Source organism: Paroedura picta, chromosome 8 (assembly GCF_049243985.1).
Source record: "Paroedura picta isolate Pp20150507F chromosome 8, Ppicta_v3.0, whole genome shotgun sequence".
Taxonomy (NCBI): Eukaryota; Metazoa; Chordata; class Lepidosauria; order Squamata; family Gekkonidae; genus Paroedura; species Paroedura picta.
Genome location: NC_135376.1, coordinates 4385340 through 4525321, shown reverse-complemented (window position 1 = coordinate 4525321; position 139982 = coordinate 4385340). Strand labels below are relative to the sequence as shown.

At 49.9% G+C, this 139982-nt stretch overlaps 3 protein-coding genes across 10 annotated transcripts; all 3 read right to left on the bottom strand.

The window, feature by feature from the left end:
- Positions 1–15321: 15321 nt before the first annotated feature.
- On the bottom strand, positions 15322–34086 carry LOC143842860 (matrix metalloproteinase-23-like). Of its 3 annotated transcripts, XM_077348139.1 has the most exons (9): positions 33910–34074; positions 33447–33749; positions 31953–32083; positions 28539–28675; positions 27390–27557; positions 26209–26373; positions 23985–24095; positions 17522–17654; positions 15322–16442 (listed from the first exon to the last, which is right to left on the bottom strand). In XM_077348139.1, the coding sequence occupies exons 2-9, from the start codon at positions 33564–33566 to the stop codon at positions 16214–16216; spliced, it is 1194 nt and encodes a 397-aa protein (XP_077204254.1). In that variant the 5' UTR covers positions 33567–33749; positions 33910–34074; the 3' UTR covers positions 15322–16213. The 3 variants fall into 3 exon arrangements, 2 of the variants coding, with proteins under 2 accessions (XP_077204254.1, XP_077204255.1); XR_013233379.1 differs by having other exon boundaries at positions 16307–16442; positions 23939–24095; positions 33447–34086; XM_077348140.1 differs by lacking the exons at positions 31953–32083; positions 33910–34074 and having other exon boundaries at positions 33447–33557.
- A 5065-nt stretch (positions 34087–39151) lies between these two features.
- AP2M1 (adaptor related protein complex 2 subunit mu 1) lies at positions 39152–76282 on the bottom strand. Its single transcript, XM_077348144.1, has 11 exons — positions 76131–76282; positions 62441–62558; positions 54824–55089; positions 52753–52835; positions 47098–47233; positions 46857–46998; positions 43854–43973; positions 43181–43316; positions 42412–42509; positions 42152–42263; positions 39152–40306 (listed from the first exon to the last, which is right to left on the bottom strand). Exons 2-11 carry the CDS (start codon positions 62512–62514, stop codon positions 40172–40174), a joined length of 1302 nt encoding a protein of 433 aa, XP_077204259.1. The 5' UTR covers positions 62515–62558; positions 76131–76282; the 3' UTR covers positions 39152–40171.
- Positions 76283–79500: 3218 nt separating this feature from the next.
- Positions 79501–138782, bottom strand: DVL3 (dishevelled segment polarity protein 3). Of its 6 annotated transcripts, none has more exons than XM_077348131.1 (17): positions 138491–138782; positions 103840–103909; positions 100252–100373; positions 99015–99121; positions 97907–98042; positions 97383–97476; positions 96578–96647; positions 95147–95286; positions 93915–93991; positions 93175–93242; positions 90476–90526; positions 90211–90360; positions 87774–87905; positions 85680–85847; positions 84833–85045; positions 83238–83630; positions 79501–82747 (listed from the first exon to the last, which is right to left on the bottom strand). In XM_077348131.1, the coding sequence occupies exons 1-17, from the start codon at positions 138661–138663 to the stop codon at positions 82716–82718; spliced, it is 2196 nt and encodes a 731-aa protein (XP_077204246.1). In that variant the 5' UTR covers positions 138664–138782; the 3' UTR covers positions 79501–82715. The 6 variants fall into 6 exon arrangements, with proteins under 6 accessions (XP_077204246.1, XP_077204249.1, XP_077204247.1 ...); XM_077348134.1 differs by having other exon boundaries at positions 90283–90360; XM_077348132.1 differs by lacking the exon at positions 90476–90526.
- Positions 138783–139982: the final 1200 nt, after the last annotated feature.

Genomic DNA, 139982 nt, shown 5'->3' with positions numbered 1-139982 from the left:
GTGGATGATCGGACAGAATAGGAGGGATATCCTCCAGATGTGTAATTAGCATATTTAGATAGGGAACTTCCTGGTCTTTTTTTTTTCATATCATCTCCTTTGTATTCTGATTGGTTCAGTGGGAGACTTCCTGCTCCTTTGAGCACACTTCCTCCCTGCTTGGCTCCCAAACAACAGTTAGTCAGTTCGACCTCTCTCTCTCTCTCTCTCTCTCTCTCTCTCCAAAACTATTTATCTTAATAAAACTATTCTGTTTTTTAGACAGACTTGTCTGCTTCTCTCTTGCACGTTTCAACTCTGCCAGCAAGTTGAGAGTATCAGAGAGGTTATAATTTGCAAAGGCCCGGAAAGCCACTGAGAGTCAGAATAGTCAATACTAACTGTGACAGAGGTCTGAGGCGGCATTAGGCAGCTTCATGCAGGGACTATATTAGTGGAAAGCAGGGCCAAATCACAGGCGGCTGACGGCTGCCCCCCACAAAGGGTTTCCAAGTCGGGTTGTGCGCTTTGGCATGGTTCAGCCAGCCTCGGCAATCACCAAAGCCCAAGGTGGCCAGGTGAGGCGTGGTGGCAGCACACCAGCCGGCAGCCGCACGCAGGCACAGAGCTCTGCATCTGCGTGTGGCTGCTGGCTGGCGCCCCGCCTCTCCTCACCACAGTGCTGGCTTCCTACGCGCCACTTCGGGCTTCAGAAGTTGCCGAGGCAGCCGAACATCACAACCCTATTTTCAAGGCAAGTAAGAAGCAGAGGTACCTGCCTCCTCATGCAAGTACCAATCCAGCTTCGTTCTTGAGATCTGACAAGGTCACACTATACTACACGCCAGCATGGCAGAGCCTCCTGGGGGCTGTAAGCCATGGACATCTGAAGAGCCACAGTTTGGCTACCCCTGCTATCTACAGTGAGGTTGCTTTGAATTTAGGAATCTTCCGTCCCCAGGGCAACCATGCTTGTTTCCCATTTGTTTGGCCCACCCCTCTGTGATTAAGTCGGATACCATAAGGACTTCACCCGCATCTCCTTGCAAATAAGGTGTCCCTGCAGAACGTTGCCCTTAAAAGTTCCCCTTTGCTTGAAAAGGAATGCTGATTCTGTCCTCTCTTTAAAAAAAACAAACCAACACATACAATCCTCTCCTAAGATTCCTTCGCTGTTTGGGGGACGATGACCAACAATGTTTATTTACTGTTCTACATACACCTTGAGCTCGGTAGTGTCACAAGCCAGCCCTCATTTGAAACACAAAGGATCTTCCCTTGTTGGTTGAGCCGTCATCCTCCAAAGCATAATTTCTTAATGGAAGATTAAAGTGTACACAGACCCAGCCTCTGATCACTCACAAGCAGTAACCGGGTCTTCGTAGTGACATAGGACAAGGGTGGCCATATTCTGGCTCACCACGAGCTCCTGCCAGCATGGACATATTATTATCATCATCATCACCATCATTATCATCATAATTATCATTGTTATTATTGTTATTATTTAAATGTACTTCCCACCACTCCTGAGACCGGCTCCTGGCAGGTTACAGATGGTCCCCACTAAGACCCCACTGAAACCCCATTAAAACAATACAAGGGACATAAAAGTGATACAATAGAAACCAAAAACGAAACAAAACATGGTGGTAATATTCCATTCTCCCACCCCAAATACACATGTAAACAGAGGGAAAGGGAAGAGGTGGCCATGACCCAATGCTGACTAGCACGGAGGGGGGGGGGGGATCCGATCTTCCTCACCACCCTGGCCTCAACCGTAGACCTGGTGGAAGAGCTCTGTTTTGCTGGCCCTGCGGTATACCAAAAGCTCCTGCAGTGTCCGCAGCTCGACCAGGAGCTCGTTCCACCAGGTAGGGGCCAGAACCAAGAAGGCCCTGCCTTGCTCAAGGCCAGGCGTGCTTTTCTGGAGCCCGGAACGACCAGCACGTTGGTGCCCGCAGAGTCACAGTTTGCCAACCCTTGGCATAGAACAGGGGTAGTCAAACTGCGGCCCTCCAGATGTCCATGGACTACAATTCCCAGGAGCCCCCTGCCAGCGAACGCTGGCAGGGGGCTCCTGGGAATTGTAGTCCATGGACATCTGGAGGGCCACAGTTTGACTACCCCTGGCATAGAAGAACACACACACACACACACACACTTTTGACTGACAACCTGGCATGCTCTCTGATTTTATCTGATCCCACACAGCAGCCCAGTGGCAAGATTAGACACCGGTTCTTTCCAGAGATCCTAGCCAACGCACAAACACAGAGAAAGAGCGATGTAAAACCATCCAGTGCTAAATTGTGCTTTTGAAAAACCCACAGAGCATTCACTGTCACTTCGAGAGGTCACCTAAACCAGCCTAGATTCCTAGCCGCTCTCTAAGTGGTTTTAATTACTTGCTGTACCAGGTCGCTCACATGCTCACCCGATGTCCCAGTCATGCGTCAGTCACAGCCACATGGTTCCTCGGGTTGCAGCAGGACTCTTCTGCCAAATATCACCTGCTGCCAATGCTCATAACAGGAAGAAACACATTCAGATCTCTGGGCCCTGCCGGTTCAGACAGGGTGACGCACGCGAGGAAGCCAATTCCACAGGCTTCTCTTCCATGACTTTTCCTTGCAAGCACCGACTTTTTCCTTGCAAGACCAGGTAGCCCACCACGCGGATCTGACTGTTCATGAGCTACAAAATCAATATCCTGCCTTTTGTTAGCAATTTGACATGCCTTTTTTTGCGGGCCGGGGCTAACCGAGGTACTTATTACACAAACCCAAGAGAGAAAACTGGAGTTGCTTCTGCAGAGAGGTTTTGGTCCAGTCTGGTATCCAAACCAAAGTCAGGTTTTGGAGCTTCTGTGTGTCATCATCCCCCTAATCACCTGTGTACTGAAGATATGGGAGAGGGTCTTCAGCCTCCCCCCCCCCCACGCCGCCTCCCAAGACGTTTTCCTGAGCCCCAACGGCCCGTGGAGAGTAATTTGTTCATATTTGTAACTGTGCATATATAGAATACTCTGCATGCAGCCCCAGATATGGGAGGAAGGAAGGAACTCAGAAGTTGAGCTGTACAATAAAACAATGTAAAAATGTTGATTGTTTATTACAGTGCACAATTAAAAACAAATTATGGCTCCAACCAATATATTATATAATTCTGTGCTGAGAGTGTATCTAATGTGCATCAGGAAAAAAAGCTAGTGAAGAGTGGTGAACCTAGGCATATGCCATAGGAGGGGGTCTCCAAAAAGTCTAAAATGTACATATATTGGTTGGAGACATAATTTACAGACCCCATTCAACCACTCAGCTGCACTTTATAATGAGTTTAGTATAAATATTTTATATAGAGTGTATTATCACAGTTCTGACCACTGAGGAAGACCCACTGGGGTCAAAACGCATTTGGTCTTATGTGCTGTTAGTTCTGTATAGTTTTTATGTAGCTTTCATTCTGTTTTTAATTGTGCACTATAATAAATAACCAACATTTTAATGTTATTTTATTGTACAGCTCAACTTCTGAGTTGCTACCTGTAAAAGTTGGGCTTGTTCCTTTTTTGGTTTTGGGTTTGCAGCCCCAGCAATGGACAAATGACCTAATCTGGCTCAAAAAAAAGAACAGAGCAGGAGGGAAGCCCAGAGTGGTAGGGAAGGGCGGTATAAAAAATCTAAATAAGTAAATAAATAAGATAGGAGCCCTTTCTCCCACCACCTTTCTCCCTGAAAAAAAGAGAGAGACTTTTCCGGCAGTTGCTGCATGAGTGTGGAAAACACAAGCTGAGTCACAGGAATTTTTTTTTTTAAATAGCGTGCGGTTTAGCCCTCCACAGCACGAATTGCAAGAGGAAAGCCGAACTGAGCTACAAAACGGAAAATGGTTTCAGAGCGCAGCCATGCCAGTCAGAAGAAGAAGAGCTTGTTTTTCGTACCCCACTTTATACTACCTGAAAGAGTCTCGAGGGAGCTTCCAATCGCCTTCCCTTCCTTTCCCCACAACAGACACGCTGTGAGGGAGGGGAGGCTGAGAGAGCTCTGAGAGAACTGGGACTGATCCAAGGCCACCCAGCTGGATGCATGTGGAGGAGCAGAGGAAATTAAACCCAGTTCTCCAGATTAGAGGCTGCCTCTTTTAAGCATTACACCAAGCACACTCTAGAACTGCTAGATTAAGGTGACCAGATTTTAACATTTGTAAAGCGGGACACCATTGACTGGGGGGGGGGGGGGGGTTCTTGATTAAAAAATTGTTTTTGAAACAAAAAGTTTCATAGAACACACAGAACGCAAAAAATAGTATATTATTAATATATTATTAATTATTAGCATATTATTAATTAATACATATTAATTTTAACATAAGCACATTTTGCCAGGTGCCCCCAGATGTCCCTCCAAAAAGTGGGACAATCTGCTCACCTTATGCTAGATAGCAGTCCAGTAGAAATCTTAGGCCAACAAGATTTTGGGGGTATACATGCTTGAGAGTCTTGAAAGTTCACGCCCCCCCAAACTTTGCTATTTTTATTTTTAAAAGGGGCACAATCACACAGAATATGGTTGGGAAGCGTAGCTGTGGACACGCCCACCTGGGGCCCCTCCCCTTCCCACGCCCACCTGGGGCTCCTCCCCTTCCCACCCTCTCCAGGTTCATCATCGGCCATTTTGGGAGGGGAGCGTGGGCTGACATGACCCTACATCAGGGGTAGTCAAACTGCGGCCCTCCAGATGTCCATGGACTACAATTCCCAGATTCCCCTGCCAGCAAATGCTGGCAGGGGCTTCTGGGAATTGTAGTCCATGGACATCTGGAGGGTCGCTGTTTGACTACCCGTGCCCTATATGGTCACATCACCTGGTACATGTTTAACAAATGTCTAAAAACATATAAAAATGAATTCACTCCTACTCCTTCGGGAAACCCTTCCGGAGCCCTCAGGATACCCCAGGGTTTCACAAAACCCTGCTTGAGAAAGCCTGGCCTAGGAAGACAAGGGGAGCTACACAGCCACAAGCCATGTGAAAACATCCTAATTGGATCTTGGAACCAAAGCAGGGTTGTCCTTGATTTGTAGTGGGAAACCACTTATTTATTTACTTTAATAAAATTACCCTAACCCTAAACATATGAGCCTCTTGTGGCGCAGAGTGGTAAGGCAGCGATATGCTGTCTGAAGCTGTCTGCCCATGAGGCTGGGAGTTCGATCCCAGCAGCCGGCTCAAGGTTGACTCAGCCTTCCATCCTTCCGAGGTTGGTAAAATGAGTACCCAGCTTACTTGCTGGGGGGTAAACGGTAATGACTGGGGAAGGCACTGGCAAACCACCCCGTATTGAGTCTGCCATGAAAACGCTAGAGGGCGTCACCCCAAGGGTCAGACATGACTCGGTGCTTGCACAGGGGATACCTTTACCTTTACCTTTAACCCTAAACATCTCTTGACTTGAAAGGCCTACAGTGTCACTGCAGTTCAGCAGAAACATGGCCGCACTCGCCATGTATAATGCGTTTTCATCAAGCGCAAGACAAGTAATTTCAAACGATAAAACTGAAGACGGCAAAGTTATGAGGAACACAGATTTTAAAATAGTTTATGGATCCTCTGAATATGTATCATTCTTTGGATATTTACGGGGCTGTTTTCCTTTTGTCGTTCTTGCTGGTTTTTTGAATCATTCATGTTGCAAGGTCAATTATGCTAGCCATATGTACGCCGGCGTTTGTGTTTAATTAATGTTTTGCAGGCTGGTTGATTATGTATTAGTACGTGAGAAATTATCAAAAAGAAAAAGCATAGGCCTGTTCAGGGTGCAGTGAATGTCCAAGAATCTATTTATGAGAAAGAGCCAATGTGCATTAATTTTTGCAAATGAAATGGAAACCAGTTTGTCGTTAGACGCAAGGTCTAGATCGCATATCCAGCTGAACGTGCAATGAATGTAATATGACAACTATTGAACACTTTTTAAAAAAAATCAAGCTTATGCTTTAGGCCAGGGTCTCCCCTGTGGTGCCCATGGGTACCATGCACCTGCCGTCACCTTTCCGGGTACCCACTGAGGTGTTTTTAAAAGTGGGTCATGCCAGGTGGGGGTTTTGCCAGCATGGCTTCTGATTAGCCATCGGAGATTTGATTGGCTGTGTGGTGATGTAAACATGTTGGGCAGCTCTGCCACCACAGATTAAGGATCTTCAGTGGTGCGATTGAAGGCAAACTATGGCAGCCATTTTGAGACTAGTCCACTTCCTGTAGCAGCCATTTTGTGGTTGAAACAATGCCCTGTGTTAGAATTCCAAAGAAGAAGAAGAAGAAGAAGAGTTGGTTCTTATGTGCCGCTTTTCTCTATCCAAAGGAGTCTCAAAGCGGCTTCCAATCACCTTCCCTTTCCTCTCCCCACAACAGACACCCTGTGAGGTGGGTGAGGCTGAGAGAGCCCTGATATCACTAGTCAGTCAGAACAGCTTTCTCAGTGCTTTGGCGAGCCCAAGGTCACCCAGCTGGCTGCATGTGGGGGAGTGCAGAATCGAACCCAGCTCACCAGATTAAAAGTCCACACTCCTAACCACCACACCGAACTGGCTCTCCAAAGGTAACTGCAGACTCAAAAGTTTTGAGAAGAAGAGGAGTTGGTTTTTACACCCTGCTTTTCCCTGTCTGAAGGAGTCTCAAAGCAATTTACAATCGCCTTTCCTTCCTTTTCCCTCTACCCTGTGAGGTAGGTGAGGCTGAGAGAGCTTCTGACAGAACTGCTCTGTGAGAACAGCTCTAACAGGACTGTGACAAGCCCAAGGTTACCCAGCTGGCTGCATGTGGGGGAGGAGCAGGGCATCAAGCCTGGACCGCCAAATTAGGAGCCACCGCTCTTAACCACGAGACCAAGCTGCCTCTCTGAGGACCCCAGCTCTATACAAACTGTACATATATTCATGGTAGCTTGTGTGCCAGGCTAAGATGCACCTTTGAGCTTTCCCTTCCCCTCCCACGGCCTCTACAGATGGTGCAACCTGAGTCTATGCATATTTCCTCCCACTGTGTTCAAGAGGGCTAATTAGCCCAGGCCTGCATTTGGTACCCCCTGCGGCGTTGGGGTCCTGGGCTTCCACTGGCACCACAGCCAGCCTGTGCTCCAAGGCAGAATCCTTCTCCCACCTCTTCAGCACCAGCCTTTGGGTGGCAGCGCATAGAAAGGGCTCGTTCAGGCATGAAGGGGTGGGAGGATGCCAGCTGGCACACTGGGCATATTTGGGATGCCAAAAGAGCTCGCTTTCCAGGGAAAACATGGGTGTGAGAGCATGGTACTAGCGGCGTGAGTCTCTTCCGGCTTTCTCAAAAGCAAGTCCGACTGATAATGGTAGAAGAAGAAGAGTTGGTGTTTATACCCCACTTGCCACTGCCCAAAGGGGTCTCAAAGCGGCTGAAAATCACCTTCCCTCCCTCTGAAGAAGGTAGGGCTGAGAGAGTTCAGAGAGAACTGCTCTGTGAGAACAGCTCTCTCAGTGCTGTGGCGAGCCCAAGGTCACCCAGCTGGCTGCACGGGGAGGAGCATGGAATCAAAGCCAGCTCACCAGATTAGAAGCCACTGCTCTTAACCACTGCACCAAGCTAGTTCTTGGTAAACAAGGATGCCTGGGGCTGCAGCTAGGATCTCCACCTAACTTTCCATTCTAGTAGCTTACAGCAAAGGGGAGGAGTAAAGGGGAAGAGCCAGGGCTATTCTTGGTGGTGAAGTGAATATCGACTCTTTGCCCTCTGGGATGAGAGCCGGTTGGGTTAGGTTATGCAGATTCCGCCGCCGTTTGGGTCTTGTGTTTGGGTTTTTAAGCTTCTGAACTATTTTGATGTATTAGGGGGACTTTTATTCGGGATTTTATACCTGCTATAACCTGCCACGAGCCTTATGGGAGTGGCGGGCTAGAAATCAAATAATAATGATAATGATAATGATAATAACAATAACAATAACAATAACAATAACAATACTGTATCGTCATAGTATGTTTTAAATAACCAAATCAACCAAATCTGAGGATTCTTAAACCCAGTGATTGGACCCATGAAAACACAAGATTTCCGCACCCTTTAAAAATAGTGAAAAACTTACCTTTTGTTGTCGTTATATTCCGGCCCCTCCATAAGACATCGCCAATATGCAGCATCTGGGCAGTAAGTGGCCAGCTACATCCTCCATACCTTTCCCGCACCTGGAATTCGGCCTGGCCAAGGGCTCATATGGTTGCAGGGCTAATTCCGCTTCTGGATGACATCCGTGACATTCCAGAGAGGTCCGAGGCCTGGCACACCACAGGCCGTCAATTCAGCTCAGGGCAAGTCCCGGCTGACAGCCTGCAGCGCACCTGGCCTTGGACCACCCTAAACCAAAGCAGAGCTAGGTTTATGCACTTCAGCCAGCAAAGCAGCCATTAATACCCGAAGTGGCCTGTAGAATTCAAGGGCCTGTAGAATTCACCCTCTTGGTCCAATTTGCTTGAAATCGGGGAGGTCTTTAGTGGACTGGCAGGACTCACTCTGCTGCCATCTTGGTGTCATTTGGTTCAATAGCAGGCCTGCTGCCTTCCCCCCAAATGCCCCCAAAAGTAATTGACAAAAGTTCAATTATGAAGGCTTCAGGGAAGCTTGCCCAGGGGACTGTAGAATTGACCTTCTTGGCTTAGTTTGCTTGAAAGTTGGGGGTGATTTAGAACAGGGGTAAGTCAACCTGTGGTCCTCCAGATGTCCATGGGTGCTGCCAGCGTTTGCTGGCAGGGGCTTATGGGAATTGCAGTCCATGGACATCTGGAGGACCACAGGTTGACTACCCGATTTAGAAAACAGGCAGCACCCACTCCACTACGATTTGGATCCAATTGGTACGTAAAACAGCAGCTCCAGTTTCCCTGACATCTCTTCATAGGAAATAAAAGCTGACTGATGGGAAGGACTGGGGGTAAGTTCTGCAAAGGAGGGGATGGCCTAAAACAAATAATAAGGGTGCTGATTGGGAGCAATGGGAGATGCTTGAATGTCCATAGCATACAACTAGGCCCCAAATGCCAATTGAGTTGCACAGGCTGCACTGGAATAGAGGAATGGAATCATAGAGTTGGAAGGGACCTCCGGGGTCATCACTCCAACCCCTGCAGAATGCAAGAAACTCACAACTACCTGCTATCTATAGTTACCCCCATTCCATGATCAGATAATGCCCCCCCCCCCAAATCCCTGGCCAGTCTGGCCTGGAAGAAATTTGCTTCCCAATGGCAGTCGGCATTTCCCTGGGCGTGCAAGAAAGGGCCACGAGAGCCAAGCACGGACACAGTCCCTTCTGCCCACCCACTCACCATCTGCTTCAGTTTATTATAAAGGACGCAAAAGTAGCAATGAAAATATGGAAATAGTTTAGAAGAAACTCCCCTGGGCCTGGAGTGAGAGCTTCCAGAGCGGAACGACTCTGTAATGCTGGAGGAGGAAATGGGGCCAACACCCTACAAGCTTGGCAGGGAATAGCTGAAACTGGCATTAAAGGCAGCCTTATTTAAAACACACTATGCCAGTGGGCATGGCACGATAAACAACTGCCTGGCAATAGGAACCACTTCTTGGCATTTAGTTATTCAGGGTAACAAAAGTGCCTGCTTGTTATAATTGCTCATTACAGCACAACCAGGCTGGCACATTGATTGTCAAAAACGCACCCTCGCCAGCTTTGTCAGCTGGCAGGATTTTAGGAAAGCGGTTTGCCTTCTGTTATTTTTGTACTTGCCATAGGAAAAGCACACCGGCGTGGGCCCAAGCAAGCAATGTCTCTGAGCTTATGAAGAGTGCCTTTTCCATTTGACAGCAGCATGTCACTTTGCCCGACTGGCACTGGAAACAGAGTAGGGAAGGATGTTTCAGGGCATGATAAAAGCACCACCTTTCCGACACAACCTGCTACTGGACCACCGGGGAGTGGTTGAAGTTCTCTTGGAACTGTGTAGGCTGTGCCTCTGAGCACACGCAGAATGTCTTTTTTTATACAACACCACGGAGAAAGCTTTCTCAACTTTTTTACCATTGAGAACCCTCTGAATTATTCTATAGGCTACGAGAAACCCCAGAAGTGGAGCAATTGTGCGGAATATGGTGGGGAAATATGGCCGTGGATGCGCCCACCTGGGACCCCTCCCCTTCCCACCCCCTCCAGGCCCATCATTGGCCATTTGGGTAGGGGGGGAAGTAGGTCAACATGACCATATACAGTCATATCACCCAATCCATATATATTATATATTATATATATATATTGCTAATTAACGTCCACCCATTTGAGAACCCCTTCCAAGGCAGTCACGCCAGGGCTTCACAAAACCCTGTCATAGAGTCTGTCATAGAGTTTTTGTCCAAAGATCAAAGCATCGCTGCCTCCCACACACTCCCACAATTCCCCCAACATGCCCATGTCCCTTCTCGATCTCCCAATAAGCACAACCCCCAGTGGCCTGTCCCAGAGACCTGGCAATCCTACCCAGATACCTCTCTGTCCTTCTTATTTGCCCCAGAACCTCGAGACTTAGTTGAAAGCAAGCTCTGCAATTCCAGAGGGTCTCCAAATTACAAAGACCAAATTCCCCTAGAACAGGGGTAGTCAACCTGTGGTCCTCCAGACGTTCATGGACTACAATTCCCATGAGCCCCTGCCAGCGTTTGCTGGCAGGGGCTCATGGGAATTGTAGTCCATGAACATCTGAAGGACCGCAGGTTGACTACCCCTGCCCTAGAAAACATCAGTGAGGATAAAGGGGCTACTTTGGAGAGTGGATTACTTTGCAGGCAGACTGTAGTCCCTCCCCGTCCCCTTCCCCAAACACCACTGTCTTGAGGCTCCACCCCCAAAATCTCCAGGGATTTCCCAAACTGGAGTTGGCAACCCAGGGTGATTGAGAGGATACGGGATGGTGCCTCAATTTAACAAATCAGGGCGTATTTCGTTGTCACGGATAACATGGTGGTTTAGCCTCTCAGGCACCGGGGAAATATGGAAAGCCCAATTTGTTCCAGTCACCACATCTGGAGATAACGAATTGGAGGGAGATCAAAGACTCTGCCAGAATGTTCTCAATTTCAGCTCTGCTCATGGGAAGAGGAGAAGGCTGAGATCAAGCCCGAATTTTGCGGCTGAGTCACGCCGCAAACAGAATTGAGGCTTGTTTGTGCTTGAAGACTGCCTGAATGTGAAGGGGCTTGCAAATTCATGCTCCTTTTCTACCCACCGTGTTCGGAAATCCCTGGAAATCTGGGGTTTATAGAAGGGAAGGACCTCGGCTGGGCACCATGGGGTAAAATCTACTTCCCAAAGTGTTCATTTTCTCCAGGGGAATTGATCTCTAGTCTGAAGGTCAGCTGAAATCCCAGCGGTTCTACAGGCTCCACCTGGAGATTGGCAACCTTAGCTCCTCCAAAAGGCTGGAGTTCATTGTGTTATATGGGCCAGGTCCATGTTTTCTTCCTTGATTTTCACTGTTCTCAATGCAAGTTTGCCTGGAATAAGTCCTGAAACGTGGGGGACACCAAGGCGCAGTCATCGAGAAGAAGAAGAGCTGGTTCTTAGATGCCACTTTTCTTTCCATGAAGTAGTCTCAAAGCGGCTTACAGTCGCCTTCCCTTTCCTCTCCCACAACAGACACCCTGTGAGTTGGGTGAGGCTGAGAGAGCCCTGATATCACTGCTCAGTCAGAACAGTTTTATCAGTGCTGTGGGGAGCCCAAGGTCACCCAGCTGGCTGCATGTGGGGGAGCGCAGAATCGAACCCGGTCGCCAGATTAGAAGACTACACACCACTACACCAAACTGGCTCTCCATAGGTAAGTGCAGACTCAAAAGTTTTGAGAAGAAGAGGAGTTGGTTTTTACACCCTGCTTTTCACTGTCCGAAGGAGTCTCAAAGCAATTTACAATCACCTTTCCTTCCTTTTCCCTCTACCCTGTGAGGTAGGTGAGGCTGAGAGAGCTTCTGACAGAACTGCTCTGTGAGAACAGCTCTAACAGGACTGTGACAAGCCCAAGGTTACCCAGCTGGCTGCATGTGGGGGAGGAGCGGGGCATCAAACCCGGCTCACCAGATTAAAAGTCCGCGCTCCTAACCACGACACCAAGAAGACCACGTTAGCCGGTTCCTTTCTGAGCCAACGACTTATGCGTTTCAACACGTGCTTATGCACTGAGCCAGGTAATGGTTGTTATTGCCGATTCCCTGCTAGTGATTAATGGGTGTGTGATCTTTCTTGAGCGATACACAGCTGATAAGGGGACATGAGTGAGGCCGCATGTAGAATGACCTAGAAGAAGATGAAGAAGACAAAGAAGAGCAGCTGTTGTTTCTTGTACCCCACTTTTTACTACCCGAAGGCGTCTCAAAGCAGCTTGCCCTCCCCAATCCGCCTCGTGACTCCATCAGAACTGCATAAGACCAATGAAATCAATAAATATGCAATAGAACTGCCCTTTCACCAGGCTCGGGAGGGTTCAGAGAAGACAGAAAAGAGAAGGCCAACCTGCTATTGACTTCCTGAATGACTCCCAAAGTAGTTTTCCTTCCTCTCCCCAGAACAGGCACCCTGAGTGGTAGGTGGGGCTGAGAGAGCTCTGAGAGAACTGTCCCCAGGTCACCCGGCAGGCCTCAAGTGTTTCAAAGCAACTTACAATCACCTTCCCTTCCTGTCCCCACAACAGACAGCCTGTGAGGTAAGTCCAGCTGAGAGAGCTCTGAGAGAAATGTGAGTGGCCCAAGGTCACCCCAGCCCGTTGCACATGGCGGAGTGGGGAATCAAACCTGGTTCCCCGGATTAGAGGCCACTGCTCTTAACGGCCATGCCAAGCTGGCGTCCTAGCACCCCGACTCTCCCATGGCACGCGGTTCATGTGTTCTTTGCAACGTGCTGTTCTTCCAGGAGGCATTAAAAGGATCGTATCTACAGTGCCGTATCTTATCTGATGGCGATTCATCCTCCGTACTCCTCGTCATGTTAATCCAATATCCTGCTGCCCATCGATTACCTAAACCAAGGGATGTATGGAATGAGGCAGGAGGTCAGGAGGTCTGCTGGGATTATGATTTATCTCCAGAGGTCTATTCCCCTGGGGCAAATGACAGCTTTTGGGGGGTTTTGGGGTGGCCTGTATGGTGTTACATACCTCACTGATGTCCCTCCCCTCCCCAGACTCTGCTCACCCTCCATCTCCATCCTTCAGGAATGTCTCAATCCAGAATTAGCAATATTGATGCCCGCATCCGGGTGGGACCTGGGCACCCCCCTGGAACTATAGCTCATCTCCAGAGGACAGAGATCAATTCCCCATGATTTGGAAGGTGGACTCCCTAGCATGATACTCCACTGAGTTCCCTCCCGGCCCCAATTCCCACCCACTCCTCACTGAAAAGTCACAGTGACTTTCCATGGTCGCAGCTCGAGGTCTTTCGGATCACCTGCTACCTTTTAAGCTGGAGATGTCAGGGACTGAACCTGGCACCTTCTGGCTACAGTGAAAAGCCAGACTCTTTCGCCTCCCCTTGGAGAAAAGGTGCTCTGTTCTTTCTTGGAATGGCCCTCTGCATGCCACCCAAGTTTCCTCTCCAGACAAAGAGCAGGGGTCAGAAAGCCCGACTTGCTGGTAGGCTTGGGTGGTGGTGCCAGTGCCAGGAAGCATTCATCAGCTTTGCTCCGCCGTTTGCTTAGAAGTGTGGTTTCTGGGCAGTTTGACGGCCACCCAGGAGGGTGTCGCACTCTTGGCAGGTGGCATCTTGCTCCACCAGTCAATTAACTTAAATTCAGAACATTTGGAATCTAATCTTCTGGGACCACTGCCAGTTCCGACATGGGCCTGGATGCCGTGAACGTAGATGGAGATGGATTCCTATTATCTTCGTTGACCCCCCGCTTTTCTCTCCAGCAGGACCCTGAAGCAGCTTATCTTGGTCTCATCTCCTCCATTTAATTTATATTTGTATGGCGGTTGTCCCACATGGTAGCCTTAGTCTGGCAAGGTGAAAGGCTAAGGGACGTAGTGTAGTGATTAGAGAGCAGTGGCCTCTCATCTGGAGAACTGGGTTTGATTTCCCATTCCTCCCCATGCAGCCAGCTGGGTGACCTTGGGATACTCACAGTTCTCTCAGAGCTCTCTCAGCCTCACCTACCTCACAGGGTGTCTGTTGTTAGTTCTACCCTGTTCTTAGCCTTCTAGAACAGCCTTTTCCAAGCCTTTGACTATGGAGGAGCCCCCAAAGTGATGTCAGCTGGCCATACTCACTGCCATGCCCCAGAAGTGACATAACTACCTGCACTCTTAGCCTCTGGGGTAAAAGAACATTTTCAAAACCCACCAGCATCCTTGGCCCCTGTACATCCCTTCTGGATACAGCCAGGAAGTGGCAATAGGTCACTCTAGGAATCACCAGGACCTGTATGGTCACCACAGTCTCCATCTTTATACAGCTGTCGCTGTATAAACATAAAAGGCTAAGTGGGCAAAGGGTGGGCGGGGCTGGTCTGAGGGTTTGTAAACCGCTTTGAGAGTCCTTTGGGTAGTAAACAGCAGGGTACAAAAATCCAGCTCTTCTTCTTCTAAGGAGCAACCATGAAAGAAGCATGTGGGCACATAACATTTTATCAACAGTGAAAAAATGGAGAAGAAGGAACAGGGTGGACACCTGTGTACTGTGACTACCCCATGTGTATTATGGCAGAGGGGCATTTCGGTGAATGTGGCCTAATTCACACAAGAAAGGAAATGACACAGAACTGGGAGGAATTGGTTGCCATGTAATCTTCCCCTAAGAAGAGTCTCTAGTCTGATTTTCCCTTCACATATCTGAGGACATGGCTCTGGAAAGCTCATCTGTAACCACTATGCCAAAATTCCCAAAGGTCAGTCCTCTCCCACACTCAACGAACCTTCCAAACCACAGGTTCTTGACATCCATATCTCCACACCCATGGCCTCATTTGCCACCATGCCACCACAACCTCCCACACAACACACACATTCAACCCCATGCCCTTACAGACTGGACAACTCCTCCCCTTCCTCTTCCCACTGCCAAGCTCTAGCGCCTATTGTATTTTTGGATACAACGGGCTTTGCCCCTAGTTCACACATAAACACCATGTCCATGCCCCTCAACCTTCCACCAGCCAAGCCTAGGAAGACCACCTCCTCTTTTATTCAGCCCCTGGTTTGATCTTTCTTATGCAGTATCTTTTTATCTCTTATTGCAAGCCATTTCCTACGATCAGGAGAAGCAGGAAATAATTTTTTTTAAATACCTTAGAAAAACAGAAGCATGGGAAAATGCAAGCATTTCCATCACATATATTTCTTCCACATGGCTTTCTTGTGATTCCCAAATGAAAGGCAGTGTTACATAATCGCCAGGGTTTCAGACTCGGAACAGGGAGAGCCAGGTTCGAACTCCCAACCGGCCATGAATTACACAAACATCTCTCCTCCCTTGCACAATGCCCAGGGCAAATCAAGGCAGCACACGCCCGCAAATTTGCCTTTTAGCCCAAATTGCAAGCATGCACTGCCTCAATTGGCCTCGGGCATTGGACGAGGAAGGGAATTCTAGGCCGTACCTATGCCATTGGGAAACCACTCACAGAAAAAGAGGTCACGGAAGAAAGACAAGGTTTTCATATTTATCGGCCTTTCAGGAGGATGTTGATTTGGAGCAAGGTCCACTATTAGCAGAAATAAGTCAATGCTGTCCATCCCGGATCCTCTCCTGTGGAGGGACTATCGTAGGATTTCTCTCCCCTGGTGAGGTTATTTATATCAGGTTGTCTCTCTCTCACAAGCATTAGGAGACAGGACCATCGAGGTCGGAAGACACGCAATGCAACATCTGACTGTAGACCCAAAATCTGTTCAGGTTGGCCACCTCAGCTCTGGACAAATTGCTGGATGTCGGGTGGGAGTTGAGGTGAGGATTTTGTCAAGGAGAACAAAACTCTGTGGTTGAGGAATCGGTCGTAATTCCAGGAGGACTCCAGGGCTCTGCCTTGAAGGACGCCAACCTCATGGGTCCCGAACCGGACCTTCTGTACTGAAGGTTTCTGGCTGCAGAAAGGACGAGCACGGAGGACCACAACGGCCGACCCCTCGAGCCACGACGGATCCAGGCGGCCAGCGCTTGCAGCGCTACCAGCTGGGATTCAGACTGTGTCTCCTCGAGAGTCGCTTCGCTCAGTGTGCACCCGCCGTGTCCTTCCGCAGCCCTGGCTTGGGGCGCAAGGAGGCCTTTGCTTTCAACTTCACCTGCCAGGAATTAACCCGGAGAGTCTGAGCACCGCGGCGGATCAAGCAGGCATAGCGCCCTTCGCTGGACTCCGTCGCCACAACACGCAGGTCCCGGTTGGGAAGCAGTTCGAAGCCCGGGAGGGAACGGAAGACCGGCTCCCCGTCTTTATACCAGCTGCAAAAAAGGTGAAAGCAAAGAGAATGGGAGGAGGAGGAGGAGGAGGAGGCTGATGGATCTAAGGCCCGCCCCACTTGCCCACTCCCGGTTTGGGAATTCCTGGAGATTTGGGGGTGGGATCTGGGGAAGGAGGGACCTCAGAAAGATACAATTGTCATAAGACGGAGCTCTTCCGCCAGGCGTTTGGTTGAGGCCAGGGCAAAGATTGACTGGAGTTACGATCTGGAGGTCCTGCCTTATTCTGTGTGTCCCATACTGAACGGGTGAGATCAGGACCAGCCACCATCCTATTCAGGTCTTGAGTTGGTCCTTGGTTGGGACCAGCTGAGTTGGATCGGGAGAAACTGGTTTGCACCACCATCTTTATGACTGCTGATTTTATGATGAATGCATTCTGTTTTAATCGGATTTTATGGGTTATACTTTGTCAAGGGAGGCGGGGTATGAATAAATAAATTAATTGATTAATTAATAAAATAAAAGCCGCCATGTTCCCCCCAGAGAAACAGACCTCTGCTTTCCAGAGAACAGCTGTAATTCTGTGAGGCCTCCAGGTTCCACCTGGAGGTTGGTGACCACATGTGTATACATTGTGGCTGTTCTTAGCATCTCCCTCTGTAGCTTTTTTCCACTGTACAGACTGGCAATGTCCCTAATGCCCACTCTCCAAAATTTGGCCTCATTCTTCTGCAAGCACAAGTATTAGGCTCCCATGAGTCCTCCTACTAGGTTTGCCAGGTCTGGGGGTGGAGACTGAGGAGGGGACGCATTTAAACGGGGCACAGACCAGCTTCTAAGACAGCCATTTTCTCCAGGGGAACTGATTTCTGTCATCTGGAGCTCCATTATAGTCCGGAGGAGAAGGAGAAGGAGGAGGAGGAGGAGAACTGATTCTTATATGCTGCTTTTCTCTACCAGGAGTCTCAAAGCGGAAGTAGCCAGCTGGGTGGACCTTGGGCTCGCCAGAGCACTGATAAAGTTGTTCTGGCCGAGCAGTAATATCAAGGCTCCTGCTTTGGAGCATCAGGCGATGTGTCTGCTCAAGACTGCAGCCTACGGTAGCCAAAGATTCTCACCTGACTTGCAAATTGGACACAGAGGCGTTCCGCCCACAACGGAAGGTGATGACTCTTCCCTTAGAGATGAATCTAAGCCGAACGAGAGAAGGCCGGGCAGGAGGCGAAGAGGACGTGGATGTAGAAGGGTGCTCTGTAAGAAGAGGAGAGAAATGCAAATGCAATGCAGTGCTTGGCAGCTGCTACAACAGCATGAGAGTTGCGAACGAAGCAAAGTCTGGAGGTTTCTGCTTGGGCTAGAAGATGCAAGGGATTTCAAGGAAGCCCTAATACTAATACTAATACTAATACTAATACTAATACTAATACTAATACTAATACTAATACTAATACTAATACTAATACTAATACTAATACTAAACTTCTTAGGAAATTTCTCAGGGGGATAAAGATAGATCTCTCTATTTTATTATTTATTTTTCCACTTGTATGCCACCCTTCCCCAAGGGGCTCAGGGCAGCTCACGACAGTCATAAATTATATGAAATCACTAATCAGTCTTAAAAATTACTAACATTAGTTTGGAATGCTGAAGATCTCTACAGTTTCCATTATTTTGAGGCTTCTTTCAGCTCTCCAGGCAAGCCCAGGGTCCATGTCTTCTGTCCCCAAACCTTAGTTAAGAGTTCTGACTGCTCTGATGGACTCAGCACAAAAACGCACTTTCTCCTTCCTCCCCCTAAGTTTTATCACCCCTCTTTTTCCTACCCACTGACCATCTCAGGCCGACTCAAAGAGGCTTTCCCTGGCTATCTCCAGTTCCTTCCTTTCTGAACTTTCTCTGAGTCTTAATTCCTCCCAGTCTTAATTCCCTGTTTAGGGAGGGGGACAGCTTGACCTTCCCATTGCTCAGACCTATTAGCATTTGAGAACAGTTGACTACAAAAGTCAATGATGTAAGCAAGGGATTTGACCTTTTCTTAAACACTAAAAAGGCAAAAAGTAATGACCACTGCAAAAACAGCACATGTCACAATAACAATTGATGGTGAAGAGACCGAATGTGTTCAAGAACTAATTTCCCTTGGATCACAACTGATGTGAGTGCCGACTGCGGCAAGGAAATAAAACGTAAAATTGCTCAGGGTTGCTCAGCAACGAGGAGCTTGAAGTGAACGCGGAAAAACAGGGACATAAACCTGACTACTAAATGTAGATTAGTTAGAGCGATCCAACTTGTGGTTGTGAAAGTTGGGTGATAAAAAAATCAGACAAGAGAAGAATCGATTCATTTGAACTCTGGCATTGGAGAAGACTTCTGCGGGCTCCACTAAGGGCAAAAGAAGAAGTAGAAGTAGAAGTAGAAGTAGAAGTAGAAGAAGTAGAAGAAGAAGAAGAAGAAGAAGAAGAAGAAGAAGAAGAAGAAGAAGAAGAAGAAGAAGAAGAAGAAGAAGAAGAAGAAGAAGAAGAAGAAGAAGAAGAAGAAGAAGAAGAAGAAGAAGAAGAAGAAGAAGAAGAAGAAGAGTTGGTTCTTATATGCTGCTTTTCCCTACCCGAAGGAGGCTCAAAGCGGCTTACAGTCGCCTTCCCATTCCTCTCCCCACAACAGACACCCTGTGGGGTGGGTGAGGCTGAGAGAGCCCTGATATTCCTGCTCGGTCAGAACAGTTTTATCAGAGCCTTGGGGAGCCCAAGGTCACCCAGCTGGCTGCATGTGGGCGAGTGCAGAATTGAACCCGTCATGCCAGATTAGAAGGCCGCACTCCTAACCACTACAAGTCTGATATATCACAGGTAGGCAACATCATGAAACTCCAGCTCACTTACATTGGCCATATCATGCGATCCAACTCAATGGAGAGAGCAATTCTGCTAGAATTGGTCAGTGGAAAAAGGAAGCCAGGCCGGCAAAGAATGCAGTGGTTGGATACGCATCTGGAATGCCACATACAGATCTGTTGGCCATAGCTGATATAGTTAGACCTTTCGTACAGTTGACCACTCCATTCTTGTACATTGGCTGGAAGGGTTGGAGAGGAATTACATTTTATTTATTTATTTGTTTGTTTATTTATTATTAACATTAAGTTAATGTTTGAGGACTGGCTGCTTGGCGGTTTCAGTCATTTTAACTGATCAGACCCAGAGTTTTCATAGAGGTACATCATGTTTCATTTTGTCATGCATGTCCCTCGGTAATTACAAGGCTACAATGCACTCATCCATAGTTGTGGGTGTTATTAACATGCAGAGGACACCCAGCTCTATATTTCATTACCCCAGCCTCCAGATGCATCCATCCTGGCCTTGAATCAGTGCCCTTATTTAATTTCTTCGTACTCTGCCTTTCTTCCCCATCAGGACCAAAACCAGCTTTACATCATTTTCACAACAACCCTGTGAGGTGGGTTAGGTTGAGAGGGTGACTGGCTCATGGTCATACTTCAAGCTTCCAGGGACAAGTGGGGGCTCAAACCCAGTGGTCCCAGATGAAGAAGAAGAAGAAGAAGAGTTGGTTCTTATATGCCGCTTTTCCCTACCCAAAGGAGGCTCAAAGCGGCTTACATTCACCTTCCCTTTCCTCTCCCCACATCAGACACCCTGTGGGGTGGGTGAGGCTGAGAGAGCCCTGATATTCCTGCTCGGTCAGAACAGTTTTATCATTGCCGTGGTGAGCCCAAGGTCACCCAGCTGGTTGCATGTGGGGGAGACTGCAGAATCGAACCTGGCATGCCAGATTAGAAGTCCGCACTCTTAACCACTACACCAAACTGGCTCTCCTAGTCATGACCTTCTTAACCACTATTATAATCGTTTAACCACTATTATATATGTGAATATAAACGTGAATATTCCAGGCGGGTCTTGAGGGTCTAAGACAGACCAAGCTGAAGCTGGATTCAGACAAGGCAGAAGAGAAACTGGTTGAGAAGCCAGATGCTTGGGGAGGGTGGTAGACAGAGTAGAGCTGGATCCATGGAGCTTTTAGGTGGAGGGGCTGGGGATTGAACCTGGGACCTTCTGTATGCTAGGCAAGTGCTCTAGCACTGAGCCACAATCCTTTCCCAATGTTTGCTTTTGCAGAGCAAAAGGCAAACCGATCCGGAGGGCTATGAACGTTCCAGAATTCTTCTTTATTGTTAAACTGTAAGAGAAAAACAGCAAGAGGCAGAACGAGGTCCCGATCCGGACCTCTTACAGTTTAATAACAAAGAAGAATTTTGAAACATTCATAGCTATCCGCATCAGCTTGCTTTTCAGTTTGGTGATACTAGTAGCTGACGGGTCTGCTTCATTTGCTTTGACATCTGCAGAGCAGCTTATGTATAGAAGTCGAAATATAAATAAATAAAATGAAGGTTTGGGGTACTCAAACTCAGCCTTGGTGTTTGAAAAACTGGCTGCCGGGATCCTTATGAGTGAGTACAAAGGAAAATACATGTAATGAAACTTGAGAAAATCCCATGAAAGGCAAACAATAAGACCAAATGCAGATTTTATTGTAGTTTATTCTGACGTCAGATTCCTTACAGAAATACTTCAAGTGTATTCAGGCTAGTAAATCCTTCCAAAATAAGCATTTAACAGCTACCAATTAAAGCTATTTTCAGGAAATGTTCCTTTCTTCAGAAAACATTTTATCGTGCCAGAAGAGCTGAACTTAGGGACAATGTTTCTCTTCCTTCTGGCTTTAATCGGTAGCTATTCAAAGCTTATTTTGGAAGATTTAATAATCTGAACATACTTGGTGGTACTTAAGTGTGGCAAAAACGTGGACCAAAGGTTTACATTTTACTAGAAGAAGAAGAAGAGTTGGTTCTTATATGCCGCTTTCCCCTACCCGAAGGAGGGTCAAAGCGGCTTACAGTCACCTTCCCTTTCCTCTCCCCACAACAGACACCCTGTGGGGTGGGTGAGGCTGAGAGAGCCCTGATATCACTGCCCGGTCAGAACAGTTTTATCAGTGCCGTGGCGAACCCAAGGTCACCCAGCTGGCTCCTGGGTGTGGGGGAGTGCAGAATCGAACCCGGCATGCCAGATTAGAAGTCCACACTCCTAACCACTACACCAAACTGGCTCTAGAAGTTACTATCTTAAAGCGAATTATAAGAAGTTATATTGTTGGTATATGACACCATATAAATAATCTAAAATGCAGAAAGGATTTTCCCATAGATGCTGGAAATGTGGAGAAGAAATACCACTTATGTACCACTTATGGTGGACATGCAAAAAAGTAAAGGAGTTTTGGCAGAAGATACATGCTGAGATCTTAAATATTTGCAAAAATACTATGCTATTGAAACCAGGATGTTATATTCCGGGTTTTCTGGACAGAGGTAAGGATAAAAAGAAAATTGGAGAAACATTTATATATTTGACTACGGCTGCATGAACTATTTGGGGGGCGGGGAATGGAGACACCTACCATTTTTCAAATGGCAATTTAAAGTGTTAGAAATGGCCCAGGTAGCAACATTGATAAAATATGTAAATGATAAACCAATTAAAGATTTTAAAATTGTACGGAAATGATGGGTTCATTCTATTAGTACAAAGACGCCAGCAGCGAGATGACTCAAGGTTATGATGACTAATGAGAAAAGACGAGCTACATATTGGTATCTGTGCCGGAGGGTCATTAAAACAATTAAGGAATCTTCCACGATAACCCCCGGAAGTACTTCTACCTAGTCTTTCTGCAATTGTATGTTGTCTGAAATGAAGTTGAAATCAATATATTTTTTTAAAGGGTCCTTTCTCTTATTTGCATCTGGTTCACCACAGTTTCCCCCACTCCCAGGGCACGGCTGGACAAGCCACAAGGAGACACATGACGCCATAGGCGGTTTGGGCCCAGTGTATCTGAGAGACCGCCTCCCTGCCTATACCCCCAAGAAGAGCCTTATTCTCCACCACCTCCAAATGGCTGCAGATCCCTGGCCCCAGAGAAGAAGAAGAAGAGTTGGTTCTTAGATGCCACTTTTCTCTACCCAAAGGAGGCTCAAAGCGGCTTACAGTCGCCTTCCCTTTCCTCTCCCCACAACAGACACCCTGTGGGGTGGGTGAGGCTGAGAGAGCCCCGATATTCCTGCTCGGTCAGAACAGCTTTATCAGTGCTGTGGTGAGCCCAAGGTCACCCAGCTGGTTGCATGTGGGGGAGTGCAGAATCGAACCTGGCTCGCCAGATTAGCAGTCCGCACTCCTAACCACTGCACCAAACTGGTTCTCAGATCTCAACAAGGGCCAGAGCCTTCTCGGCCCCCACCTGGTGGAACGAGCTCCCAGAGGAGATCAGAGCCCTGCTTGAGCTTCCACAGTTCTGCAGGGCCTGCAAAAGGGAGCTCCTCCACCAGGCATCTGCTTGAGGCCGACCGACTCGGAACATCTGCTGTTCCCCCCCTCAGACACCCTCCCATGGCTGAACAATTTGATCTCCCGAGGGGTACATCAGAGTTGTCATTTGTGTTGTGATTGTTACCTGATATATTGTTGTGATGTTCCATGATATTTGTGCAACACTATCGATTGTCATAAAGTTCTATGCAATTTTGTGCAACGTTCCATGTACACCTCCCAGAGCCGTAGGGAAGGGCGGTATAAAAATCCAAATAAATAAATAAAATAAATAAACGATCGTTTGAAGACCACTCAGAAATTGCAGTTGGTCCAGAGGGCAGCATCCTAATGGACGGCAGGGGCTGCCCGTTGAGGAGACACCCTGCCAACTTTACAATCACCTCGTTGGTTGCCATTTTATTTCTCAGTTCCAATTCCAAGTGCCGTTTATGGTCTTGGAAGCCCTTCATGGCTTAGGGCAGTGGTTCTCAACCTGGGGGTCAGGACCCCTTTGGGAGTCAAATGACCCTTTCACAGGGGTCGCAGCTTGGCTGGGGGGGGGTGCCACCTACACAACAGCCTTGTGGGGTAGATCGAGATAAGGCATTTGTCTGTCTGGAGCAGCGAAAAAGAGCGAGATCGGCATGGTGGGACAAGAGGCAGAACTGAACTGAGAAACCCCGGGGAAAAAAACAATCATGAACAATGGATCTTCACTCCATTGCTCAGTTTTGGTTTAATTTCTGTGAAAGAACCCTTGCGTAATTTTATGGTCGGAGCTCACCACAACAGGAGGAACTGCATTAAAGGGTCGCAGCATTAGGAAGGCTGAGAACCACCGGCCTAGGGCCTGCATATTGAGAGGACTGGTTCTCCTCATGTGTCGCTGTGTGCCAGTTCAGCCTGAAACCATTTGGTTGGCCCTTCATTACTTGGTGAGTCTGTTGTCGGTAGGGATGTCAGCTCCGGGTTGGGGGTGGAGCCATGAGTGGGTGGGATCTGGGGGGAGGAGGGGCTCAGTGGAGAAGACCGCTACGGAGCCCCCCCCCCCCGCTTCAAAGCAGCCATTTTTGCCAGGGGAACTGATCTCTTTGGTTTGGAGATGGGCTGTAATTCTGGGGCATCTGCAGGTCCCACCTGGAGACTGGAATCCCTAAGTTGTAGGATGGGGGCAGACTCTCACCGAAGCAGGCGTTACAGATCCTCGGGCAGTGCCGTTTCATGAAGTCCCGCCGGCGCCTACAGAACCCCTGCTGGGCCCATGCTGGGCACTGTCTCTTCTCATCCACGCAGCCTGCAAGGGAGAGGAAAGGGAGCAGGAGGGTGGGAACGTGGACCGTGCTGTCCTCTCCCCAGCTAGTTAAGAGGTGATGACAGGAACAAAAGATAGGATCAACCGTAAGGGTAGAGGAGATGCTGGTTTGACATCATCCAGTCCAGCCCCTGCTGGCTCAGCTTTCCCCAACAAACTTTTATAAACAAGCTTAGTAAGTGATATGGCTCCCAGGGCTCAGGTGGATGACAGGGGAGATGAGGCATCTTGTTTGGGCCCTAAACTGCAAATTCCTGTCTCATGCAGCCTCACGTTGCCTTGGGCCATGCCAGGATGAGAGTTTAACCCTTCCAACCCCACTCCGCTCTGCTGTTCAAAACTAGACTGCTTTGGGAGGACTTTAAAGGGGAAAATATGTGTTTTGGGACATGACTTCCTTTGAAATTCTAATAGGGAAGTGGGGAAGCTAATTTCAATAGTGAACCGAAAGGGAGGCTGAGAAATCAGCAGTAGCTGAATGTGCTCTAAGGCAATCTGGACATAATATCCGATTTGAAGAACTAATGGACACCAAAAGAGAGTCTGAAAACTAATAAATCCTGGTTACCAGTCCTAAAAAATACCAGAATAAAGAAACACGGGATTCTAAAAACATCTTGCAATAGTTTATCAGATGGGACAGGCAAGAGATTGACTAATGGACTTTCTAATGAACTCCACCCAGACAAGATGAGATCACATCCCAATGTACTTGCTAATGAACTCCACCCGGCAACTATTCACACACTTCACACTTTGACATGGAGAGATACCCATCTTTCCACATCCTACCTCTGCAGATTAGGAGCCTTAGAGGTTGAACAGTAAAAGAAAAGACTAAATATTAAGATACAAATATTTATTCCGCTCATGTGTACATTTTAAATTTTAAAAGCATCAACAGTAGTCAAATGCACAAATCCGGAGCATATCAACACATGGATAAATGACCCCAAATGCGTTTCGACCCCTCTTGAGGTCTCCCTCAGTTGTCCAGCATTTGTGTGATGCAGGACTGGGGACTATGAGGTGGCCAAAGAATCTTGCCATAGCCCTCTCTCAGTCGGAGTGTGTTTTCCTGTGCCTCATAGAATGTGTCACTTAGTCCCCAAAAAAGGGAGGGACACTGGGCATTTCAGCAATATGCCTACATGAATTCAACATTACTTCAACATGACCCAAAGGCAACAGCGGAACCCTGAATTGCTCCCCTATTACCCATTGAAGGAGACTCACTTTCTCAGTCCGTTTGGCCTGCAGGGTGGGATGCCACCCTCCAGGGGACGTCTGGAGATCTCCTGCTTTTACAACGAGCATCCAGACGACCAAGGAGAAGACGGCAGCTTTGGAGGATGGACGCTCTTGCGTTCTCCCCTGCCGAGGTCCCCCTTCTCTTCAAGGCCCACGTCCCCAGGCTCCGCCCCTCAAATCTCCAAGGACGTCCCAACCCAGAGTGCAGCGGGAGGAAACAAACTGCTAACTTCTTCACCTATGGTCGCCAACCTCCAGGTGGCGGCTGGAGATGTGACAGATGCGTTCCCCCTGGAGAGAAATGGCTGCTTCGGAAGGTGGAGTTTAAGGCATTCTACAGCAGGGGTAGTCAACCTGTGGTCCTCCAGATGTCCATGGACTACAATTCCCATGAGCCCCTGCCAGCAAATGCTGGCAGGGGCTCATGGGAATTGTAGTCCATGGACATCTGGAGGACCACAGGTTGACTACCCCTGTTCTACAGCACTGAAGCCCCTCCCCTCTCAACACTCCCCCCTCTCCAGGCTCCACCCCCTGAAATCTCCAGGTATTTTCATATCCAGAGCTGGCAACCCTGACTTTGAAGCTATGGGACGATCCCCACCAGGAAGAAATTGCATGGTAGGATTTTCCTTTCAGAAACACGCCTTTCCCAAGCTGTTAGCTGAATTGTGGTTGACAGTGTGGCTTAAAGCTCCCCCCCTCCCCCTGTCAGTGTGGCCTGCAGAAGGAGACGGGAGGGGAGGGGACTGCCAGTTTCTTTCCCCTCACAAGGAAAGCGGACACAGACTCCACGCTGACCAGCTTTGGAAAACCCCCTGCCAGGTGGGCTCCCCCTCCTCACCGTAGAGCCGCTGGATGGCCCAGACGTCGTCCTGGCCGATGCGCCACGTCCTGCTGTGCGTGGCGTTGGGATGCATGAGGGCCCGGATGTCCCGGGAGTGCCACAGGCCCAGCGCATGGCCGATCTCATGAGCCGCCACCTGCACCAAGTCGTTCAGCCAGACGCCTGCAAGAGGGAAGCAAAGCCGCAAGGAAGCTCTGGAGGGCCCTTCCGCCCGCCATCGTGTCCATCTGTCAAGTGAGGTTGCCAAACTCCATGTGGGGCCTGGAGATCTCCTGGTGGGGCAACTGACCTCCGGATTACAGAGATCGGTTTTGCTCAAGAGAACGGCTACTCTGGAAAGAAGACTGTATGACCCCATGCCCCACTGAGGTCCCGTCCTTTCCTAAACCCACCCACCCTAGATTCCTCCCTGAAATCTCCAGGAATATTCCAACCCAGAACTGGCAACCCTACCGTCAACTCTCTTACGTACAAGCCGCATCCGAAGAGACAATCCCACAGGGAAAGTTCCAGAAGGTTTTAAATCCCTCTAGAAGTAGCGTCTCAGTTGCCACCTGCCTTTAAGAGGTGTCTCAGTCCGGTTAGAGCTGTTCTCCCAGAGCAGTTCTGTCAGAACTCTCTCAGCTCCCCTTGCCTCACAGGGAGAGGAAGGGAAGGCAATTGTGAGTCGCTTTTAGACTCTTTCAGGGAGAGAAAAGTTGGATATAAAAACCAAATCTTCTTCTAGTTGCCTCTTTCTGCACTTTTTCCATTGCTATAACTTTTTTTTTTTGAGGTGCGGTGACCCAACCTGTACGCGGAACTGTATTGATACCACAGTAATGTTTTTTCACGAAGAAGAAGAAGAAGAAGAGTTGGCTTTTATACCCTGCTTTTGAGAGGAGTCTCAAAGCGGCTTACGATTGCCTTCCCCCTCCTCTCCCCTCAACAGACACCCTGTGAGGGAGGGAAGGCTGAGAGAGCCCTGAGAGAAACTGCTCTGTGAGAACAGCACTAACAGGACTGTGACCAGCCAAGCTGGCTGCATGTGGAGGAGCAGGGCATCAAACCCAGCTCTCCAGATCAGAAACCGCTGCTCCTAACCACCCCACCATGCTGGTGAAGAACTGCAGTGCCCCAAGCAAAATCAATCTGCCATTTGCCATTGACAAAAATCATCGCTTCCCCTTCCCGGGTACCTTGCTTCCAACTGAAGCGCGAGCGGCCCAGAATCCAGAACTCGTGGTTATCGAAGTGGATCTCCCCACTTGGCGGGAGGAAGGCGTGAGCGAGTTCCCCGTTGAGCCCGTCAAAGCAGGGGTGGAGAGAGGAGAACCAGCAGTCCGTGTGGTTGAAGGTGTAGAATCCTGCCGAGAAGAAGAAGAAGAAGAAGGGAGAAGAAGAAGAAGAAGAAGGAGGAGGAGGAGGAGAAGGGAGAAGAAGGAGGAGGAGGAGGAGAAGGAGAAGGGAGAAGAAGAAGGAGGGAGGAAGGAGGAAGGAGGAAGGAGAAGGAGAAGGAGAAGAAGGAGAAGGAGAAGGAGGAGGAGGAGGAGGAGGAGGAGGAGGAGGAGGAGAAGGAGAAGAAGAAGAAGAAGAAGAAGAAGAAGAAGAAGAAGAAGAAGAAGAAGAAGAAGAAGAAGAAGAAGAAACGTCATGGCCATACACCTTTGCCCAAAGTTGCCCTTCTGTTACTAGCCCTACACTAGGCTATGCTATAAATTAGTGATTCTCCACCTTCCTAGAGCCACGACCCTTTAATACAGTTCCTCATGTTGTGGTGAGCCCCAGTCATAAAATTATGCAAGAGTTCTTTCGCAGAACAAAGCAAGCAAAGCAAAGCAGCAATTCTCCTGGGTGGTGGTGATCTTTTTGATTTGGAGATCACTTGTGACTTTAGGAGATCTCCCTCCCATTCCTTTTTCATTGAGTGTGAACTCAACCTGGCCATCGCAGGCCACTTTTCCTTCCTGACTCTTCCCGGGTTAGTTAAAAGAAAATTAAAATATATATTTAAAAACATAAATAAATAACCTGGGACTCTGAGGTAACCCAGCGGTTACTAGTCACGCCGATTGAGAATGACAGCTTTAGCTGTGCAAAGCTAGCGATAGTCCTTGAGAGACTGTCGGGAACAGAAGCACCAGAATTTCAGCTCATCTTCAGATGTCAGAGAACAGTTCCCGGGAGAAAATGGCTGCTCTGGAGGGGGGACTCTGTGGCCTATACCCCCCCCAAATCCTACCCACTCCCAGCTCCACCCCCAAAGGCTCCAGGTATTTCCCGACCCAGACCTGGCCACCCTAGCCCACCCCCTGCCTCCCCCAATTTCCTGCCCCTAAAGCTCTCACCGATAGTGATGTCTGCCTGCTGGGTAGGAGGCAGGCGCCGGAAGGTGAGGGGCGAAACATCGCTCCACATGCGGAAGGCCCTGCCGATGGCTGTTTCGGTGTCCCCCTTGTTGAGAGTGCTGGGGAACTGCACGATCCTGCAACCATGGAACCAGCAAGCAAAGAAGCATCCGTCACAGGGGTCCCAGAGACAAGGCACCCTCACCCCCTACACGCACACACACCTCACAGATACCAGGGTGCCAACCCCAGGTTGAGAAATTCTGAAGCTATGGGCTAGGATGGGAGGGAGGCATTTCCTGCATTCTGTGGGATTCCTGCATTCTGTACGGGGTTGGACTAGATGACCCTGGTGGTCCCTTCCAACTCTAGAATTCAACAGAGTAGACTAGCACAGACTCTATCCTCTAACATTGCCATTGTGAGCCGTGACTCACAAAAGCTCCACCCCTGCAACAAATTTTGTTAATTTTTATTTGATTTTTTATTATGGGAAACTCAACCTGTTTCATTAAGGTGTGGCTACACTCTTGCTCTTTCTGCAGACAGACGGACATCTTGGCCTGTCTCAGCCTTTTTCAACTTTTTTTTGCCATTGAGAAACTCCAGAAACCTTTCCCAGGCTTCGAGAAACCCCAGAGGTGATGCGATCGTGCAGAATATGGTTGGGAAGCAGAGCTCTGGACACACCCACCTGAAGCCCCTCCCCTTCCCACCCACCGGTCCATCATCGGCTATTTTGGGAGGAGGAAGCCAGATCGACATGATCATATATGGTCATATCACCCAATTATGGTTTAACAAAAATGTAAATATATATATTTAAAATGAATTAAGTCCCACCCATTCAGGAAACCCGGATGGAGAAACCTTGATCTATCTAAGTGAGCCACGACTCACGGAAGCTCCTGGATCCCACCACCCCCTCTGAGGAGAAGGAGGGTGGTGGAAAGCAAAGAGCATTCTGATGGCCAGCTGTATGGCCATGGAGAGGTGTTGTGAGCCCAGATCCTCTTAGGGAGGACTCCTTGGAGGAAAAGCCTTGCCAGCAGCTCCCAGTTTCACCTGAGCCTCAGCTGGAGGGGAGCTTAGCCCAGCCAGATGTTCAACAGGCAGACAGCTCTGACCAGCATGAGGGAATGGAGCTGTGAACAAACCAGGGCTAAGATTCCAAAGTTGTTGCAGAAGCTCCTTATTCCTCTGCCCATCCTCCAGCTGCAGCTCTCTGCCTGGCTCACCTGAGCCAATTAAGCAATTCCAGCTGTGTGCTAGAAGAGAGCTCCAATCTAAAAGGCACTGCACCATGTTAGCAAGACAGCTGCTGACTGCAGAAAACTGGGAGTCATCACAGAGTGAGGACTGAGTAGCTGCTGACAGCCTATATTAACTTGAGGCTGGGAGGCCTGGGTTGTTGACACAACCTGTGACTTGCTCCTCCTGCTGATGACCTTATACTGCCTGAAGGAACCCTTGAGTCACTGGACTGAGTTAACACATTCATTGCATTCTGTCTGTCTTTTGGCATTCTGTTTTTGAAATACTGATTCTTTCTTCCTCCCTTGTAGCTCATCTGTGCTTCCTTCCAGCAGAGAACTGAAGCTTGAGACCAACACAAGAGGCAAAGGAAGCAGCTGACTTCCTTTCCTTGCCTGGGGGAGATGGAGGATGGGAAGAGAATGAGAATGGGACAATTTACCAGGAACAGAGCCTTTCAAAGAGGCCAGCACCTCTTCCACCCAGCAAGCAGCAGGAAGAGAAAGAAAAGGACAGATAAGCCCCACAATTAGACATCATTGGAAGAGTACTCTCTCCCTACTGGCAGCACACCCCCAGGAAGGCCCAATCAGGTAGGGAGTGCATTGTCTGCATGCAATCTAACTAACTGGCCCTCGTTAGCAGAGTGTTCTCTTCCTATTGGCTGCACACTCCCAGGAGGGCCAATCCAGTAGGGATTGAGTTGTCTGCACGCAGTTTGAACTGATTGGCCCTCATTGACAGAGTGACATTTGCTGGCAGGGGCTCATGAGAATTGTAGTCCATGAACCTCTGGAGGACCGCAGGTTGACTACCCCTGCTTTAGAGGATATTTTCAATTAGGGTTGCCAACCTCCAGGTGGGGCCTGGAGATCTCCCACAATTACAGCTGATCTCCAGACAACAGAGATAGGTTCCTCTGGAAGAAATGGCAGCTTTGGAGGGGGGGGGGCTCTGTGGCATTAGACCCCCCCCAACTTGAGGTCCCTCCACTGTCCAAACCCCTACCCTCTCTGAGCATCCCCCCCCCAAACCTCGAGGAATTTCCCAATCCAGTTTGGCAACCCTCCTTTTTACTTCGGTTTTACTTGTTTTTTTTTTTTGCTGTTATAATGCTTGTTTTAATGGTTAGCCTCCTTGTGGCTCCAGGGAGGGCAGAAAGGCAGCATTTATTTATATTTATTTATTTATATGCCTCTTGTGGCACAGAGTGGTAAGGCAGCCATCTGAAAGCTTTGCCCATGAGGCTGGGAGTTCGATCCCAGCAGCCGGCTCAAGGTCGACTCAGCCTTCCATCCTTCCGAGGTCGGTAAAATGAGTCCCCAGCTTGCTGGGGGGTAAACGGTAATGACTGGGGAAGGCACTGGCAAACCACCCCGTATTGAGTCTGCCAAGAAAACGCTAGAGGGCGTCACCCCAAGGGTCAGACATGACTCGGTGCTTGCACAGGGGAGACCTTTACCTTTACCTTTATTTATATGCTGCCACTCCCAGGCCTGCCATCTCTCAGCGGCTAACAACCAGAATCAAACATGCAATAAAAAGTTACACAATACAATCACAATACCTTTTCCCAGACCCCTAACCCCCCCACCCTAATCTGCCAGCATGGTGTGGGTTTCAAGTGACCGGCTGGGATGTGGGAGAACCAGGTTCGAATCCCTACTTTGCCATGGAAGCTTGCTGGGTGAGCCTAGTCTACCTCACAAGGTCGTTGCTAGGGCAAAAGGGGGGGGGAGGAGAGCAGTGTAAACAATTTGGGGTCCCTCACTTGGGAGCAAGGGGAGGTATGAATGAAATAAATTAATAAAATAAAATGAGGGAGGGTCCAGACTGTGCCAATCCAAGCACAGACCAATAAAGCACACAATAATGCTGTGGAAGGGCCGTGGCTCCATGGCAGAGCATCTGCTTGGCATGCAAAGGTCCCAGGTTTGATCCCCAGCATCCCCAGTTAAAAAAATCAGGCAGGAGGTGATGGGAAAGATTTCTGCTTGAGACCTTGGAGAGCAGCTGCCAGTCTGAGTAGGCAATACTAACCTTGATGGCCAGACTCAGTAGAAGGCAGCTTCGGGTGTTCATGTATTGGCTCTGGGAGCGTCTGTCTGATGGGCTATGTTCATCCCTAAGCTATGGCAAACTGGTGCACATAGCACTCACCTGTATGTCAAATTCACATGGTCCCACTTGTAGCCCTGAGGGCTGATGGCGTAGCGCTTACTCCTCGACAAGGCCTTGCCAGATCCCGGGATCCCAGGGGCCACCGCTACAGACGGGGCCAGTTCTCCACCCTGCAAAGCATGAAGGCCGCTGGTGATCAGAGCTGGCTGTTTGGTGGTGTGGCAAGCCATGGGTGGGAGAAAGCCACCAGGCATCCCGGGCAAACCTGAACGTTACAAATCCCCTTTGCAATGAAGAAGAAGAGCTGGTTCTTCTATGCCGCTTTTCTCTACCTGAAGGAGTCTCAAAGTGGCTTCCATTCGCCTTCCCTTTCCTCTCCCCACAACAGACACCCTGTGGGGTGGGTGAGGCTGAGAGAGCCCTGATATTCCTGCTCAGTCAGAACAGCTTTATCAGTGCTGTGTCGAGCCCAAGGTTACCCAGTTGGCTGCATGTGGGGGAGTGCAGAATCGAACCCGGCATGCCAGATTAGAAGTCTGCACTCCTAACCACTCCGCCAAACTGAATCAAAGCCCTCAGTGATCAGAGCTGGCAGTTTGGTGTTGTGGGAAGCCGTGGGTGAGAGAAAGCCACCTGAACGTTACTAATCCCCTTTGCAAAGCCCCACAACGGACATGCTGGAGCGGTCACCCGGGAGAGGGGCAGCAGAGACAGTCTGCAGGAGAACAACTAGAAAAAAGTCCAGGAGCAACTTAAGAGACCAAGAAGATTGCGCGGGGGGGGGGGGGTCTGATTCTCGAAAGCGGATACTAGAAAACCTTGTTAGTCTTGAAGAGGCTGCTGTCATGGTTAAGAGCAGCGGTCACTAATCTGGCGAGGTGGGTATGATTCCCCACACCTCCCTGTGCAGCCAGCTGGGTGGCCTTGGGCTAGTTACAGTTCCTGCTGAGCAGTTCTCTTAGAGCTCTCTCCATCCCACCTACCTCGCAGGGTGGCTGTTGAGGGGAAAGGTGTTTGGAAGCCACTTTGTGACGCCTTCAGATAGTGAAAAATGGAGTATTTAAAAAACAAAACAAAAAACAGCTGCTGCTTTTTTTGGAAGCTGAAATGCTGACTTAGAGGGACCTCTGAGAGCCAGGTGGTGACCTCTAACCTGGAGAACTGAGCTTGATCCCCCACTCCTCCACATGGAGCCAGCTGAGTGACCCTGGGAAACTCAGTTCTCTTAGATCTGTTTCACAGAGCAGTTCTCTTAGAGCTCCCTCAGCCCCACCTACCTCACTGGGTGCCCGTTGTGAGGGGAGAAAGGCAATGGGATTTGTAAACTGCTTTGGGACTCCCTTTAGGTAGTGAAAAGCGGAGGATAAACCCCCCCCCCCAGCTCCTCCTCCTTGTTGTCTTTGATCCTTTCAAGCACAACAAAAAACGTTTCCTCTTTGCAGGGTGCTTCTCCCCTCCGCTAATAAAAACACACCCAAATTCACCCCGAAACCTCCACCCTAAGAACCACATTTTCCCCAGGGCTTTGCTCACCTTAGAAGCACCGCTGTCATTTTGCAGAATCCAAGGGACCGCCGGCAACATCGAAAGCAAGAGCAGAGCCAGTGTGGCCCGGTGCCACCCGGGCATTTGGGGGCACGAAAGGGGCCCCATAGCTGACCCTTTCGCCCAGGGACCAAACGTGGCACGGCCAGTCCCCTCCCCGCGTTCCTCGAATTCACCGGCCGCCGCTTCTGCTGCTCCCCCACGGAGACAGAGCGTGCTGTGAAGGAGCCTGCCTGACTCTGCTCCGCAGCCGGCCCCCGTCCTGCCAGATTGGATCCATCTGTCCAAGATCTACAGGAACAAAGCAAGCCTCTGCTACAGCTTCCAGATGGAGACCCCCATCTCTTCCCTGCCATCCAGAGGTTCGCCGGCATGCCGCTAAAGAAGCCGCAGCCGCAGAGTCTGGCTCGTGGACGGCCTCCCCCGCAAGAGACGTAGCAAAAACCACCACCTGAGATGACTTTTTGAAAGTAGATTGTAGACGCGTTCATGGAAGGTCGCCAGCCAAAGATCTGATCAGCCTGGACAGCAAAGGAAACCTTCTGTGTCCTGGAACCAGCAAGTGGTTGAGCCCTGCTGGAGGGGGCCCGGAGAGAGGAGAGCCAGGTCACGTCGTGGTTAGGAGTCGCAGCCTCTAATCCAGAGAACCGGGTTTGAATCTTCCACTCCTGCATCCGTGGAGCTTGTTGGGTGATCTTGGACCAGCCCTGGTTCGTTCAGCCCCTCCTCCTCTCTCACACAAGGTGCATGTTGTAGGGAGGTGGGACGGCGATATTCTGGCCACTTTTGAGACTCCTTGTGGTAGAGAAAAGTGGGTTATAGATGTCGGCAGAGCTTAAATAAGCAAATGAGCAAATGTTGGATGCTTAAACAATAAATAGCTTTATTGAGCATTGAAGCAACTCGGTGAAGAGAGAAAGAGGACAGCTTGCCTTATAGCTTAATTTGCAAAGCTGCTCTCGGGATGGTCCCGGCTTTCACATTGAGGCATAACACGATTACCCAGACATCTCTGCACAGCCAGGAACGCTTCTTATGAAGCACCATTGGGCCAGGGTTTTGCCTTTTTCCGTACCTGTGTCAAAGGCCGCCTTTTACAACCTTTTGACTGTGGAGGAGCTCCTGGACTCAGTTTTCAGGCTTCAAGGAGCCCCGGAAGTGATGTCAGGTGGCCACACCTCCCTGCCACGCCCCTGGAAGTGCCATGTTGCTGGAAGGGACATCACCACTTGTCTTAACAGGCAGGCTCAAGAAGAACTGCCCCGTGTGTGTTCTGTGGCTCCATGGACTTCTACATGGCAAAGGTCCCTTTTAATTTTAATGCTAACCCTTCTGTGCTCCTTAGGAATGTGGTTAATGTTCTTAGTGCTCTAAGGCAGGGGTAGTCAACCTGTGGTCCTCCAGATGTCCATGCACTACAATTCCCATGAGCCCCTGCCAGCAAACGCACCCAATCCAAGCTTGTAGCATCTGGTCTGGGGTGACCAACCCCAACTTGGGAAATAGGCAGGAGTTTTGGGGGATTGAGCCTGTGCAGAGTAGGTTTGGAGAGGGAAGGGGCTCCCGTGGGGTCTAATGCTGCCGAGTCCCCCTTCCAAAGCAGCCCCTTTCTGCAGGAGATCAGTTGTAATTCCGGACCCACAGCTGCAACCATAACAGGTTCTTGTAGACAAGCCTCCATTCTGTAAGGAGGTCTCCAGTGAATGGGCAGTTCTGCTGGAACCCCGGGAGAACTCCAGGCCCCACTGCCGGTTCCAGCACTCAGGTCTTCCTATTGCCCGACCCCATCCCCATACAGCCACACCAGACACCACATCCCAACCACCCCAAAAAAGGTTGCTATTTGATCATTGTTTTTCCTCCCTCCATTGGATGAAAGCTTCCTGTTTTGTCTGGCATTGCCCCATTAGGATCAAAGAATCACAGCGTTGGAAGGAATTTCCAGGGTCATCTAGTTCCACCCCCTGGACAATGCAGGAACCCACAACTATCTGCCCACCCACAGTGAACCCGATTTCATGCCCCAGTGATTCTCCCCCTCCCCCCCAAGAAAAAACCTCTCCAGAATCTAGCCTGGCCCGGAGGAAATTCACTTACCATCCCACAGTGGCGACCAGCAATTCCCTGGGTATGCCAGGAAGGGCCACAAGAGACCAACCCTGGCATGTCCCTTCCTGCCCACCCACTCATAAAATTGGCATTTCCGTGAGGTGGCTCTCCAGCCTCTGCTTAGAAACTTCCAAGGAAGGAGAGCCCACCACCTCCCGAGGAAGCCTGTCCCACTGAGGAAACACTCTAGCTGTCAGGAACTTCTTCCGGAGGTTTAGCCCAAAATTCTTTTTAATTAATTTCAAGCCTTCCTTATGGAACGAAGTTTCACTCAAGGAGGAAGCTTTCATGCGCATGGTACAGTGCTTCAGATATTTGTGAAGCTGACACCTTGAATGAACATAGTTGGTCTTAATGGTGCCCTTGGACGCAAACTTTGTTCTCCTGACACAAGTGCTCTGTCTGCACAAAACTTCCCTGGGATCTTATATGATTCTGGAGTTAAAATGGTGCTAGGGAGGCATTCCCCTCCCTGCAACTCATCGAGGCCCCCTCCCCCAATTCCCTTCTCCTGGTTTGCCCGCCTCCTGCCCCTGTAGAAACAAGCTGCCAGGCCAGAATCAACACCACTACAAGCACAGATCTGTGCGACGCTGGCTGGCATGCAGGTGTGTCTGCCCCAAACCTGCACGGAAGCAACTGCTAGTCTTGGCAAGGCCCGAGGTCCTGCCTGCGTTGCTTCCCCCAGGGCAGAGGCCTCCCCCACCCCCTTGAATGAGCCACTAGCACAGTTCAGAGCAGCACCATTGAATTGCAAGTCATAACACATTTTTCAGGCTTCGAGAAGCCCCAAGAAGTGAGCTTGGGTGCTTCGGCTGCTATTCACGCCCGAAGCGGCTAGTGGCACAGTGCGGGAGGGAGGGGTGGCAGCGGTGCGCTAACTGGCGCGAGCACACAGGCACAGAGCTCTGCACCTGTATGCAGGCACTGGGTCATGCACCACCACCGGCACTCCCCACGGTGCAGCGCTAGCCACTTCAAGCGTGAATGGCTGCAGAAGCGGCCGAAGCGTGCCGAAGCGCATAAACCGATGCGGGACTGGCATGATTGTGCAGAATATGGCTGGGATGCATAGCTGGGTCCATGTTCACCTGGGGCCCCTCCCCTTCCCACCCCGTCCAGGCCCATCACTGGACGATTTAGGAGTGGGGGGCAGGTCAACATGTCCATATACGGCCACATCACCCGATAAAATATGTAACCAATTTTTTTAAATGTCTAAAAATTAATTCGCTCCCACCCGTTCGGGAAACCCAGGGCGGTCAAAGAAACCCCCCATTTCATGAAGCCCTGCTCTAGAGTTAGGGCTTACGCGCTCTCCCCTTTCAATGTGTGTCTCTGCTTCAAAAACAAAGCTACAGCCTTCACGTGGAGTCCCTTAACTTGCACCTGATCTTCAATTCCTGGATATTTGGGGGCAGGGGGGGTTCCAGTTATGGTTGCCAGGTAAGAGCCCCAGTGCTTGCAGTGTGATTTCAGCTCTGTTGAAATTATTGGCTTAGACCAGGGGTAGTCAAATTGCGGCCTTCCAGATGTCCATGGACTACAATTCCCAGGAGCCCCTGCCAGCATTCGCTGGCAGGGTCTCCTGGGAATTGTAGTCCATGGACATCTGGAGGGCCGCAGTTTGACTACCCCTGGCTTAGACCAACGGTGGCCAAACTGTGGTTCTCCAAAGGCCCATGGACTACAAGTCCCATGAGCCTCTCCCAGCATGTAGTCCATGGACATCCGGAGATCCAATCCGGCCACCCAGCCTTAGACTCAAATAACACGGCCTAGGTGGGTAGCCATGTCACTCTGAAGCCAAAGAACAAAATTTGAGCCCGGTGGCTTCTTTAAAACCAACCGAGTTTAACACCGAGCTTTAGTTTTCGTGTACCCAGGAGACCCTTGTTGGTGTCGCCGGAGTCAGGCTTGTTCTAGGGTTGCACTGCCATCTGTTTGTAATTTAAATTCTACGATTGGACGTCTTTTGATTTGAGGCAGAACGCTTCTGCCATCACATATGGAGAGAGCAAATAATTATAAGCAAACACAGGCCAGGTTTGCAAGCTGGCAAAAGAGCACGGCTGCAAGGAGAGAAAGCGGGCTTTATGGATTACATCTCTACTGGCTAAACTCCCAGCCGGTTAGCTAGCCTGGACTACACTGGAATATGCTGATCTCAATCAGGCCCCTTTCCTACCTTGACTCTTCTCTTCTGCACGGATCCGACGGTGGTTCTTGATGCAGAAGTGTTGGTGTTGCTGCCCTCTTGCTGTGAGGTCACTGGCGCGCCGTCAAAGTTTGAGCAACATTGTCTGGCACCTTGTGCATAGAATCATACAGTTGGGAGGGGCCTCCTGGGTCATCTAGTCCAACCCCCTGCACTTTGCAGGACACTCACAACCCCCCATCGCTCACCCACTGTAACTTGCCACCCCTTGAGCCTTCACGGAATCAGCCTCTCCGTCAGATGGCTCTCCAGCCTCTGCTTAAAAATCTCCAAAGATGGAGAACCCACCACCTCCCGAGGAAGCCTGTTCCACTGAGAAACCGCTCTCACTGTCAGGAACTTCCTCCTGATGTTTAGATGGAATTTCTTTTGAAGTAATTTCATCCCATTTGTTCTGGTCTGTCCCTCCGGGACAAGAGAGAACTATTCTGTCATATCCCCTCTCAGTCATCTCTTCTGCAGGCTAAACAGACCAAGCTCCACCAACCTTTCCTCCGTCATGGTCTCCAAACCCCTCACCATCTTTGTTGTCCTCCTCTGGACACGCTCCAGTTTGTCTACATCCCTTTTCAACTGGGGTGCCCAAAACTGAACACAGGACTCCAAGTGAGGCCGAACCAGAGCAGAGCAAAGCGGTACCATCACCTGCCATTGGTGGCACATCTCTGCTTCAGTCCACCTCTTTTAGCTCAAGGCCTGCAGGCTGGAATTGGTCCATCTAAGATTCTTCCCCAGCCTGCAAGCAACGGATTGCCTTTATTGGCAGATGACAGAGGTTATGTGTTATGTCCTGTGGGAGGGACAGATGGCAAGGCAATATATGCTTTGTCAACCAGGGTTTCATGAACCCGTGGGAGTTAATTTTATATATATACATTTTAAATTTGTTAGACATTTATTGGTGATGGGATAGATGGTCATGTCAACCTGCCCCCCTCATGGCCAATGATGGGCCTGGAGGGGAGGGGAAGGGGAGGGACCCTGGGTGGGTGTGTCGGCTATTCTGCTTTCCCAACCACATCCTGCACGATTGCGTCATTTCTGCGGTTTCTCGAAGCCTAAAAAATGTTTCAGGAGCTTCTCAAGAGTAAAAAAGCAGAGAAGGGCTGTTCTAAGAGCATTAACAATTTAAGCATGTTTGTGTTTTGAGTGAATAATATTTTGCCTATGTCTTTTATAAAGTTTTAGGCTCCAGGGCCTGGAATTACATTTCACGGCGTACACAAAGTCGTATTTACGTCCGATTCGGCCTTGTGACGAATGGGGTTGACCCCTCCGGCCTAAGTGGCTAGGGGACAGCCATCTACCTGAGACCTCTGCCCCCAGCCCCTCCCCCCCTTCCATTAAGAACAGTATTCCAACCAGCTAGTTCTACATACTTTTATTAGGTTTAGGACTGGACAAATCACAAGTGTACAAAATGGGGGAGTCACGCTATCGAAGCAGAGGATTGTGGGTAGCGGCGGCATGTCTACTGACCCAAAGCGTTCAGCGGAAGGAAAGCGTAAGCCGACTGGGCAAGGATGGGGACGGAGGAGACGCGCGGCTTGAGCTGTGGATTGCAGGGGACAGATCCTGACCCAACGTCAGCTTGCTAATTTCTTAATACCTTTTTAAGATTTGGGTGTGAGTTCAGAACTTCTGGAGGAGGCAGGCGCTGGCTTAGCCAGCTATCAGTGCTCCGAGGACCCGTGCCCTCCAGAGGGCTTGAAATGCTGTGCTGGATCCCCTCTCACCCCCCCCCCCCCAACCTCCAGCAAGAAAAGCCAATCCCTCAAAGCCTTTTTTGGTCCCCAAAGTAGGACTCTGTGCTAAAGATGCTGTCGGGGGCGGGAGGGGGGGGGGAGACCGCAACAGAAGGGCAGTGGAGGGTGGGGGGCGAGGGACGGCCCACCTTACTCCTGCCGCACAGCAACATACCACCACGACAGCCGATAAGCAAGTACGGGAGCCGGAAATCAACTCAGGGTTTGTCCAGTCTACGGTTTTCAGACCTATTCTAGGAGTACATACGCACGAGAACTTCCAAAAATACTAGGGCTATGAGGCAAGCAGTGACACCAACGGAAGGCGGCTTGTTACACAGTGGGCATTCCCTAGGAGGGCCACAGGAAAGGGGAGGGGGTTAAGACCGGCCCGTTTTTCAGACCCTGGAACAGAAGCAAAGTGCCGGCCGGGCTTTTTTCGAGAGCTGTGCGGCTTCAGCCGGATCGGAACCGAAACCCGAGCAGGCAGCACTGTCCTTTCTTCCAGAGCGGAGCCGAGGGAGTCTGGCTTCCAGCCTCTGGGGAGAGGAGGAGAGGTCAGAGAGATGCTCTTCGATTGTACTTGGAGACCGAGGGAGGCTGGCCGGGGAAAGAGGAGGGATCCGGGCCGTTGCGTGGGGCTAGCACCGCGTCTCGTAGATCCCGCTCCTGCCGATGTACCTCACCCATTTGATCACGTCGTGGTCACTGTAGTTCAGCTTTGGCTCGAAGACTTTCAGGTAACGCACCTTCAGCCCGGAAGGTGCAAACGGGACCTGCGTGTGACAGAAAGCAAGGACGGAGCTGTTCAAACCTGCCCCCTCTTTTTGATATGGAGTACAGCTTGCTACTCTCCCAGAAGGAGATCAAGAGCTCACAGCCTTGACTCTCCGTGATACAGGAGCGTTTGCCTAATTATACTCAAATATTAACAAGGACGGACTCACTGCCACTGACGAAAGATTGAAAACGGAAAACAAATCTAGAGACCGTTCTGGCAGAGTCGAAGCCTGAATAAATAACATAAGAGACTCTTTATCTTTTCTTTATTAAGCCACTGGATAGATTCTGTTTCTCTCTTGTCACTAATTTGGAATCGTCCATTTTTTTTTCGTGCAGCACTCTCCCAGAAGCAGCATACTCCAGTTCACAATTGCTCTGTCTCTTTTTGCCAACATTTCTTAACTTAACTGTATTGCCACACCGGCAGAGCAACTGCATATGTTACGGGAAGGGGGAGAGGAGAAGATAGGTCATTTCTATGTCACATTATGCAGAAACAAAGTTTTATGTCTTCTTTATGTTCCGTGTGAGCCGCCCTGAGCCTCAGGGGAGGGCGGTATACAAAGATAATAATGAACAAATAAAAAAATAAAAATAATACTGATTGTTTTTCCTTATGCTTCTTGATCCAGCCAGCAAGGATAAGAGGCCCAGTTCAGACAAGGCCTCCCTATTGGTTTTGGAGAGGAACAGAACGTAAATGGCTTCTTTTTTGTTTTGTTTTTTAAAGTCCTTTTGCGCTGGGAAATTAAATCCCAGCAGCTCCTTCAAGAATGACTGACAAGAGGTTTAGATACAAAAGCCTGCAAAACACAGCTGCCTAGCTCCCCATCATCCTGTAGCTTATTCCTTGATCGCTTTAACTGGTTCATTGTCCAGGTGTTCACTGAAGCTTTCTGAATACTTCATTTGTGACTAAAAGCTGTAGGGCCACTTTCTTATTTATGCTATTTACGGTACGCTTCTTCTCACCGAGACTGAAGGCAGAGACCACAGGATAAATCCAATTTTATCCTCGGGATTTATTAACATTGCTCAGGAGTGACACGGCGGATCAATATTTTGCATTCACGTTTCAATGCTTCATCCCAGAGCCTTCCCACACAGGGTCTCACTTGAAACCTATACTGAAAGGACCTTATGGGTCATCTAGTCCAACCCCCTGCACTATGCAGGACACTCACAACCCTCTCGCTCATCCACTGTCACCTGCCACCCCCTTGAGAGCCTTCACAGAATCAGCCTCTCCGTCAGATGGCTCTCCAGCCTCTGTTTAAAAAACTCCAAAGATGGAGAACCCACCACCTCCCAAGGAAGCCTGTTCCACTGAGAAACCGCTCTAGCTGTCAAGAACTTCTTCCGGATGTTTAGACGGAATTTCTTTTGCATTAATTTCCTCCCCTTGGTTCTGGTCTGTCCCTCCGGGGCAAGAGAGAACAACTCTGTTCCATCCTCTACGTGGCAGCCTTTTAAATACTTGGTTATCAAAGTAGTAGGAGGCAGCCGTAAAACCCACCTCAGAACACCTCTTGAAAAATCACATAGGGTTGCCGTAGGTCTGCTACCACTTGATAGGACTTTCCACCCCCAAACTGCCCACCCAAAACTTGGAGAGGAGGAGAAGACTTTTGCTTTGACCCAAACAGCCCAGGCTCACCTGATCTCACCAGCTCTTGGAGGTGAAGCAGAGCTGGCCCTGCTTAAAACTTGAGTGGGAGACCACCCAGGAAGCCCATGGGGTTGTGAGGCGGAGGCAGGTGATGCAAACTACAGTTTCTCTCTGTAAACCCCATGGGGTCGCCCCGAGGAAGCTGGGCTAGGGGGCAAGGCCTCCTTACCTCAAAGTTCATAGAGATGGGTGGCCGAGCCCATTTCTTCTTGTCGTTGGTTGGAAGCAGCTCTATTTCCGCACTGATCTGGGATTCCTTCATTCCTGCCATGCGCTTAATCCTAAAAAGGGAAAGGGGAAGAGAGAGAGAAAGCTGGACTCAGAAAAATCGTCACTCCACTGCTCAGCTGAGATTCAAGCATGAAGCCTGCCACAGGAGCCTGCAGCTGAGTCCACTAAGTGCCAGAGAGACACCAGAGGCTGACTTACTTCCACACAATGGCATTCTCACTGGCCTTGTATTTTGCTTTCCCTTTCATGCAGATGACTTGTACGCCACTAGTGTTCAGGGGGGTAGGGATTCGCACCTAGGAGACAAAACACAGAATTCTTATTTGGCTGCAGGTGCCAGTGAGAAAATACACTCATCCACTCACCCACAAATAGAAGAAGAAGAGTTGGTTCTTATAAGCCGCTTTTCCCTACCCAAAGGAGACCCAAAGCGGCTTACAGTCGCCTTCCCATTCCTCTCCCCACAAACAGAATGCTCATGTGAGGCCGGAATGGGAAAACTCAGACAAGAGGCGCTACAAGTTACTTAGCAGGGCTGCCAGAGACAAGGGACATGAGAACGTGTAAAGAGCTCTGCTGAATCAAGATCAGTGGTGCATTTAGTCCAGCCTCTTGTCTCTCACAGGGGCCAACCAGTACTTCCGGAGGGCCGACAACAGAGCACAGAGGCCGAAGTTTCCATAAAAACATGAGTAAAGCCCTGCTGGATCAAACCAGGAGCCCATCTAGTTCTGCCTCCTGTCTTACACAGTGTCAACCAGTTCCTCTGGAGGGCCAAGAACAGAGCAGGGAGTCCGAGACCTTCCCCTAATTCTGCCTACGGACATGGGAATTCACAGTTTGACTGCCTCTGAACTTGGAGGTCCTCTATAGTCACCATTGACTATAGCCAATGGTAGCCAATGGTAGACCTAGGAATTCATCCAATCCCCTTTTTAAAGCGATCAATTCTTATTCCCAGTCTCACCTCTATCTTCTGAGCCAGGAGGGAAGGCTTAAAGTTGGATTTGATCACAACCTTGACTTCCAGCTTGGTCCGGCCTACCTCCCGCACCAGGGGGATCACCCGGAAAGGAAGGATAATGTCCTTAGTGGTTCGGTATCTGCAGAGAGTAAATACACTTAAGAAGAAGAAGAGTTGTTCTTACATGCCGCTTTTCTCTACCTGAAGGAGTCTTCCCTTTCCTCTCCCCACAACAGACACCCTGTGAGGGAGGGGAGGCTAAGAAAGCCCTGATATTACAGAAGAAGAAGAATTGGTACTTATATGCCGCTTTTCTCTACCCGAAGGAGTCTCCCAGCGGCTTCCAATTGCCTTCCCTTTCCTCTCCCTACAACAGACACCCTGTGAGGGAGGTGGGGCTGAGAAAGCCCTGATATCACTGCTCGGTCAGAACACCTTTATCAGTGCCATGGCCACCCAGCTGGCTGCATGTAAGGAAGGCAGAATCAAGCCTGGCTCGCCAGATTAGAAGTCCGCACTCTTTACCACAACACCAAGCTGGCTCTCAGCTTGAAGGACAGAGGGCGGACACACCATGCCTTCACACACAGCCTCCTTGCCCAAACCTGTGGATGTCCCGCAGGCCCTGTGAAGCTCCTCCCACGGAACGTTCACCACCCTCTCCCATTGGTCGTACCTCATGAGCTCAAACTCGCCGTCGGGGGGTATGAAGCTGATGCTCCTCTCCGAGTCAAACTTGCTGAGCCGCACGCATTGGTGGAACGTGCAGTCATCGATGGCGATGGACTGCTTCCCGCTAGGGCACAAGAAAGTGGAAGTAGCGTCAAAACAAGCCTCCGCCTCCAGCAAGCCTTGGGTGGGCGAGGAGAGTGTGCAGTTGCAGCACTGCCTGGGCTACTGGAGGAGGCAACGCCAGGCTCCCGAGAGCAGTTTGACGCCACAGGCTGAATCACGAGTGGCAGACACCAAGGAACGCCAGCCAGAGACCTGGCGCATTGTCACGTCAACCGTTCTCCTCACTGCCCACGGGGAAGGCTGGCTAGCCGGCAAGCCCAAGGGATAGACTTGATTTCAGGGTTTGCCAGCAGTCACCAGCCAGAGATTTGCCCCTGCTCTGCCTGCAATAGCTCACTTGGCGGATGAAGCCCAGGCTGCCACAGCGCATGCGCGCCGATCCCGAGGGAGACGCTTCCTTCTATTGCTAGCACCCTTGCTAGGTCTGGCAAGCCGCGCGCTTCGGCCCCTCGGCTTGAGGAGGCCCCGCAGCCTCTGGCAGCGGAACAGCTCCGGAAACAATCCAAACACTGCCAAAAAATGTCATTGCAACTCTTGTCCGGGGCAAGGGTTGAATGGGAGTGAGCGAACGACGCCCAAGCGCGCACAAGTCATTCACGGGGGATGGGCCCCGAGGACAGAAGGGCGGCTGGGTTGCTGGCTACAAAACGCGCACCCAAAACGAAGATGAGAGGTCAAAAGCGGTTGGCTTCGTATGCCCAGGGTTGAGGGTCATTTTTCAAAGGGATGCTGAAGGGCTGGATGGATACCCTACGTCAGGGGTAGTCAACCTGTGGTCCTCCAGATGTCCATGGACTACAATTCCCATGAGCCCCTGCCAGCATTTGCTGGCAGGGGCTCATGGGAATTGTAGTCCATGGACATCTGGAGGACCACAGGTTGACTACCCCTGCCCTACGTTGTCAGTTTGGCTCCCCCCCCCTCCCAGAAAAAAAGGAGTTTTACTGAGACTGGACTTGATAATCTGCTTTGCACATCCTGCTCAGTATTTCTGCATTACTGGGAGATTCTTCCCCATATGTACGCGAGTGGCAGCTTGGCTTTAGCTGTCACTGCTCTAACTTTAAACTTGGCTTGTGGTGCAAGACGCTCTAAGCTGAAGATTTTCAGGAATAAGCAAAGGCCACTGGGCAGCTCCAATGCAAGGTCCTGCGTGTTCTTAGAACCGAGGTTTGAGGAGAAGACTCTAAGTTTACAGCCTAAGGCAAGCTTTCATGAAACCCTGGGTTTTTTTTTTATGGCCACGGAAGGACTTCTTCAATGGAGTTAAATCATCATCATTTTTAATATAGTTAAATCTGTTAAATATTTATTGGGCAATATAACTGGCCCCTCCCCTCGAAAATGGCCAATGATGAACCTGAAGCAGGTGGGAAGTGGAGGGCCCCAAGTGGGCACATAACCCAGCTACGCATCCTGGCTATATTCTGCATGATCGGGGGTTTCTCAAAGCCTGAAGAAGGTTTCAGAGGTTTTTCAATGGTAAAATAGTGGAGAACGGCTGGCCTAAGGGTAACAAGCCCACTGTGCTTGTGAGCAATGCCATTCTGATTTTCCCCCACTCTCAAATTTTCAAGGTGCTTCCGTCTCTTGCTTCTATACTTTGTTAGAAAAACAAAAGCTGTTTTTTTTCAAAGAAAATATCCCGCTTTTCACTACCCAAAGGGGTCTCAAACTGGCTTATAGTCTCCTTCCCTTCTTCTCCCCCTGACAGACACCCTGCAAGGCAGGTGGAGCTCAGAGAACACTGTGACTGGCCCAAGGTCACCCAGCTGGCTGCATGAGGAGGAAGAGCAGGGAATCCAACTCAGTTCTCCAGATTAGAGTTTGCTGCTCTTAACCATGACCCCGAGCTGACTCTCTCGGAGAGTTCTGGGCTGCTTTTTTGCTACTCGGCTAAGGAGAGAAGCCGACTACTGGCTTTTGCCAGTACTATGAGCCCCCTCTGCTGGAAGCCTCAGGAATCTCACCCATCTCATTCAGGCATGTTAACTGGGCCAGCTGGAAGGGGACTGTGACGCTGTGGTGGGCTTAGTGGGCTGAGCCTTCAATCACCAGGGGGTAGAAGCTGGGGGGGGGCGCAACCCTGTGTGGAAGTGTCTGGGGGGAAAAATGGCGGCACATGCACAAGTCACACAAAGCCAAAAGATGGGGAAGGGGTGAGGAGTGCGTGCACACAGCAGTAAAGCGGGGTTGTTATCTACCTTCCTGTTTCACTGGAGTCAGCAGAACACAAGAGAAAAAAGAATTCAGTATCGTTAACGGAGAAGCAGGAGGGGGGGGGGTGCTGAGAGCCAGCAGGCGTTGTCCGTCTCAGGGGAGGGGATTCTGGGGGTCTGGAGGCAATGCCACCCTGGCGAAGCTGCTGTGTAAAGGAGTCAGATGTGCAGCTCTGCCTCATTTTCCCCCTGAGAAAAGATGCACCTCGCCCCACACCGGGAGCTGGGGACCACTGAGTCCAGTATAAAGGCCTTCCGTTTTGCTGGCAGAGGGGATAACAGGGGAGAGGGAGAAGCCTTTGGACTCGGCCTCGTTGCTTTCTAGGGTCACAGCCTGTAAACAGCGGATTCAGATGCCCTGCTCAATGAGCACACAAGCAGCGGAACAGCCCTGCTGAACCCAGGTCATTCGACGGCGCCGTCTACGGTTCGCTCCCGCCCACTGTCTGGGGCCATCGTAGGGGCAAAAGGAGAGCAACGCCAAGTACATTCTGGCTTCACCCCTAAACCAGCAAGCTGAACACGCTAAGCCCCAAGAAGAGCTAGATCTGGCCTTCCAACGAGGAGGGAGAAGTCACTGACAACTGACAACGGCATAATGCCACCAGCTCCGGGGCCGCAGACCTTGGCTCCTTGGCATCCCCCCTTTCTACGCCTGCTCTCACCTTTTCCCCGTTTCATCCGCAGTCCCTTTGCCCTGCTTCTCAATTACAATCTTGTCGTTCATGCCGAACTTGCATTCTGGCATCCCGCTCAGATAGCTCTTCATCACTACCCTGCCAGAGACGTGGGCGCTCAAGACTTGACCTAGAAGGCAGAAGAAACGCTGCAGCACAGCGGAGCGATGGGGAGAGGAGAAGGAGATGCGCTTGGGTCAAGCGGCGTCCCGACCGTGCTCCTTTTTACCTTGTGGCGACATCAGCAAGTTCACGCTTTCCAGCACGTCCAAGAAGAGCTCGTTGCGACGGTATTTGATCCCTTCGCGCCTCCAGCCGATCTGACCGGTCACCTGGCTGGTTATCTGAGACTGTTCTTCTTTCGTCTGAAGGACAAAGGGAAGGACGCGGGTGGTCAGGGAAGCTAAAGAGGCGGTAGGTGCTAAGCACAAGGTGGTCCAGCAGTCCAAATAGCTGCTAACTAAGGATGGTAACTTCGGGAAGTTTTAAGACATCTTCTTGAGGGCAAAATTCCAACGTGCAAAACTGACTGTCCTATCAAACCTTAATCTGCGTTAAGTTAAAATGCACCTCTTAAAACTTAGCAAGCATAAGAAATTGTACTATGTGGCATATTTATGGAATTCTCAAGGTCTTTGTTTTCTACTAGTAAAACTGCAATTACACTTGCCGGACTCAAGCAAGAGACAACTGCGAATTGATACACCCTCAATGCTGTCTTGGCACATGTTACTCATTTCAAAAGAAAATGCATTTCAGGGCATCAGCATTCTACAAAGTTCCCCATTTGCAAGAAACTTTTTAAAAAATCCCTCAAATAACAACATTTTCTGGAGTTATATCCCCCCTCCCCCGATCTACTGTCACCACAACCCATTCATACCATGGATTTTGCAATACACTTGAGCTACCACAAAGCCAGCTTGTACAGCTTAACTCTCCGGAGTTCTAAGACTTTGAAGGGCCATCTCCTTGGGTTGAAAGAAAATGGGCCACAACTAAATTTAGGGGCACAGCAGAAGCACTGCTTGTTCCGATGCCGCCGTGTTGCCCTCTCCCCATTGTTTACACGCGGCAAGGCCAGAGTAGCACCATGGCCGCTCAGAGGCACCCGGCCAGGGAGTTTGTGCCAGCAAGCACTCTTCGGAGCTCAGCCAGCCACCAAGAACTGATTGGGCGCGAGGCCAGATTTGTCCTACCTGATGCTACAGGCCGGTCCAGTCACACGCAGGGAGCGGGGAAAAAACAGATGCACAACAGCAAGCGCGGCACACACGGGGTTAAGACGTAAGCAAGTCAGTAGAGGGGAAGGAGGAAGAGAGAAGAGCGTGTTAGGATTGGGACTATCACCACCCTTCTCGTTATCTATTCAGTTAATAAGGCAGGGGAAGGGCCACACTTGCGTCTCAACCAGGGGTGGTCAAGCTTGGGTTCTCCAGATGGCCACGGACTCCAATTCCCATGAGCCCCTGCCAGCATCATGCTGGCAGGGGCTCATGGGAATTGGAGCCCATGGCCATCTGGAGAGTCCCTGTTTGGTCACCCCTGATCTCGACTCGGGAGCAGCGGACATCAACAAGGTGACCAGCTAATAGGTTCTACTACAGGAGAAGGATCGAGAGGGCAGGTCAACCCACTGTCTTCGCAATTCAGCCAAACCGGAGACAAAGTGCCGGGCGAGGCAGTGCTTTCTACCTCGGAGGCATCTCAGTGCTGGAAGAATTAGGGGATCCTGAAGCGATACCGTGTGTTTGCCCTGTTCTTGGTCGCAAGTGATGGGCCGGATCCTCTCCCTGGACATATGTTGATGGTTGCAAATGTTAAGTCGGTGCTGGGCAGTAAAGAGACCGCATGAAGTAGTTTGGAAGAGAAGGCTTCAGGCTGTGCCTTGGTTTAATTTGAGCCAGAGTCACACTCAGAACGGTACAACCGTTTCCCCGACTACTACGTCTCTCAGGAATGAAGCCGCTTCCTTCCCCAGAATTTCCAAGGAGGCAAGAAGCTTTGCTTTCTTTTGGGAAGTCCACGGGATTTTATTTTACATACCAGAGGAAAGAAGCATTCGCTTCAAGATTCAGGGTCCTATTACCAAGTGATGTCGGTTGGCAAGATGTCAAGGATCCAGGCTTTCCGAATGCCGTGCAAAAATTTGGCCTAGGGTCACCAAGCACTCTTAATATTAAAGTTTTATTACTGCAAACAGCCTGGTCTCTCCAGAAACACCCCTACATGGCAGGGGCTAGACATGTCCACCTGGAAGCAACTCTGACAGTGCATTTTTATCCTATGCGTCCTACAAAGGGCTCTAGGCAGTGAACGCGGCTCAGCTTTCTCATGGTAGCCTCACAATCCTGCGAGGAAGGCCAAGCAAAGCAGGAGCGCCTGGCACGAGGCCGCTGCCTCAAACGGACTCTCAGCATGCACCATCCGCAACCTGCTCAGACTATGGAAGCTGATTGCAGCTGGTTAGAGGAATAGCCTTTCACGGTTCATCTACAGCAAGGATCCCCAACTTGGTGCCCAGGGGCGCCACGGCCCCTGCCAAGTGTCGAAAAGCCCTCCTGTTAAGCAGCTCTTTTGCCTCAAGTGGCATTAGAGTTATACATGCCTCACTCCCTAATGTTTTGCGGTTGGCTCGGCACCTGGTCCGGCAGCCCTTCTGCTGTTGTGCCCACCACCCTGCGTCAGAATTCCAAAGCTGCTCTCAGGCTTAAAAAGGTTGGGGACCCCTGATGTAAAGCAAGGACTCCTGGGAACTAAAGCCTCTCAGATCCAGTGTTCCAAGATGGCTTCCTTCCCTGGGCTTTAGCCAAAAGGGAGCCACAGCACGACTGCCTGCTCGCTCATCCCAATATCAAGTTACTGCATTATACAGAGGGAACAGGTTCCCACCGGACCCAGGCAGGCAACACTGACTGAAATCACACTATCCTTGCCATGCAGCTGTTGAGACCAGGGGCCTTTAAGACCACCTCTGCCATTCAAGACTTTCTGCCAGTTTGGTGCAGTGGTTAGGAATGCGGACTTCTAATCTGGCATGCCGGGTTTGATTCTGCACTCCCCCACATGCTGGGTGACCGTGGGCTCGCCATGGCACTGATAAAGCTGCTCTGACCGAGCAGTGCTATCAGGGCTCTCTCAGCCTCACCCACCCCACAGGGGGTCTGTTGTGGGGAGAGGAAAGGCAAGGTGACTGTAAGCCGCTTTGAGCCTCCTTCGGGTAGAGAAAAGTGGCATGTAAGAACCAACTCTTCTTCTTCTTCTTCACACACACAACCAACCAACCGGGAACAACAGGCAGCCTAAAAGCGTGGTAGTCACAGTTGTCTTGGAACGGTTCTCTTAGAGCTCTCTCAGCCCCACATACCTTCACAGGGTGTCTGTTGCGGGGAGAGGAAGGGAAAGGGGTTTGTAAGCCGCTTTGGGTCCCCTTCGGGGAGTGAAAAGTGGGGTATAAAAAGCCTGGATCTTTGTCTTCCGATAGGAGGGCAGGAAGGGCAATGGATGCTTGGATTCTGTGCTTCACAGGCAGCTATTTTCTTCCTGTGGTAGGAGGATTGTTAAAAGCAGGAAGAGGCCTTCACATCTGGCCTCAACCACTTCCTGGTAGGAGGAAGGCTGGCGGAGGAAGCTGGAGCCGGAGCTCTCGTGACTAAGAGAAACATCTGCTTATGGGGCGACTTGTGGCATCCACGATCTGTCAAGACTGCAGCCCTGGAATGTGAGGGGGGGGGGCAGCGACGACTGTCTTGCTGACTGTACAATATTTTCTCAGCGTCTGAATCCCACCGCTAGAACCTACTCTCCCCTCCCCTATCAGTCATATGTTCTGCGGTGGCTACGTGAAGGTTTGCCAGCCCAGCCCAGCCATGCTTGTTCCACATGAGAGTCCAGAGACTGAGGCGGCCTCTTAAGAGAGGCAGGTGCCACCTCTGTTTGGAAGCATTCCCCAGGCTGCCTCAGCGTGAGATATAAGGCTCTCCCTTTCATCCCTCTTGATATCATTCTTGGCCACTAACGTGAACATTGTTACGGTATTAATTGTAAAATTCATCTAGCGTCTGTCTGCTGTTATTTGTCTTGTCAACTTCTTTGTATGATGCCAATAAAAGTTTATGAACAACAACAACAACTACAACAACAAGAAAATACAGGAATGTTATTCAGCACAAAACCAGCCCAAGTCATAGACATCAATTCAAACAATTGCAGCACCTTGCAAACAGTCTCTGGTGTAGGGTTATGACAGGTAGCCCCTAATCTGGAGAACCGGGTTGGAGTCCCCATTCCCTCCTCCACATGCCCTTTGGGCTAGTCACAGTCCTGTTGGAGCAGTTCTCTTAAGAGCTCTTTCGGCCCCACCTGCCTCACAGCGGGTCTGCTGTGGGATGAAAGGAAGGAGATTGCCAGTTGCTTTGAGACTCCTTCGTGTACTGAAAAGTGGGGTATAAAAACCAATTCTTCTTCTTACATACCTTGTCTATTCTTCCAGGTTCTGTTTCAAGGATGCAGCATTTAACTCCTTGAGCAGCTGATCCATTCGCCCTGCAATACTTTAGCGCTGCACAAGGACAACAGAAACACACCTGCATGACGGACTACGCTTTAGGGTTGGGCGCTTCAGCATCCGAAGCGGCCGTCCGACGGCCGCTTTGGATGCTGAAACGCCCAACCCTGCTATGCATAGTATCTCTCTTCCAGCTTCCCACCTGAAGTTATATGTACTCCCCACTACCAACCTTCCTGCTGGCCCCTTCTCCTTTCCAAGCACTAGAACAGCCTCAATGATATGCACTAACTGCTATAATGGTGCTGCAGCCTTTTCTCAATAGCTTTGTAAACTCTCCTAAAACCACTAGGCCCTAATCAAGAGGAAAGAGGACATGTGATGTACCAGACATGGCACGTGAGTGCTGCTGTGGCCCAGGCGACATGTGGGCTTTGTTTAATTGCATGGCTTTCTGTTCCACCTTTTTATCTTCGCAACCACCTTGTGCAGAAGGTAAATGAAAGACTGGCCCACCCTAGCAAGTTTCACAGACTGGAACAGGAAGATAAGAAGTTGAGGTTTTTATACCCTGCTTTTCACTACTGGAAGGAGTCTCAAAGTGGCTTGCAACTGCTTTCCCTTCCTCTCTCCACAACAGACACCCTGTGAGGGAAGTGGGACTGAGAACGCTCAGAGAACTGCGAATGGCCCAAGGTCACCCAGTGGGCTGCATGGGGAAGAATGGAGAATCAAACCCAGTTCTCCCAATTAGAAGCCACCGCTCATAACCAAGCTGGCTAACAAAGATTAGGTTACAGAGGTTGGTAAAACTGGCAGAGCTAATTCAGTGGATTGATGAAACCTACCACTGTCCTTTTGTATGTGAAGTGCTGTCAACTCAGAGCCTGCTTATAGTGACCCTGCAGGGTTTTCAAGGTGAAATACTAACAAATACGGGTTTGTCTGTGTGCAGCAACCATGGAGTTTGTGGATGGTCTCCCATCCAAGCACTGAGCAAGGTCAACCTTGCATTGCTTGAGATCTGTTAAGTAAGACTGGGCTATTCTGGGCCATCAAGTTAGGGCATTTACTTACACCTTTCCTCTAGAGCAGGGTGGACAAACTGCAGCTTTCCAGATGTCCATGGACTACAATTCCCATGAGCCCCTGCCAGCACATGCTGGCAGGGGCTCATGGGAATTGTAGTCCATGGACATATGGACAGCTACCATTTGGCTACCCCTGCTCCAGAATGATAGCTATACGCCAGAATTGCTCAACAAGGCATTTATTTAGCTGGAATCATAGGACATGCTCCTTAGGACTGTTCCCCTAACATTGGCACCCCCAATTTGAGCAGAACGCTACACAACCTCCACCGTCTCCAAACTTTACCTGGCTCTTGATTCCTTGCTGAGTGATGAATGTTTTCAGGGCCCCAGTCTCAGAATTCTGTGGGTAACCAAAGTCCAGGATTTCTACAGAGGGGGTAAAGGGTTATCAGAGAAAGGCGACGTCCGGCAGGTTTGATGCACCGACACAAAAACAGGCAAGTGACACAATGGGGTTAAGGAAATGGCTGAGGGAGCTCACATCAACTGCTGTCAGACATGAGAAAGTTCCCAACAGACGCGATCACAGCTGTCCTAGAGTCAGCGGCAGTGGAGAAGAGACGGGAACGCTTAAAAGAGGGTAGAATCCGGGCCAGCCAATGAAACCTGCTCTGGAGCAGGGTTATCCAAACTGCAGGAGGATAATCTATCTTTGCCGCATTTTCTTTAGGTTTTGATTTTCGCATGAGCACGCCATAAAAATCAAAACCTAAAAAAATAACAGCAGAGTAGCAGGAGTCGCAGGACAGGCTGGCCAGCCAAAGCTTGGGAGAAAAGGAAATCGCCATTAGCTGCCCCCAGCCCCACCCAGCCCCCACGACAGCACAGAGCTGGCCGCTCGGAATCCAGAGGGGACCCACCTGCAACAGGAATACAAAATGATGGCTTTATTTGCATTCCAGCTTCCAGTTGCTTCAAATCCTGTGACAAATGGCAGACCCATGGCTTCCCCCCCTCCCCTCTCCCGGAAGCATCTGCATGAAGAGCTTCAAGAACCTCAAAGGCTTAAAGAATCTCAAAGGTTGCCCAAATTCCACTACTGATGAGATTCCACCATCTGTTGACAATGCTTTGCAAGGCAGTTAAGCAGCCACCATCAGCACCGTAGAGCAGGGGTAGCCAACCTATGGTCCTCCAGATGTTCATGGACTACAATTCCCATGAGCCCCTGCCAGCGTTTGCTGGCAGGGGCTCATGGGAATTGTAGTGCATGGACATCTGGAGGACCACAGGTTGACTACCCCTGCCTTAGAGCACTAAGAACATTAACCACATTCCTAAGGAGCACAGAAGGGTTAGCATTAAAATTAAAAGGGACCTTTGCCATGTAGAAGTCCATGGAGCCACAGAACACACACTGGGAGAACTCACAACTGAAACTTTTCAGGGACTGCTGCTCTCAAGCACTGAGAGTAACCTAAGCAGTTCAGATCCACAAGACCTGCAAAAGGGAGCTCCTCTGCCAGGCATTTGGTTGAGGTCGACCCAAACCATCGCCCCCCAAGTCCCACCCACCTCCTACTATGACTGACACCAATCTGCCCAACCCACTGGGTCCCAGTAAGAGTTAAGCTGAGGTTCTTGCAATTCCATGTTCTAATGTTATTGTTATGATCATGTCAAGTTATTGTTATAATGTTATTGCTGTTATCACCTGTAACCATGTGTTATCTGTTTCTTTTCCTGTTCTCTATAAACCGCCCTATGCCTTCGGGAGGGCGGTATATAAATATAATAAATAAATAAAATAAATATCAAGCCCTTCTATCCTGCCAGCTAGAGCGGCTTGTTTTCACCTTTCCCTTTAACAGTTAAATGTGGTGCTCAATAACAGGTTTATGTTTAAAGGGCTTAAGCACAGCTGTGTACCCTACACTAGCGGTCCCCAACCCCTGGTCCGGAGACCGGTACCGGTCCGTAGATTAGTCGGTACCGGGATACGGCTCCTCCTTGTCCTCCTCCCCAGCTGCTGCCTTGGGGGCTGCCCTGCCACTCTGCCGCCGGCTCACCTTTGGTGCTCTCCACTGGCCACCATGGCTGGGCATCCCCCTTGGCATGGCACTGTGCAGCTGCTGCTGTGAGCGCCCCCCAGTGGGCGGTGGGAAGTCAGGGGTGCCGGTGGGAAAGCAAGGGGAGCAGGGTCTCAGGCGGCGTCCCTTGGCAAAAGACTACCCCCCCCCCGGGTCTCAGTAAAATTGTCAAGCGTTGACCGGTCCCTGGTGATAAAAAGGTTGGGGACCACTGCCCTACACCACATAGCCAGCTGGGCTCATCACACCTGAGCAACTGTTAGAAAGCAGAATCCTCTCCCCCCCACCCCCCACCGGCATGGAGTTAGAACAGCCCGTCCTCACCGTCCAGAAGCTCATAGATCAGCACAAAGTTGTTCTTGATGTTCTCCTCGCTGATCTTCCCAAAATAGGCGGTCATCACATCGCACATCTTGTAGAGGAACTCAAAGACCATGGCGGCGTTGACATTTTGCTTGGTGACGGCGGCCAGCCAGATGTTGGACCGCTTGACGTGGAAGAAGCTGGTGCGGGCGATGTTGGTGACGGGCGAGCGCACCTGCTGCCGCGCATGGATGACATTGACCCGGAAGGCGTCCACCGCATTCCGCCTGGAGAGTCGGGACGAGGTAGGAAGACAGGAGCGAGAGGTCAGGAGCCACCGAGCGGATCCAGCTTGTGTATTATCTATCAAGCCGCCTAGCTGAAGACTTGTAGACGGGACTAAATTCTGGTTCGTCAGGGGCCCTGATGTTGCTAGCACTTCAAAGTTATGTCTCTTCAGGATTTAGCGTGGCTACACGTTACAGCCGACAGGATGGCCTATATCAGGGGTAGTCAACCTGTGGTCCTCCAGATGTCCATGGACTGCAATTCCCATGAGCCCCTGCCAGCAAATGCTGGCAGGGGCTCATGGGAATTGTAGTCCATGGACATCTGGAGGACCACAGGTTGACTACCCCGGCCTATATACTAAATTATGTAAACCTTGGTTCTACTTGAACACAAACACACACAAAGCTGCCTCATACTGAAGCAGCCCATCAAGGTAAGTACCGTCTGTTCAGACTGGCAGCGGCTCTCCAGGGTCTCAGGCTGAGGTCTTTCCCATCATCTACATCCTGGTCCTTTCCACTGGAGATGCCGGGGATTGAACCTGGGACTCTCTGTATGAAAAGCAGAGGCTCTTCCACCAATTCACAGCCTGTTCCCTCAGCCTTAAGTTCTAAGTAGCACAGGGCCTGAAAAATTAAGCTGGCAGATGGAATGGGATACTAAGGAGATTCATCCGGGTGCAAGAGCAAATTGAGAAGTGGGATAAACTGCTTGAGAGCAGGGAGGATCTCCTTTCTGGTATGATCTCCAAGTGGCATGTTCATGTTAGCTGTGCACCTAATGCTCAATACTATTCAACATTTAAGAGCTGGTGCTAAACCGTCAAAGATATAAAGTGGGTTAGTTGGCCTTTTCCAGCTGCTCCCAGATTTACCTTCTAGAGCAGAGGTAGTCAACCTGTGGTCCTCCAGATGTTCATGGACTACAATTCCCATGAGAATTGTAGTCCATGAACATCTGGAGAACCATAGGTTGACTACCCCTGCTCTAGAGGAGGGACTATTGATGCTGCAATTAAGGACAGAGGGATATCCCAACAGAAGACTGGACAGAGCACTCCACTGAATACCTTGGTTTTAGATTTCTGCCACGGCCTCAGTTCTGCAGACAATAGAATCACCTTGTCTGATTGTTTCAACCCTCCTGTAGGAAGAGACTGGCAGATGTCCATGGACTACAAGTACCATGAGCCTCTGCCAGCCTTTGCCAAGCCTGTTAAGTCCCCTCAGTCAGGTTTTAAGGTGTGGCTTTGAAAAATACAATTAATACTTTATATATGAATTAACTAGGGGAAATGTTCTGGATGTTTTATCCTGCTGTCACCCGCCCTGAGCCAACTGAGAAGGGAGAGCTTATAAAGTATTATTAGTATTAATAATGATAATGAAAACCAGCTGTAAAAGCGGGAGGAGCCTCTTAAGGGCTGCCCAGCTCTGCATAAACTGCTAAGGTGAAGCTGTGGCCGACTGGTTTGACTCAGCCGGCAGCCGGAGCGTAGCAGCTATTTTGATCCGTGCTTTCGACTGCGGCTACACGGCCAGAGCTGTCGGGACGGAGCGCTCGACTGGATACACCGGATCCCCCGCGTGCCGCAGTGCCCCTTGTATTCCTGCCATTCTTCTTACCTATTGCTACGGCAGCCAATGAGATGGGATGAACAGAAATGGCGCCAGCGAGGAAAAAGGAGGAGCGACAGCAACAAGAGAGAGGTTAGAACACAACACGTACACACAAAAGCACAATGAACTGAAACAAAAGGGACACAGACGGTGACCCTCCTCCCCACCCCCCACACAAAGGTTCAACGAGGATTTTAAATCTCTAGCGGGGGGGGGGGGGGACTCTTGAGAGGGGAAGCCGCCGTGCACGGAAGCAGGGTTGGTGCCAGGCTTTATTCTGTCGAGCAGCGACTGCAAGTTCACGTGCCTGCAGCACCACGGGCTGCATTACCCTTTGGTCACACGCAAGATGCAAAGAACCCACACGACCTATGGGTTGTTTCTTGCTTAGACTGCCAAAACAAAAAAGGAAGAAGCTGAAATGCAGATCCGCCCTAAAGATGTAGAGCAGCCAAAGCCGAACGGGACAGGAGGCATTCAGATACGGCATCCGCTCCCAAGCTGATCTCGTGACTTTTCAGGCTGAGTCTGGCCCGAATATCCAGAACCGGCAACAGCTTGGCCTCCTGGCCCTGCTAAGGAAGCCACAGCTAATTGCCCTCAGGAAGTGAGACCCACATCACATTACACAAAGCCAGCTTCCCTTAGAAACAGGCAGCGGCAACTCACATGGAGACACAGAGCCATCAAGAGAACCAACCAACTTTTGGAACAAAAGAAGAAGAGTTGGTTTTTATACCCAACTCTTGACTGCCCAAAGCAGCTTACAATTGTCGTCCCTTCCTCTCCCCACAACAGGCACCCTGTGAGGTAGGTAGGACTGAGAGAGCTCAGATAGAACTGCTCAGTGAGACCAGCTCTAACAGAACTGTGACCAGCACAAGTTCACCCAGCTGGCTGTGTGTGGAGGAGCCGGGAAGCAAACCCAATTCGTTAGTTTGCAAGCTGCCACTCTTAATCATTATACCACGCTGGCTCTTAACCACTACACCACACGCAAAACAGGCCAACCTTCTCTTTGGTATAATGACAGCTATGAACAAACATTTTCACTGTCAAAGTCTGTTAAATGAGGTTATGTCACATATCTCAGGGTAGAAGGACTGCCCTCTAGTATCCTGCCCCTCCATGTCCACAGGCTAAAGAACTGTCACATCAACTTAAGTGATTCATCAGTGAGACAAACACTAGATGAGCATTTGTCCAATTCTGTGCTCTTTTTTTGGCTTTTGTGTCACTGTAGTTAAGAGCACAACACTCCTTAAAAGCCACCTTCCATTCTAACTGCAACTGAAAATCTTTCTTTAAACTGCAAATTTTAAACTGAAAATCTTTCTTTAAACTGCAAAATCTTCCTTTAAACTGAAAATCTTTCTTTAAACTGCAAATACTCCCTCTAGTATTGTTTCCCCGGAAGGATCTCTTATGTTTATAGATCACCAAACACCGAGTCATTAATAGGTTTCTATAAGAATCAGAATCCAGTAGCACCTTTAAGACAGTTAAGAGTGCTTTACAAACAGTGTCAAAGAGCAATAACAGGGCTGCCACGCCTAAAGATTATGACGGCTGCCAAGTTTCCAATTTTACACAAAGCACCTTGTGAATTCTGATTGCCCCCTTCTCCCGTTTTTCCTACTCCATAAACGGCAGCATTATGATTTCTGCTGGGATGTGCTGACCCCGCCTACACTCTAAGTCAGGGGTAGTCAAACTGCGGCCCTCCAGATGTCCATGGACTACAATTCCCAGAAGCCCCTGCCAGCATTTGCTGGCAGGGGCTTCTGGGAATTGTAGTCCATGGACATCTGGAGGGCCGCAGTTTGACTACCCCTGCTCTACGTAGTTACATTAGCTCTTTTGTTTTAACTTAAAAGGCCTAATGCTTCGACCAAGGAGAAATCTCTACGTGAGCCAGGAATTCTGCTTTAAAAGAATTCTCAGCAGTGATTACCTAGATGTGAAGCTCATTTACGATGAAATGTGCACACAACTGCAGAACGAGTTGCGCTGAAGCTCTCAGACCATGCAAAAAGCTAGGCATGCTCTCAAGAGGTAGACTTAGCATCACAGAAAAGTGAACCGTGGACTGCACATACATCAGAGTTCCAGCTGGCACAAGTCATGGTAGGTAACTAAGAGATGCCCCTGCCAAATTCCCCTATGGAGGCTCATAAGCCTCATCCCAGAAAGGTTAAAGTAGTGGAATTTGGAGCAATAGTGCCTAGAGAGGAGTTCTCTCAAAAGTCCTTTTGTCTGCCCGGCCAAACATATTTGCCGAATACGCACAGCAGCCCAAGGACAGAGGAGATTCCTCTGGCAGAACTGAAATGTGCTCTTATCAAGGCAGGAAATGGCCTGCAAAGCAGCATTTACAGTTTACCTGACCTGGTCTTCTCACTCTTGTGTACGGCTGGCTGGCTGCAGCAGGGTGGCAATGGGCTTGACTAATAGGTTATCGGGAAAGAGGCTGTGTTGCCAGAGAATCTAACTCACCCGTAACTCTCAAATTACACTAGCAAGTGGGATTATCCGCCACACGGCATGGCAGCATAGAGCCAATTGGGTCAACTCAGCTTTGGCAAAAAAAGCGTTTCTTCCGGGTTCCAACCTCCCAGAAGATCTGAAGTAGAAGAACGCTTCCGTGGAAGTGATACAACTTACTGCCTAACCAGAGCCCTTGAAAGACACACACAAATACACCACTCGCTAGGCCAAAGTCTGAAGCGACAAAAGGCCTTTGCCATTTCAGTTGTGACCCCGGCACAGACAGTTCCTTTCATGTTTCACAGGGTATGCCAGTCTCTTGTTTGAATACGCTTAGCGATTAACTACCAAATAAAGGCTCAGATCCCATGCCTTCATGCCACACTCACTCCTCTTCGGCTGCTACTGGATGCACATTTCCTTTGGTGCAAGAACAACGTTTCACAGGGAAGAGTGTGAGGGAGTGACACCCACAGGCGTTTAAGTGCAATTTTACAACAAAAAGTTTTTATACACTGGGGGAGGGGGTGAGTGTGTGTGTATATATCTATCAAATTCATGCATGATGCAGAGTTTTATATTTGATGATGATTTCATTAAAATTTTGGGGATATGGTTTTTGCTTTTTTGCAACTGACATTTATATTCTCATACATAAGGTTCTTCTCCCAACCTTTTTGGCTATTGAGAAAGGCCAATGCTTTTCCAAGAGATCCCAGAGTGCCTAAAAGAGCTCGAGGATCACCACAGTGAAAGAGAAATGCACATGGGATGAAGACATAGGATCAAAGTCTCTCAACTGGATGGAGAGTTATGTTCTGTTTTAAGACATTAAAACCAGCTGAAAGATACCATGAGCCATGAGGGGAGTGCAAATATTTCTTCTGGCTTCCTACGAAGCAAACAAAGGTACCAAACTGGGTTTGTTTTTTATGACAACAACAGTACTACAATCACGACTTCAGGTTCTATCTGACCAATTCTTTACTTAGGGCAATGCCTTTTATAGGACCAAGACAAATAAGAACATAAGAAGAACCCTGCTGGATCAGACCACTATTCCATCTGGTGAGACACGTCTGGCCACGACCAGAGCCAGAGCTTTTTCAGTCCTGATCCCAGAAGAGCTGAGGGCTCTGATGGAGCTGTCAATGTTCCACGGGGCCTGTAAGACAGAGCTCTTCCAACAGGCATTTGGTTGAGGCTGGTCCAGGAAGATCGGGTCCCTCCCTATCCTGAAGAACCCTGCAGAGGCATGGCCTCTGGTCAATTCGGTAGGGATACCTCTCCCGAGGATGGTGGTGGATATTGGGGACCAGTGTGCCCTGGTGTCATAGGCTACAGTTGGTGTAGGGGGAGGAATATAGATTATTTTCCCCACCACCGAGGACTATCGTCATTTATGATTTATGGGGTTTTATTCTTTTATTGTAAACTGCCACGAGCTGGGCTGGTTTCGGGAATGGCGGTGGACAAATCCAATCAATCAATAGTCCATTATTATTATTCTATAATTCTATGATTATTATCATTATTTAGATTTACAGCCCACCACTCCCCTAAGGCTCATGGCGGGTAACAGCATAAAACCCCCAATAAAAACCCCTAAAACATAAAACCATCCTAATACATAACACATCAACCAACCCAATACGGCGACATTACCAAAGGAGGAGACCAGGGATAGCCTGAAGGACTGCAGAAGAGGGGGACCCGATCACACCAAGTGACGCCAGCCTTAACCGTAAGCCTGGTGGAAGAGCTCTGTCTTGCAGGCCCTACAGAAAGCTGGTAAATCCCGCAGAGCCCGCAGCTCTTCCGAGAGCTCATTCCACCAGGTAGGGGCAAGGGCCAAAAAGGTCCAGGCCAGACGCACCTCCTGGGGGCCGAGAACCACCAACAAGTTAGTCCCCATGGAGTGCAAGGCCCTGCAGGGGGCATAGGGTGTCAGGTGGTCTCTCAAGTATGTGGGTCCCAGACCGCGGAAGGCCTTAAAGGTTAAAACCAAAACCTTAAACCTGATCCGGCTAGCAACTGGTAACCACTGCAGCTGCCTCAGCACCAGCTGGATGTGGGTCCTCCAAGTTGTTCCTGTAAGGACCCTAGCAGCTGCATTTTGCACCAGCTGCAATTTCTGGATCAGGCGCAAGGGTAGGCCCATGTAGAGATTCTGTCTCACGCAGCTGCAATACAGAAGCCACTTCTTGGTCTCCAAACCCACTGTTAGATTCAGGGCCTAATAGATACCTTAGTCAAAAAGAAGTGAGAGAAGCAACAGTCCAGGTGAGCAGAATGAAAGTAGGCTACCTTCACATCCCAGCAGTTATTAGAAGGCTGGTGCTAATTTCAAGAAGCCTTCTAAGAAAGAGATGGCAGATAAAATGACCTTCCTGAAACTGATCCAGAAGGTCCCCTAATGTTCCTTTACTTTATTCTTCACCATAAAGCAGAAGCATGCGTGAAAAGGATCTAGGAGTCTTAGTAAACCATACATTGAACCTTCCAGTAAGATAGGAACCTAAAGGTTCAGCTGCAAAAAAAGTTCTCCTTCAAAATACAAACACACGTGGCCACTAGAACTACCTTCACGTTGAGTCTAATTTATCCTGGTATGTGCAAAATGACAAAGCCTAAACAAGGTTTTTATCATAGGCACCTGTTCTCCAGACATGCATCTTATTTTTCAAGCTTACATTTTAAAGCTACTGGTTGCATTCATAGCTAAGCATCAGGCATGTGCAGATGTGAAAATGGGAAGGCGATCTCATACGGAAGAGCCCAAACTGTAGAACACAGGGACAAGCCCCGCCCCAACAAGGATTGTTAAGTTGTTCAACCCCGCCACCTAGAGGAGGAGCTCTGTCCCGACCATGAAAAGCCATGCCGATGAGCCTGTGGTTAAGATAACACAGTTCTCATAAATTCCACTTTTTGGCCTCCAAGTCACACTCATCAGGTTTGGATCAATGTCACTGCAAGTTTTGCTGGGAATACAGAAACCAAGACAGCATCAGAGGAGAGCTGTTCTCCTGGATGTTGCCCAAGTGGAAATCTCCCTGGGAATGAGACAAGACCTTTCATACCCAAGGATACAGCAAAACAGACATAGCCTGGATGCAACACGACACACGTAACCTCCATGCACGCACAGTGAAAGCAGCACCGACAGCTCAGGGACTGCAAGAAGCTGAATTGGGGTGCGGAAGGAAAGCAGGAGAAAGATGGTGTCAAAGCAACTTACCCAATGTCATCTCGGTAGACTCGAGAGATTAAGACCTCTCCCTTGTGATTATAAATGAACAGGCCTCCAATCATGGTGGTAATCTTAGTGTTCTTTTTCCATGGTGCTTAGATTAGATCTGTGAACACAGAAAACAAAATCAGGCCTGCGGTACAGAACATAAATTGTTTTATTTGACAGATGTTGATTTAGTGACTGCCTGATTTAGCCAAGTTAAACTAGTACAATCCCTGGACACTGGCCTCTTCCCATTATACCTTTATATTTGTGTTACAATAGTCCAGTTTTACCCATATACACACTGATGATTTTGTTCTGGAGAAAAACACTGAAGCGTGTTAATGTGAGGACCACAATCTTATTAGATTCTTCCTCCTCCAACATAATCCATAAAAGGATTGGCTTTTCATACACAGGGCCTGTACTGGAGCTCTACAGAATTAACCAACCCTCTCCATTTTGTAGAGCGCAGCTTTCTAAAGCTGACAAACGGAAAAGGACCACTCATAAGAATGATGCAAGTCCAGAAGTATTACCTCCCCAGAATGCACTGTACCTGTCCACCTCCCTACAACTAGAAACCTACCTGCAGAAAGAATGGGGGTGAGAGAGAACAGAGAGACAAAGAATGGGTTTTAGAGAGACAGTGCTTGTTACTAGTTCAGGGGTGGGCACACTGTGGCTCTCCAGATGACCAATCTAGTCTATTACAAGAACTGTCAGCTACATCTTATTTCATGCTCCTTCACTATTTCCTCCTCCCTTTCCCTGGCCCAAGGTTGCCAGGTGAACTTGTATAATAAGAGTAAGGATTTGAACCAGATTCTAATATTAAGCTTTCACCACTGTTCTACACTGGCTTGCATTAGACTGAATAGCAGCAAGCAGTCATGCCCTGGCAACTACATTGTAGCAAGATACCTAGTGATTGCTGGTGGGTCGGGCCTTGGTAAGTCTTCCGTCAAAGGTCAATCCATTCCTGGAAAAAGCCCTGACCTCACGATGTGATTTTTACTGACATAAACCAAGGCTTGAAGGCTAACAATACTGTTGATTTCCAAACCTTCAGTTTCTTACATTTCACATTTTTCTGCACACTTAGAGCTTTCCTCAGGTTTGTAGAAAAATCTGTTTTGTCTGTTCATGGCTCCACTCTCCAGATTTAAGTATCCACAGATTTTGCCATATTGATGATGGCAAGGCCAAATACCACCCTTCTGGGATCAGTATGTTTATTCAAACTGAGGTAATACAGTGCAGAAGTCTCGGACAGAGTACAAGATACTGTATGGCAGCTACATTAGCTATGGCTGAACAATATGAGGCAGAATGACTCATGAAACCAAGTTGCCACAATTTCCCTTGAAGAGGTCAGATGTACAGTTCCAAGTAACTGTTTTGAACATTTCTGTGGAATTAATTTTGTAACAGTAAGCACAATTCCAACAGAACAGAGGACACGAAGATCAAAATCTTTTAAAGCAGATTCAAGACGACAGGGATGGACCACGTTTAAACCAATCATTCTCTCAATTACTGTACTGCTGTTGCACTGATTTGTGGGATAAACACCATTCCAAGTTTATTACGAAGCTTCCCGTAATACCAAGTCCACGTACACTTAAATGGCAAATCACCGTTTCTCTAACTCCTAGTCTGATAACTATCAATATCTACAAAATTTAACAGTAAAGGTAACTAGCTAAGTTACCTAAGCAAACGCTGGCAGGGGCTCGTGGGAATTGTAGTCCATGAACATCTGGAGGACCACAGGTTGACTACCCCTGGTCTAGGGAAACCTCCTTCTGAGAGATCCAGCCGTCTCCGCTGTACAATTCCCAGGACTGGACAATGCTCTAGAACAGGGGTAGTCAAACTGCGGCCCTCCAGATGTCCATGGACTACAATTCCCAGGAGCCCTTGCCAGCGTTCGCCAGCGAATGCTGGCAAGGGCTCCTGGGAATTGTAGTCCATGGATATCTGGAGGGCCGCAGTTGAACTACCACTGCTCTAGAAGATCTGGTCTGCTGCCAATCAAACACAACTGCCTCTAAATGGTTTAGACAGGCTGTTAATTCTTGTCTGCAGGCTGACCCTGGCATTCCAGGAAAAGAGTAAAAAAAACAACTGTTCAAACAATCCTTCACATTTAGCCTTAAGGCAACATTTGTTGCAGTTAGGCTTTTCCAAAAGCTAATTCCACTGCTGCAATTGTTTCTCGGGTTACTGTAACATTTGACTCAAGTATCCTTTTTGTTCTAAATGCTCAAATATGCAAACAGAAGAGTCGTCAAAGTGATCCAAAATAAGTAGCATCTATAGCTGTTCAAAGCATTACAAGTAGGGAACTCGCATGTTAATAATACCCCCTCCCCTAAGCTGTCTCTTCCACCCTGCCTTATACCTGCTGCTCCCCAACTGCTTGGGCTCCCTCTCTCCTCTTGTCCTCCCTCTGGCCAGCGCAGCCTTCACCCTGAGCTGCAGACAATTAAACACAAGAGTCTAAAAGCACCAATTTCTTATGAGGCTACCTCAAGGCCTTGTGAGGCAGCCTTGCAATATCTTGGCTTTTTAAACATTTTAATCCACCACTGCACTTTCAAGATTCTTCTGCCAACCTTAACATCCCCCCCTCCCTCTCCAGGGAGAACGGACTTATCCTTGATGCACACCATGGGGTAATCCACGGATATTGGTTCAAATCAAGAACCTCAAGTTTTGGCATACAAGTAGCTTGTGGGATTGCTTTGGGATTGGCTTTAAGAGATTTGACAGCATCTCGGGCAGGAAAAAAAATCCTACCACCAGCCATGCAGAAAAAGAGGGTTAACTTGTTTGTATTTCTCAAGGATTAAGCCCTACAGATGGGGACCTGTAAGAAACTTGCAGTACCTACCATGCCATTTCCCGTACCTCTGCTTATTCTCTCTCCCAATCACGTCTTCTCTCAGTCTCTCTCCTGCCATTCCTCCTACTTTACACCTCTATCTTACTTTAGTCTTTCTCCACTGCCTACTGTCACTCCTTTTTATCTTTCTCCCTCGCCCAACTCATTACTCTTTCTCTCTGATCCTGATCACAGATCCTTGCTTGCTGACAACCCCACCAATCTCCCCTTCATGTGCCTGCTAGTTGTCCTTTCCTTCCAGATGTCACCTACCTTGGCTGGAAGCCTTGACTCTCCACTGAAAGGCTTACCTGAACAGCCCTCTTTTTGTCGGGGAAGTTCAGAGGCCACAGTGGGTGAGCGATAGGGTTGTGAGTGTCCTGCAGGGTGCAGGGGGTTGGACTAGATGAGCCAGGAGGTCCCTTCCAACTGTAGGATTCTATGCAGATAGGAGCCCTGCAAGCCTGTCTCCTTGCCACTCCCCAACCTGCACCCAGGCCCAGGCGTCCCAGTGAGAGGGAAACCTCACATCTCCCCACCCCCATCTCCCCACCCCCTGCCTTGGCTGCTCACCACTTTGTTGAACTCTTTCTCCACCCACCTGTAGCCTCACTACCTAAGGAGGAATATAATAGCTGCACAGGTGTGCACAAAACTACTGATTGGGGGGGGGGTTATAAAAATCATGAAGGTATTTAACATTTTGAGATTTTTCTGCCAACACCCATGTTTGGAGCAAAGCCTCCTTTCTCTGTCCAGGCCTGATTCAGATATCTGCAGATTGTCTTGCATTTGATACAGAGATTCTGCTCAGCAATTGTCCAGAGGTTGGGAGCAGCCAACCACTCCGAAAGCCACAAGAAAGTATGCAAGTTTGTACCAATTGCAGCATTCTCTCTGGACACTACTGGGACCGGTGCAGACCTATTGAGGTGTGTGCTGTGCCAAAGATTTAACAGACTTTTATGGCACACAAAAATTACACAGAAGTCAGGGAACGTCTTGAAAACTAACAAAATTTATTTCAGCAGGAGTGCCTGAGAGACAGAGCTCACCCCAGGCTCAGTTGAATACCCACATAGCAGAAGGGGATTCTACAAAGACAGGCTTTGGAAAAGTCAACTGCTGTTGTAGGCACTAAAGGCCGGTTACCTTAGTTCAATACATTCATTCCAGAAGCAAGACTTATCTTAGCCTCATGCAGGGCTGCAGGACAGAGATTAACAAATAACATACACAACTATTTTCAACTGTCTTAGATAACAGGATGGCCATTTCAGAATAAACTCTTTCACATACTGCTCTACAGATGAAACTTCTGAACAGTAAGAATGTGTCTCCTAGAGTAGCGATCCCCAACCTGTGGGCTGCGGACCACATGTGGTCCTTCGACTAATTGGAGGTGGGCCCCATCCCTTTACAACACACTTCATTGTTGTGGCGTGTCTGTATCTTATTTTGAAGGGATGTTTAAACATTACCATAGCGATCAGAGAGCGTTAGGGCAGTGGTTGAGAGTAGAGGAGTAAACTACCCCCCCCCCACTGGGCCTCAGTAAAAGGCGTTGAGTGGTCCCCAGTGAGTGATCCCCGGCATTGAGTGGTCCCCGGTGATAAAAAGGTTGGGGATCACTGTCCTAGAGCTAGGATTCTGGATTTGAATAATGGAGATGACCAGCCACTAATCTGTTATCTGCAGGAGCATCCTAAACCGTTCAAAGCTCAATAAGAGGATATGACCCTGTTGAGGATGGCGCTGCCAATGTATCAAGCTTATGGTCTACTTGGCTGATCATTTCTAATGCTGTTGTCAGATCTAATAGAAGCAGCAGTGCCAAGTGGCCTAGGTCCAGTTTCCTCCTGTGTAGTTGTGAATTTCCTGCATTCTGTAGGAGGTTGGACTAGATGACCCTTGAGGCCCCTTCCAACTCTATGATTCTAATGGTCTGTCACAACTCACGAAAGCTCCTATCTTGCCACAATTTTTGTTTAGTCATTAAGTTGTTATTGGGCTCCTGCTCCTTTCTAGCATCTCCTTTCTAGTGTCTCACTGCTACCAACTCCAAACAAAACTGTAATCATCTCTTCTGCTTCAGGATCACCTATCTAGTGGAAGCCCTATCTGGATTTCAACTCGGGACTTCACCAAGAGAGCTAGGACCCTTACTGAAGAAGGGTTTGCTTTACCAACCATTCAAAGTTACAGGAGTGCGGCACATATGCAGCACATACGCGTAACACTGTGCAGCCTTGGAAAGAACTACAGAAGCCAAGCTCCAGCACACAAGGACAATCCCAACTGCCAACAATGTGGCAGGAAAGAACACTATGCCTCAGCATACATGCCGGAACAGCTTTGCGTTTAGAACTCGCACTCCAAGTCGACCCAGGAAATTGTCTACTGGATCCACAGGAAGCAAGGCGGATAATGCCTAGCCATGTTCACTGGCACAGTAATCCACTTCAGCAGACCCAGGAGTATAAGAAACCCCAGGCCTCCTGAAGCAGGTCAGGTCCTCACCATTTGGGACAAGGAGATTCTGACTGCTGCAGCTGCTTTTCCAAGTTTAACTGTATCAATGTTTCCTAAACCTCCAACAAATGAGGAACGCTTCTTTGAACTGAAATGGGAGATGATCCTGGAACTGCAAATGAGGAATTGCTGATTAAGAGAGAAATTAAACCGCTGCATTTCTGCACAAGTCATTATTCTAAGAATGTTTTCCGTTTTGAAATGGAGAGCAGTGAGTGACTCATGCAGGCATAGAGCAGGCAGACTCTTCTGTGAATGTGTGTTTTGGGCTCACAGGAACCAGTTAAGTACATTCTTTGCAGAACTGAGTGTAGGAGTTACTCAACAATCCACCCGATTTGTCATATATTTTCCACATCCTACTGTGGCAATTCTCAAACCGGCACTCCTAGACAAAAGGACAAATTCCTAAATAAAGCCGTTTGTGCAAAATTTACACAAGGAAGTCTTCTTTAAAGGAGATATGAAACAATGCAAGTTCCGTTACTGGCTCCGTGCCCTGGTCATCAAGGAACCAGCTATCACAGCAGCTGCTGACATTCTAGAAGCTACAAGAGTGGAAGACTGCCCATGCGATGTACTTCTGATCTCATCTGATACTCTCTAGAGGCCTTCTGTTGATCCTACTGTTCCTCTGTGCTGCTTGAGCAATAGCTACACCAGAGAGCAAATTCTGCAACAGGCATATCTTGTTAAGTTCCAAAAGTTACGGCAGACTATCAATCCCAGAATAAATAAATAAGTCTTTTAGCTAAGGCACCAAGATAATATAGGTGCTGTATATTAATTCTAAACATCATGACAGCATAGCAGAAATCTTCAGGTTTCCCCAAAAGCTTTATGAAGTAGTAAGAAATCAAGAAGCTGTGGCAGAAACATGCACTCCAGACACACACACATGTACCAACTCAGTAAATTTTACCACAGCCTTATAATTTTGCAACTGGCCAAACTTGCATTATAATTTTTAAAAACATACCATTTAGATACTGTTTGGTAGCCTACAGCAAGTCACAATTAAGACAGGATTTTAAAGAGAGAGATTTTTTTCATAGCATAACTGTGATGAAAGGAAAACTATTTCACCAATTTACAAAATCCTTGATAAAGCTGCGATTCTCTGTCCTAATACTATGGTGGTTGTGACAGGTGGTGAACACAGCTGACTAATACACCATAGTAACAGCCTCCACCATGTCAGCAGAAAGGATGCTTGAAACAGAATCTCTCTTCAGCAAGAATAGAAAACACACAGGAGAATCCATCTTCAGTTAACCTAGCCAGTGAGATATACATTCATGTCAATATATGATCATAGCCACTTTCTAAAGATGTACATACGCTGTAGGGGCCCTGTGATAGGCAATCACTTACAAAAGGTTTTCAACCTGTAACTGAGGCCTGCATGGCAGCAGAAAGAGCTGTCTTCTTAAACAGAGAAACAGCGGCCTGCTGAAGCAACTTGGGAGGCCAGAACTACCATGGCAGCACCCGCAAACAAGCCCTAATGAGAAATGACAAGGGTTTCCTCCGGCACTGAATTCCTCAAGGCTTGTTACATGACAAGGCAGCAAGCTATGCTTCCACCCACTCCAAGCCAAACTGCTTTAAGGGGAAAATATGGGAACGCTGGCTGAAACCCTTTATCACTGGCACCTTGCTAATGAAAATACTTTTAAATTAAGTCTTTTTTTTTCCTTTTGATGTTGCGCTCACTGAATTGCACCCAACTGTAATGACACAGCCCCGCCTTCCAAACCTCCACAAATTGGATGTGTCAGAAATGGGAACATGGGGGAGGCCACAGAGATTACAATTACTTAGCTGCCACCGTTTATCAAACTGCTTCAAAGCAAACAATAACTGTTTTGGTTTTGAAGGATACTGCACAGAACGTTTCTGGAGCGTCTCAGCCTGATCAGCTGACAGAACTGCAAAATATTAACAATCCCAGTACGAGGCTTGAAGTTAAATGAAAATAGCATGCTTTTAAATCCAGTATTCTAGAAAGCCTCCAGCAAGACAGACAGGAAGGAGGGAGGGACAGTATGGCTCTGTGGTAGAGCATCTGTTTGGCATGCAGAAGGGTTTCAGGTTTAATCCCCTGCATCTCCAGTTAAAAGATCTGGGATCAGGTGATGTGAAATATCTCTGCCTAAGACCTTGGAGAGTCACTACTAGTCTGAGCAGACAATACTGACTCTGATGGACCAAGAGTCTGATTCAGGCAATTTCATAGGTTCATATTATCACCAGCAACACCTGTTTGTGTACTGGCATTTTTGGAACACTGCAGTAGTCAAGATCAGAGATTCCATTAGATGCTATCAGCAGCACTTCAAAATGCTGATATCACTTTATTTCAGAAATAACCTTTTGGGGAGTAGTGGGTTGCAGGTATGAAGAACATGAAGTGGGTTTTAGTTTGCAAAACTGCATGCAAACGGTTCTCTCTCTTGAGGCCCCATAAGACCTCTGCAGATGTCTCATTTAACAGACTACTACTAGTAACTCTGGCATCATCTAAGAGCAGTAATTATTTTAAAGAAAGGCAGAGACCAAAGATTTATTCAAGGCAGGAGCATTTGAGTGCATGCATTCTTCCATTTTGTCTGAGGAAGGGAGCGCATGCACTCGCAAGCTCACACCTTGAGTAAATCTTTGTTGTTCTTAAAAGTTGCCATTGGACTCAATTTTTGTTTGGCTACTTCAGGCCAACATGGCTACCCACTTGAATACTAACGAAGGCAGCTGAAACCTTTCAACCTTACAGCCTTCAATGAAAGTAATCATCATGACCTAAGAATCAGAAATGCTGATTATATGAACTTAGGCAAATTGTGAGTGGGTGGGCAGACAGGGATGTGCCAGTGCTTGTCACCTGTGGTCTTTCCTTGCATACTCAGGGGATTATAAGTGCCGCTATGGAACGGTAGAATTCCCTCTAGTCCAGGCTGAATTCTGGAGATTTTTGGTGGTGGATCACTTGGGCATGAAATTGGGGTCATCGTGGGTAGGCAGGTAGTTGAGAATTCCTGCACTGTTCAGGGGGTTGGATCACCGAGCAGTGATATCAGGGCTCTCTCAGCCTCACCCACCCCACAGGGTGTCTGTTGTGGGGAGAGGAATGGGAAGGCGACAGTAAGCCGCTTTGAGCCTCCTTCAGGTAGGGAAACATGGCATGTAAGAACCAACACTTCTTCTTCTTCACTAACCCTGGAGGTCCCTTCCAACTCTATGAGTCTATGGATGTAAAAGATTGTGTTATATCGAAATTTGAGTCCAGGAGCACCTTGACTATCAACCAAGTTTTATTCAAAGTATATAAGCTTTCTCGTGCATGCCTGCTTCTTCAGATACCCACCTGAATTGTGTTTATATAATTAAGGGATAAAGGCTCATTTGCCAATTATATACAGCTGAAAATGCTTAAACCTTTCCCAAGGCTCAGGAAAACAGGTAAAGGGTTACATGTGCATTCCATTCACACCTTCCAGCCTTCCATTTTACCTCATTCCATTTCAAACCCCCCCACCCAATCATTTTCTAGAGAGTTTTGGAGAATAGTAATATTGGTCTGAAGTAGAAAAGCTAGATTCCAGTCCAGTTGCACCTAGGGACCAACAAGATTTTGGGGGAGCGAGCTTTTGAGAGCCAAGCCTCCTTGGTCAGAAAAAAAAAGGCGGGGGGACAAAAATTCCTGATATCCCACCCAGAATGGAGTATTCCAAAGGAAAGAGTCAAGATGCAAAGGTACAGTGCAACAGCCTTCCCACCTTCTGACTAGGACCTAAGACAGGGGTTCCGGGGAACCCTGGGGTTATGCAAGAGCTCCCGAGGGGTTACACAGCCTTTTGAAGGTGTTTGGATGGGCGCCGACATAGGGTTGTGAATGTCCTGCATAGTGCAGAGGTTGGACTAGATGACCCAGGAGGACCCTTCCAACTCTAAGATTCTATGACATCAATAGATATCACTGATGCTCATTTCCCCTGTTGCTCTACATGCCTAGTCTCTTTCTCCATGATGTTAACTGATTTGCTGACTGGTTCTCACACCTTACATCCACAGGTCACCACTCCCAGTGTTCCTTGAAGCCTGAAAAAACATTTTGGGGGTTCCACCATGGTCATTATGATTAACAACAGCTTTTGTCTTATAGCCCACTCTTTCTTGCTGGCTATTCTTTTTGGCCCCCTTCAAGGATCGCTGCCTTGTTGTGGCAAGGGGGCTTGCGTAGTTCAGTGAAGCTATGAGCTATGCCGTGCAGGGCCACCCAAGACGGACAGGTCATAGCTGAGAGCTCTGACAAAAGGTGATCCACTGGAGAAGGCAATGGCAAACCACTCCAGTATCTTTGCCATGAAAACTCTATGGACAGTTCCAATAGGCATAACGATATGACGCCGGAAGATGAGCCCCTCAGGTCGGAAGGTGTCCAATATGCTACTGGGGATGAGCAGACGGCTAGTACGAGTAGCGCCAGAATGAATGAAGCGGCTGGGCCAAAGCCGAAAGGACGCTCAGTTGTGGAAGTAACTGGTGGCGAAAAGACAGTCCGATGCTGTAAAGATTTTTATTCCATAGGAACCTGGAACGTCAGATCCATGAATCAAGGCAAGCTGGACGTGGTCAAACAAGAAATGACAAGACTGAACATAGACATTTTAGGAATCAGTGAACTAAAATGGACAGGAATGGGTGAATTTAATTCAGATGACCATCAGGTATACTACTGTGGACAAGAATCTCGCAGAAGAAATGGAGTAGCATTCATAATCAATAAGAGAGTAGGAAAAGCAGTCTTGGGATACAATCCCCAAAATGACAGAATGATCTCAGTTCGAATCCAAGGCAAACCATTCAACATCACAGTGATCCAGGTCTACGCCCCAACCACTGCTGCTGAAGAGGATGAAGTTGATCAGTTCTATGAAGCCCTACAACACCTTCTAGAAGCAACGCCCAAAAATGATGTGCTTATCATCATGGGGGATTGGAATGCTAAAGTAGGAAGCCAAAAGATAACCGGGATAACAGGCAAGTTTGGCCTTGGAGTACAAAATGAAGCAGGGCACAGGCTGGTAGAATTTTGTCAAGAGAATACAATGGTCATAGCAAACACTCTTTTCCAGCAACCCAAGAGACGACTCTACACATGGACATCACCAGACGGTCAACACAGAAATCAGATTGACTATGTACTCTGCAGCCAAAGATGGAAAAGTTCTATCCAGTCAATAAAAACAAGACCAGGAGCTGATTGTGGTTCAGATCATGAGCTTCTTGTTGCAAAATTTAGGCTTAAATTGAAGAAAGTAGGGAAAAGCACTAGGCCACTCAGGTATGAACTAAATCATATCCCTGACGAATACACAGTGGAGGTGACAAATAGATTTAAGGAATTAGATCTGATAGACAGAGTGCCTGAAGAACTATGGACGGAGGTTCGCAACATTGTACAAGAGGTAGCAACTAAAACCATCCCAAAGGAAAAGAAATGCAAGAAATCAAAATGGCTGTCTAAGGAAGCTTTACAAATAGCTAAGGAGAGAAGGGAAGTGAAAGGCAAGGGAGAAAGAGAAAGATACACCCAATTGAATGCAGAATTCCAGAGAAAAGCTAGAAGAGATAAGAATGCCTTCTTAAATGAACAGTGCAAACAAATAGAAGAAAACAATAGAATGGGGAGGACCAGAGATCTTTTCAAGAAAATTGGAGATATGAAGAGAACGTTTCATGCAAAGATGGGTATGATAAGGGACCAAAATGGTAGGGACCTCACAGAAGCAGAAGAGATCAAACAAAGGTGGCAAAATTATACAGAAGAACTATACAAGAGCGAGCTTAACATCCCTGATGACCACAATGGGGTAGTTACTGACCTGGAGCCAGACATCCTGGAATGTGAAGTCAAATGGGCCTTAGGAAGTCTGAGCAACAATAAAGCTAGTGGTAGTGACAGCATTCCAGTTGAACTATTCAAAATCTTAAAGGACGATGCAGTAAAAGTGCTACACTCAATATGCCAGCAAATTTGGAAAACTCAACAATGGCCACAGGATTGGAAAAGGTCAGTTTACATTCCAATCCCAAAGAAGGGCAATGCCAAAGAATGTTCAAACTACCGCACCATCGCACTAATTTCTCATGCTAGCAAAGTTATGCTCAAAATCCTACAAGCTAGGCTCCAGCAATATGTGGACCGAGAACTTCCAGAAGTACAGGCAGGATTTCGAAGAGGCAGAGGAACTAGAGATCAAATTGCCAACATACGCTGGATCATGGAGAAAGCTAGGGAGTACCAGAAGAACGTCTACTTCTGCTTCATTGACTATGCTAAAGCCTTTGATTGTGTGGAGCACAACAAATTGTGGCAAGTTCTTAAAGAGATGGGAATACCAGAGCATCTTATTTGTCTCTTGAGAAATTTATATGCAGGTCAAGAAGCAACAGTGAGAACTGAACATGGAATCACTGACTGGTTCAAAATTGAGAAAGGAGTTCGGCAAGGCTGTATACTGTCGCCTTGCCTATTTAACTTGTATGCAGAGCACATCATGAGAAATGCGGGATTAGAGGAGTCACAAATTGGGATCAAGATTGCAGGGAGAAATATCAACAACCTCAGATATGCAGATGATACCACTCTAATGGCAGAAAGTGAAGAGGAACTAAAGAGCCTGTTGATGCGGGTGAAGGAGGAGAGTGCCAAAGTTGGCTTGAAACTCAACATCAAGAAAACAAAGATCATGGCATCCGGCCCTCTCAATTCCTGGCAAATAGAAGGGGAAGAAATGGAGATAGTGACAGATTTTATTTTCCTGGGCTCCAAGATCACTGCAGATGGGGACTGCAGCAAAGAAATTAAAAGACGCTTGCTCCTGGGGAGGAAAGCTATGGCAAATCTAGACAGCATCCTAAAAAGCAGAGACATCACCCTGCCAACAAAAGTGCGTTTAGTCAAGGCTATGGTCTTCCCAGTTGCAATGTATGGCTGCGAAAGTTGGACCATAAGGAAGGCCGAGCGTCAAAGAATTGAGGCTTTTGAACTCTGGTGCTGGAGAAGACTCTTGCGAGTCCCTTGGACTGCAAGGCGAACAAACCAGTCAGTCCTAGAGGAGATCAGCCCTGACTGCTCTTTAGAAGGCCAGATCCTGAAGATGAAACTCAAATATTTTGGCCACCTCATGAGAAGGAAGGACTCCCTGGAGAAGAGCCTAATGCTGGGAGAGATTGAGGGCAAAAGAAGAAGGGGACGACAGAGAATGAGGTGGATGGATGGAGTCACTGAAGCAGTAGGTGCAAACTTAAATGGACTCCGGGGAATGGTAGAGGACAGGAAGGCCTGGAGGATCATTGTCCATGGGGTCGCGATGGGTCGGACACGACTTCGCACATAACAACATTCTTTTTGGATTTCTTGGTCCTCAACTTGTCCCAGGAGAGTTGACTCAACAATGCTTTTTAAGTAATTTATTTTATTATCCTTCTATACCACCCTCCCTCGTGGCTCAGGGTGGTTCCCAGTGGCCCTGCCTCAGCCTAATACAATACATCTCGGTTTGAAATGCACAACTGTTTTAACAGCGAGAACTTGCACCTCCTCGGGAGGTGGAGGGTTCTCCATCTTTGGTCATTTTTAAGCAGCGGCTGGATAGCCATCTGATGGAGAGGCTGATTCTGTGAAGGTTCAAGGGGGTGGCAGGTGACAGGGGATGAGCGAGAGGGTTGTGGGTGTCCTGCATAGTGCAGGGGGTTGGACTAGATGACCCAGGAGATCCCTTCCCACTCTAGGATTCCCTGAACTCCCCTAAGGCCGTAATACAGAGCGACGCCCCAAACCTGGGCCACTTCCACCCCTGTTAAATAATGCAGTCTCCAACCACTTCGGCAACCTTGGGCAAAGGGACTCCAGGCGCGCACTGAAAGCGCGTTTTTTAGCCAGTGCGGAGGCGCCCCTCCCCCTTCTGCCCACAGAAACATGACCTCACCAGGGGGGGGGGAACGCCAGGCGCTGCCTGGAGGTTGGCAACCTGACGCCGGCGGCCAAGGCGAGATTCGAACTCGGCCCTCCGGGCCCCTCCTCGGGGGCAGAGACCTCGCCGAGGCCGTCAGAAGAAACAGCCCCCCCCTTCCCCCAATTAGCTCCACTCATTTCCCTCAGATATTTAAAAAAGGCGGGGGGGGGGCTTGCCCACCTGAGGCGAACCGGCCGCCCCCGAGCCTGACAGAAAGGAAATTAAAAAAAAAAAAACCTCGCCCTCTCACCTGATGCCGCCGCCGCCGCCGGCTGCCCCCGAAACCACCTCCCAAAATGGCGCCCGCTCCCCTCCCCCTCCGCGCCCCTCCCCTATCACTGCCGCAGCGCCGCTATCACGCCTGCGCGGCAGATGCCCGGCTTTCTCCTGCGCACGCGCGTCAAGGAGGGAGAGGGCAAGGGAGGATCGCCGTTCCGAGGGCGGAGCGGGTGGCCTGCGCCTGCTCGGGAGGGTCGGGAGGCGAGACTGCGAGTCCCAGAATGCAACGCGGAGGGAATTGAGGAAAGGCTGGCGCGCAGTGCACGCCGGGACGCGCGTCTTTTCTAAAGGAAGCGGGCCGCGGAGCATGCTGGGCTATGTAGTTTTTTCAGGATTGGCCCCGCCGAGGTCATTCCAGGGGGTATGAGTTCGAGCCTTCCCTTCTCCTGCTCCCACGCTCCCCCTCCCAATCCTCTTCAAGAGGAGATTGGATCAACATATGGAGCAGAGGTCCATTGGTGACTATCAGCCACCAGGTATGGATGGGACACGATAAGAGGCAATGATGTTCTATATTCTTGGTGCTTGGGCACAACTGTGGGAAGATTTCTGGAGATCTGGCCTCACTGGTGGAGCTCCTGATGGCCCCTGGGTTTTGGCCACCGTGTGACACAAGAGTATTGGACTGCAGGAGTCAACGGCCTGATTCAACAAGGCTTCTTTTTATGTTCTTATGTCTAGGGCAGTGACGGTGCTTGAAGGAAACAGAGGGAAGGCTTCTGGAGTTCTGGCCCCACTGGCGGACCTCCTGAGGGCACCTGGGTTTCAACCACTGTGCGACACAGAGTGGTGCACTGGATGGACCATTGGCCTGATCCAACATGGCTTCTCGTATACTTATTTCTGGGACAGTGATGCGCTGTATTCTTGGTATTCAGGGGGCAAGAGTGGGAGGGTTTCTGGAGTTCTGGTCCCACTGATGGACTTCCTGATGGCACCTGTATTTTGAACATTGTGTGACAGAGTGCTGGACTGGATGGACCATTGGCATGTCCAGTCTGCAGAACAAGCCACAGTTCACATCATTGGAACAGCTCTGCAATTTACCGCAGTGGGCAAGTACAAAACCGACTGGGTTGCTTTAAGAGGCTTGGACACACCCAAGCCAGATCAAGGCATTTTGCCAGAATACACGAGGAATGACCATAACCCCAGAAAAGAGCAAGAGTCCTGTAGCACCTTAAAGACCAACCAAATTTGGGCCGGCTTTCGTGAGTCACCAAAGTGGTGAGCTGTGTCTCACAAAACTTCATACCCTGACACCAACTTGGTGAGTCTTTAAGGTACTTACTGGATGGTTGTTTCCTTCTACCACCAGGGACTGACAGGCTATCTCAATCCCGTCAGATCTTGGGAGCTAAACAGAGTCAATCCAGGTTAGTGTTTGGGTGGGAGACCAGCAAGTATTTGAGTGGTAGTTCCTCCAAGGAACACTAGGGGGCATGATGCAGAGACAGAAAGGTCAAAGCACCTCTGAATGTCCCTTCGGTGCCTGCCGGACGATTTCCCGTCAGGAAGAAAAATTACCGACAGCACAGCTTTTAATGCTTTACCGTATTATAAAAACGCAAGGCGTCTCACTGCTGGGGTGAGGCCGCTGTCCTTTGCATCCTGTCCCGTCTCCCAGTCAGGGGTGGGGAATCCCAGGCATGCTAGCACTACCGGCCCTTTGTAAGTAGCCCTGCTGGATTGCCATGGGGCTACCGCAGAGAAGCAGGCTCCTGCCGCGGCCTGGGTGTTGCCGGGCGCTTGCTGTCATTACTCCTCTCCTCCCCTACCACATTCCTTTTTCAACCCATGTCCTCCCACTAGAATGTATTTTCTCCAGCTTCCCTGTCCCCTTCCTATGGTCGCCAGCATCCAGGTGTGGCCCAGCATTTCCCCAGAATTACAGCTAATCCCCGGACTGCAGAGATCAATTTGCCAGGAGGAAACGGAAACCCGGGGAGAGCAGTCTCCGGGGCATCACGCTCCTGCATGATCGTCCTCCCCAAACATCACCCTCCAAGCCACCAGCCCCAAATCTCCAGGGATTTCCAGGGCTGGAGTTGGCAACCTTGGGGCATGCGCCTCCCGCACCCTAGCCAGGGCTGACCCTGCTCGGCTTCCGAGTTCTGACAGGACCGGCCTTGCCTGGGCTCCGTAGGTGGAGCGGACAATGGAGAAATCAACTGTACACAAACGCACCAAATGTTTTTGTTTAAAATACAAATATTTGTTATAGTTATGTGCACATTATGTTTGCTGGACAAGGCTCTTGTCTTGCGTAATGCAGGAGAATGCACCCTGAGAGTCAGGCAGCACGAAGCACAGTGGTTTTGGAACAATATATCATAATGTGAGCTCCATATGAGATACTTATCAGATGGAGCATCATTTTCTAGAATTTTTTTTTTTGCCACTTTCTCAACTTTTTTACTGTTAAGAAACCCCTGACACATCAGTCAGGCTTCGAGAAACTCCAGAAGTGGTGCAATCTTGCAGAATATGTTTGGGAAGCAGAGCTGTGGACACGCCCACCTGGGGCCCCTCCCCTTCCCACCCCCTCCAGGCCCCTCATTGGCCATTTTGAGAGGGGAGCAGGTCGACATGACCATATTTGTCATATCACCCAATAAACATTGAACAAATTAAAAAGATGTATAAAAAATGAATTAACTTCCACCCATTCCGGAAACCTTTCTGGGTCTGTCACAAAAGCCAGCCCTATTGTTATATTTTTATACTGTAAGAGTGCATTTAAACTTCTTGGACCCCTGCAGAAGATCCCTTAGGGGTCAAAACACGTCTGGTTTGTGTTCCTTGTATGTTCCGTGTATGATTGCCGATTCCGTGTTTGCTGCGTCACGCAACATATGCAACTGAGATTTCATCCGTGTCTTTAACTTTTATTAAAGGTAAAGGTATCGGTATCCCCTGTGCAAGCACCGAGTCATGTCTGACCCTTGGGGTGACGCCCTCCAGCGTTTTCATGGCAGACTCAATACGGGGTGGTTTGCCATTCCCTTCCCCAGTCATTACCGTTTACCCCCCAGCAAGCTGGGTACTCATTTTACCGACCGGCTGAGTCAACCTTGAACCGGCTGCTGGGATCGAACTCCCAGCCTCGTGGTCAGAGCTTTCAGACTGCATGACTGCTGCCTTACCACTCTGCGCCACAAGAGGCTCTTAACTTTTATTATGTGCACGTAATTATAATAAATATTGGTAGTTTAAACAAAAATATAACATTTTGGTTTTTTGCGGTCCAACCTTTGGATTCCTAACATGTCTCACCAGGATGGGTTTTGGCTTCCCTTCCCGGTTCTTCGGTGAAAAAATGAAGCCAGACGCAGACGACGTGGAGGCCAATAAAACTATTTTATAAATAAAAACAAGTTTGGATAATTTCAATTTATATAAAACCCAAGGGAGGGGGAAGAGGGAGGAAGGACGTATGACAAGAGAAGATAGCACCAGAGTGGGAGAAGAGAAATCCACAAGGCCAGAGGGGCAGCGACCAGCTGGAGGAGACGGAAGAAAAAGACTGCCTTCGAGAGAGAGAGAAGGGCTCCAGAGAGGAGGAAAGGAGCCTGCTGACTCACAGGCTTCGAGGTCGACATGTTCAAACCGCACAGAATGGAGATCCAGAAGCTGGGAGGAGCGAGCCGATGCTAGATTGGACTCGGCAGGGAAGGCACGCTCCGTTCTTGGAAGGACCCGTATCACAAAACGGAAAGAGGACCCCAGGTGGTGTCTCGATGTGTCCTGAAGGCAGCTGTAGCATGGCGAAATCCGGTGTACCGTTTAATAGTTGCTAAAACAGGATGGTACAACACCAAGCAGGCACTGCCAGCTCCTCACCAGGGGGCAGAGGAGGCGGCTAAACGCTGGGGTGGCCAAATCCTGGCTCTCCAGATGTCCACGGACTACACTTCCCATGAGCCCCTGCCATTGCAGTGCATGGACATCTGGAGAGCCACAGTTTGGCTAACTCAAGTTTAATGCTTCCAAGCTCTGGTCATGGCTGGCAAAGGTGCTACAGACCAGGATTTTGGAGGTCTCAGCTTAGAAGTCCCTACTAGGGGACCGCTTTACATGTTAAGGGTTTCGGCTTGACGTCGCCCCTGTGTGAGAGTTTGGGGGGGGGGGGGAGTTGTAGCGTGCCAGATGTCACACACTATGAATGTATGCATTGGATTCAAGGGTGCGTTGCAGGTTCCCTGCCCCAGATTTTGGAAACTTTTGCTTTATGAGCACATCCAACTGGGAAATCAGAGAGGGAGAAGAACAGTCTATCAAGAACTCCAGACTGATGGGGGAGCGGCACAAAAGAAGACAAGAATCTATAGTGCAAGCAGGTGGCTGAGCTCCATAGGCGGCCCATCTCCCAGTTCTTCTCATTCACTAAGATTTAGAAAGCACATCCAGCTTTGCAACTGAGTGGGCTAGAAACGGAAGAACGAAAGCTGCAGGCCCACACACACGTACCTGGGCCGGTTGGCCACAATGAATACAGTGAGAGTAGAAGAAGAAGAGTTGGTACTTATATGCCGCTTTTCCCTCCTCGAAGGAGTCTCAAAGCAGCTTCCAATGACCTTCCCTTTCCTCTCCCCACAACACACACCCTGTGGGGTGGGTGAGGCTGAGAGAGCCCTGAGATTCCTGCTCGGTCAGAACAGCTTTCTCAGTGCTGGGGCGAGCCCAAGGTCACCCAGCTGGCTGCATGTGGTGGGGGAGCAGGGAATCAAACCCGGCTCGCCAGATTAGAAATCTGCACTGCTAACCACGCCACCAAGCTGGCTCCCTTGAGTCATTCCTCAAGAGCTGTGCAGGGGACTGCACGGCGGGATTGTCTGGACTCTGCCTGTTCCGACAGCTGCGTTCCGTGACGGATGCTGCAGCAACCCCTCTGCAGCAGGACGGAAGCCGGGCAGATTTTTGGAGCCCTTGCCTGCCTCCTGAGCCTAGGCGACATTGACAGTGTTCTCCAGAAGGAACATCAGCGCTTATTTCCGATTGAACTCTTGATTCGCTCAGGAGACAAATTTCCTCCAGACAAGGGATTCTGCATTCTACAGGGGGTTGGACTAGATGACCCTTAAGGTCCCTTCCAACTCTATCATAAGGTCAGTCTTGTCTCCTCTGAAAGGTAGTTGCTCTCCAGGGGGAGGGGGCCTTGCAACCTCACCTGTCCCCAGATAGTTTCCGGCAGATGCCAGGGATGGAAGGGGAGGTTTTCTGCATGTTGAGCTATTATTCTAACTAGGAGTAGTCAACCTGCCAATACCATGCTGTAATAATAGCAGATCTCCAGCTGCCATTTGGAGATGGGCAAGTCTAGACAGAGTGCTAAACAAGGCTGAGACAGACCCTGTTGTCAGGGGTAGTCCAACTGCGGCCCTCCAGATGTCCATGGACTGCAATTCCCATGAGCCCCTGCCAGCGATTGCTGACCATCAAGGAGGTTGCTTCGAGATGGGAACAGGTGGGCAGCCATCTTGGGTGTCCAGCTGCTGCCAGCTGAGTTGGGGAGCACGGGACAGAAGCTTGTGGCCCCCCAAAGAAAGGTGGCCGCTCCGTATCGAACATCGGACAGGGTTATGTTTCAGTAACTGGACGGAAGGATCGCGTTTTGCCCAATTCCTTTTGGACTCTTTTGCTTACAATCTGGGCTGTGACTAAAAGGTATACTTCTGAACACTGATCCTTTAATCAATCCTGTACCAATTTGAAGCTGCCAGCGGTGCTCTGGGCCACGTTGTTCTCCCCCTGTCTCCGAAATGCTAGTCCAGAGCGAGGGGGAAACCCCAGAGTCAAGGCAGGGAGCTCGGCAAGCAACTATGCCCCTGGGAGTGCACCTTGCAGTTAACTGACCTTGTTGCAGGACCCTGGGCAGTGGGGAGGCTTAGAGGCTGGGCCTTGGTGGAAGGGAAAGGGAAGCTGAAGTTCTGGTCCTCTCAGTGGGGAAATTCTGTCTAATGACCAGTGGTGGCAGTGAGTTACTCAAGGGAGACACTTCTGCAGCTCCTCCATTAGTTGGCGACCAGCCTGGAAAGGGGCAGGAAAGGGGGGGGGGAGGTAGGGCAGCTGTAGCCTAAACCATTTTAGCCTAACCCCGGCTACTTACCCAGGGGTTGGCGATCATTTGGGCTTCAATCAAGACAGGGGGAAGCAAAGAAGGGCGGAAGAGCAGATGCCTCCCCGTGCCATTTCTTGTTCCTCCCTAGAGAGGGCGCCGTTGGGAGCACGAGGGGCGGTCATGCCCCCCCCCCCAGCCAGAGAAGGGGCTTGACCTCACATTCCTCCTGGCCTCACCCCACTCATTGCCAAATTCCTACATTTATCAAACCGAAGACAGACGCAACTGGATCATAGCCCCACACCCCTCCTGGGGTGGTGGATAACGCAGGGCCGTCCTCCGCCCGTTGGGAGAGAAGCCATCTTCAGCCCCCCCTCTGCGCGGGGCCCAAGTGCCCAGCTGCGGGGCTCCACGTCTTCCTCTGTCAGAAGCGGAGGCGGGGAACCAAGCCGCCAGCAGAGCACGCCGTGGCTCTCCCCGCCGTGGGCGGACGGCTCAAAGGAAGTCAAACACCCCGTAATTCTTGGCTGCTCGGCAGAAAGGAACACAAAAAAAGGGGGCGAGAAGAAAGAGGGCACGGGTTACGGGCTGGGAGAAGTGAGCAGGGCCGGAAGTCACGGAGGAGCGGAGGGCGCAAGCTGATGCAGGTTAATCGGTTAGAGAAAGAGTTAGGGGGGGGGGGACATGGCGCAAGCACGGGGGACTTGCCTCTGCACTCCTACTGGGGGGGAGGGCGGGGGGGGGGTCGGGAAAGGCAGCTGGGTCCAATCGCAAGCAGGGATTAGAATCAAAACGTTTAGTCCGGTTTATTTTTCTTTTCTCTCTCTCCCTTTTTCGTCATGATCACGGTTCTCTTTTTAAAAGTCCCCAGAGAAGAAGGCGACCGGACTGTTCCTAGAAAAACCAATCGACGGGACGGCAGACAAACGAGGGCAGGGTGCGGGCAGGGGGGGGTGCGGAGGGAGGGAGGGAGGGGGGCAGGACCGGCATTTCACATTACATCCACAAAGAACTCACTGGGGTTGCCCATGGCCATTCGGAATGACTGTCTACTGGCGGTCAGTTCAGGGGGCACCGAGGCCAGGTCTCGGCCAGGGGGGGCCCCGGGGGGCCCCATAGCAGACGGTGGCGGAGGCATCAGGAGCACGGGAGGGCTGTAGAGGGGCGGGAGGCCCGGCGGCCCGTAGGACTGCTGGCTGTGGTGGCTGCGGACGCTGTGAGCCAGGGAGTGGTGGCTGCGCTGGCTGGCTGGCACCGAACGCTCGCTGGCGGCCCGCTCCCGCCGCATGCTGCCGCGGCTCGTGTGGTCCGACTCGCTCCCGCTGCCCCCGGACTTGGACTCGCCGGCTTTGGGCTCGCGCTCCTTCCTTCTCTCGCTCCCGCTGCGGTTTGAGCCGCTGCTCCGGCTCCCTGGAGAGGGAAGGGGAAAGTGTCAGAGAATATCCCAGGCTGTGCCCTGAAACGCAGGGGATGGACTAAATCAGGGGTAGTCAACCTGTGGTCCTCCAGATGTCCATGGGCTACAATTCCCATGAGCCCCTGCCAGCTTTCGCTGGCAGGGGCTCATGGGAATTGTAGTCCATGGACATCTGGAGGACCACAGGTTGACTACCCCTGGACTAAATGACCTCGCCGTAACCCCTTCCTGCTTTTAAATTAAACGAATGAATAAAAAGGGGGACAAGCCGAATAAGGCAGCAATGGAGAAGGACGTAAGATGCGAAAACTACTCTGCTGCATCAAGTCCACAGTCCCTCTCGATCGGCCCTTAAATTTCTAAAAGAAGAGCTGTTTTTTAATACCACTCTTTTCATAGAATCATAGAATCACAGAATCCTAGAGTGGGAAGTGGCCATAGAGGCCATCTAGTCCAACCCCCTGCTCAACACAGGATCAGCCCTAAGCATCCTAAAGCATCCAAGAAAAGTGTGTATCCAACCTTTGCTTGAAGACTGCCAGTGAGGGGGAGCTCACCACCTCCTTAGGCAGCCTATTCCACTGCTGAACTACTCTGACTGAGAAAATTCTTTTCCTGATATCTAGCCTATATCGTTGTACTTGAAGTTTAAACACCACCTGAAGGAGTCCCAAAGCAGCTTAAGAACCCCGTTCCCTTCCTCTCCCCACAACAGACCCTGTGTGAAGGAGGTGGGGCTGCGGCGGGTTTAAGAGAACTGCTCTTTGAGAATAGACCTAAGAGAACTGTGACTAGTCCAAAGTCCTCCAGCTGGTTGCCTCTGAAGAACAACAGTTGGTATTTTTACCCCGCTTTTCGCTACCCGGAGGAGTATCAAAGCCGTTTACAATCGCCTTCCCTTCCTCTTCCACCAAAAGGCCACCTGTGAGGTAGGTGGGGCGGAGAGAGCTCTGGAGAGAACTGTGACTGGCCCAAGGTCACCCACCTGGGTGCATATAGAAGAGGAGTGGGGACTGAAAGATGCCCACAGGCTCAAAAAGTTTGGGGACCGCAGTGTTTGGCCAAGGGGGCTGCTATCGTGGTGTAGCAATTTAAGAGCCACAGACTCTAAGAGTTGGATTCCCCAACTCTTCTTCTTTGAATTCTTATGAGGTCAGGCCAAGGTCATCTGAATGCAATCCCGCTGCACATTTACCTTCACTGTGCTGGCTGCCTGCGCTTCCTCCTCCGTAGCTGTAGCCGGGATCAGGAAATCCTGGGTGGGGGTTGTATGGGTGAGGGGGTGGATACTGGTACGGGAAGGCCATGGGCCACGGGGCAGCTCCCGGGTGGGGTAAGGGGGCCAACGTGTCCTGGTCTGAGGCACCGCTGGAGCCGTCGTGGTCATGCAAAGACAGGTTGGCCATGTCTGGAAGGGGGTGAAGAACGAGAAGAAAAAAAAATTAAACCTCCATCTGAGGCTGTTAGACAGGAGAAGACTGCCTTGAGCCAAAAATGAACTCAGTTTGTTGTTCTAGCAAGGCATTATGTGTTGTTCATTATGCTGCATATTTGAGGGATATCTTCATTAAGCTACTCACTAATTTACTCCTTGTATCGGTACTCTGATGATTCCTATTTCATTGTCTGAGCAAGTGTACAGCCCCTGAAAGAGGCTCATGGGAACTGTAGTCCACGGTCAGCTAGAGAGCCACAATTTGCCCACCCCTGCTATAGGAACGTCTTTAAAAATTTCAAATCATCTCCTCCAGTGTCCTGATTGACTCCACGGGCTTCCTGCTTTTTGAACACACTTCCTCCCTGCTTGCCTCCAGAGCAGAAGTTGGAGCGAAGAATGGCTGCAGACAGCAGCAAGCTCAATAGTTAGGGCTCTTTCTCTCTCTTTCTATACACAGAGTCGTTTCTCCCCGTAAAGAAAACTATTTCATTCTTTCAACAGCCTACTGTTCAGCTCCCTCTGCATATTCACTCTGCCAACACCCCCCCCTGCACACACACACACAAACAAACACACAAAAGAAGTCGAAAACGAGGACGCGTACTGCCACAGAGGTCGCCGAAGATGTAGTAGCACTGCTCCGAGAAAGTGATCTTGTTGACCGTGTGCCGGATGTACCCGGCTTTCAGCAGGTTGCTGGCATATTTGCGGGACTCTCGCCGGTCCGTGAAGCCTTCCACGTGATGGTAGAGCCAGTCGACCACGTCTGAGCCTGTCAAGAGACAGCAGGGATGGAAGGCGGTGAGGATGGAAGGCAGGCGAGAAGAGAAAGTGGCTGGGGAGCTTCTGCTATTAATTTATTCATTCATTCATTAATTCATTAATTCATTTATTACTCGCTGCTCCCAGCACACTGGTTCACAGCAAGTTACAATAATCAACCCCCGTAAAATGATAAAACATTCCCTCCCAGGCAACGAAAAGCGGCCCTCATCCTCTCCGTTCCATGGCCTCCCCAGAGTGCCTCAAGAGGAGATGTCCATGGGGAGCCGGATGACACAGCCTCTGATCTCGGTCATCGATGCCACCTTTAATTCCACCCCCACCATTCCATGTTGCTCAGGGCGGGTAATGCAAAAGGAATCTTTACCAATATACACGACCTTGGGAGTCGCACTTGCCATGGATATTGGTAAAAGATTTCTTTTGTGGAACAACTCAGGAAACAACTCATGAATTCGAAACGGAGGCCTACTCTGGAAACCGTCTCCTGCGGTACGCCAGGGTCATCTAGGGCGGTGGTCCCCAAACACCGGGCCGCGAAGGCCCTGGCACTGGGCCGCGGCTCCCTCTCCCCGCCCACCCCCGCAGTAAGAAACTTACCAGGCCGCAAGCTTGCAGCCCGGCAAGCGTCTTACTGTGGGAGGGGGGGAGAGGGAAGCAGGGCCGCGCATGCGCCATGTGCGGCCAAAAACACGCAATCGCGGCACTTTCGCACATGCACGTTTTCGGCCATGCACGCGCGTTTTCGGCTGCGCATGCGCGCTGCTTGTTTTCAGCCGCGCATGCGCCCCATGTGCGGCTGCGCAATTGCCTTCCATTCTGATGCCGGTCTCCAGCCTGAAAAGGGTTGGGGACCACTAATCTAGGGCAGGGGTTATGGCTCCCCTCTTGCCATTTCCCTACTGGAGGCTGTTATTAAGGGGAGGGGTGTAGTGGATTTATACTGCCATGTTCTTTTACCTATATGTTGTAATTTTTATGTCCCTTTAATTTTAACGGGGTTTCATTGGGGTTTTAATTGTGGACGGTTGTAACCCCGCCACGAACTGCCCTGGGGAGTGGCGGGAAATAGAAATCTAAATAAATAAATAAAAATATTTAAAAACCTTTAGGAATCCACATTCCGCATGGGATTGTATAAAAGTGGAGCCTGAGAGGATAAACAGAGGAGCCCCCTTGCTCTTTACCTGCACTCTGTGGGTATTAAAGTTCGTATTAAGCAGAGGAAACCCAATTATTGTTGTTATTATTGTTACTAGCAACAAAGCCCATTGCAACCAGGAATACAATGGGCGCAGATACCCCCCCCTCTCTCTCTCTCTCTCTCTCTCTCTCTCCCCCACCCTCTCTCTCTCTCTCTCTCCCACCCTCTCCATCGCAGCAGGAGCCATAGCAGGTAATCAGGGCTGTTTGTAGCAGGGAATGAGCGCTCGTTTGAGTGGCACTCTCTGTCTCTGTCTCTCTTTCCTTCACGGCAGGAGCCATAGCAGTAATCATGGCTGGTTAGCGGTTTGTCAGGGCTCTCCGTGTCTCTGTGTGTCTCTCTCACAAGCTGGCTCCTCACAAGCTGGCGAGCAAAGTGGCTAGTGTTCATGAAGGGAGGGCAGGAGCTGTAGGTGCAGGGTCAATCAGGGTGCGGCCAGGCCGCACCCTGATTGGCCCTATTTTAACTCGGACAGCCAGGACACTCTCCAACCCCAGGTCTGTTTCACAAATATTAAGAGGAACAATGGATAAGGATTGTTAGATTTATTGCCCGCCACTCCCAGACAGGATGGCTTGTAACGGGTTACATACATATGAGTTACATACATAATCAAGGACAAGGACACAAATTGTATAACCTTGCTGATGCATGGAGCAACCAGCATCTGCCTAACACTCCACCCCTCCGCGGAAATTCCCGTTCTCTTACCGATGAAGGCGTTGGGGATTGTGATCTTCAGCCACATGCGATCGCGCACCTCCAGGCCTGATTCTGGCGAGGCCATGGCCTTGACGATGGTGGCCATGTCGCTGTGGATGGACAGGTGAAAGTCATCGAGGCCTGCGGGGGGAGGGACGGAGGGAAAAGGGAGGCAGAGATGAGAGGGGACGGAAAGGCAGAGGAGCATGGGGAGGTAGCGCAGAGGGAGGGGTGGGGAGGCAGCGGCCCAGGGGATGACACAGCTCAGGGGCACTCTAGCGAACTTGACCCAGCTGACCAAGCTGTCAACCAACCGAGTTTTATCAAGGTAGAAGCATTCGTGCGCATGCACACTTCTTAGAACTGTGCATGCACACAAAAGCTTATATAAGCCTTTCTCAATGTTTTTTACCATTGAGGAACTCCTGAAATATTCCAATTGCATCAACATAAGAAGCTATCTTACAGTGAATTATAGAATCATAGAGTTGGAAGGGACCTCCTGGGTCATCTAGTCCAACCCCCTGCACTATGCAGGACACTCACAACCCTATAGCAATCCTCACAATCCAACGATCAAAGTCAGTATTGCCTACTCAGACTGACAGTGGCTCTCCAGGCTCTCCAGGCTCTTGGGCAGAATCAGTGGAAGGGGCCATACAGGCCATCTAGTCCAACCCCCTGCTCAACGCAGGATCAGCATCCTAAAGCATCCTAGAAAAGTGTGCATCCAACCTTTGCTTGAAGACTGCCAGTGAGGGGGAGCTCACCACCTCCTTAGGCAGCCTATTCCACTGCTGAACTACTCTGACTGTGGAAAATTTTTCCCTGATATCTAGCCTATATCGTTGTACTTGAAGTTTAAACCCATTACTGCGTGTCCTCTCCTCTGCAGCCAGCAGAAACAGCATCCTGCCCTCCTCCAAGTGACGACCTTTCAAATACTTAAAGAGGGCTATCATGTCCCCTCTCCACCTCCTCCTCTCCAGGCTGAACATTCCCAAGTCCCTCAACCTATCTTCATAGGGCTTGGTCCCTTGGCCCCAGATCATCCTCATCGCTCTCCTCAGAGGTTTTGCACATCTCCTACTTCCAGGTCCTTTTAAATGGAGATGCCAGGGACTGAATCAGGGACCTGCTGTAAGCCAAGCAGAGGCTCTACACATTTTAAAAGGGGTCCAAATCGTAGCTTACCACGTAGTACACATTTTTAAAAAAGACGACACCAAACATACTCTCATTTTCAAGCCGCCTATATGAAAACTGTTCTTGGGTCCAGTGTCTGGATCAGCCTAAACCCATGTTTTGTTTATCACTCTGGTGTATCTTATCCCAGCCAGACCTAGCCCAACAGACATTTTGGTAGCAACCTCAGGCTTTAACTTGGAAAGTCTCCGTATGAGCTAGGGCAGAGGTCCCCAATATTTTTGATCTTCTGGGCACGTTTAGAATTTGGCATGTTCAGAATGCGAAGCACAGCCACAAAATGGCTGCCGCAGGAGGCGGAGCCAGATACAAAATGGCCGCTGCCACTCACTTCCAGTCACACGGTGGTGCCAAAGCAATGTTTTTTTTTAATATCTGCAAATCTCCAGTGGCCAATTGGAAGCCCTGCTGGGCCAGGCCTACTTTCTAAAAACAATATGTAATTATTAATTCCAAGTTATTCATTAGTATGTGTTGGCTGAGGATTCTGCCAATACGAATACTTTGCAAGGCCCAAACCAGCCACGGTAGATTCAAGCAGCAAGCAAAGAATACCATTAGTATTTATAAAACTGAACAAGGACAACAGCAGCACTAATGTCTCATTATTTTGGTTACTTTGCCCTCTGTGTGTTTCTCCATATTGACTTCTGATGAAGATCGGTACGATCAAAACAGGTTAGGTCTGAATTTGTCAGCATTTGTGTTGTGCACAATGAGAAGTTTGACGCGTGTCCAATAGATAAAGATATTCTTTAATGTTTTTAAACATCATTGAGCTGTAATAAAACATTGTTTCTCTTTTTCTATATTTGGTTTCGTCCCTAACCTTTGTGGTTCTCAGTAGGGTTGAGTGCTTTGGCTCGTTTCGGCGATAGCCAAGGCAGCAGAACCAAACTGATGTGCTCATCCCTAGTGCTCACCACGTTGGGGACCCCTGAGCTAGCAGTATAAAAACCTCACAGTCTCTTCCACTGAGTCCAGCAGCCTTAAACAAACCTCTCTTCCTCACCACGCCGTTTCCCTTCCTCTCCACTTGGGTTTGAAAGAGGCCTTACAGAAAGACAGGAAAGCCACAGCCCTGCCCAAGCCGCTCACAAACTACTGGGGCAGAGGGAATCACCCTTGCAGAGGGTCGGGCTCTTCTTCCGCCCCTCGACCTGGGGGGCTCCTGTGCACGTGTTGCTCCCCTCGGGCCAGGCCGAACGGGGGTGAGGGGGACACAGGCACGAGGACTTACGTTCGGTTTCAGGGATGGAGCTGGTGATGGAGGAGCTGGTGGAAGTGATTGTGCTCATGGATGGGCTCATACCGTACGCCGGGTAGGTGCCGGTCATCGCCGCCGTGTGGGACACCCAAGCCGCCGGGTCGATGGGCCGGATGGGCTCGCCTGCAGAGGAACACGCAGGGTGAGGCGAAGAAGCCCTCCCCTTCTCGAGAGCTGCGCCCCCCTTCCCCAAGCCTCTGGGCAGCCCCATTCTCCCCCAGCGTCAGCCGGGACTCACCCGGATCGGAGCATGGAGAGTCTGGCCCAGCCCAGATCCTCTGGGGAGCAACTGGGGGGAGAAAGAAGAGAGGGAGGATCAGCCAAGAGGGCACGGAGAGAGAGAGAGGCAGACCCTGGCCAAGAGTGGCAGGGGTGGAGTGGGAAGGAGATGGATCCATGCAGGAAATTGGGTCCCGGGGGGGGGGGAGGGTGAGCATGTGGAAGGAGAGGATTCACTAAGTGAGAGGTAGATAAATTTTTTTTGGGGGGGGAGGGTGAGCATGTGGAAGGAGAGGATTCACTAAGTGAGAGGTAGATAAATTTTTTTGGGGGGGGGAGGGAGCGGGAAAGAGACAGGAGTGAATGTGGTCGTAGAAAAACAAGATTCAGGACTCCCATTCCCTTTCTCAGACACTCAGAGCCAGTTTATACATTTAGGAGAAATCTTTGTCAGGGCCGTACCATTTTCCAGTGCAGATGACTATTCCACTGTGTACCGTATGCCGTGGGGTGGATCCCACCTGGATCTTAGCATTCCGCTAAGCAAAAGTGAATTCATTCCTTATACTGCACCTTTCCTTGTGGCCCAGGGTTGAAATCTTCCACCAGCTCCAAGGAGACTTCCTCTGCCTCAAGTTTCTAGGCTTGTGCGCTAGGGGCCCGATCTGGCCCACTTCAGCGCCCATTAAAGTCAATGGCGCCATTGACTTTAATGGGAATTCTGGCATTTCCGCCTTGACCGGGGTCTGGGGGGGGGATGGGGGTTTCAGTTACAGCCTCCAAACTTTCAGGGCAAGTCCGGGAGGCTCTCCCCTGATCCCCCTCCGAATTTCACAATGACCAGACCACGAGGTCCACTTCCAGGGGTTCTGAAAGAGGGTGTCCCCATCCGCTCCATTCTATCCAATGGGACAGACTCTCTCATTAACGTCAATGGCGCCATTGACTTTAATGGGTGCCGAAGTGGGCCAAATTCGGGCTCCTGGTGCACAAGCCTAGTCTCTTCCATTGGAAGAAGAGACAAACGGGAAGGAGCCTACTTAGAGAATGGATGAATCCACCCTGTTGTCTGCTTCATCCTGGTCTCACTGCCCTCCTTTTCAGTTACGTAACACCACTTCCTGCATTGTCCAACACATCCCACCTAATCCTTCATGTTCTGGTTCCTATTTCTGTAATCCTAGACCTTCTACGCGGCCAATGCAACATTTTAACCTATTGATTGTATTGACTTACGCCGTAATTCATGTGGAAAAGCCGTAAGAAAAGCAGAAGGTAAATAAATAAATCTAACAATCTCCCTGCAGGAAGCAAAACTACCGTCTCAGGGAGGAAAGTCTAGCCTGTCTTCTCCCCAATCTGCTTGTTTTCATGGAGGTTTCTTCTCTCCTTCTCTCTCTTTTTCCCATCAAGTTTCAATGTTCTTGGAAGATCAATCAAACAGAGCTGCAGGGGCAATCAGTGAGCAAATACAGTGGAAGGGTCTCAGCTTCTGCAATCACCCCGTCTAGCTAGACAGGGCAGGAAGGAGGCGGAGTCTGCGCCACGTGAGTCCCGGATCCCTTTTCCTGTACGTTCTCTCCTTGCTGAAATGGGCAGCGATGCCGGCACCTGAAGGAGGCAGTGGCCGCCCGAGGGAGAGGTTGCCAGCCGGTGACGAGGTTTCTGGGGATCCGAAGCAGTGGTGGCAGGATGGTTGCAAGGGGAGACGCGGCATTGAATGCAAGGCACATGGTTGTCAAAAAAAGTACATCAACATGAACGAGAGAAAGGAAGAGAGAATGGGCACTTTGCATCCAGGGCCACCTCTGCGATTTCTTCTTCTGCTCAATAGCCTCCTTGGAAGGATGGGTCCTTCTCGTCCACACTGGTCTTTTGCAGCTTCTTTTTGTCACACGTCTCCACCTGGATAGCCCAGGCAAGCCTGATCCCATCAGATCTCAGAAGCTAAGCAGAGTTGACTCCAGCTAGTATTGGGATGGCAGACCTCCAAGGATTGGGATGGAGTTCCTCCAAAGCAGGGGTAGTCAACCTGTGTTCCTCCAGATGTTCATGGACTACAATCCCCACGAGCCCCTGCCAGCGTTTGCTGGCAGGGGCTCATGGGGATTGTAGTCCATGAACATCTGGAGGAACACAGGTTGACTAGCCCTGCTCCAAGGGACAGGCGGGTCCATAACGCAGTCCGGCAATGGCGAACCACCTAACCAAGTCCCTTGTCTGCCTGCCTGACTGATCATCAGATCTCCTAGCTGCACTTCACAAACAACGCAAGGAATAAATCAGGGTTGGTCAAACTGCGGCCCTCCAGATGTCCATGGACTACAATTCCCATGAGCCCCTGCCAGCATTTGCTGGCAGGGGCTCATGGGAATTGTAGTCCACTGATATCTGGGGGGCCGCACTTTGACCACCCCTGGAATAAATCAATCTCCGCTTCAGACAGGTTGGGTCTGTCACCTGTTTTGACCACTGGAGGACAAGTGGGCGCCTCGAGGGCGGCCGATCCATCCGACGAGAAGCTTCAAGGCTGCTCAAGCTTCGTCCTCCCCCTGTCACTTTTGGCAGGGAGCATTCCGACACACAGACCCCCACCCTCCTGGGTTCGGGGGGATACAAACCAGGAACAGGATTATCGTCCGGTTCTGACAGATGTACAAAGCGGGCCCACACACCCGAGGTACAAAGAAAAGCGCTGCAGCTGCAGAGAGCACTTACTCCGAGGTAACGAGAAGCAACCCCTGGGACTGGGATCCCAGCACTTGGCCACAGTCAAGGTGATGGGCCTGCGGTAGAAACACAAGGGCTGTTAGACCACCGAGTGAGGTTACGCCAGGCTCACAGAGAGGTCAGCCATGCAGGCATTTCCTGGCTTCACTGCGCAGAGAATTATAGAGTTGGAAGGGATCTCCTGGGTCATCTAGTCCAACCCCCTGCACTATGTAGGACACTCACAACCCTATCGCTCATCCACTGTCAACTGCCACCTCCTTGAGCCTTCACAGAATCAGAAAAAAAGCATTCCAACCCACATGAAGGATAAGTCTATCCATAGCTACTAGCCATGGTGACTGAGGGGAACCTCCACCTTCAGAGGCACTAAACCTCTGAATCCCAGAGCCAGGGGGCAACATCAGGGGGAGATCCCAGTCTCTGAGCCTTGTTGCTGTCCTTCCGGAGGAACTGGCTGGCCCCTATGTGGGACAGGGTGCTGGACTAAATGGACCTCTAGCCTGATCCAGCAGGGCTCTTCTTATGTTCTTATAATTCTGCCTTATCCGGTGTCAAGTTACTGAACTCAGATAGCGTTGTCCAGATCAGACCGCTGGCAACATGAATTATGCCAACCTGCCTAGGTTTTGCAGGGCTTGTAAAATGGGGTTATTCCTCCACGCCTGCCACTGAGGTGATCGTACAGGGCCGACAGTCAGCTTGGGAAGAAAAGAAGGACCGCTTACCCCGGCTTGTGCACGATCTCCCTTAGCACGCGCACGGCATCATCGTTGCTCATGTTCTCAAAGTTGATGTCGTTCACCTGCAAGTATCGGTAACAAGCGTGAGCCCACTGATGTGAGGAGGTTGGTTCTTTCAGCAGGCAAGTTTAAAACTCTTGAGCAGGGATGGGCACCAACCGGCTGACGAACAAAAATCCAGTATGAATTTTTGACGGTTTGTGGTTCGCAAAGCCATGTTTGAGAACTGAAGAACCACCACAGCCTCCCATAAATTTTGGTGCACTTCAGGATGGGTTGAGGAGAGCGTGACAATCAGCTGAGCTCCTCACTGCTCAGCTGTTTGGAAACCCAACTTTCTGCTCCAGGAGAAAAGCCTCAGGGAGCAGAACACAGCGTCAAAAAAGCTGAGCGGCAGAAACCCCTGCTTTCTGCTCCGTTTAAACTTTAAACCCTGCTTTCTGCTCCTTGCAAAAAGCCATGGGGAGCAGAAAGCAGGGGGATGGGTGGGGGGATATTTTGCCAAAATGTCTGTTTCAGTGTGATTTTGTGTCCATTTCAATTGGGTTTTTAATGGTTTTTAACTGGACGTGTAACCTGCAACAAGCCGGCCTTGGGAGTGGTGGGAAACAAACAAACAAACAAACAAACAACAACAACAATAATAATAATGTGGAGCCACCATAGTAGTAGTAAAGGGGAGAGGGGAGTGAAAGGAGGCTAAAAGGTGCAGGTGGTGATGTCGCTTCAGGAGACATGTCATTTCCAGGGGGCGTGACTGGGAGGTGTGGTGAGCTGACATCACTTCCACAGTCAAAAGTTTGAAACCCTTTGGCCAAGTTGTCCAGTCGTGACAGAGGGTGTTGTCAGCAGTATGTGGGAATCCTCAGCTTAACATCTCAGTATCCCAAAGAACAGGAGTAGTCAACCTGTGGTCCTCCAGATGTCCATGGACTACAATTCCCATGAGTCCCTGCCAGCGTTTGCTGGCAGGGGCTCATGGGAATTGTAGTCCATGGACATCTGGAGGACCACAGGTTGACTACCCCTGCCATAGAACACACGTCCAATGGAAACTCACGCTTCTATTTGCCTGGTGCGTGTCAAGGAAGTAGGATGGGGGTAGATATATTTTAAATACAGATCATCCAACCAGCAGAACGTCTCATTTGCCCTGGGCCACGAGCCCGGGGCTCGCCATTCCTTGCCGTCACGGCTCTGGGAGCCAACAACGTCACCTGTAGGAGCATGTCCCCCGGTTCGATTCTTCCATCGGCGGCCACGGCGCCCCCCTTCATGATGGAGCCGATGTAGATGCCCCCGTCGCCCCGCTCGTTGCTCTGGCCGACAATGGAGATGCCCAGGAAGTTGTATTTCTCTGCAGAAAGGAAGGGGTGGGCCCCGTTATAGCTGCACCCAGCCGCAAATAATCCGCTAGCCTTCAAATCTATCATAATTTTGGGGAGCCCAGCTTCAGGCGTCCTCATGTGAGATTAGAGAGATAGTAACTTAGGGCAGGGCCTTGGTGGTCATGGCGCCAAAACCCTGGATCTCTCGCCCCAGGGAGACTCGCCGGTCTCCTTCTGTTGGCGTCTTGCGACAGAAGGTAAAGACTTCTTTGTTTCCTTTGGTGTCCCTTCAGCAACGCCCATTTCCTGCCCTATGTTTGAAGTGCTCCTTTTATACCTTTGTGTATATTTGAGCTCTGTTTTTAATTGTCCATGACGTGTTTCCATTGGATTCAGTGTTTTTGTAAGAAGTGATTTTATGTATCTTTTAAAATAATTTGTCAACTGCCTTGGTGGCCCTTATGAGGGCAGAAAAGCAGGGAATAAATTATGTAAAGTCAATAAAAAAACCTTGACCCATGTGAGTTTCTACAGAAACCTGTCTTTATTTTTGTTTATAAATGCCAAGATTTAAGAAGAGGAGCTGGTTCTTTTATGCCGCTTTTCTCTACCTGAAGGAGTCTCAAAGCGGCTTACATTCACCTTCTCTTTCCTCTCCCCACAACAGACACCCTGTGAGGGAGGAGAGGCTGAGAGAGCCCTGAGATTCCTGAAGAAGAAGAAGAGTTGGTTCTTATATGCCGCTTTTCTCTACCCAAAGGAAGCTCAAAGCGGCTTACAATTGCCTTCCCCTTCCTCTCCCCACAACAGACACCCTGTGAGGTGGGTGAGGCTGAGAGAGCCCTGATATTACTGAAGAAGAAGAAGAGTTGGTTCTTATATGCTGCTTTTCTCTACCCGAAGGAGTCTCAAAGCGGCTTCCATTCACCTTCCCTTTCCTCTCCCCACAACAGACACCCTGTGAGGTGGGTGAGGCTGAGGGAGCCCTGATATTACTGAGGAAGAAGAAGAAGAAGAGTTGGTTCTTAGATGCCACTTTCCCCTTCCTCTGTTACCCTTCCTGTTTTGTCATGACGAGTGCCTTCCTGAACTGCACTCAGGCCCTCGACGTCTGTAGTATCACCCTTCTTGTAAATGCAGATGTAGGGGGCCGGAGGGGAAATGCCCTGTTTGCCGAAGGGTCTCAAGAACCTACAATGAGTCTCTCTCTCTCTCTCTCTCTCTCTCCTCATCTCCTTTCTAGCAATCATCTTGCTTGTTTACCGCAAAAGGGAGACAGTGGCTGAAACGAAAGGGGTTGGGGGTCTTCCCCGTACTCACCCATGTTGAGGGTGACTGTAATGATGTTCAACGACATGGTGGAGTCCGTGATGCTGCTGAAGGACGACGACTAGGACAGGAGAAAAGAAAATGAGACCTACCCACTCCTCTCCCTGCCCATCATCTGAACCCGCTCAAGAGTTAGAATCGTAGCATCACAGAGCTGGAAGGGAACCTTCAGGGTCATCTAGTCCAACCCCCGGCAGAATGCAGCAAATTCACAACAACCTGCCCACCCACAGTGTCCCCAATTCCATGCCCAGATGATGCCCCCCTACACACACACACCACACCAGAATCACTGACCAGTCTGGCCTAGAAGAATTTTGCCTCCTGCCCCCAAAGTGGCATTTCCCTGGGCATGCAAGAAAGGGCCATAAGAGCCAAGCACTGACACAGTCCCTTCTGCCCACCCACTCATCATCTGCCTCAGTTCACAGAATCAAAACATTCCAAGATTTGGAATGAGAACACAAACAGATCCAGGCGTTTCTCAGATCTCTTTAAAAATGTTTTAAAAATCCTCAAGGTTTGGGCACCTGGTGGGCACGTACACAGCTATGCTCCCCAACCGTGCTTTGTGCCACTTCTGGGGTGTCCCTAAACCTGAAGGATGTTTCAAGGACTTCTCGATGGTAAAAAAAAACTTGAGAAAGGCTGCTGTGGACGCTGAGGGTGAACAAGGGCCCAGGAGGGCTCTCTTCCCTTGAGGACCCAACTCGTTTGAACCCAGTCCTAATACGGGCAGAGACTAAAATGTCCGCCAGACGGCTCTGGACCCAAGCGCCCCCGCTGGGTGCCTCACCCGCTCAATCCGGGGTGCCTTCTGCTTCCGCCGGCGCCGCTTGTGCCGCCTCATCAGGCGAGAGGCGCTGCTCTGCTCCGTGGAGCTACTGAACCTGCAAAGGTAGAGGCAAGGGTCAGGGGTCATCTCTGCAAGAGGGGGAGGCTCCGGAGCGCCCACCCTGCCGTCCGGGAAACAATGCACAGGTGGTGCTGGTGACGGCGGGCACGTGGTGGCAGGAGAGCTTTAAGTGAGCTGCAGATAAGCAAGTGGGGTGCGTGCAGGTGCTGGGGGGAGAGGTAGGGACGGACTCAGTGCTTAGATGTGAAGCCACCAAGGAAGTTGCTACTCAGAGGAAGACAAGGGCAAACCACCTCTGTTCACCTCTTGCCTTGAAATGTCTACAAAGGTGCCGTAAGTTGGCTGGGGCTTGATGGAGCTCTCCACTACCACATTTAGGAGGGGAGAAAAGGAGCCCGAGTACCACTTCTCAGGGGCCATCCACCAGCCTCCAGCCATAGCAGAAGCCACCTTCTCCCCCTGACCTGCTGGTGGAATCGTCCTCGTCTGAGTCAAAAAAGCTGGTGGTCTCCAGTTCGCTGCTCATGAGGGTGGAGGAGCTCTCGTAGCCCCCTAGCTCGCGCCGGCGTTCTCCCTTGGTGGTCCCATTCACCCTGGGCGCTGCAGTGCAGGAAGAGTTTTTATATCAGAGAGATGCTGTAGCCATAAGCCTTAATGTTTTTATAAAATCAAAAGGGAAACGAAAATAAAAGAGCGACGATCGCAACAAGAAACACCAGAAAAAAATATACCGTATCATAACTACATAAATCACAGCAGTCCGGATCGTATAACTTCAATATAAACACAAATGGAATTTCAGTTTTAAATTCCCTCGACATTGCCTTCAACAAATCTGTTCCTTAATGGATAACTGCAGGAACCGTGGCAACAGTAATAGCAGCAGGCAGACAGGAATCAGCCACGGGGAAATCACCGCGTGCCTCGTCTGACTTGGCTTACTACGGATGGAATCACAAATCGGGCAATACGGCACATCATGAGTGCAGGAAGAGGACCGGCGGTCAAGCATCATGAGAAACGGCCTTCCGAAAGTCACAGGCAAAGGTGCCCTTGATCAGAACAGGATCACAAGTGCAGGATTTTTCAAGCCAAACATTTCAAAGCAACACACAAACAATGAAATACCAATTTCAAATACAGCCGAAATGTCCTATGGGCAGGATTTTTTTGGGGGTGAGAGGGGAAGCAAAACCAAAACCTAAGTAGTAGAACAGACAAGGAACGGGGTATTGCAACCCATCTGGGGACTTCCAGACCTACTAAAGTTTTGTAGATATCGCTTTCCTAGGACGCTGGTTAGACGGGTGTCTCAAGGGAGAATCAGCCCGCCTATCTGACAACTTAAAACACCCGTGGAAGGAAAGAGTCTGGTGGGGAGGGGTCGGACAAGCTGGCAAAGCCCAGGCAAGATCCATGATAAAGATTCTCTTTAGGACAGCTGAGAAGCACTTCCCAAGTCACCTCTACTCTTGTGATACCAACACAGCCCAATACTGAGGCTGTATGGAAGAACCGCCCCATTTAGGCTTGAGGAGATGGTCATGGTTTTCGGTGAAGGTCCAGACTCACCATGTTCGGGCCCGTCCTTCCTGCGCGGCCGTTCTCTCTGCAGCGACACCACTGAGTCCATCTCGGTCTCATTATCCAGGTTTTCTCGGCTACCCCCTGTGTTGGGGCTGAAAAATGAAGAAACATTCAGACCACATTCCCCCAGATTTGCTCCCTAGAGCCTGGGGGTTTAAATCCGAGAAACGTGTGGTCTACTGAACCACGCAGAAAATGCAGGCTGTGAAACCCTTCCTGGACTGTACCATTTGAATTGGAAGGACAAGAAGCAAGTTCCACTGCTGCCACAGGTGAAACAGAGAAATGATAAAATCCAGGAAAGTGATAAAATCCCATCCCTGGCAACCTACAGGAGTATTGTGGCCAGGGTCACAGGAATGCAGTTTTGTGGAGAGCAATACGTCACTTTTTGTTTACAGAAAAGGAAAAAAAAAAGGAATTTGCAAAGTGTCGCTCTAGGAATTACTGAAAACTCTATGGTAAAGCCATAGAGTTTATGGAGATTCCTAGAGCTACCTTTTGCCACTTCTCAGAACATTAAACAAAAACACAAGATATGTTATGGAGGGTGGGTGGGATCCCTTATCTCCATCTGGAGCTTGACATGCTAGTTCTGTATATTTCTGTATATGCTCGAGCTCCTTCTCAACTCTGATAACTGGCCTCTCTTTAAGTAGAAAAGCCAGGGGATTCTGGGACCTGGTATATCTATAATGTATTTATTAACATATTTACTTCCCGTGGTTTTCTCAGCTGAGCTGACCACGTCACCAAGCCTTGGCCGTTGGGAGGCTCCTGCATGGAATCTGCTCAGATCTCTTATAGAATCATAGAGTTGGAAGGGGCCACACAGGCCATCTAGTCCAACCCCCTGCTCTATGCAGGATCAGCCCTAAGCATCCTAAAGCATCCAAGAAAAGTGTGTATCCAACCTTTGCTTGAAGACTGCCAGTGAAGGGGAGCTCACCACCTCCTTAGGCAGCCAATTCCACTGCTGAACAACTCTGACTGTGAAAATGTTTTTCCTGATATCTAGCCTATATCGTTGTACTTGAAGTTTAAACCCATTACTGCGTGTCCTCTCCTCTGCAGCCAACAGAAACAGCATCCTGCCCTCCTCCAAGTGACAACCTTTCAGATACTTAAAGAGGGCTATCATGTCCCCTCTCAGCCTCCTTTCCTCCAGGCTTTTCTTCTCTCTTCAGCGGAGGCTCCCCTTTACTCCCTCCCTGGAACTTACTGAAAAGAAGGAGGCCTCGAGTCCCCGATGCCTCCGGTACGCTCGATGGAAGGCGGGAGCTCCGGCTGATTGTCGGCGCAGACCGATCCGGCATCTGAATGCGACCCCTCGGCAGACACCAGCTAGGAGGAGACAAAGCGTGAAAGAAGAGCAAATCGGATGGGAAGTGCAAGGGTAGTCCTCATTTTGCCTGCACACAACCAGTTGATCCAAACTGATTTGATGACCTCACAATATATTTGCTTTACTTTCTTTATCAACAAATAAATTTCTGGAGCACCCCTATCGGCACTGTGGTCTCAGGGGGTTTACAACACTGTTAAAATACAAGGCAATTAGAATCATGATGAAGAAGAAGGAGAAGGAGAAGGAGAAGAAGAATTGGTTCTTATATGCCGCTTTTCCCTACCCGAAGGAGTCTCAAAGCGGCTTACAGTCGCCTTCCCTTCCTCTCCCCACAACAGACACCCTGTAGGGTGGGTGAGGCTGAGAGAGCCCTGATATCACTGCCCGGTCAGAACAGTTTTATCAGTGCCGTGGCGAGCCCAAGGTCACCCAGCTGGTTGCATGTGGGGGAGTGCAGAATCGAACCCGGCATGCCAGATTAGAAGTCCGCACTCCTAACCACTACACCAAGTATAGTACCGGTATTGATTAATCAAGTTAAAAACCCCAGGCTTTTAGCATGGCCTCAATAAAAGCAATACATACATACAATCTCATGCCTCCACTGACCGGATGCAGCATCACCTTGATGAACCTTAGCACCTGACTACGACACACTTACTGGACTCTGAAAGAGCTTGCCTTGACCAGGGCCTGTTTTTGAAACATCAGAGGCCTCCAATGGATTTATCTGGCCTTCTGGTCCACAGAGTTGACTATCGGTCCACAGTGCCCTGAATGTATTGTTTTATGTAAAGGAGCCACCTGGCTATAACAATTATTGTATTGACTGTATATTTTACGTAGGCGGCTTTTATTTGATGCCTGACCATTGCTAAAGGTGGTACCGCCGAAGGTGGTCAGAGTAGGCCTTCCTCTTATTGAGTCTATGCCTAAAGCAGGGGTAGTCAAACTGCGGCCCTCCAGATGTCCATGGACTACAATTCCCAGGAGCTGGCAGGGGCATTCGCTGGCAGGGGCTTCTGGGAATTGTAGTCCATTGACATCTGGAGGGCTGCAATTTTGACTACCCCTGGCCTAAAGCCTTGGGTTTTTACCTTGCTGCAGAGAGCAAGTACCTAGAGGAGTTATAGGATAGGTGGACATATGTAGTCTGGAAATGTTTTTATGATGTTAAGTGATTGTTGTCTGAGATTGCACATTCTTTTTATTACTGATTTGACATGTTTTAAATACTTTTATATTTTCCTTTTGTATTGTAATGGCCTATGGCTACATGCAATAAAATCTGACTTGACTTGACCTTGATTAATCAATACTGGTACTATATATTTTTAAAACTGTGTTCCACCTTATGTAGATAAGTTCATTTCCCTTTCTTGAACTTTTTAGGTTCTTGGGTCAGGATATATTCTCCTTTTTTTTTTTATTTATTTGTTTGTTTGTTTGTTTAATATATTATATATATTTACATAACGCCCTCCCCGAAGGCTCAGGGCTGGTTACAGAGAACAGGAAAAAAAAAATACAGATAACAACTGTCAGGCTATCAACCTTGCAAGATCAGGGTCTTGGCCAAAGCTCTTTCGTATCACCGGATCCATTTTGCTGAGAGATACTGGGGCTTCAACCCGGGACATTCCATGTGCCAAAAAGATGCTCTACCCCACTGAGCTACAGCTGCAAAACCTTCCCCCCTCCCACAAGCAAATGCCAACAGCCAGCTCCTGTCCTAAACTATACCCTAAAGGGGGTATACCCTTGTGCAAAGTCCTTCCAGGCAGTGGAGAGGAAGCCAAAGTGGCAGCTTTAGGTGGGGAGGGTGAAGAATTCATTCTTCTGACCGCACTTGGCCAAACGCCATCACACACACACATAATCCACCCACTCTCCACCAACATGTCCAAAGCCGGGATTTCCTCCACCCCGTACACACGCTCAGTTCACAGACCCAGTAATCCCAGCCACCTCGAGCTGTCTAGTCAGGCCCTGACGCGACTCACCCCCCACCCCCCCAGCCTCTCAAAATAGCTCCTTGCTGTCTGGCCCTGGATCTGTAACATCGAGGGGAATAATCAGAGTGGGAGGTGACAGGGACGGAACAAAAGGATAAAGGCCTCTCCTCGGGATGAGAATCTAGCTGTCCTGCTAGGCCTCCGGCAGCTGCAGGCAGGGCGATCCAGGGTTCTGCACGGAAAGGTCGTGCCTCGAAGATTAGACTTTCCATGACCAAAAGAAAGAAGGAAAATGGAAGCCTCCTTTGAACGCACGAAGCTGCCTTACACAGACTCAGGCTGAATCCACCAGTCCTCTCTGAAATGGGCAGCAACTCTCCAAAGTCAAGGGCGGAGGTTTTCCCCATCATCTCCTACGGGGCCCTTCTGAACTGGGGGTGCCGGGGATCGAACCTAAGACCTTTGGGGAAAGTCGTGGGGCTGCCGCTGAAAAAGCCCTCTCTTCCGTAAACAACAGGCAAAGCACTCTGATCAATGGGACAGTCCTCTTTCCTCTTAATTTCTGCTCTTAAGCCCTTTCCGAACCGCACTCTGATCCCATCGGCAAGCCAGCACTCTTCCTGACAGCCCTTTCATTCATTGAATAAATCTCCGGGTTGGGAGGCACCTCTGGGGGTCATCTAGTCTAGCCCCTGCCAACACGGGAATCAATACTTAAAAGCTTCCCACGACAACGAAACCGTAACCTCGCAAGTGAGTCTATTTCAGTACCAAACACCTCGTCCCTTCACGCTACAAAGCTGCAAAGCAGTTCCGGGATGCCTTTTGCAGCATGAAGAAGAAGAGAGAAGAGTTGGTTCTTATATGCCGCTTTTCCCTACCCGAAGGAGGCTCAAAGTGGCTTCCATTCGCCTTCCCTTTCCTCTCCCCACAACAAACACCCTGTGGGGTGGGTGAGGCTGAGAGAGCCCTGATATCACTGCTCGGTCAGAACAATTTTATCAGTGCCATGGCCAAATACAAGCAGCATGGTTTAACAGCACGCAGCTGCCCTCCACAAGAAGGGTCCAGAGCACTTTTGTGGTAATTTCCAAAGCCAAACAAACATCTCTGTCGCTGCGCCCTTGAGCCAGCCTGCAGAGGTAGCTCTGCCAAGCTAACACAGCCTACTAACTGTGCACTGGGGCATGCTAAAGGGTTTGGCAACCCCTGCATTTTCACTGTACCAGCCAGGGACCACAACAAGCTGCATTTATTTCAGAAGGACGCACTGCGTTTATTTCAGAAGGACGCACTGGCTTGTCCCTTCAAGCACCAGAGTGAGGGCTCTCCTCTTGTGACTCCCAGTCGAAAGAGGGATATACACATCAATACCGCCGGGAGCCTGGACAGCCTTATTAGCTGGGACATTTTACTGGGAATTGCGCCCTTAGGAAGAAAAGGATTCCATTCCACGGCTTCTGCTAGCAAAGACTGGAAAAGACTCAAGGCTGGGATGTCTGCTTACCCAGGATACCACTCGGCCATTGAAACAGGGAAGTTTGGCGTTGTCATCTGAGATTTCTTCTTTGACGACCCTGAAAGAAAGAAAGAAAGGACAGGGGATGTCAGGCCAACCCATAAGGAAAGTCTAACAGAACTGCGAGCCTAGTGCAGCCTTGCTCAACTTTTTTACTGCTGAGAAACCCCCGAAACCTTCTTCAGGCTTCGAGAAACCCCAGAAGTGGCACAATGGTGCAGAACAGGGTTGGGAAGCAGAGCGGTGGCCACGCCCACCCAGGGCTCCTCCCCTTCCCACCCCCTCTAGGCCATTCCTGGCCATTTGGGGAGGGGGGTGGGTGGGACCACATGACCAAATATGGCCACATCACTCCATAAATGTTTAACAAATTTTTAAAAATGTATTTCTCAACCTGGGTTTTGTGAATTTCTTAACGTGTTTTTAGAATTTGTTAAACATTTCTCAGGTGATGTGACCAAATATTGTCATGTCGACCTGCGCCCAACCCCAAAATGGCTAATGATGGGTCAGTAAGGGGAGGGGCCCTGGGTGGGCGTGTCCACAGCTCTGCTTCCCTACCATATTCTGCAGGATCAAACAACTTCAGGGATTTCTCGAAGCCTGAAGAATGTTTCGGGGGTTTCTCAACTGGAGCTATGGGATTTTTTTTAAGCCCCAACAGTAGGAACAGATACATGCAAAATGCAGAGAAGGAATGCTGTATGGATGATAGACGAAGTGGAGAAACTAAACCGGTGCAACCTGCCAAGTTCAGCTTTGCATATGAAGACCCAAAGTCTTCAGAAACGGAAGGGATTTGGGTGTGGGGCCTGTAGGCCGTTTAAGACTTGACTGGCCGGGCAGGGCATAAATACAAGCAGCCTGAGCTCCTGCCTTGATCTGGGTGGCTGGGCGTGGCCCTCATCGGTCTGCGGCCCTTCTGGTTCCTTTGAGCGGGTGACCTCGGGCGCCCTTGGCTGGGAATCAAACAGGCTGCACATCTGGATAGGGGAGGGATTACAGCAAGCCTTGACCATCTGCCCGTGTATTAACTGCCACCCATTCACTTCATTCATTCATTCATTCATTCATTCATTCATTCATTCATTCATTCATTCATTCATTCATTCATTCATTCGTTGGATTTACAGCCTGCTGCTCTCGGAAGCAGCTCGCGGCAGGTTACCCAAAACAATCCATATAATAAAACACAATAAAAATCCCTTAAAATCCCAGTTTCTACAATGCAACAATACAACTTCGACAGATGGCAAAACCATAATCCCCTTAAGACAAACACTTATGAAGGCAGCATGGGAGGAGGGACCAAGATTCCAAAGCGTTCAGGCGCCAATAGGAAAAGGGGACCCATGTCACCTGGTCTACCACCGGCCTCGACCATAAACCTGGCGGAAAAGCTCTGTTTTGCAGGCCCTCCGGAAGGGCTAGAGCTGCCTCTATGAATTAAAGTCCACTGAAAAGGCCCTGTCATTAACACCCTTGCTTGGAATTTGCAGACGGAGGGCCACAGCTTCCTTGGCTGAGTCAAGAAGAGGTGGTTTTTATCCCCCATGTTTCTCTCCCTGAAGGAGTCACAAAGAGGCTCGCAATCGCCTTCCCTTCCTCTCCCCACAACAGGCGCCCTGTGAGGGAGGGCTCTAAGAGAATTGCTCTGCAAGAACAGCTCTAATAGGACGGTGACTAGCCCAAGGTCACCCAGCTGGCTGCATGTGGAGGAGGAGCGGGGAATCAAACCTGGTTCTCCAGATTAGAGGCCGCCACTTTTGACCACTGGCACCGAACGGGCTCAATCCGTCTCATGTTGGACCGGCTTCTTTTCCTGCTGGCTTCTGCCTTTCTGAGCGCCATTGATAGTCTTTTCACAGAATCACGGAATCCTAGAGTTGGAAGGGGCCATACAGGCCATCTAGTCCAACCCCCTGCTCAACGCAGGATCAGCCCAAAGCCCAAACCAGAGTTTTCCCAGTAACTCTGGTCTTCTCATCATGTGACCAAATCACCATAGCCTCAGTTTAACAACGTTCAAGTCCAGGGGCACCATAAAGGCCAACAAAATTCTATTTGTGGCGTAAGATCTCATGCGCACGCATGCTTCTTCGGACGCATCAATATCTACCTGAATGTGATTCACAGACCCTCCTGAATCCAGACACAGTTTCATTAGTTAAGCTTCTAGGACATTTTTACCATTGAGAAACCCCTCAACCAATCTTCAGGCTTCAAGAAATCCCAGAAGTCGCTTGATCCTGCAGAATATGGTAGGGAAGCAGAGCTGTGGACACGCCCACCCAGGGACCCTCCCCTTCCTGGCCCATCATTTGCCATTTTGGGGTTGGGAGCAGGTCGACATGACAATATTTGGTCACGTCACCCGAGAAATGTTTTTGTTGCTGTTGTTAGGTGCGAAGTCGTGTCGACCCATCGCGGCCCCCTGGACAATGATCCTCCAGGCCTTACTGTCCTCTACCATTCCCCGGAGTCCATTTAAGTTTGCACCGACTGCTTCAGTGACTCCATCCAGCCACCCCATTCTCTGTCGTCCCCTTCTTCTTTTGCCCTCGATCTCTCCCAGCATTGGGCTCTTCTCCAGGGAGTCCTTCCTTCTCATGAGGTGGCCAAAGCATTTGAGTTTCATCTTCAGGATCTGGCCTTCTAAGGAGCAGGCAGGGCTGATCTCCTCTAGGACTGACCGGTTTGTTCGCCTTGCAGTCCAAGGGACTCGCAAGAGTCTTCTCCAGCACCAGAGCTCAAAAGCCTCAGTTCTTTGAGAAATGTTTAACAGATTCTAAAAACATGTTAAAAAATTCACAAAACCCTGGTTGAGAAAGCCAGTTGGGAGGGAGAGCTCAAGGCTTGATTTAGCCTAGAGCCCACTTCTTTGTATTTTCTGGCCATCCCTGGTAACCATAAAACCCACTCCCCACCCCCCACATTTCAAAGGAATCAACTTCTGCCTAACAAAGTGTTTTCCGAGGGTTAAGAGGCCCTATCTCTGGCTCACACCTTTATTTAATTACTTTAACTCATCTCCATGGCTGTGTTTATCTTGCTCATGCGGCCGGATCCCACTGCCTTTTCTCCCACCCGCCAGGATTTATGGAGAGGGCCTGCTACATGAATGGGAGGAATTGTGCCTTTACGGGAGGGGGGGGGCAGGGACAGCAGCTGGGAGGCTACCAGAGGCCAAACCCTCTTCTGGAAAGCCATATGTTGCTGCCTGGATGAGACGGGCTTTGATGTCTCTTGGCCAGATGGAACCAGGCAAGGGAGAAGAGCAATCATTTGGGTCAACGCCTAGGGAAGGGGGGGGCAGAGGGAGAGGGGGCAGGATTTCAAGGGTGATGGGAACAGAGGCTCAGATCCCAGTCCTTTTGCAGGGAGATCCAAACCAGAAAAGGAAAAGGTGAGAGATGCAGTCATGCGAGGGGGGGGGGGCAACTTAAATATGAGTAGTAAATTTACAAATATCCATTTACAAATATCCTTTGGGTAGAGAAAAGAGGCACCTAAGAACCAACTCTTCTTCTTAGAATCAGAGTTGGAAGGGGCCTCCTGGGTCATCTAGTCCAACCCCCTGCACTGTGCAGGACACTCCCAACCCTCTTGCTCCTCCACTGTCACCTGCCACCCCCTTGAACCTTCATGGAATCAGCCTCTCTGTCAGATGGCTCTCCAGCCTCTGTTTAAAAATCTCCAGAGATGGAGAACCCACCACCTCCTGAGGAAGCCTGTTCCACTGAGGAACCGCTCTTCCTCTTCTTCTTCACCTTACCTCTACATAACATTTAAGGAAAGCTGTTTCCGAGATAACTGGAGGGGCATGCTGGAAGGGCCCATACTAATCTCTCTGTCCCTGGAGCTGAACTTGTCTCCCTTGGGGCTACCTCTGATAATACTTCTGTCCCTCAACTCTTGCATTTGTATGCTGATTCACAGCCATTTGCAAGATTCTGATAACTGCCTCCATCCTATCCCAGCCACAACTGCCCAATTAATTATGCATCCGAGCTCTACCTATGGCTGCCTGGCAATTGCCCCACCACCACCCATATGTATGGTTGAGGAAATTTTGATCCGTTATCAGGGTTGAAATCTAATAAACCTAATAAATCCACTAGCCTGATCCAGTATGGTGTCTCTCACATTCCTATGTCTGGAGCAGTGAAGCTCTATATTCTCAGTGCTTGGTGGGGCAACAGTGGGGAGGGCTTCTGGAGTTCTGGCCCCACTGATGGACCTCCTGAGGACACCTGAGCTTTGCCCACTGTGTGACACAGAGTGGTGGACTGGAGGGGCCATTGGCTTGAGCCAACATTCACCAAAGTTAGATGCCCATGCACATTTTGACTGACACTCATGCAAGTATATGAAGAAGAGTTGGGTTTTATACCCTGCTTTTCACTACCCGAAGGAGCCTCAAAAGCAGCTTACAATCGCCTTCCCTTCCTCTCCTCCTGACAGGGACTCTGTGAGGTAGTTGGGGTTGAGGGAGAACTGGCTCAAGGTCACCCAACAGGTTTTTGGAGGAGGAGGAGGAGGGGAAGGGGAAGAAGAGGAAGAAGAGGAGTAGGAGTGGAGACTCAAATCTGGTTCTCCAGATCAGTCTTAACCACTACACAACATTGTCTCTCCAGGAGGGAATGACCTTTGTAAAGCTTGGCTGTCTTGATGGTTCCTTCACCCTCAACCAAGTGAGCCAACAAGCTGACTAAATCCTTCCCCCCACCCCAAACAGAAATTGCTACGAAGATAATAAGCGCCTATGGCGAACATGATATTATATTAGTAGCCAGTTCTCTGACTCTGCCTGTAGTAATAATTATAATTGCTTAATTGGTATGACATGACACCCCCAATTACATGGCTGTTGCTAGGAGGCGTTTGGATGTCCTCCTTGCAGCACCCTGGTAATGCCGTGAATACCCACGATCTCCCCCAAAAGCCCTGACTGAAAATCAGCCCAGCATTTGACAAACTAGAAAGGTCTCAGACAGGGCTGCTAAATTTTTTTGTGACTGGGACCATCTTTGGACTTCTGACAAAGCATGGTAGATCAAACCACAAGGGATTTCAGAATTTCAGGGATTGAGGTTAGATGCAAATCTCATAGGAACTCTCTTCCAAATTTTGGGCCAGCTTTTCTCAACTTTTTTACCACTGAGAAACCCCTGAAACGTTCTTTGGCCTTCAAGAAACCCCAGAAGTGGCACAATCATGCAGAATGATTGAAGAACATAGCTGTGTCCATGCCCACCCGGAGCCCCTCCCCTTCTCACCCTCTCCAGGCCCATCACTGGCCATTTTGGGAGGGCTGAGTGGGTCGACATGACCCTATATGGTCATTGTTGTTGTTATGTGCGAAGTCGTGTCCGACCCATCGCGACCCCATGGACAATGATCCTCCAGGCCTTCCTGTCCTCTACCATTCCCCGGAGTCCATGTAAGTTTACACCTACTGCTTCAGTGACTCCATCCAGCCACCTCCTTCTCTGTCGTCCCCTTCTTCTTTTGCCCTCAATCGCTCCCAGCATTAGGCTCTTCTCCAGGGAGTCCTTCCTTCTCATGAGGTGGCCAAAATATTTGAGTTTCATCTTCAGGATCTGGCCTTCTAAGGAGCAGTCAGGGCTGATCTCCTCTAGGACTGACCAGTTTGTTCGCCTTGCAGTCCAAGGGACTCGCAAGAGTCTTCTCCAGCACCAGAGTTCAAAAGCCTCAATTCTTTGACGCTCGGCCTTCCTTATGGTCCAACTTTCGCAGCCATACATTGTATATGGTCATATCACCTGATAAAAGTTTAAGAAAATTTGCAAAACATAGGAAAAACCAATGAATTCCCACCCATTTGGGAAACCCTTCCAGGGCCCCTGAGAAACTCTAAGGTTGCACAAAACCCTGGTTGAGGAAGCTTGTTTGGGGCAGAATAAATAACACCCACCCATTTGAGAAACCCTTCCAGGGCCACCGAGAAACCCTGGGGGTTTCACGGAACCCTGGTTGAGGACGCCTGTTTTGGATAGAGGCTCTGCTGAGCAGGAGGCCTTTCAATCTGCACGGCCAAAGAAGCCCTGACGGGAAAAAGCCCGCAGTCATACAAATCGAATTAATAATGCTAATGCTAATGCTAATGCTAATGATGATAATGATGATAATGATGATAATGATGATAATGATGATGATAATGATAATATATTATTATTGCTGTTATCATGTTGGGATTACTGTTTTACTTTTATTTTATTTATTTATTTATATTTATATACCGCTCTCCCCCGAAGGCTCAGGGCGGTTTACAGGGAACAGGAAACAGGTACAGATAACATAAGGAAACACATGTGACAACAGCAATAACAATACAGCAATAATAACTCCAACATGATAATAGCAGTAATAATATGATAGAACTGCAAAGGAGCCTCAGCTCAACTCTTACCGGGACCCAGTGCGTTAGGCAGACTAGTGGCGGTCATAATAGGAGGCCGGGGGGGGGGGGCCTGTGGGCCAATTGGAAGCGATGGTCCAGGTCAACCTCAACCAAATGCCTGGCGGAGGAGCTCCCTTTTGCAGGCCCTGCGGAACTGTTTGCGTTCCATCAGGGCCCTGATCTCCTCTGGGAGCTTGTTCCACCAGGTGGGGGCCAGAATGTTGTTGTAGTTATTGCTGTCGTCACATGTGTTACTCCATGTTATCTGTATCTGTTTCCTGTTCTCTCCTTTCCTGCCCTGAGCCTTCAGGGGAGGATGGTAGCCAGACAGACAGACAGACAGAATAATTGCACTTGACCAGGCACCAGGAAAGGTGTAGGCAGGCATTATGGCACACACTGGGCACCACATCGGGGACTCCTGGCTTAAAGTGTTTGCTGGATCGGCACGTGTGCTTTGCTTCTGAGCTCTGACGGGAGCACGCTTGCTGGGCCTACGTAATACCTGATGTAGTCCCGTCATGGATGCTAAGCAGGTGAATAAGTGAAGTGGAGACAGCGGGTCATAGATTCACACGCTTGGGCATTACTTTCTCAGTGCAAATTAGTCTGGCCAGAGGGTTCACCGGAGGCCAAGGCCTTTGTCGGGGCCGACGGACAACCAACCGCAGGAGAGAGGACCTCCCCAGCGCATCTGCTTGGGACCCTTGAAAACAGAGTCGTCGATTCAGCCCAGTCTGGTGGAACGGCAGGCAGACTTGTTCTTGCCAAAAAGAAGCCGAAAGGCCGTGGAATGTGCTTGTCTAGCAGAACGGCGTATTCCTGGAAAAGCCTCAACTCAGCAGGAGGGCAAGACGACGACGCTCAGGAAGGAGGGAGGGAGGGAGAAAAAGCAGGCTGGAGCCCCTCCAGACCCACACCTTGGAGAAGAAGGATGGGGGGGGGAGCCCCACCCTCCCGGCTAACAAGCAATCCAACCACCAGCCCAAAGTTAAGAAGAACGGGGAAATTTTCTCTTATTGTGGACATCTTTATGGTGCACAAAATGTTTCCCATGAAATTCAATCTCGAGGGAATAGAAACAAATCCAAAGAGGCGTTTTTTCCTATTTATCTCTGGAATCTGTGAACGGTTTTCAATATGCTGCATGTTAATTTACGCTCACACTTTTGCCTGTAAATATGCACTGATTACTTCCATTCCCTGACATTGGATCGGAGGAAGTGTGCATGCACACGAAAGCTCATACCCGGAATAAAACTTTGTTGGTCTTAAAGGTGCCGCTGGACTCTAAATTTGTTCTGGGGGCCATTTTCTGAAGCTCGGAATAAGGTGTACCAGGTTTGCAAAAGGAATAAACAAAGCTTATGCTGATCGGTTTATTAATGTGGCCAACCACGGCTTGAGCACCGCCTATCTGAGGTACTGCTTGTCTCCTTATGCCTCCCCTCTTTGCTCTGTGGGTGCTAATCTGTTGGTGATCCCTGGCCCAAGGGAAGTGCGTCTGGCCTCAACCGGGGTCAGGGCCTTTTCGGTCCTAGCCCCGACACGGTGGAATGAGCTCCCGGGAGAGCTGAGGGCCCTGACGGAGCTTTCAAAGTTTCACAGGGCCTGTAAAATGGAGCTCTTCCAACAGGTCTTTGGTTGAGGCCAGAGCAGGGAAGATCATGGGCCCCTTCTCAGGCATTGCTAGAACAGTACCGAACCCCATAGCCCGAGGTGGACAGTTACCTGGATAGGTTGTTTTGTTGGGGGAGGGGGGGGGCAGGATTTTGCCACTGATTTTTGTTTGGTTTGTAGCTTTAATGGGAGTTTTATGTATGCTGTTGTAACCCGGCATGAGTCGCTGCCGGCTGAGAGTGGCGAGCTAAATATCAAATAATGAATGAATGAATGAATGAATGAATGAATGAATGAATGAATGAATGAATGAATGAATGAATGAACGTGGTTGATTTGTAGCTTTGTGGGGCACGGAGTAGCAGGCCTGGCTGGCACCGGCAAGCCACCTCAACGCTGCATTTCTGAATGCGGCACTGGCATCAGCAGACCTTGAGCTGGGGCATCTCCTGGAGCTTTTGGTTGCCCCCCTCCTGGGAGCTGACTGGCAGTCTCCTTCCCCCACCCGCCTGCTTGCCATCACCCAAACATCTCTGCTGCCTGCAGAGTCAGGGGGAGGGCACTGTGAACCCTGTGTGCCCAGCCCATAAGAGAAACCCTTCCCGGGCTGCACATCCTTATTCCCTTCTGCACCTGAAGAGGGTTCTAGGTAGACACCTAGGCTACAAACACGGCCTCATGCCAGGAGCTTCCTGGATGCCCAGCATCCCCCGCAATTCATCAAACGTTCTGCTTCTTCTCCAAAACATGAAAAGGAAAGCCGGCAATTGCAACCGGGTTCACTCCGGCATTCAAAAGATAAGAATAAAAAAGCCAACCAAAAAGGAAGCAACAATCATTCATTTTCTGGTGACCCCTTTCATCCATATATATATCCATATATATATCCATATATATATATAAAGGTAAAGGTATCCCCTGTGCAAGCACCGGGTTATGTCTGACCCTTGGGGTGACGCCCTCCAGCGTTTTCATGGCAGACTCAATACGGGGTGGTTTGCCAGTGCCTTCCCCAGTCATTACCGTTTACCCCCCAGCAAGCTGGGTACTCATCTTACCGACCTCGGAAGGATGGAAGGCTGAGTCAACCTTGAGCCGGCTGCTGGGATTGAACTCCCAGCCTCATGGGCAAAGCTTTCAGGCGGCTGCCTTACCACTCTGTGCCACAAGAGGCTCATATATATATATATATATATATATATTAATATTAATAAGGGACTGGATGCTGGCCACATTTCAGATTTGAAACAGCAAGGTTTTTCAGTGGATGAGCGATAGGGATGTGAGTGTCCTGCACAGTGCAGGGGGTTGGACTAGATGACCCAGGAGGTACCTTCCAACTCTATGATTCTTTCCGGACATAAGAACACGAGATCGGTTTGGAAGCTCCCCACAGCACGACAGCCACAAACGCAGATGCCTCTGAACGGTTAACAGCCACTCCCAAGCAAAGCCAGACCGACTGCGAGAGAAAACGTTTTTGCCGAACAGCAATGCCCTTCGGAGTTACTCTGCCGCACCGCCACACCAAACAGACACCCTGGCACAGTGCAATGTGGTTCAGATGGATCTACAAGAGGGGCAGGACCTGGGGCAATACAGTTGCTGGGATGCTGCACGACAGGGCACTGGCTGCCCAGTGCCCCGTAGTGTCCCAGGGGAGCAGGAGCCCGGATCACATATTGGGCTTGAGCCCTGGAACAGCAGGCTTGTCAAACTAATAACCACCCTCTTTGGGGCTTATGACAAATGGCAAGGAAGCCACGGGCCTTGAGCCAAGCACCGGCAGTTGCCAAGTTGACCTGTTGCTTCCCAGCAGCCTGCGGGATTTTCCAGTGGCTGCCTGAAGCCCCGCCTCACATCTGGGCTCGTTTTTTGCTATTGCTTCAGCTCAAATGGAAAGCAATGCTCTTTCGCGCTTAGATACAGGAGCGTGGCTGCTGTCACAAAATCAGGGCGACGGGGGACATCATAATCACAAAGAGGTGGAAGTGACCACTGAGGACCATCCAGTCCAGCCCCTCGCCCTTCTCAGAGACATAAAAATCACACGCTCCTGACCGGTGCTTCACCAGTCTGCTGCTAAGAACTTCCAACGAAGGAGACTCCACCGCCCCCCCACCCCCCAAGGTGGCATATTCCATCTACGAACAGGCCTCACCATCAGAAAACGCTTCCCAATATTTAAACGGAACCTCCTTTCCTATCATTTGAACCCCGTGCTCCTAGTCTTCATCTCTAAAGCCGCAGTAACCAAGCTGGCCAGCTATTCCTCCTCTTCTCCAAGCTACACATTCCCTGCTCTCTCCAACTCCCCTCGTAAGGCACGGATTCCAACTCCTCAGCCATCCGAATAGGCCTTCTCTGAACGCGTTCCAACTTTTCTGGTTTCGCGGGCGCATCGCCGCCTGGAAGTGAAATAAGCATCTGCAAAAACCCGCCGAGGATTGTGAGTCATCTGAAACACCTCTCATTCACTTTCGATTGCCCCCTCTCGCTTTCTTTTCTGAAACAAGAGACAGAACTGAACTGAGAGTGACGAGGATGATCTGGGGCCAAGGGACCAAGCCCTATGAAGATAGGTTGAGGGACTTGGGAATGTTCAGCCTGGAGAAAAGGAGGTTGAGAGGGGACATGATAGCCCTCTTTAAGTATTTGAAAGGTTGTCACTTGGAGGAGGGCAGGATGCTGTTCCCGTTGGCTGCAGAGGAAAGGACACGCAGTAATGGGTTTAAACTTCAAGTACAACGATATAGGCTAGATATCAGGGGGGAAAGTTTCACAGTCAAAATAGTTCAACAGTGGAATAGGCTGCCTAAGGAGGTGGTGAGCTCCCCCTCACTGGCAGTCTTCAAGCAAAGGTTGGATACACACTTTTCTTGGATGCTTTAGGATGCTTAGGGCTGATCCTGCGTTGAGCAGGGGGTGGGACTAGATGGCCTGTATGGCCCCTTCCAATTCTATGTTTCTATGATTCTATAAACAAATACCACAACAACAATAATATAAATAACGCAATTTCAGTGATCTGGAACTTAATAACAGGAACAGGAACTTAGCTAAGGCCCTTAGAGAGGACAGACTGGGTCAGGCCATGAAGGGGATGTCTGAGGGGGGGACATATTGTCAGTCTCAGACAAATGCCTGGTGGAGGAGCTCCCCTTTGCAGGCCCTGCGGAATTGTGGGAGTTTGGACTGGGCAGAACATTCCCGTGATAGCCATCATTTCACTGGTCAGGGTCCTGCATGAGAACCCAACTGGTACCCCAGTTGCCCCTTCCTAGCTTAACAGCCTTCTATAGCAAACTCCTTGCTCACCCGAAATAGAACAAAACATCATGAGGCCGTCCACCTGCCATGGGCAGACAAAAGAGTTGGGCCAGGGAGGCATTTATAGAACTGTTCAGTTCCCACCCTCCCCCGGTTCCTATTTTGCAGGCAGAATTAGGGCAGAAGTAGCTTTGCTCCAGACATAACAGCTGGGAACCAAAGTGGGGCTGGCTTCCTTTGTGCATACCAGGAATTTTTAGCCCATCTCTTGCCCTTGAGAGCCGAGACAAAGGAACATCGGACGTAGCACTCCGGGATGAGAGGAGAGAAATCCGCGGGATTTGTGCATGCGCGTGCAATGCTTAAAGCATGCGCGCAGGGTTCTGGCAAGATCTTCACGGATACCAACAGGCGGAGCTGGAGGCTGGACAGGTAGGGCACCAACAATCACCCCCTTTAGTTATAACTAGAGAATTTGGTCTTAGTTCACTAAAATCAATTCTCTTGGGGGGGAAAAAGGTCTTGAGAAAGTTTTAGAGACCACAGACTGCCCAAATGACAAAGGACTGAGTTCAAATCACGCCTGAACTCTCCTTAGAAGAAGCTGAGGCTCTCCTACTTGGGTCACGTTATGAGAAGACCAGAGTCACTGGAAGAGACAATGACGCTAGGAAAAGTTGAAGGCAGCAGGAAAAGAGGAAGACCCAACGTAAGATATGGGGGGAGAGGGACTCCATCAAAGAAACTCCGGCCTTCAGTTTGCAACATCTGGACAAAGCTATTAAGGATAGGATGTTTTGGAAGTCCTGCATTCATAGGCAAAGACAATAATATTAGGAAACGACAATAACGCTAGGAAAAGCTGAAGGCAGCAAGAAAAGAAGAAGACCCAACTTGAAACGGATTGACTCAGTCAAGGAAGTCCCAGTCTACGGTTCGTGAGACCTGAGCATGGCTGTCAATGACTGGCCAAGACTCGTTGGAAGGAACTGGAAGAAGGAGAAGAAGTAAGAAGATGAGGAGGAGGAGGAGGAGGTAGAAGAGGAGGAGGAGGAGGAAGTGTTCATTTTATTCTCTGCTTTTCACTCCCCAAAGTCATCCAAAGTGGCTTCCAATTGCCTTCCCTTACTCTCCCCACAAGAGATGCCCTGTGAGATGAGGCTGAGAGAGCTCTGAGAGAACCGTGACTGGTCCAAGGTCACCCAGCAGGCTGCAAGCGGAGGAGGAGTGAGAAATGAAACCCAGCTCTCCAGATTAGAAGTCCGCGCTCACAAGCACTACCCCAAAGTGCTCTCATAGGGTCGCTGTAGGTCAGAAGCAACTTGGTGACTCAACATACACACTTCCAAGCAGCCCTGTATGATACTTTCTAGCCTAATGAAACTTTCCCCTTCCACAGCTGCTGAAAGAACTATGCAATACACAAGATGGATCCACTGATCCCCCCCCCCCAAAAAACAACAACAAATACTTCATTCAGCAATCTTTTCCTGGGCCTCCCCATCAAATTGATGATCTCAGGGAGGACAAAGGAAATCCCATGCTTTGCAGTGTTTTCGCGCACTGTCGGCTACGACCTTCGTTACAAGGGGTCGATGCCAGGATGTGCAAGGGGACAGCTCAGAAACCGCCTTGGATGACAAGACCCTATTGTGCAGAAGACGCAGAGGACAGCCTGCCTCTAAAAGACACACAGGCAGCCAAGGCAAGGACCCTTTTGCCTGCGATGAGCTGCAGAATTCCGCCCCGGCCCCGTTTCCGCCGTAAGGAATTAGCAAACCGCTGCAAATGTTTGGGGAGAAAGCTCAGCGACGACAATGGCCTGCTGTTGAATCAATGTTGAATGCCACGCTGGAGAGGCTTACTACACAAGGCTTGCTGAGGGACAATGCAGTGTGGAGTGTAGAGTTTAATTTCAATCTCGCATCATGAATTCTTGCAATGACACCAGTTTGACCCTCGACCACAGGGGTAGTCAAACTGCGGCCCTCCAGATGTCCATGGACTACAATTCCCATGAGCCCCTGCGGCAGGGGCTCATGGGAATTGTAGTCCATGGACATCTGGAGGGCCGCAGTTTGACTACCCCTGCCCTACCGTATTCCTTGCACGATCCTAGCAACTCAGACCAAGATTTTCTACGGATTTACAAATCTTCAAGAATACGTTTCACGACGTGGTACAGGCACCTGAACTCTGCTGGCTAGCAAAGCGTCCAGAATGATGGCTAGCCATCACGTCGTAAAACAATGCTCCCCTCCCCCTCCGACTACCATTATTTCCTCTGATGAGAATTAACGAAAAGATCAGAGAATCTATTTAATCCTCACCATAAGGAGGAATGTGGTCGGACGGGGGCACCCAGTTTGGGTACTCCTATGCCACAAGTTCGGTGTGCCTCTACGTCAAACACCTGCCCCCAGAGTCCAGAAAAGATAAAAAGGGACACATTCCCATAAATAGTGGTTTCAATAGCGCCAAATCAATTCGGATTCGGTCAAATCGATTCAACTGAATCGAAACAAACCATGGTTGATCTGAATGAAATCAGCTTCAAATTTCCACCCCCCTTGAACATCCCTATGGGTAATGTCAACGAACAAGCAGGCCGGAGGGCTGAACAGAAAGAACCCGGTGACTGTACACAACCTGCGGGCCACAGGTTGGGGACCCGTGCTGTAGTCCAGTGGTCCCCAACCACCGGGCCACGGCCTGGTGCCAGGCCGCAAAGGCCCCAGCACCGGGCCGCGGCTTCCTCTCCCTGCAGTCAGAAACTTCACCAAAGCGGCCGATTAGCTTGCGGCCCGGCAAGCTTCTTTTTGCGGGGGGGGGGGGGGGGGGGAGAGGAAGAGCAGTCATCAGCGCATGCGCGGGAGTGACGTGCATGCGCATTTACACCATGCACAGCCACAAACACGCATGTGCAGCAGTCGCGCACATGCATGGCCACAACGTGCACGCATGTTTGCGCATGGTGCAAACGTGCATGCATGGCACTCCCGCGCATGCGTGAAACTGCCACGCTTGCACATTTGCGGCCAAACATGGCGCAAACGCGCATGCGCAGCCGCCGGGTCGCCCCCCCCCCCCGGTTCGCAGCCTTAAAAAGTTGCGGACCACTGCTGTAGGCTTTTCCAGGCAAGGGGCGAGAAGGTGGTTTGCGCCCACAGAGGGGATCTGCCACTGCCTTCTCTCGCATAGCCAGCCTGGTCTTCCTTGGTGGTGTCCCAGCCGCGTCCTAACTGTGGCTGACCCTGTGCTGCTTCTCAGAACATACGGGGCTGGGTTAGCGTGGGTTTTCAGGCTACTTGGGGAGTTGGAATAAATGCAGCTTTTAACATTTCCAAGTGAAGAACTGAAAGCAACGTTTGTCTCCCTCACGCAAAACGGAGAGTCCAAGCTCTTTGCCCAAGACCAAAGGAAAACTCAGACGTGTTTGCGCTTGGGCCAGGGGAGAAAATCTGCTTTTGAACAAGCACGAAGGAATGGAGACTACCCCCCCCCCATATGCAGAAGACACGCTTCTGTTAACCTAAATGACAAGGCCACCTTGAAGTCAACTGTGTTTGGGTCTCTAAAATGAGGCTGAATAAATTACTCTACACAACTAATCTGCGTGTTTTGTAGCAACCAGGACCCACCTAACACCCGTTAAGACATCAATTCCACCGGTGCATTCAGCTCACAGGAGAAAGGATTGCTGAAGTGGGAGTGCATTCAAAAGTGTTCGTGTGCGAGAGAGAGACAGAGACAGAGACAGGGAGGGAGGAGGGGAGGAAGGGAGACACAGAGACAGAGAGAGAGGGGGGAGGGAGGGAGGGAGAGAGAAAAAGAGAGAGGGAGAGAGAGACACAAAGGGAGGGAGGGAGACAGAGAGGGAAGGAGAGAGAGAGGGGGAGGGGGAGACAGAGAGGAGGGAGGGAGGGAGAAAGATAAAGAGGGAGGGAGGGAGGGAGAGAGAGAGAAAAAGAGAGAGGGAGGGAGGGAGGGAGACAGAGAGGAAAGGAGAGAGACAGAGAGGGAGAGAAAGAGAGAGAGGGAGGGAGGGAGGGAGGGAGACATAGAGAGAGTGACAGACAGACAGACAGAGATGGAGAGAAAGAGACAGAGAGAGGGAGAGACAGAGGGAGGGAGGGAGAGAGAAAGAGAGAGAGAGATGGACAGAGAGAGAGAGAGAGAGAGAGAGACAGAGAGACAGAGAGAGAGAGAGAGAGGGAGGGAGATTGTTTTTACCCACATTGGATAATACACTTTAGCAGCTGTTTGCCGCCAGGGTCCACAGAAGACGATCCCAGTAGCAAAAGACTGCAGAAGTCTGTTCCAAGTGGATTGTCCAAGGTGTGTGAAAGCAAAGAGGGACAAAAACCTCACCCGAGACACAACAGCCATCGAGAACAGCGCTGCAGAACCGCCCAACGCCACAAATGAAAAATATTTTGCATATTTCCAGGCTGAACTAAGCGGCAGGGGTGTCTAAGGGGAGCCGGTCCAAGAAGGGATCATACTGCCTCATTTGTTGCTCGGGCAGACCAGTCAGGGGTTCCTCATTTATTTAGGCAACTGGTGCCCATCGCTCAACTCCAAAGAGAATCGAATACAGAACATCCCAAACACAAATCAAGTTGAAAAGAGCGAAGTGCATTGGGGAAAAAAAGATAGGCTGAGCCAGGAGTTCTCCACCTTCCTAATGCCACAGCCCTTTAATCCAGTTCCTCATGTTGTGGTGACCCCCAGCCATAACATTATGGAAGTGAAATTAAACCAAAACTCATCAATGGCAGGAAGATCCATGGTTCATGATTGTATATAGGTTTTTTTTTCCTGGGGTTTCTCAGTTCAGTTCTGCCTCTTGTCCCACCATGTTGATATCGCTCTTTTCCGCTGCTCCAGACAGACGAACGCTCTAATTTGATCTACCCCGCAAGGCTGTTGTGTAGATCATGCCTTCCCCCGGCCAAGCTGCTTGCCCCGCTTCTCTATCCTAGGGTCTTTAAAAAAAAATAACCCATCTCCTTTGCTCTTAGGCTTCCTGTGTGCAGCCGTTTTGTGGTTCACCCATCTCCTGAGGCAACCATTTTGTGGTTGGCTCCACCTCCAGCTGCCACCATTTTGTGCTAGGCTCCACCTCCTGCAGCCTTCATTTTGTGGTTGGCTCTACCTCCTGCTACCACAATTTTGTGGTTGTGCCCACTCCCCTGTGCCAGAATTCCAAAGGGTGCCCTGAGTCTCAAAAGGGGCTGGGGGACCCCAGGTCTACACTAACAACAACCTGAGAGTCCATACCGTGATTTATTCTATGTACTGACTTCATTTATGCCCTGCTTTTCTCTCCCAAGGCTTTCCCTTACCCAGATTGGCTTCTGATTGTCTCCCCTTCTCCGTTTCATCTTCATTACAGTCCTGTAGGTTAGGCTAGGCCGAGAAAGAGAGAGGCTGGCCCAAGGTCACCCAGCAAGTTTCCGTGGCAATATGGGCAGTCAAGAAGGACGTAGATAAAATTGAAAGGGTATAGAGGAGAGCGACGAGGATGATCTGGGGCCAAGGGACCAAGCCCTATGAAGATAGGTTGAGGGACTTGGGAATGTTCAGCCTGGAGAAAAGGAGGTTGAGAGGGGACATGATAGCCCTCTTTAAGTATTTGAAAGGTTGTCATTTGGAGGAGGGCAGGATGCTGTTGGCTGCAGAGGAGAGGACACGCAGTAATGGGTTTAAACTAGAAGTACAACGATATAGGCTAGATATCAGGAAAAAATTTTTTCACAGTCAGAGTAGTTCAGCAGTGGAATAGGCTGCCTAAGGAGGTGGTGAGTTCCCCCTCACTGGCAGTCTTCAAGCAAAGGTTGGATGCACACTTTTCTTGGATGCTTTAGGATGCTTGGGGCTGATCCTGCATTGAGCAGGGGGTTGGACTAGATGGCCTGTATGGCCCCTTCCAACTCTATGATTCTGTGATTCTAAACCTGGCTCTCCCAGAACCTAGCCCCACGCCCTAACCACTATACCGTGCTTCCAAAAACAACCAGGCAGGTGAGCCCTGGTTCAGAGTCTTGACCAGCATGCTCCGTCCACCTTAGGATCCCACATCATGCCTAGCATTTCAGGGGCCTCGGCAAGCAGCATACGAAGAGCGGGGCTCTGGTGATTGTTCCAGGAGTGAGCCTCTGGCTGCAGTTCACTGGAGACATTGAGGCATTGTTTGGCTCTCCTCCGCCGTGGTTTGGTGTGACGCTGGGACCGAGCCGATCGTAGCCTGAGCAAACCTAAAGTCCGCAGCGCCGCGGTTACAAGCGACTTGGCTCCTTCTGCGGTGAAAACTGAGGCCTTGAAAGAGGCGCTTCCACGGTCCTGCCAAGGAACATACTTCGGAAATCTTTTTCCTTTCTCTCTCTCTCTCTCTCTCTTGAAGGTGCCGCGGTTCCAAATGGCAGCCGGCCCGGATGGGAAAAGTCTTCCAAAATTGGTCTCGAAAGCAGATCAAACGGCTGCTGTGATGGCTTCATCTCTGGTCCAAGAATGAGGTGGGCGGTTTCGGGCTCCAACCAGGGAAACCACAGAGCCCTCCCTTCCCAATCGCCAGAAGGGAGGGGATGATTCATTGTTCGGAGGAGGCCTGGCCTGGCCCTGCGTCGGCTGGCTGTCTTCAAGGGCTGGAGGCTTTTGAGAAGGCCCTGTGGAGCCGCTCCAAAAGGCACAGAAACCAAAGTCCTCCCCCCCCCCTACACACACACACACACACACACACACACACACACACTGGAAGTCAATAAAGCCCAGAGGCTCTCCAAGACAAATCTAACTTCTAGTCCCCCGAGCTGGGGTTGATAGTCATCAATCAGCGCATAGAGTCATGCGCAAAACTGTCACAGATCACTTTCTCCATCGAAAACAAATCAGGACCCTATTTTACAACCGTTCTCCTTCCCCCACTCCCCCATGCTTATAGATACTCCATGTCAACAGCTCGAGAAAAAAAAAAAGAACATTAGTGTTTCCCCTGTTATGTCTACAGCAGGATTAGTCAAACTGCAGCCCTCCAGATGTCCATGGACTACAATTCCCATGAGCCCCTGCCAGCATTCGCTGGCAGGGGCTCATGGGAATTGTAGTCCATGGACATCTGGAGGGCCGCAGTTTGACTACCCCTGGTCTACAGTATTTATTTGCTCACCCTGCCCAGTGGGGATCCAGAGCAACATGCATAGTCAGCTCTCCTCCGTATCCTCACAAAAGCCCTGTGAGGTAGGTTAGGATGAGGGCAAGCAATTGGCCCGGGGTCACCTGGCTAGCTCCCATGGCATGGTAGGATTGGAACTTGGGCCCTCCAGACCCTAGTCCGATACTCTTGTCAAGATACCAGACCTCTACACAGTCTCTTGTTCGGACTCTAAACCAGGGGTAGTCAAACTGTGGCCCTCCAAGATGTCCATGGACTACAATTCCCATGAGCCCCTGCCAGCATTCTCGAATGCTGGCAGGGGCTCATGGGAATTGTAGCCCATGGACATCTGGAGGATCACATTGAGTACCCCTGCTCTAAAAAATGCATTCTCAACTAGGGAGGGTTTGTCAACAGCCCCGTGAGATCGGCATGGAGGGACAAGAGGCAGAACTGAACTGAGAAACTGAGAGTTTGGACTCTGAAACCATCTCGGACATTGCCTTGTTAAGCGCCCGCTGGATCGAAAGGGCCATTGTTTGAAAGTATCTAGGATTAGTTATCTAAAGTTATTAGTTTACTCTCACCGTTCTTTACCCTTTGCGGTATAGTCCTGCACGTCCCCTTAATAAATCACGTCCATTATATTTTCATGAGTTCTTGCATTCAGGAAGCTGCAGCCTGCCCTGAACCTAGTATTTTGGTCCACACTGGCTACAGCTATTATTTATTTATCCATTATTTCAATTTATTGCCCGCCACTCCCAGATGGCTCATGGAGGGTTAACACCAGTCTGAATAAAATCCCCAATAAAACTCACCTTAAAACCCCAGACACAAAACACAGAAATCCAAATCACACACCAAGAAAAGATACAGAGGGGAAAAAACCCAATTCCCACCATCAATCCACTCCCCCTCCATTTAGCAATCTCATAAAGTGTGGAGGGCACAGGGGGGCAGATGGAACCCGAAGCCGCCATAAACAAAGCTCTATCTTGAAAGGGGAGCCATACAGATCTTCCTTGGCGGACTGGCCTCAGCCATAGACCTGGTGGAAGAGCTCCATTTTGCAGGCCCTGTGGAATGCCGAAAGCTCCCGCAGGGCCCGAAATTCCTCCAGGAGCTGATTCCACCAGGTAGGGGCCAGGACCAAAAACGCCCAGGCCCTAGTTGAGTCCAGATGCACTTCCCTTGGGCCCGGAAGTAACGTGTTTTAGGACTCCTTGGGGCTACCAAAGTAACATGTTTTGGGACTCACCTTACATGGGTGACTTCTTGATTCGAATTGGAGGTTTGGTCCCTTGGTCTTTAGCTGTGTGGGAAGCCGAGGGGATGGGCTGCAACGATACCCTGAGATCTGTTGACTCACACTTTGGCCTTCTTTGTTTCCCCCTGCACTATGCAGGACACTCACAACCCTATTGCTCATCCACTGGAACCTGCCACCCCCTTGAACCTTCACAGAATCAGCCTCTGTTTAAAAATCTCCAAAGACGGAGAACCCACCAAAGATGGAGAACTCCCGAGGAAGCCTGTTCCACTGAGGAACCGCTCTGACTGTCAGGAACTTCTCCCGGAGGTTTAGATGGAATTCCTTTTGAATTAATTTCATCCCACTGGTTCTCGTCCGTCCCTCCAGGGCAAGACAGAACAACTCTGCTCCATCCTCCATATGGCAGCCTTTTAAATACTTGAAGATGGTTCTCAGATCCCCTCTCAGTCGCCTCCTCTCCAGGCTAAACAGACTAAATTCCCCCAACCTTTCCTTTCCTGTGAGCTGACATACGAAGGGCACGAGGGAGTAGCAACGAGGAAGAAATCTGAGCCATCCCACAGAAGCAAGCCTCGAAGGACAGAGTCAGAAACCTGGTCGGGGAAACTCCAAGAAAGGGGGCAACATCACCCAGTTGTGCTCGATCAAAACAAAGATGTGGGCCAAATGAACCTGAAAAAGGCACGAGAACATCCCGAGTAATTTAAGGACAGGACATTCCTGCTTCTTTCGGAGGCAGAGGACAAAAGCTGGGTGGAACCCGCAAGCTCAGAAACCAGGTCATGGGGCCAATTAACCAGGCGGGCAACAAGCCAAAATGGGGAAGCCAAAGCAGAGATGGAGCTTTTCTAAACACCTGCAAACATTGTTGCCACGTCCTCCCCGAACTCCTGATGAACATTCATCGCCAGCCTGCCGGGGACACGGCACTGCCAAGTAGCCGCCGGCATACATAACCTCCTGCTTGGGGACCCAAACACCTGGTACGCTGGGGGTAGATAAAGTGTGCGACACAGGATTGGGACAACTTATCCATCACAAGCGCCGCCCTGGATTTGGAAAACACCTCTGCTCAGAAGATGGAGAGTCCCGGCACGGATTTCAAAGAGGACGCACGAGAAAAATAAATCAACGGGTCATTCTGCACATGTGGGCACCTGTGGACAGCCTGGCTCTTGTTGAGGCAAGCTTGACATCTTTGCTCAATGCAGGATCAGGCTATAGCAGCCTTTCTCGATTTTTTGACCACAGAGGAACCCCTGAAACATTCTTCAGGCTTCAAGAAACCCCAGCAGCAGCCCAATTGTGGAAAATACGGGGCCCCTCCCCTTTTTTCCTGGTATTTAGCTGGTATCTTTCTACACATAGTTTAAAGCCATTTCTGTGACTCCTCACCTCTGCTGCCGACAGGAACCGCTCCCTGCCCTCCTCCAAGTGACAAACTTTCAAATACTTAAAGAGGGCTATCATGTCCCCTCTCCACCTCCTCCTCTCCAGGCGGAACATTCCCAAGTCCCTCAACCTATCTTCATAGGGCTTGGTCCCTTGGCCCCAGATCTTCCTCGTCGCTCTCCTCTGCCCCCTCTCAATTTTGTCCACGTCCTTTTCAAACTGTTGCCAGCCTGTTTGTATCTTGAGTAAAAGACAACAGCAATAATTGGGTTTCCCTATGTGCTTCACCTCATGAGTAGGAAGGACTCCCTGGAGAAGAGCCTAATGCTGGGAGCGATCGAGGGCAAAAGAAGAAGGGGACGACAGAGAATGAGGTGGCTGGATGGAGTCACTGAAGCAGTCGGTGCAAACTTAAATGGACTCCGGGGAATGGTAGAGGACAGGAAGGCCCGGAGGACCATTGTCCATGGGGTCGCGATGGGTCGGACACGACTTCGCAACTAACAACAACAACAATGCGCTTCATAACTGGATGTCACGGGCCAGCCTCAGGTCAGTGATGACTCCTCAGGAGAGCCAAGCAACAAGACCTCAGCACAGGCAGGATCACAACAGGGCAAGACAGAAGGGCAGGTTGTTCCAAGATGCGCTGCTGGAAGCCCCTGCGGAAGCATGCCGACCGTGCACTCCGGCCTGGGACCAGCGCTTCAGGCTGACAGCTCTTCAGAGACATATGCAGAACAACACGGGCAGCGTTGGAGAGGTGATCTGCAGACTAAAAGGCGTGGTGCACGGTTACTGGCCCGTCGCCATCTGCTCAAGATGGATGAGTCTTCCCCGGATGAGAGCTACTGCTGGTGAGGGGAACTACTTAAAGGCAGCCAGGATGGCAGCTAGACGTGGATCCAGAGGTGCTAAGAGGACAGAACAGCAAATGAGGTTTTACGAATGAAAGTGCAATGTGCCGAACACAGAAAAGAAGAAGAGTCCTGACTTCATATTTACAACTGGATGCAACTATGCAAGAAAAAAGATCTTGGGAGTCACAGAGCAGGTAAACATTAAGTCCCGTTTTATTGAATTGGGCTTACTCCCAGGAAAGTGGCTTTCGGATTGCAGCCACGGTAGACTTAAAGCATCTTTGGCAGTCGTGAAAAACAGTAAACTCAGTTTTCAGAATGATTACAAGACAAGATGGACAAAACAAAAGGTAGCTAGTACTTTTGCAGTAATTTCAGAAAAGCTGCCATACAGAAACTGGCAGACAAAATAATGGAGTTGTTGAACTTGCCCCATGAGACAAGAGTGGGCTTTTATTCGATTATGATTAGATTAGATTTCTTTCCTGCCTTCAACCGTCAGGTCCTCGAAGGACCTTCTATTTAAAATACAATGTGATGATCCTTCCCTCCCCTTTTCCATTTAGAGGAGAGAAAAAGAGGCGAGATGCAGAATACACGTTTATAAAATTTCCAAGGCTGTCATTTTTCTCTCCTTTTCATAAACTAGAAGTTGATAGACGATGCATTCAGCACAGGCAAACGCACACAATCCTTCGGGCAACAGGGAGTTAACGAGTGGAATTCACTTCTCCAAGCTAAAACAGCCATTCATTTAAATGGCTGACGGGACCTTTTAATAACAGGCCTCTCCAGGTAGATACAGATATAGATTACCTTTAATGGCAGAAAAGGCCTCTCTAGGTAGTATTCAGCACTAGATGCTGCTGAAAAATAACTGAATTATCCCCTATGGCTTTTCTGTACAGATAACATGTTGAACTGTGCAAAATTACACGGGTTACTGAAGCTTCTGATTTATACCACTGCCAAGAGCTAACTGTAAGTGGTATCTGACTTTGTAATTTTTCCCACTGCTTAATGCAGCCCTTTCTCAACTTTTTTACAGTTGAGAAACCCCTGAAACGTTCTTCAGGCTTTGAGAAACCCCAGAAGTGGTGAGATTGGTCAGAATACGGTTGGAAAGCAGAGCTGTGAACATCCCCACCTGGAGCCCCACCTCTCCCCACCAACTCCAGGCCCATCATTGGCCAATTCTTTTTTTTGGGGGGGGGGACGACACATGGGTCGACATGACCATATAGCAGCTGTTCTCAACATTTTTACCATTGTGAAACCCCTGTAACGTTCTTCAGGCTTCGAGAAACCCTAGAAGTGGAGCGACCGTGCAGAATATGGGTGGGAAGCAGAGCTGTGTATATGCTCACCTGGGGTCCCTTCCCTTCCCACCCCATCCAGGCCCATCCCTGGAGAGGAGAAGAAACAGGATGACATGAATGGTCATCTCACCAGACCGATGTTTAACAAACTGAAACCCTTCTGGGGCCGTCATGAAACCCCAAGGTTTCCATAAACCCCGGTTGAGGAAGCCTGGCTCAGTGTCACGTCCATTCTGATGCTACGCTACTTTTGCGCTTCTGGTGGGTTCCAGACTTCTACAGTCCTTAATTCTACTGCAGCGTTTACTGAATGTTCCATTTTGTGGATTACATCGACTCAATTGGAGAGCCAGTTTGGTGTCGTGGTTAGGAGTACGGGCTTCTAATCTGGCATGCCGGGTTCGATTCTGCACTCCCCCACATGCAGCCAGCTGGGTGACCTTGGGCTCGCCACGGCACTGAGAAAACTGCTCTGACCGAGCAGTGACATCAGGGCTCTCTCAGCCTCACCCACCCCACTGGGTGTCTGTTGTGGGGAGAGGAAAGGGAAGGTGACTGTAAGCCGCTTTGAACCTCCTTTGGGTAGGGAAAAGCGGCATATAAAAACCAACTCTTCTTCTTCTTCAATCTACCTACTCCACCTTCAGTCCCCGTGAGAAAGGCAGACTAGAAGTGCCATGAATTTTTACAAAAATTGTTTATAAGTTTATAACTGATAGTTTTGGGGTGTAGAGAGCAGCAAGATCAAGATTGTTCATGCCATGGTCTTCCCCGTTGCTATGTGTGGGTGTGAAAGCTGGACAATGAAGCAGGCTGATGGGAAGTGGATTAGCTTGGAACAGGGGTAGTCAAACTGCGGCCCTCCAGATGTCCATGGACTACAATTCCCAGGAGCCCTTGCCAGCATTCGCCAGCGAATGCTGGCAAGGGCTCCGGGGAATTGTAGTCCATGGACATCTGGAGGGCCGCAGTTTGATTACCCCTGGTTTGGAACGTGGGGTTGGGGGAACGTTTTATGGACATGGAAGGCCAACCAAGAGACCTATAAGGGGCTTCAAGATCAATCAAGCCTGAATTCTACCCTAGGAGCAAAAATGACTGTACAGAGGCCAGTGTACTTTGGTTACATGATGAGGACACAAAAGCCTGACTGAAAAAGACTGCACTGCTAGAGAAAGACCCTCGGAAGAGAGGAAGTTCCAACAGGAGATGGGTTGACTCATTAATGGAAGCTGTGGCCCTCAGTTTGCCAAACCTGAACAGGATTGTTAATGGGACGTTCCGGAGGCCATTAACTCATAGAGACGCCACCGTTCAGGAGAGACTTAATGACCTCAACATACTTGATCTGGAAACTATAACTGGTCCAAAACGGAGCGGCCAGGGTCCTCACAGCAACACCGTGGAGGGCCCATTCTCCATCAACTACAGTGGTTGCCAGTTGAATTCCGGATCAGGCTAAAGGTTCTGGTAATCACCAAGAAGCCACTGTGGCCTTATCAGGGACTTTGGTTCAGGTGACGAGCCAGGTTGGTCTGAAGCAGCAGAACAATGCTTGAGACCCAGAGCACCTTGAAGACCAACAAAGTTTTACGCAAGGTATGAACTTTCAAGACTCTGATCGCCATCTTCGAGTATTTAAAAGGGTGCAGAGTTGTTCTCTCTTGCACCGGAAGCACGGCCTAGAACCAACGGGATGAAATTAATCCAAAGGAAATTCCATCTAAACATCCAGAAGAAGTTCCTGACAGTCAGAGCGGTTTCTCAGTGGAACAGGCTTCCTCGGGAGGTGGTGGGTTCTCCATCTTTGGAGATTTTTAAACAGAGGCTGGAGAGCCATCTGACAGAGAGGCTGATTCTGTGAAGATTCAAGGGGGTGGCAGGTGACAGTGGATGAGCGAGAGGGTGGTGAGTGTCCTGCATAGTGCAGGGGGTTGGACTAGATGACCCAGGAGGTCCCTTCCAACTCTATGATTCTTGTTGATGTTGTTATGTGCGAAGTCGTGTCCAACTCATCGCGACCCCATGGACAATGATCCTCCAGGCCTTCCTGTCCTCTACCATTCCCCGGAGTCCATTAGTGATTCTATGATTCTATGATTCCATGAACCTGCTCCTTGCCAGTGAGTGAAAGACGGAAAAGCGGCGCACACGGATGGGGAAGTGCCACTGAAATGGTTTGCCATAACCAGATTCCCACCAACTGTTCAACTCACAAAATATGCTCTTGTGTACAGCAGGGTGGCCAAACTGTGGCTCTCCAGATGTCCACGGCCTACAATTCCCATGAATCCCTGCCAGCGTGTTTTTAAAAACTGCTCCTCCCTCTACCCTCAGCCAATCTATTCACTGCTCTTAAGGGAGAAACTATCCGGCCCCAAGCCAATGGCAGAGATGCCAAACAGAGGCTTGGAGCTGTTAGCCGTTGTGATGCGGCAAATAAACACACCAAATCATGTGAAAGAAAGCACAGAGAAGGACTCTAAAGCACACGAGCTCACTTCCAGGATGGGCAGCAGATTCACGGCTGATTTACCGTTCTGTGACCCAGCACAACATTGCCCCATCTTGCGTGCTGCCTATCATCCTGCCAGCTGCAGCTCTGAACCTCCTTCTTCTTCTTTTTCTTGGACGGGTCTCCTTTCTCAGGCTACGTCATTGATTCATGTGTCACCCTTGCGGGAATGAAGTGAAATGGGATAGGCCCGTGCATGCTACTCTGTGCTCCTTGGAGCAAGGGTGGAGAGCAACAACCTCCCGAGAGAGCGCGGCCGAGAAACTAAAGGCTAACCCAAGCCACCCAGAGAAGTGTGGAGATTTGAACTCGGGCCTCCTTGAGTCAAGCCAAGCATTCTAGCCTCTGTACCTAGGGCTGCCGGTTCTGGGCTAGGAAAGTTCTAGTGATCTGGGATCAGAGCCCGGAGAAGGTGGAGTTTGGGGACTGCAAGGATGTGCTGTTGTGTAGGGCATTGTGTAGGGCTACACCGTGGTACCCACAGACATTTCTCCTGGCGCCTGGCAAGCTGCTTTAGAATGTGGATGGTCTCTGGCGGGGCTTTTATATGGGAATGTTGCTGTTGTTAGGGGCGGTCGTTTCTGACCCATCGCGACCCCATGGACAGTGATCCTCCAGGCCTTCCTGTCCTCTACCATTCCCCGGAGTCCATTTAAGCTTGCACCTACTGCTTCAGTGACTCCATCCAGCCACCTCGTTCTCTGTCGTCCCCTTCTTCTTTTGCCCTCCATCGCTCCCAGCATTAGGCTCTTCTCCAGGGAGCCCTTCCTTCTCATGAGGTGGCCAAAGTATTTGAGTTTCATCTACAGGATCTGGCCTTCGAAGGAGCAGTCAGGGCTGATCTCCTCTAGGACTGACCGGTTTGTTCGCCTTGCAGTCCAAGGGACTCGCAAGAGTCTTCTCCAGCACCAGAGTTCAAAGGCCTCAATTCTTTGACGCTCGGCCTTCCTTATGGCCTTGACTAAATGCACTTTTGTTGGCAGGGTGATGTCTCTGCTTTTTAGGATGCTGTTTAGATTTGCCATAGCTTTCCTCCCTAGGAGCAAGCATCTTTTAATTTCTTTGCTGCAGTCTCCCATCTGCAGTGATCTTGGAGCCCAGGAAAATAAAATCTGTCACTATCTCCATTTCTTCCCCATCTATTTGCCAGGAATTGAGAAGGAATAGAGAGATTCATACAAGTCTTTCAGCTGTTACCAGCTGCGAGGAGTAAAGGAAACCTCCACATTTAGAGGCACTAAACCTCTGAATCCTAGAACCAGGAGGCAAAATCAGAGGAAGGTCTCAGCTATTATGCCCTGTTGTTGGCCCTCCAGAGGAATTGGCTGGCCAGTACGTGAAACAGGATGCTGGACTACATGGATACTGGTTTGATCCAGTGGTGTTCTTACAAATGCTTTGGCATCTCTGCACTGTTGCTGGCCCTCCAGAGAAACTAACTGCCCACAGCGTGAGACAGGAGGCTGGACTAGATGGACCCTCACTGGTCTGACCCAGCAGGGCTCTTCTGATGTTTCTATGAAGGCTTTGGCCTCTCTGCCCTGCTGCTGGACCTCCAGAGAAACTGGTTGGCCACAGTGTGAGACAGGAGGCTGGACTGGATGGACCCCTGGTCTGACCCAGCAGGGCTCTTCTGAGGTTCTCATGAAGGCCTCGGCCTCTCTGCCCTGTGGCTGGCCCACCAGAGGAACTGGTTGGCCACAGCATGGGACCATCTTGTAATACATATACTACTGAAAGATTGTATAGATCAGGGGTGGTCAACCTGTGGTCCTTCAGATGTTCGTGGACTACAATTCCCATGAGCCCCTGCCAGCTCGTAGGGGCTCATGGGAATTGTAGTCCATGAACATCTGGGGGACCACAGGTTGACCACCCCTGGTATAGATCATTTAATTGTACTCTTCTGGCGCTACTATTTTATTCTTTATTCTTTATTATAATGCCAATAAAGTTATTCTCTCTCTCTCTCTCTCTCTCTTTCTGTATGTATGTATGTATATATAGTCATATCACCAGATAAATGTTTAACAAATGTTTAAAAATATATGAAAAACAAATTGATTCCCACCCATTCAGGAAACCTTCTGGGACCCTCGAGCTTCCCAGTGAATCTTGGCAAACCCGCAGCCCCCCTCCTTTGTAAAGCGGGGAAACCTGCAGCAGCTCCCCTGACCCTCTTCAAGAAACCACAGGAAATGCTGCCGATCTTTGCCTTGGGATAAATTCAGGTCAAGATATTTGCACTTCTTCTGCCCAGTCCCTCCCCTCTTTGTCTTTATCAAGCCATTTTCTGTTTTCATGTTGATCCTCAGTAGACACACAGCCAACTCTCCTCCAGAGCTGGGGCCGAACAGTATTCCAGGAACCGGTGTTTCCATTGTCATGCAGAGAGAAACAGGCAGGCTCCCCTTTGAATGGAGAAAGGGACCTCTGGGCCCAGGCCTTCTGGAAGGCCTTCCATAATTACCCATACACTGGCCATTATTACACTGATGAACCTTCCCACTGCAATCACACATATTTAGACCCTGAATGAAACTGAGTTAGTTTTAAAGGTGCATTGAACTCCAACTTTGTTCTATTACAGGGGTAGTCAAACTGCGGCCCTCCAGATGTCCATGGACTATAATTCCCAGCGAATGCTGGCAGGGGCTCCTGGGAAATGTAGTCCATGGACATCTGGAGGGCCGCAGTTTGACTACCCCTGTTCTATTACATCAGGCCAACACGGTGACCCACTAGAAGCTAATGGATCTGAAGACATCAGCAGTGACTCACGAAAGCTCACCTACTTTGTGGCAGAACAAAGATTGAATTCAGTGACACCTTTAAGACCAACAAAGTTTTATTTAAGGTATATATAAGCTTCGACACCAGGCTTTGTGCTGCTATTTCAAACCAACACAGCCAGAAAACTGAACAAATTCTGTTGTTTTTGTTTAGGTGCTATGGGACTTGCTCTTTCCTAACGAATCTTCGAAGAATCTTCGAATCTTTGAACTCTGGTGCTGGAGAAGACTCTTGCGAGTCCCTTGGACTGCAAGGCGAACAAACCGGTCAGTCCTAGAGGAGATCAGCCCTGACTGCTCTTTAGAAGGCCAGATCCTGAAGATGAAACTCAAATACTTTGGCCACCTCATGAGAAGGAAGGACTCCCTGGAGAAGAGCCTAATGCTGGGAGCGATCGAGGGCAAAAGAAGAAGGGGACGACAGAGAATGAGGTGGATGGATGGAGTCGCTGAAGCAGTCGGTGCAAACTTAAAAGGACTCCAGGGAATGGTAGAGGACAGGAAGGCCTGGAGGATCATTGTCCATGGGGTCGCGATGGGTCGGACACGACTTTGCACATAACAAACAAACAAAACGAATCTTCAAAAAGGCAATTCGCACATGGATGATATTAAATAATCTAACCATGGCAAATAACTATAAATGATTTTTTTGTTTACCCTGGATCTAAGAGGCCTGGGTTCCAGTACCAATTCTGCCAGGGATACAGACTGGGCTGCTAGCTCCAGATTGGGAAACTCATGAAGATTTCCTGGTGGAGTCTGAAGAGGGCAGGGTTTGGGGAAAGCAGAGTCATCATCTGAATACAATACCATGGGGTCTGCCTACCAAAGCAGTCATTTTCTCCAGGGAGACAGAGTTTACCTGGAGTTCTGGAGTCACCTGGAGTGTCTGGAGTTCACCTGTAATTCTGGGAAATCTCCAGATCCCATCTAGAGGTTGACAAACCATCTTCTCCTGTCCAGATTTATAATTAACAATAATCTGAAAGCCGGAGATGGTAAAGATGAACTCGTATCACCATTGCGAGAATAAAAAAGATACACAGCTTAGCTGCCTTCATCTGAATATATATTTGGTTCCCTGTTTCCAGAAGCTGTTCCACAGCTAATGAATTACCAGATCTCTATTTTTTAATTTTTGCATCGTTCCTCTTTCTTACTGGGACTCAATCGGGATTACGCGTTACCTATGCCCTAGTGACGTATTTCAGGAAATAACACGATTAAGGAAAAATCCAAGGATAGACAGCTATTTCTATTACAGCTATTATATGCTCAAGATCGACATTTTGGATTACCTTCCGCATGCACAATCTGATGTTTTGGCTCAAAATAATCACTGTTATTTCATTACGTTCACATACATACACTATTTGTGAGTGCCACTATTCCATTACGAAGATCAGAAGCAAACATTCAATCCTTTTATGCTGGGGGGGGGGGTAGATTTGTCATGGTTAGCCTTTCTCGACTTTTTTATCATTGAGAACCCCCTGAAACATTCTGCAGCTTGAAGAAACCCCAAGAGTGCAATTGTGCAGATTATGGTGGGGAAGCAGAGCTATGGACATGCCCACCTTGGACTCATCCCCTTCCCACCCCCTCCAGGCCCATCATCGGCCACTGGGGGGACTGACATGACCATCTATCAGTGGTTCTCAGCCTTCCTCATGCCGCAACCCTTTAATGCAGTTCCTCATGCTGGGCTGACCCCAAACCATAAAATTATGCAAGGGTTCTTTCATAGAAATTAAACCGAAACTGACCAATAGCGTGAAGATCCATGGTTCAGGATTGTATACAAATTGTTTTTTTTTTCTGGGGTTTCTCAGTTCAGTTCAGCCTCTTGTCCCACCATGCTGATCTCGCTCTTTTCCGCTGCTCCAGACAGATGAACGCTCTGTCTCAATCTACCCCGCAAGGCTGTTGTATGGATGGTGCCCCCCCCCCAGCCAAGCTGCTTGCCCTACTGCTACTCCTGTGAAAGGGCTGTTCGACCCCCAAAAGGGGTCCTGACCCCCAGGTTGAGAACCACTGCGATATATGGTCATATCACCTGATTAACTTATTTTCCAAAAATATTAAAAACTAATGAACTCCCACTCATTTGGGAAACCCTTCCAGGGCCTTCAACAAACCTCAGTTGAGAAAACTTAGGTCATGACCAACGTGTATTCTAAAAGCCACAATGTTCATAATTGTGGGGAGGGTGAGGCATGGGACGTCTATGATTTCAAACTGGGGCTCAGATACTTGCTCAAACGTGAAATTTGCTGGCCGATTCTTAGTTACTCAGCACATTTGAAATCCTAGCCCATACCCTTAACACAGCCTTCTCCCAACCACCCCCCCAACAATATGAACCTTGTGCCTCGCTGTGTACATTTTGTCCATGGCACTGTATTTTCTGCCCACACAACAGAGTTCTAATGGAACCCATGTCAAATATTTACCTATACGAGACATCCAAGATTGCCTAGCGCAAGGATTTTTTAAAAAAAATAACACACTCTCCTCAACAAAACAGCCACCCCCTCTGCCCGGACGGCAGCGGCTTTTTAACAACACGACAACTATTTAACAACACACAAGGCAGCTACAGCGGCCTAGGAGAGGAAATTCGGGGAAGCCGGAGGGCGGAAAGAAAATACACCGAAGTCAACGGAAACCTAGAATGAAAAATCTACCTTGAGCACCAAACTTCCATAAACATTGGTCAGCATGCACCTCGAGAAAAACTTTCATGCAGCAATATACCGAGGTCTATAATTTCTATGTGGATCAGACAATGATTACATCCCGCTAATTTATAGGGACACGTCGTCTCCCTTGCAGATGCTGAAGCAACCCTCGTTAGGTTCAAGTCAGGCCGTGGGATGCTGTGCAGTCCTGCTGGGAACATGCAACTGAAAGTTGCAGAGACAAGAAATCACAGGATAAAGCCCTCCAAACAAACTGTTTTTACTTGTGGAAATCTGGAGCAAATCTAGAGCATGGCAATATGACCAGCGAGGTCAGGACCGTAAAACAGTTCTGCTGATGGCACCTCACCCACCCTATGTCCCAGTGTGCCTCGAGCCACTGGCCCTTGGGCTATTCAAGTCATCAGCAGCTAGGCCCTGCCAGACCCCTCCTGTTTTACAGGAGGCAGAAATATAGTGAGAGCCAAGTAGTCATTGGAACAGATTCCCAACCAAGGCTCCCCAGCATCATCCTGGTCTGTATCAGCACATGCTGGCAGGGGCTCCTGGGAATTGTAGTCCATGGACATCAGAAGACCCACCATCTGGCCATGCTTGCCCGATTTCCTGCCTGAATGGATGAAGCGTATACGCCTACTTCTGCCTCTAACCACCTCCTCCCTCTCCTGTTGTCCTCAGGGGGGGCCAGCTGACATCACTTCCGGCCTGGTTTGGGGGCTCCTTGAGTCCTGAAAAATATGTCAGGGGCTCCTCTATGGTCAAAAGCAGGGGTAATCAAACTGCGGCCCTCCAGATGTCCATGGACAACAATTCCCAGGAGCCCCTGCCAGCATTCGCCAGCGAATGCTGGCAGGGGCTCCTGGGAATTGTAGTCCATGGACATCTGGAGGGCCGCAGTTTGACTACCCCTGGTCAAAAGGCTGGGGGGGGGGACACCTGCATTACAGTTTGGACTAAGGAATCTGGGCTCACATTTCTGCTCCACCAAGAGGTTGTCCAAATCTGGAGTTGGGCTTGTTGCCTTGCACTTTCCCACCTCACAGGGTTGTTATGCTAAAGTCACAATGGATATGGGAGAGCCAGGGAATAGGTCCTGGAAGGGTGACTGATTTTTTTTATCGTTCGGCTGAGTTACACAGAGGAAGCATGCAATTTGAAATAATATAAAAATACATAGACACAACGGTTATGCAGACAGGTCAGGAAATTCCCCAAAATACAAATAAGGTAACTAAGCTTTCGATCTTCTAAGTCTCAGCTGGGGAGAGTACAAAGCATGCACTCACATCTGCCTTGAAGGTTTAAAAAAAAACCCCACCATGTGTGTTAATCGCCCTCCAGGGGTTCCCCATTGATGCTGACCCCCTGACTGAATGACCTCTCAGCCATCCTATGGCTAGCAGCCTTGCTCAGAGCCTGCAGTTCCTGCACTAAATAGATACCAAACCCCCCAATCAATCAAAACGAACAAGAGCCTCCATCGAGATTTCTGAAGAAATAAGGGAAATCCTCTCCAAGAGAGAATAATGCCAGAGTTTGAATGAGTCTCCTTTGCAGAGTAAAGGTGAAAAGAGGTAGGAGTTCCTCATAATGGGTCTACCTGGCCCAGGTAGGGAAAGGACAGATTGTTCACTGCAAATGAGCAGATGGGGGGAGGCAGCAAGGGCATTTTTTTCTACTGGGGACAGGTAGAAAGAAGCAAGCCTCTGCAACAGAAGAGGGGCCCTTTCCCCGCAGAGACTGCTGCAACAGAACAAAACAAGACAGGATTCTCACAACCCCTTAGACTGGGGGTGGGCAAACTGTGGCTTTCCTGAAGTCTGTGGACTACAATTCCCAGGAGCCCCTGCTAACAATGGCAGGGGCTCATGGGAATTGTAGTCCATGGACCTCTGGAGGTCCACAGTTTGGCAACCCCTGGCATAAACAGACCAACCGGATTTCATTCCTGCAGCAGCACGGGTGGGCTGAAGAAGGGCTATATGGACCCCCCACCCCACCCACTGCATAAAAGGACCCAAAGCAAGAATCCCCATATTGGCAGCTGACGGTTGCCAGCTCCAGGTTGGGAAACATTTGAGGATTGAGGAACTGAGGTACAGTGCCACAGAGCAAGGGTGGCCAAGCTGTAGATCTCCAGATGTCAATGATCTACCATATTATCACAGTATGCAGACATTTGAAGAGCCAAAGGTTGGCCATCCCTGCCATAAAGTCCCCCCTTGAAAGCATCCATATTCTCCAGAGCAACTGATTTCTGTTGTCTGGAAAGGGACTATAATTTGGAAGCAGGAATTTTAAGCCTTTCCTCCCAAGCAGTCCTTTTACACAGGGGAAACTGACCCCAGCGGTCCCGAGATCGGCTGAAATACCAGGGGATTCCCGGGTCCCACCTGGAGTCCAGCATCCCTGACCCCAATGGGGCACCAATCCAAGGAGTCCAGCCTCCCAAGCAGCCATTTTCTTCAGGGGAACCGAGTCTTGTCCTCTGGAGATGAGATAGAATTCCAGGAGATCCCCATTCCCCACCTGGAGGTTGGCATCACTGTTTAGCCTATCCTCCAAAGCTGCCACTTTCTCCCGGAAGGGGGCCTGATCTTTGCAGGCTGGAGATCGGCTGTAATTCCAGGGGGGATCCCCAGGCCCCACCTGGAGGCTGGCACCCGGATGACGCCTACCCTCCAAAGCAGAGGTGGGCAAACTGTGGCCCTCCAGATGTCCATAGACTACAATTCCCATGAGACCCTGCCAGCGAATGCATTTGCTGGCAGGGTCTCAAGGAGAATTGCAGTCCATGGACATCTGGAGGGCCACAGTTTGCCCCCTCCTGCTCCAGAGCATCCCTTTCCCCCAGACGAACTGCTCCCTGCAGTCTGGAGATAAGCTGGAATTCCGGGGGATCCCCAGGCCCCACCTGGAGGCTGGCACCCCAACGAAGCCTACCCTCCCAAGCATCCCTCCCCTCCCCCCCCCCCGGGAGGCCTTTTTGCGCTGATCTCTGCAGCATGGCTAGATTCCCAGGGGATCCCCACCCGCTGCCACCCCCTGGAGTGGTTTAGGGCAGGGGTCGTCAACCTGTGGTCCTCCAGCGTTCGCTGGCAGGGGCTCATGGGGATCGTAGTCCATGGACCTCTGGAGGGCCCCTACCCCTGCTTGAGGGGGCAGAGACCTCCTGGGGAGGGGGAGGGGGAGGGAGGCGGGGCCAGTCTCTTCCAGGGGCGGGGGGGAGGTCTCCCGGCCTCGGCGGGAGACAGCCCCCCATCCCCACCCCACCCCCGGCCTCGATCCGCGGCGACACACACGCACGCACCCGAAGTCGTCGTCCATGGACTTGAAGTAGAACTTGTAGGCGGGCCGGTTGAGGAGGGCCTTGAAGTCGCCCAGCGTGACCCGCTCGGCCGCCACGGGCAGCTTCACCAGGTAGGGCGTCTCCTGCTCGTCCAGGTGGTAGATGATCTTCGTCTCCGCCGCCGGCGCCGCCATCGCCCGCCCCGGACCCCGACGCCGGGCCCCGGCCCTCCTCGCCCGCCGCCTCAGCCGCCTCAGCCCCACCGCGCAAGCTCCGGCCACGGCGGCTGCGGCGACGATGGAGGCGGCCCCAGCCCGGCTCCGCCCCGCCCCGCCCCGCCCACACGGGCCTTTTGTTGGCCCGGCCGCCGCTCACACGTGACGGGGCGACGCGCGTCCTGAGGGGGGGAGGGAGGGAGGGCAAGGCCGCAGAGCTCTCCTCCCCCCAACTCCGATGAAGCCCCCGCCGGGAGGATGGCAGCCCTGGGCCTCGGGGCAGGGAGGGGGGGCTCTGTGGGGGTGCGTAATGAGGAAAGAGCGGCAGCCCCCGCCGGGAGGATGGCACCACTAGTGTGGGGGGTGGGCTGTGTGTGTGTCTCTTGTGTATACGAGGCCCCAGGGAAGCCATTTCCGCCCGGGAACTGACCCCTGTAGCTGTAATGATGGGGGGAGGTCTCCAGGCCCCACCTGGGGAGTGGCATCCGTCGGCGTCAGTGGGGTGCCAGGCCCCACAGCCCACCCTCTGAAGCACCTATTTCCTCCCCGGGGGAAACTGGCCTCTGCAGTCTGGAGCGGTCATTCTGAAGGACCTCCAGGGCCCACCGGGAGGCTGGCATCCCTGGTTACTTCTGTGGGGTGCAAGGCTTGAAAGCATCCCTTTTTTGGGGGGTTGGGGCAGCTAGGTCTGTAGCTTGGGCATGAGTTATAATGGTGAAAGGTCTCCGGATCCCACCAGGAGGCTGGCATCCCTGGAAATCACAGTTGGGGGGGGGGTCCGGTGCTGTAGAGCCCACCCTCCAAAGGAGCCATCTTCTCCAGGGAAACTAACCTCTAGTCTGAAGAGGAGCTGTCATTGCCAGGGGTGCCCAGGTCTCACCTGGAGGTTGGCGTCGCAATAGCCCGCCTGATTGCTGTAGTCCAGAGAAGAGCTGTTTGCTGGCACTGCTATCCTATCCGCTAAAGCATCCATTTTTTAAAGTGGGATTGATATAGTCTGGAGATGGGCAGTAATCCCAGGAGATCCCCCAATCCCACCTGGAGGATGGCATCTCTATGGGGCCTGGAATTCTCCACAAATTACAGCTGCTTTCCAGAATACAAAGATCAGTTTCCCTGGAGGAAATGGCAACTTGGAGGGTGGAGAGCCAGTTTGGTGTAGTGGTTAGGAGTGCGGACTTCTAATCTGGCATGCCGGGTTCGATTCTGCGCCCCCCCCCCCACATGCAGCCAGCTGGGTGACCTTGGGCTCACCAGGGCACTGATAAAATTGTTCTGACTGAGCAGTAATATCAGGG

Excerpts from the sequence above, each read along its gene's own strand:
- DVL3 (XM_077348131.1), bottom strand. The coding sequence starts at position 138,663 with ATGGCGGCGCCGGCGGCGGAGACGAAGATCATCTACCACCTGGACGAG. Across the intron at positions 99,122-100,251 it reads TCGAGGCCTCCTTCTTTTCA|CCCCAACACAGGGGGTAGCC; the intron begins GTAAGTTCCAGG and ends TTCATTTTTCAG. Across the intron at positions 96,648-97,382 it reads AGGCACCCCGGATTGAGCGG|TCGTCGTCCTTCAGCAGCAT; the intron begins GTGAGGCACCCA and ends CTCCTGTCCTAG.
- LOC143842860 (XM_077348139.1), bottom strand. The coding sequence starts at position 33,566 with ATGGGGCCCCTTTCGTGCCCCCAAATGCCCGGGTGGCACCGGGCCACA. Across the intron at positions 32,084-33,446 it reads ATGACAGCGGTGCTTCTAAG|GGTGGAGAACTGGCCCCGTC; the intron begins GTGAGCAAAGCC and ends CATGCTTTGCAG. Across the intron at positions 17,655-23,984 it reads GATCTGTAACGCCTGCTTCG|AGCACCCTTCTACATCCACG; the intron begins GTGAGAGTCTGC and ends CTCTTCTTACAG.
- AP2M1 (XM_077348144.1), bottom strand. The coding sequence starts at position 62,514 with ATGATTGGAGGCCTGTTCATTTATAATCACAAGGGAGAGGTCTTAATC. Across the intron at positions 52,836-54,823 it reads GATCTATGAGCTTCTGGACG|AAATCCTGGACTTTGGTTAC; the intron begins GTGAGGACGGGC and ends CCCCCTCTGTAG. Across the intron at positions 40,307-42,151 it reads CCATCTCTATGAACTTTGAG|GTCCCGTTTGCACCTTCCGG; the intron begins GTAAGGAGGCCT and ends TGTCACACGCAG.